Source organism: Mirounga leonina, unplaced genomic scaffold (genome assembly GCF_011800145.1).
Source record: "Mirounga leonina isolate KUSES-001 unplaced genomic scaffold, KU_Mleo_1.0 Mir_166, whole genome shotgun sequence".
NCBI lineage: Eukaryota > Metazoa > Chordata > Mammalia > Carnivora > Phocidae > Mirounga > Mirounga leonina.
Genome location: NW_023270418.1, coordinates 12887838 through 13032016, shown reverse-complemented (window position 1 = coordinate 13032016; position 144179 = coordinate 12887838). Strand labels below are relative to the sequence as shown.

Genomic DNA, 144179 nt, shown 5'->3' with positions numbered 1-144179 from the left:
TCCAACAGACCTTTATCTGCGAAGAGGGACCTGGGTGAGTGTCTCTCTCAGTTGGTTCCAAGTGCAGGCAGGGAGCTTGGGTGTCGGAAACTGAATCCCTTCAGCCCCACTAGGATGGCACATAATGGGGAATTTGAGTAGCGAGGCAGGTGCTGCAAGAGCTTTTGAGCCCAGGGAGGGAAAGTTTCTATTTAAAACGGATGTAAGCCTGCTCTGTCTTTTCATCACCAACTTGACTTTACCAGACACTTGTTTGCAGAACGAATTTGTAGGGTTTTGCCTTAACCACTGTGGTTTGTTAGTACCCCCTAAGGACTTCACCTCACTGGGATTTACCTCAGTGTGTGTTCATCGTAGCATTTTCCTGTTGTGTAGTTGTTAGAGGAAACTACCTTTCTCTTAAATCTACCACTTGTAACATCACGATTGTCTTATAATTAAGCCACCTGGTATAAACATCTATTCAGATTACCTTGAAGCTAAGGCAAAAAGTCTGTAAGCTTTTTCTCTTTGAATGGATATATATATATGAATAAAAATGTGATTAGATTACATCATTTAAAAAACATAATGCAAAATCTCTTTCCTTTCTAAGGCTCTTCAATATATAATAAGAGTTAACATTACTGAGCATGTTCTATGGCCAAGTAACTTAGATGGTCTCATTTAATCTTGCCAATTTAATGAGGAAATACTGCTGCTATTCCCATTATACAGATTTAAAAAAAAAACCGAGGTTCAGAAAGGTTCATCCATACAGCCCAGTACATAGTAGATCCAGGGTTTGGTCCTAGGTCTGAGTCCAAAACTCTGGTTCTTACCACTACTGTGGTTCTGTAGAGGTGGGAAAAAGTATTTTCCTCTACTTTCTTAGGTTCAGTAGCTGGGTCATGTGAATTAAACCAACCAAAGACAAGTTAACAGTAGAAAAGTTTTATTATGCATGCACATGGGGGCTGACAGAAAAGATGTGAAAACCCAAAGAAACATTTAGGCTTGTAAGCTTATAAGCCATTTTAACAAAGGGTGATAAATTGTGGACAAGGGTCAAGACAAAGAAAAAGGGGTTTGGGCTTCTAGAAGTCATAAATTGTGGGAAGGTAGATACATGGGAGAAACTCATTGAAGATAGGGTTGTGTAGTAAGATTTGTTTATGCATACTCAAGTCAGTGCCATCTCCAGTGAGAATTATCATCTCTTTTCCCTGGTTTGGCAGAGGGGAGGAGATACCTTCACAAAGGGAAATGTATACCCTGCTTTTAGGCAGAAAGGGAGAGGACAGAACTTCTCCTGTGTCTGCTCTTTCTCAGTTTCCTTCATCTTACAATAATCCTTATCCCAACGTGGCATATTTTGGTGTGCTATATCCTGGTCCCCTTCAGTCCTCCAAACACATAACACTGTTTTAAAAGTTCTCAAATAGGGGCGTCTGGGTGGTGCAGTAGGTTAAGCGTCCAACTCTTGGTTTTGGCTCAGGTCATGATCTCAGGGCTGTGAGATGGAGCCCCAAGTCAGGCTCTGCACAGAATCTGCTGGAGACTCTTCCTCCCCCTCTGTCCCTCCCTCCTCCTCAAATAAATGAATAAATCTTAAAAAAAAAAGTTCTCAAATATTTATTGAATCCTATTCTATGCTCAACATTATAAGGCTGAATTCTTGCCCTCGAGGAGTTTGCAGCTAAGTACGGGAACACAAAGCTGCTCAGCTTCAGACAAGCCCCTCAGTGGGGACAGCTGCATTTGGACAGAGTTTTCGAAGTTTTCAAGTGTTTCACACCCATCATTCTGTCTTCTATTGGGTCATCACAAACAACGGTATGAGGCAGCCTGGTTCTCTTTTATTTTTACAGAAAACCCTCGTAGAAGTCAAGCAATGTACCCAAAGTTATTCACCTTGGACATCTGACTGTCCGCTGTCCCGCTATATATGCTACAGGATTTTTGTCCCCTTAGTGCCCGCAGTTCTTGGTCACACTGCTTGGAAGAATGAAGAGGTAGACCAGACGAAGAGTGGTGGGCAGCAAAGCAAAGTTCATTGAGCAAGAGTATAAAGCTCCCGGAGAGGGAGGGGAGTGTGAGTGGGTTGCTCTCAAAGTTTCTAAGTTTAGGGGCTTCTGTGAGCTCTCTTGTGGAGCTATCTTAAGCAACCAGGGTGTGTGCTGAGTCATGCCATTCAGGGCTTTGGTCACGTATCTGCCTATCAGGTTAATGTCTCTGTGCTGATGGTCTTTTTTTGCTGACATCTGTCTTAACTGTCCCTTGCCCGTGATATTGACAAATGCTTTGGGGTTGTCTTATTTTAGGACACTCTGCAGAAGTCATTTCTGCAAAGGCTGCAAAGCAAAATGTTAGTGCAGTCCTTTCTAAGCTGAACAGGATGTCAGTGCTGTTTTGTTTTAGCTGTCCTGACTCCGTATTTTCTTGTGGGGACCCTAGTCCTGACTGCCTAACTGTCCAGCTCACTCCTAATATCTACACACACACACATACATACGTGTACACACACACACAGACCCCTATATGAACCATATGTATATAGCCGTATACATGTATGTAGCATTTGCCAATGGAGCTGGTACTGACTCAGATCTTGGCTGGCCAACAGCCTAAACTGGCCCCCACCCACCTTTGTCCATTCACACCAGTGATCACTAGGGGCAGGTTTTCAAGGAAATTTACTTCCCCTCAGTCTGTGGCTAATACAGGCTACGCATGTAAAATGAGCTGGACAAGCCGCCTGGGACAGTATGTACAGGTCCTTCTTAAAGAATGGGTGAGCTATTCGAGGTGGGTGCAGCAGGATTTCTCTTTGGTGGCTTGTTTCCTGTTAGCGCCTAATAATGTGTCTGGAAAAGAACTTAAGTAACCTGCATTTCATTGAAGACATGCTACTTCAGATCTGTTACAAATCCATACCAGGGTCCCGTTCTCCAGAATCTTCCACAACACTGGGAAATTTGGCAGAAACATGGGCTGGCTCCAACAGCCGATCCCAATCAACACTCTTCTCCTTTGCCTCCCGTTGTAGAGGATGGTAACTCATTTCCCCAGATACTCCGTGGCGAGAGGTGCTAAGCGAAGTCGGCTGTGGCAGGGGGCAGATTTCTAGGAAATATTTTTCTCCCTATGAAAGGAGAGGCAGACTGAAAAATGTATCTTGCAGTTCTGGCCAGCTCCCTGCTTCCTGTTTTTTTCTGAGGTTCTGCTGGGATGGGAGATGGGAGCTGGGGCCAAGGGAGCAACAGCGGGGGAGCGAGGCTTGTGGAATGTAGGGGCGGTGGGAAGAGTCGAGGGGCCGGACCGGATGGGAGGCTAGAGGACAGCGGAGGTGGGGCGACCGCCCGGCGTAGCGGAAAACCAGAGGTGCGGCCAGCGCGGATTAGTGCGCGCCTGCGAGACTTCCCATCCCTGCCGCTCGCCCAGCCTCGCCGGCTCCAGGGTCGCCGCCTGCCGTCAATGGGCGGGGCTCGTCCGGGGGCGTGGCCGGCCGGACCGTAGAACCCCTCCGGCTCGGGGCGGGGCAGGCCGAAAGGGCGGGGCCGCGCTCGTCGGGGCGTGGCCTATGGAACCTCAGAACCCGGGCGACTCCGGGCTGAGGCGCGCGTCTCCCGGCGCGGGGTTCCTCCCTCGCAGCTTCCCATTCAAAAGATGCCGAAGGGGCGGTGCGGCAGCCAGAGCCCCACCATGAGCCAGCGGCCGGCCCCGCCCCTTTACTTCCCTTCCCTCTACGACCGCGGCATCTCCTCGTCCCCGCTCAGCGACTTCAACATCTGGAAGAAGCTCTTCGTGCCTCTGAAGGCGGGCGGGGCGGCGGCGGGCGGGGCGGTGGCGGGGCGCCCCCTGCCCCAGGTGCCCCAGGTTCCGGCGCCCCTGCCGCCGCCACCCGGCCTGGGGCCTCCCAGCGAGCGCCCGTGGCCCCCGCCCTGGCCCTCCGGCCTGGCCTCCATCCCCTATGAGCCTCTGCGCTTCTTCTACTCGCCACCGCCGGGGCCTGAGGTGGCTGCCTCGCCTCTGGCCCCCGGCCCCACGACCCCCCGGCTCGCCTCCGCCTCCCACCCCGAGGAGTTATGCGAGCTGGAGATCCGGATTAAGGAGCTGGAGCTGCTCACCATCACTGGGGACGGCTTCGACTCCCAGCGCTGTGCGTGACCTTGCCCGAGTCCCCCCTTAGCCCGCCTTGGCTGGCTCCTTGGCTCCCTCCTTGGCTCCATGCCTTCCTAATCCCCTGCCCCGCAGTGTGGCCTCGGGCTCAGACTCCAGCCCCCAGGGATCCCAGATCCCAGATCGACCTCTCCAGCACCCAGTCACACCTCCCAGCACCCCGACTCCCCCATCTTGGATTTCAACCGACGCTTCGCTCACCACAGCCAGGATTTCATGAACACTTTTGGCCCAAACTCCACCCTCCCTCCATCCTGAGCCCTTTTGGTAATCTGGACTCAGCCTCCAAACCTAGAACTCCGTCCATCACAGCCCCCATCCTGCACTTTAAACTTCCTACACCGTGACACCCCCGACCCCTATGGTAGTGATATTACCATCACCCACGACCCACAATCCCTACCTCTACAGACCTGAGCTTTAGTGTTTATCTTCAGCGGCGGTCCTGAATGGGAGGAGGGGGAAGCAAACACCAGTTGGAGGGTCTGTAGGTAGAGGTGGGAATTGTGCAAGACCCAGGAATCCCAAGGACAGTTCACTAAGGGGCTTTGGGGCCCTCCACTTCTCAGTGCTGGAAGGAAACCTCCCTGTGAACCCTGGGCCCGGTCCTGGTAGCCCTCTCACCAGGGTCCTGAACTCTGCCCTCTGATCTTAGGTTTAAAGTCTTAGGGATCTGGATCAGGGTAGACCAGGTGTGCTGATGTGGGCAGGATTCCTCTAGCATGCAAGCTAACGGATCCTTCCAGTTGGAGGGTAAAGTTAAATCTGATTCTACTTCCATAAGGACCTATCACACTATAGAATATTCAGTAGCCATAGGCTCTTCTGCAGACTTTGTCTTCCCATCACCTGTTCTAAGGCTTGCAGTATAACAATGGAGGAGGGCACATTGTTCTCAAAAGACCATCCCCACTATTATAAAACAAAACAAAACAAAAACAACAGGTTAAATCAGCTCTCTTGCCACACAGGGAAGGGGAGTATGAAATAACCTAAATGTTTAGGTTAATGTGGCCATGAGAATGTTCCCCAACTCATCAGGCACCCTGTAAGGTCCTTTTCCCCACAGTCATGGAAAGAATCCCTAGAAGACAGGCTTTTCCAAGTCCTGGATTTCTTTACTACGTATTCCCCACTTAAAACACGTTTTGGCTGTTACGGTTTTTTTCCTTCCCATGTTGGGTTTTGGGTTCATGCAGGGAACAGACAATTACTTCCCAGAAGCTTACTTTGGAAGTGTTAGAAAAGCCCTTATCTTAACTACAGCTGTGTTTGTTTTGCTCTCCTGCAGATAAATTCTTGAAGGCACTGAAAGATGAAAAGCTACAAGGACTGAAGACAAGGCAGGCTGGAAAGAAGTCGGCCTCTCTCTCCTGAGGAGCTGCCCACCGGAGCCTGGGCAGCCGCCTCCTTAGGTGTTAGTGCTTAGATAATGTGTCCCATTTGTTGTCATTTCAAAGATCGTTATTTTCTGTTCTGTATTTCCTGCTGTTCTCATTGCTCCCAGCGTATATTCCACATACAGTGCCCACTTGTGGGGTAAATCTCATGGTCTGTCTCCTCTCTGTGCTGCAGCCGGGGGTGGGGGTGGGGGGTTGCTCTCTCACAGGGTCTAGAAGCTGCTGCCCAGCTGGCATTCAGGGGCTCCTGAGACCATAGGAGGGGACACCCAATACTGCCACGTGGAGGGAGTTGGGAAAACCCAAGGGCAATATATATTTGGTTGCTGTGTCCCTGCTCAGAAAGGTTCGTTGAGGACTGGAACAAATGGTTTGTTTTCAAACAGCTTTAGTCCTGGGAAGTGTTTTGTTTAATAGTTTTTGGGCCAAAAAACTCTTTGATAATCTGGTCAAAGCTATGGTCCTTCCTGGAAAATCGTATTCAAGAAGTACCGAGGACTTGTTATGTGCCCTCCCGGACTCAGGACTGGGAGTGGGGGAGACCCAGACAATAAATACTATAAATAAGTAAATCATAATACAGTATCATAGATGACCTGCTAAGGGGAAAACAAAAACAGGCAATTGGTCAGGAGGGTCAGAGGAAAGCAGGGTGGCATTTTAAATAAGGTCTCTGGAAGAGGTAACATGTAAACAAGGTGTGCAGGAAGTTGAGGGTGATAGCCATGTGGCACCTAGGGGAAGGTTCCAGGCACAGGGGGGCTGGTGCAAAGGCTGAGGGTGGGAGCATACTGGGATGTTTGAGGGCCAGCAAGAGCCCAGATGGCTGGAGCAGGAGGAGTGAGGGGAGCATGATAGGGGTGAGTGCAGAGGGTCCTTCCAGGTGGGACTCTGCAAGCCATAGCAGGGACTCGAGTGGAGTAAGGAGTGGTTAGAGGGTTTTCAGCCGAGTGATAGTATCTGACCTGTGCTTCTGAGTTGAGAATAGACTGAGGAGGAAACAGGGAAAGCAGGTAGGAGGCTGTCATAACTAATAATCCACCGAGAAGCGGTGGTGCTGCGCAATGTGGCCCAGGCCCGGCCGCCCTTTCCCCCTTGCTGGGTCAGAGGTGTTTATGTCCTGTGGGGTGCCCCCCACTGCACCACCCCTGCAGCCAGGTGCTGTCTCTCTGGCAAAAAGGAGCAAGAGCTCAGCAACACAAGCCCACAAATAAAGGAGAAAGTATTTTAGAAAACAGGTCTTCAATCGAGTGTAACATTTTGATGCTTGGCATCTGGATTCCCTTGTGCCCTCGCTCTGCCTGCAGCCACTGTAGATCATAGCCAAAGAATTTGTGGCGTTTGGGCTTCCTGCAAAAAAGAACGGAAAGGAGTGAGCAGTGAATCAGGCGTCTTAGAAGCCGAGCGGAGGAGGGCGCCTGGGTGGCTCAGTCATTAAGCGTCTGCCTTCGGCTCAGGTCATGATCCCGGGGTCCTGGGATCGAGTCCCGCATCGGGCTCCCTGCTCAGCGGAGAGCCTGCTTCTCCCTCTCCCACTCCCCCTGCTTGTGTTCCCTCTCTCACTCTCTCTGTTGAAAAATAAATAAAATCTTAAAAAAAAAAAAAATCCGAGCGGAGGAGGTGTTTGGGAGGGGGCGTGGTCAGCTCGGACCAATCGCACTGGTCGGCCCGGCACCGCGAGCTTGAGATGCCCTCTTGGACTTGGCTACGAGGATCTGGTGTCGGTGATCTTGTCAAGTGTAGTTTTGGTTGAGTGAGAGGGGTTTAACGCCTGACCAGAGTCGTTTTAAGAGAGAAGGGGGTGGAGGTGAATTGGAGACCATGGCTGGAGAAGACTTTAGAGGCGTTTAGCTGCCTCTTAGAGCAGTAACTGTCAGTGCAAGCGGGGTTGAGCGGTCTTTGTTAAGAGAAAAATGACTGTTTGTGCTCGGGCGGAGGGAGAAAAAGTGACGATGTAGATGGCGCATGGCTGGAATGGTGTTCTCAAGTGGACAAGAGAGGTGGGACCTACTTTACAGTGGAGGGTTCGGCGTTACGTGGGGGCAGAGACGGTTCCTCTGCAATCACAGGAGGTTCCGTCCGTGGTGCGAGCATGCAGATGACGGTAAATGGGGAAATGGGTGCGAGGAACCCCGGGAAGTTGCATACCATTATATAGTTATAGTCCCTGCAGTGGCTTGTAGAGTCCCACCTGGAAGGACCCTCTGCATTCACCCCATCATGCTGCCCTCACTCCTGCTCCAGCCATCTGGGCTCTTGCTGGCCCTCAAACATCCCAGTATGCTCCCACCCTCAGCCTTTGCACCAGCCCCCCTGTGCCTGGAACCTTCCCCTAGGTGCCACATGGCTATCACCCTCAACTTCCTGCACACCTTGTTTACATGTTAGCTCCCCAAAGTTTGTGCAGCGACCCCGTGCTTGAGGACGCAAATGTGCATGCCTGCAAGGCCTAGCTGGAAACCGTGGAAGGGGTGCGGGGAACCAGGTGGAGAGGGGCCAGCTGCAGAGCTGAGGCTGGGCGGGGGTGGGGGGGTGGGCAGCCGACCCTGACTTCCAGCTGCTTGTTGCCCAGCCAGGAGTGTAGCACGCTGTCAGGCGAAAGCTCCTGCTTTCTAAATCTTAGCAACAAATGCAAATATTTCCAGAACACAATTCGGACCAAATAAAATAAAGGCTCAGCAGTCCCGTAGAGTTTGTAAACTCTGCTCTACCCATAGCAGCCCTCTCACCCTGGGCAGGGATTCCAGGCCTGTCTCCCCTCCCCAGGAAGAAGGCAGATTCCTATTGCCCCAGGCTGGTGGCTATCAGGGAAGCTCCCTTGTTCACCCTGAAAAACTTCTGGCGGGCAAAGTCAGTTGAGAGGGGCTGGAGAATGTTAATGAGAAGGTGGGGAAAACCAAGGGCAGTATAGCCAGGGGGACCTGTTTCCCATTCCCTTCCCAGTCCCAATAGCTCCCACCTCCTGCTAACCCCTAACCTCCCCCCTGCCCATGAGCACAAGATTGGCCCCCTATTCCGTACACACCGTGTCCCAGGCGCAGAGGGAGACAATTGATATGAACAATCTCATTTAATCCTCACCATCACCTTGTAGAATAAGCACCACTCTTGGCGTGTTTTATAAATGAGGGAAGAGAGGCTCCTCCAGAACAAAATGGAATGGAAGAAGCTGTTTGCCAAAGAAAAGGACGTTGTCAGATGAAAAGGATAGGAGTCCTGATTGAGAGAAGAGCATATGCAAGGAATAATAGCTGCATGCACCGGGTGCCAGAGCCGGCTTGAATAGCTCATGAGCACCAGTTGCTAAAATTCAGGAATTTTGTCAGCTGGTTGTTAAATACAGCCATTATTAAAAATTAAACTGTATCAACTCACCAAGTATATTTACAACTAAGTTAAGAAATACTCAAAATCCTTCACTTCCTATTTGGCAATTACTTATGTTCTTGAGGCGATGTCTCTGGCACACCATATATAATGGTGTACGAACGTGCTTCCTGCTTACTTCCTAAGAATGTCAGGTTGGCATATGATATTGGCCATCGGGAGAGTTTCTACACCATGGAAATTGGTGAAGGTAGAAATCCCGTTTGTTTCTGCCCACCTCCACTCTCCCAGACAGTTGGTTGTTAAACTGTTTACTAGCACACCACCAGTTAAACGAGAAACAAAAATACCACTTTGTTCATGACTGAGCTAAAGAGAAAGCTGCTTTGAAGCATTTGAAGTTGGGCTGAAGGTATAAAGGAGGCCCCTTTCTTGCTCTGGCCCCATTTGCCCACTCGGCTGTAGACACTGACGAGGCAGGAAAGAAGAGCCTGATCAGGCCTGCCCCCCAAGGCAGGCGTTACCTTGAAATAAATAGGAGCACATGTGTACTGACTTTTAAGATGTAGTAAGCCTGCCCACTGGTAACATGGGGCCCAAGGAATGTTCTGGACCCTGGCCAATCAGATTTGTGACTTCTACTTTCGGGTAATAAGGGTATAAGGGAGTACAGAGGTAACAGCCTGCAGGAGGGGGACAGAAGTCCCTCCTCTGCAGTGGTAACCATTTTGAGCAAGATGGAACATGAAACTTGATTAAGCATGAAACTAGCTATTTATATCACATCCCCTTCATCACAGATCTGTTAGTCCTGAGAGAAGTAGAAAATTTCAAGGGAAATGGGAAAACCTCCTTCTACTTAATGCAAGTAATTTGTGCCCCACCATATGGCCAAAGGGGTCAGGCAGGATCCAGCGCCTGCAGGAACCTGGTTTCTCAGAAGAGAAGAGAGAGCCAATCACAGCTTTAAAGCTTTTGCGGGAGGCGGGAGGTGAACACCACGTGGGTGCCTCATGGCTCACAGGCATTTTCAACACACTTGATTCCGTCTCCAACCAGATATGTGACCTTGGGAAAGTCACCTAACCTCTCTGAGCCTGTTCCCTCATCTGTATAATGGAGACACTGCTCTCAAAGGATGGTTGGGTGGGGGACAAGAAATAAGGTGACAGATGTGAAACCGCCCCAGTTGGGAGTCATTATTATTTTCTAGTGCATTTAGAACACTCTTCTCACTGTTGGGCTATGGGGAATGGAGGTGGCTGTGGGCTGTGAGCCAGAAGGAGGCCTGGCCTGCAGGGAGGGATAAGCTTTGAGCTTGCAGGGCCCCGAGGGCTCAGCCCTACAGAAAGTGACAAGGAGGTGAGTGGCTGGGAGGCAGTTTGGGAGGAGGTTTGAGTCTTTTTCTAGAGAGGGCCAACCGCATTTCTCCCAGGCAGCAGCATCTCCTGCAGCAAAGCCAAGGGCTGGGACTCTCTGCAGGTGGGTCCCCCAGGGGAGGGCTGTGGTCACCACCCAGCGCTTTCATCAGTCCACACCAGGGCGTCAGCTCACACAGAAGGTATCTGTGCAGCGTCCTTGGAAACAGGACCAGAGGGGAATCCGGGAAATGGTTCAGCGGGCTGGGTTTCTTTTGGTTGCCGGAAACAGAGGGCCACTCAAACTAACTTACTTAAATAACAAGAGGGGCTGACAGGAAGGTTCTCTGGTTACAAGCAATAGAAACCAACGTAAGAAAAATGTTAAAAAAAAAAAAAAAAAAGGAGGCATCCAGGACTTTAAAAGGAATGGAATGAGGGTGCTGCCCAGGACCGCTCCGCGCCGGCCTCCGGCCCTTAGAGAGGAAATGTGATTGGCCCTCCACCCCTCCGAGTCCATCTCTGGCCACGTCGCGGAGGGAGGGAGGGAGGGGTGGCCAGGGTCCTATGCCGGCAGCCCCCTCAGAGGCACTCAGAGTTGGGGGCAGCCCCTGCATTCCGGGCCGCCGCATGTCCCCTCCCGGGCCTCCTGGCGACTGGCGCGGGGCGGGGGGGGGGGAGCCGCCAGAGCCCGGGCAGCTGCCGTCCTATCTCCCGCTCCGTTCTCCTGCCCCGCCTTCCTGCCTCTGCCCCTGGGCTTCCTCCTAACCTCACTCCTCAGTGACTCACCGGAGCCACGTCGTCGGGCTCCGTGTTCGCAGGACCGCCCACAGTGAGCAGTTTTCTGTCCCAGCTCCTCACGGAAGGGCCGGGGGGTGGGGGGCGGAGCGGGCGTGCCGGCTGGGAGCTCGGTCACGAGCTGGGGGAGAGGACAGAGCGGCGAAGGTCAAGGTCAGCCGGTGATTCAGCGGGGGCCGGAAGGAGGACTCCTCTGCAGGGAGGAAGAAATATCAGCTATCCCATCTATCCATTCCAAACTCACCCAGGATTCTTTATGTCGCCTCGGAGTTTATTTGAATGCAGTACATTCTACAACTCGGAAAGCACTGCCCGTAAATTAAGCCTGCGTTCATCTTACTCATTCGTTTGTTTATTCATCCAAGCCTTCCTTCAAAGAAGCAGGTGCTTAATTTCTGGAATTTCTGGGAAATGTACCTGGTCATTCCCCCTGCCTGGGGTTGTTTCAAGTTAATTGAGATAATGTGCATAAAACCGCTCCGATCACGACCTGACACCGTCACTTTGCTTGGTAGGGTTTGCTGGGCACATTTGGCATCAGGGTTTCTGGTCATGAACACAAAGGTGTTTCTCTCTTGGTGGGATCCAGTAGGTGGCAGCCTGAACTTGGAAGTGGGATGGAACAGATTTCCCCCCCACCCCCCTTCCCTTTCTAGTCCTCTCACATCCAGAGCTGACATTTATCAGCTTGTTCGTTATTATCCAGGAGAAAATCCAGTTTGGAAACCTGTAGGGAGGAGGACACGTTGCGGCCGTTGCCGGCATTCATTGCGAAAATAAACACAGGAGTAGCCCGGGGCCTTTCCCAGAGGCTGCAGGTGGGTGCCTGCTGAGAGCCACATTTTACTCCCAAAGGGATGGGTGGGGGGTGTGTGTGGGGGGGTGGAGGATCTCTTTTCAGAAGCAGTTTCAAGGTGAAAAGTCCGGTTCACATGAATGAAAGCAGCTGGACTGAACTCACTAATATTTATTGTCTGTATGGGTCTGCTTGGGCGGCTATACCAAAATTTCACAGACTGGGGCACTTAAACAACAGACATTTACTTCTCACGGTTCTGTAGGCTGGAAAGTCCAAGATCAAGGTGCAGGCCAGTTCCTGTCCTGATGAGCTCTCTTCCTGGCTTGCAGTTGGCTGCCTTCTTGCTGCATCCTCACATGGGAGAGGGAGCTCTGGTGTCTCCTCTTCTTATGGGCACATTTTTCCCATCTTGAGGACCCCACTCTATGACCTCATCTAAACCTACAAAGGCCCCATCTCCAAATACCAGCACACTGGGGATTAAGGATTTGACATAGGGATTTGGGGTGGCGGACAGCACAAGTCAGTCTGGAGCGTCATCTACACTGCATTCCTAGTTATTCCTCTCTCTCCCTCCTGTCATTTATCCACCTGTTGCTATTACCATCCAACCATTAATGGATGACAATAGATAAATAAATAGGCAGATAGACAACAGACCATAAGCACATATATTTATACCTACTTACATATGAGGAAACAAACATAAATATACCTAAATATAGATATTTTTCTATGGACTGTTGTCTATTTGCCTATTATCTGTTATTATTGTTATCCATGAATGGGTGGATGGTCTAGACCTATGTTGTCTAATAGAGCTTTCTGCAGTGATAGAAATGTTCTAAATCTGTGGTGCGTAATGTGGAAGCCATTAGCCGCACGTGGCTGTTGACACTCGACATGTGGCTGGTACCACTGAGGAACTGAATTTTAAATTTTATTTCATTTTAATGATTAAATTTTAGTTTAAACAGCTAGTGGCTAGTGTATCAGACCGTTCAGATCTAGACAGAGGTAATACATAGAGTTTCCCCTTTATTTAATTGATCGGGTTGTGTTGAGTTTGGAAAATCTGGGGTTGAATGCAGGCCTGGTTTTCAGAGTTAACTGACGTGGGAGTGGGTGAAAATAGTATCTCTTTATAAATGAGGAAACCAAGGCTCCGAGACTATGAAGCCTAAGGTGACACAGTGGGTCAGCGGTGGAGCCTACCCAGCACTTCCAGGGGGCAGTTCCTTCCTCTGTGTAAGCCTCCAGGAATCTAGGTTCCCTTCTTGTCCCTCCCAGAGGAGATGTGGGAAGAGTCACAGGACCATGAGGACAGGCCCACTTGACCAAGGTACGATGTGTGAGCATGCATGCGTGTGTGTGTGTGTACCCGTGCATGCGTTGTGGCATGAGCAGCCCTCTTGTAGAAGGAGGTTGTGTGACCCTCTTCACGGGGAAGAGGATGGTGAGCAAACCTGAATTGTTCACTGCACCCTTCCCCACCCATCCCAAAGAGACCGTTTATTTTAGGTGCATTACAAGGACTGGTGTAACTTTATAGTCTGTTTTAGGAACAGAGCAAAGATGCTCTGATGGGGCCAGTTCTAGCAATGGAAAAGGTGTCTTGGGGACTGAGCACAAGAGAGGCTGAGGGGGTTTCGAGTCACTCTTAGAGTTTCTTCCAAGCCCCGCCATAATGCCATACCCACCAATACCAGCTATGAGCCACCAATTACTGAGGGGGTCCTCTGTGCCAGGTTCTGCACTCAGCACTCTACACACTGAGTCTTATTAATATTTCCAGCCCCGGGGGTGTCTGGGTGGCTCAGTCGTTAAGCGACCGCCTTCGGCTCAGGTCCTGATCCCAGGGTCCTGGGATGGAGCCCTGCATACGGCTCCCTGCTCTGTGGGAAGCCTGCTTCTCCCTCTCCCACTCCCCCTGCTTGTGTTCCCTCTCTTTCTGTGTCTCTCTCTGTCAAATAAATAAATAAAATCTTTAAAAATATATACATATTTCCAGCCCCGACCATGAGGATGATGTCCTCCCTGCCATTTACGGAGGCGCCGACAAATGTAAACTAGGATGTGTTCAAGCCACTCCAAAGCCCAATCACTTAAACCTCCAGCTCATTTTTTGGTAACTGGTTTCAAACTACTCTATTTTCCCTGTTCCCCTTCAGCCCACTGCACCCAGCTGCTATCAAGAACATTGGTGTGAGCAAATATCATAACTACCCAAAGTCTGGACTCTCAAACAGGAACAGGCAAGGTTTCTCCTGATTTCAGCGCAGGAGAGCTTCACTTGAACAACACTGTGCCTTGAGCAGTTTACATGGGCAGTCTCATTTTCCACTGGCTTACTGTTTGATTCTGGTAATGAGTTCCCCGTCCTTCTTACAGAGCTAACTGTCCTTGCTGCCAGAACTTCAAATACACCAAGTCCAGGTGTTTTGCAGGGAGTTGCTTGATGGGACTAGGGTCGAACACCCTGGATGAGTTGAGTCTTTTGGTTGTTCTGAAGACTGACTCCCAGGAATGATGGGGCCATAATCAAAAGAACATGTGGAATCTGTGGGAGATCGTCAGCTTGGTCAGTTGGTGAAGGGCGTTTTCTTTCGTAGCACTGCTCCCTGTCCTGAGCTTGCCTCTGTTCTGGGAACTTATGGGTGTCCTGGGCTTTTGAAAAGAGAGGTTGTCTACAGTAGGTGGCTGGAAGGGGCTGAGCATAGGGGTCACCCCTTCTGGGTGATCAATGGGTAATATGTTGGCTCTGGCAAGACAGTGAGTTCCCCAATGCTAGAAGTATTCAAGAAGACAAATAAATACCAACAATCCATCATGCTCATAAAATATCATGCAGTGTAAACCAGGCACTCTCTCCCAGCACGGCAGTCACATCATAGACGAGATCTTAGCTTCATTTCACAGATAAGGCCCAAAGAGGGGACATGACTTGACCAAAAACTAGAATGAGGTAAAAGTGAGGTTCAAATCCAGGTCTGGATGATTGCAAATCCTAAAATGGGGATCCCTTTACCCATGTGATAACAATGGGCATGGTATAGATTCTGAGCTAGAGTAAAACCTTTAAAAAAATTTTGGTGTCTTCTTACTCCATATGTAATTTAAAATCAAGACAATTCCCCCACTTTCACCCCATGGTGACTACATTAGTTTTTTGCCCTAAATATCAAATCATATTTAACACTCTCCATCTCCCTTCCACCTCCTGTTCATTCCCCTCCTGCTCATTTTGAGTACCTGCCTTGCTGAAGCCCTAATTCTGCTTAATCTTTGACCGGGTAAGCCAACATCGTGCATACAGGGCATGAGGTTTATCCTGTGTTGATTGCAGGGTACAAAGCTGGATAATTTCCCCACTAAATTCTCTTCCAACTCAAAGAGTCTGGGATCCTATAATTTCAAAAAAAGCAAGATACATCCTTCCATCCCATGGTGATTTCTAATATTCTGAGAATTTGTAAATGCTTGTTAAAATCTTTTCCTTATGGGGAATGGAGAAAGAAATATTAAGTAAGAGAAAAGACAAAATGTGAGCACAAATATCCACTAATACCTTGGAAAGAAAATTACAGTAAGACAACGTGCTTTATTTCATATGCAAATTTGCCAAGAAAAAACAAACACAATTTCAACTAAGCTCAACAGACAAATGCAGCAAACAAATGGTATCATTGCAAAGCTCTATCTGGCTCGCCTATTTAGATTTGCTCCATAGAGCACCGTATTTCAGAGGCTGAACAAACACCAAAACCCATTCATTAATAATCCAGTGCATTCTGAACGGCACTTTATTGATATGAACAATGCAGAGGGAGAGTGTTCGGCGTACTGTGTTTTCATTTGTAAAATATATGGCTCCTGAAATTTTCATTTGGATTGCATAGTGTAGTCCCCAAATCGGTTATTCCTTTTCTTACAGTTTGGGCTCCTGATTTCATTTGATGATGACAGCTCTGAAATTTGGGTTTATAACACTTGTTGATTCTTGGAAGTTGACAATTTGTTCTCAGTCCCCATGGGGATATTGTGGCCACCTTACTAACTAGTTAAAGGTCGCTGATAAGGAAAACTGTGTAGCATCATTAGAAGATAGGACTGCAGTCTGTTCTTTCTAATCGTAAACGTTTCCAGAAAGAAGGGGACTTTGGTTTTCATGTGGCTGTATCCGGTTTTTAATTCGCCTACTTCTGATGAGATAGAAAATGCACTGAATGAATGGCTGTCCTTCATATGTTGGGCTCTGTGTCTCAAGGATCAATCTTCCTTGACCGTTAGCTCCGGGAGGGGCAGGCACGCTGTCCTGCTCACAGTTGAATCCTCATCACTTAGCACGGAGTCTGGTGCATAGTAGGTACTCAGGAAATGTTTGCTCAGCCAATGAAGGACTGAATGGATGGTTATGCGAAAGGTTCTATCAGTGCTTCCTGTACAGTTCCAGTTAAATGAAAGGTTAATGATCCACAGGATAAAAATGTGCCCATAATGCAAGCCCCTGGCAGAAAGCAGCCCAGCAGCCCTCCTTAAGCCCTCGTTTCTGCTCACTTGTGGCATCTGATTTCTGGTCTTAGCCTTTGTTCTTTCACTTGGACTCATTCTAAAGAATTGGTCCCCCAAGCACCGAAGGCTAGTTTGGGACCTACCAGTTTTGGAGACATAATCTTAAATTAAAAAGAAGCCAACTTTTGGTTTCCAAAGCACCTGAATTTCCATATATGAAGCAATTCGCGCAATTTGGCAGCCCTCTGTTTTCACAGTCTTTTTTTTTTTTTTTTAGTGATTTTATTTATTTATTTGACAGAGAGAGACACAGCAAGAGCAGGAACACAAGCAGGGGGAGTGGGAGAGGGAGAAGCAGGCTCCCCGCAGAGCAGGGAGCCCGATGCGGGACTCGATCCCAGGACCCTGGGATCATGATCTGAGCTGAAGGCAGTCGCCCAACCAACTGAGCCACCCAGGCGCCCCTGTTTTCACAGTCTTAAGACTTTCCAGGTTCTTTTTTTTTTTTTTTTTAAAGACTTTATTTATTTATTTGAGAGAGAGAGAATGAGAGACAGAGAGCATGAGAAGGAGGAAGGTCAGAGGGAGAAGCAGGCTCCCCGCCGAGCAGGGAGCCCGATGCGGGACTCGATCCAGGGACTCCAGGATCATGACCTGAGCCGAAGGCAGTCGCTCAACCAACTGAGCCACCCAGGCGCCCGACTTTCCAGGTTCTTGACCTAGGAAATGGACTTCTCCAGGAGGATGCAAACAACTTTTGGCTTTGCCATCACGAATCCTAGCAGAGTAGGGTGAAGCAGGAATAATGTAATCCAACATCTGGCTTACTTGTAGACTCTATGTCCGAAATCCACCTGTTTCCGAACGTCCTATAGGCAAGACATCTGGGCGGCAGCCTGATTTTTCCTTGGGTTGTGCTGGCATCACCGGAGGTGCAGCCTCAAGGGCTGTGGCTCACACGGGCCCTCTGGGTTTCCCAAAGGCTTTAGCTACCAGGACTGAGGACATAGGTGATGGAGTGGGCACCACGGACAAAAACAAGCTCTCTTATATGTTCAGTGAAGGCCCATCAGATCCAGAGCAAGCTCATAGAGCCCATTTCAGAGACAGGTAACCTAGAGTGCCTTTACCTTCAAGAGTTTGCCAGAGCTCTTTGGTTTGCAGGAGGGGTTGGCGAGGAAACTGTTATGCTAACGAAACTTTATTTCAGTTCCAAGGCGTCAGATGGCCTCTCCTTAAATATGAGTTTGTCCATGTGCAAACGTGAACACTGAAATGTTGTGAACGTGAAGTGCCCAACTGTGCAAACCAGTATTTGCCATAACCATACCTCCAAGAGATCACAGAGAGACTCAGAGCAATTATGTCTTCTGCTAACCATCTGTGTACATTTTACAGGTAATTGACCATTGACAACTCGCTCACTAATGCTACCATTACTTGGTTCCACACTCCTTCCTAGGTGCATTCTTTCTGGCTTCCAGGGGCCAGCAGAGCTCCTGAGTTGGATGCATGACAGTGACTCAGAGAAGTCTGGAGATGGTGCTTTGGAATAAGTTTGCTCTCCTTTTTATGAGGGCACCCCAGCAAGGAAAGGCTAGGGATTGCCATGTGTCTTTTCCAGCCCCCTGGGTCTGTGTCTGTCTGCCATTGCCGGGACTGAAGTAGGCACCACCACTTCCCTTGATCATTCCATTTGTCCTGAAGGTTAAGAGCAGCCAGGATCCAGGAGGAAAGAAAAAACAAAAGGGCACATTGGTCCTACTCCCTGCCGTGGTGAGCGCCCCAGAAATTTGTGGAGGCTGCAAGTCTATTCCTCATCACCGCAGCGAGGCAGTGGCTTTGGGGAGTGTTTTTTTGTGCAGATGTGAGCCCTCTTTATGGTAGAGAGAGGAGTAAAAGTTGCTCCTTCAGTGTCTAAGTACTTCTGAACACTTGCAGAGAGCTTCAGCAGACCTGGCTCCCGGGAGAAGCAACACGCTGTTCCTGTCCAAGCTGCCCGAATCGCAAAAAAGCCCCCAAATCCCAGGGTTGTGGCTCTCCATTAGGACGTAGGGACTCCTCCGGAACATTCAGAATTGGTTTTTCATTTGTCTATTTTCGTTACAGGAGACAGGCTTTCTTACCTATACTCTAAGTCTCCTTGGCCTCAAGGCTACTTCTTACTCAATATTCTGTTCTCTGCTTTGCTTTGCTTTGCATACAGCCCATCAGGGCCTCTGAGTCTTGACCATCCAGTTTCAATATCTCTTGCTAATAGACTTTGTGTCTTGGTATTTCCTACAGAGAGAATCCAGTCAGCCTAGCCCCATGGGCTGAGTTACATTTTTTTGTGGCCGGTCAACCTATGAATTTGTGGCTCCTGGTCAGATGGGTCTCCTGTCCAATCGGCTTACCTCAGAGGGCAGAGCATGGATATAACATACGGATAGGGCTGAACATAAGGCAGACATCATGATCGCTGGGACTAGCCATGGCAGGGAAAGTAAGTGGTCTTGGAAGTTTGTGTCCATGACCAGTGTCATCCCGGACCCTCTGGGAGCCACTGACCTGGATGGGACTTCCTTATGCTCCGAGAAGGGCCTATGACTAGACATTGGCTTATTCTGCCCCGGACAACATCTGCTCCCAGAACGCAGTCATGAATAGGCTGGAACTGCTCTCCTGGGGCCTGTGGATGGCCAGGAAGAAGTTCTTCTTGGCTCATGAGCTCGTGCCTCAGGCTGGGATGGCTTCTGAGACCACAAGGGTTTCTGCAGGGCTTTGATAACTCGAAGCAGGTACTGCTGTGCAGTTGGGTTGTGAAGGGGATTCCATCTATCTCACCATATGGAGGAGGTAGAATGAGAAGCAGGTAGGTTTTGGGGTATGAAAGCCTTTGCTTTTTATTTTACCATAAAAAATTCTAACAGCATATGAACGCTCTGTTCCCAGCAGAGGCCACGGACGTAGGAAGTTAATTAGAAAGCCAAGCATTAAGTGTCGACAGCTACAGTCAGAGCTCCTGTTCCGTACTTGTCTTTGCCTAACGCCTAACGTGTGTGTGATGTGGTTGGTGGGGAGCAGGAGTCTGGGTTTTCCGCCCACGTGCCTCTGGGTTTCATGCACACGTGCTCGCGTGGCCTCCAAATCCTCCACAACAACAGCAACAACACAATATGGCTCCGATGAGGCTGGCTTTTGTGGGCAGTTCCGAACTTAGGACCCTCTTCCTTTTTTTATTTTATGGAGTATTTTTTTTTTTTTTAATTTTACAGAATATGTGACAAATTAGTTCGGTGGATGGAAGGAGCTAAAATATTTCACTAGAAGACCAAATTATGAAGCTGATACTTGAGTAAGAATACCTTCGAACCTACTTTTCAAAGCCTTTTCGGATACAATCTGCCGTGTGCTCCCCATGCCCACCACGGGAGGGAGGAAGCACAGATGTCGCTGTCCTCGTTTTACAGGTGAGGAGTCAGAGAATGGTTTAAAGTGAGTTGCCTAAGGCCTTGACTACTTATGCTTTTTTCAAAATTTCCAGACCAGAGAATGATACTCTGATTCTGTTTGGTACAAACCTTCTCTCAGTTTGTATGTGGGCAGGGGGTAGATTTAGGCATAAGGAAGAGATGGGGGAAATAAGGTGAGGTCACAGTTAATTTATGCAAAATACACTGACGGCCTCCCTCCATAATTTACAAAAGTCTGGCTGAGGTCAGAGAATGAAAATAATCAATTTCTCAATTTCATTATATAATGGCTTTCACTAAAGTATGGGTTTGACCTATCGAGACAAATTCTGCCACATCACAAATTTCCCTGTCTTTGAAACCTGCATAATCAAGCAACTTAACACTGTCTAAAAGAATTTGTTTCTGGCACTATTAATTCTATTTCTGAAATATTCCTTTCCAGAAGCCCCCCTACCTTTTAGCACTTACCATAGGCTAGGATTCTATCCTGTAACCATTCACCTTAAGAAATCAAGAGACCTTTCGGGCGCCTGGGTGGCTCAGTTGGTTAAGAATCAAGAGACCTTTCAATTCTCGGGACACTAACTTACTATATTCGGAAGGGCAGAGCCACAATAATATCAATTTCACTTGAAACTAATTCTGTTTCAAAAGACTCTAGAGAGAGGCTCATCAGTTTCCTCATCCATGCAAGTGTGTGGCCGTGAGCTACATTCATAGCACCTGAGCTAAGAGCGTGCAATTCAATTTACAGGCATTTATTGTGTGCTGAGCAAGATGTGGTGCTACCTGGACCTTGGCCGGAAATTGCTCTTAGACCCAGTAGTACTGGTGCTGGGATGGCCTGTGGTTGGGGCAGCGCTGGCTGGTCCACCAGGGTTTCAAATGTGTGTGTTCCCACCTGGTGTACACGTCAAGGACGACCTCTCCTCTCTGTAGCCGTGTCCATACTGATTGCTCACTGGCTACGTGGTGCCCTAGGAGTGCCGGTCAATTCCAGTCCTGAGGAGGTTCCTTCCTTTTGAAGGTTCTGCCCACTTACACTCCTCCTCTGGGTACTAGCCTCCAACAAAGGCTCTTACCGAATGGGTCAGGCCAGGGGGCCGTGCTGGTCTTACATGACTCTGCCTCCTTGGTGACAGTTGACTGGATAGGCACATGATCCAAGGGTGGCTCATCCATAGGCAGATGAACTGGACCAATCAGACTCTCAAGATTTGGGCACAGAGATGGTAGTCAGAGAGGGGTGGGCACAGGAAAAAAAAAGGGGAGCAGAGGGGGTCCTGGGATGGATTTTCAGCTGTATATACAGTAATGAGAAAACAGAGAACGCTAGGAGGCCAAGGGAAGCAAGAGAACTGAGCAGACATACAGAAAGAAACAGTGGAAAGTCCATATGGAGAGAGGATGCAAGAGAAAGCAAGAGTGAGCTGGCTGTCTCCAGCCCTTTCCCATATGGGCGCTCTGTTTAGTTTCTGTGAAATGGCCCTGTATTCTCTCCATCACCCCCTACACTTTTGAGCAAGTCTGAATAGGCTTCTAGTCCTTGCAAAGGTCTTTGACTAAAATACCTTCAAGGCTGGACTACATGGGAGAATTTAATCTCTGACACTTGGACCGAAGTCAGTTACTGCTCCAAGTTAAATTACTATATTTCCCAAGAGTGTTTGGCTGTATTTTGTAAGCAAGGTCCAAACTATTTTCTGGTGTGTGGTAGAAGGAACAGATTAAGTTTAAAATATGTTTTCAAACTTTAGAAATAATATGTTATTGCATTCATTAAACATTGAGTGCCTGAGTAGAAAAAAGCAGCTTATTTATCTAAAATGTTTAAATTTTTTATCCATTTCTCTAATTTCTGCCCATTAGAGAAGTATTTCTTTTAGTTAGCTATTTAAATTCCTGTCTTCCTCCATCTGTATTCTGATTTTTTTTAAGTCACAAGTCTAACAATTTCCTATCCACTCTTCCATCAAGATTACTCAGAAACTACATGCCCTTCTGCTGAATTCTTAAATTAGCAAAGGCACATAACCTCCAGGACCAGAGAACTGATTCTTAACATAATCCACCCTGTCTCAGTCGGCCCAGGCTGCCACAACAAAGTACCACAGACTGGGTGGCTTTTAAACAACAGAAATTTATTTCCCACACTTTTGGAGGCTGGACGTCCAAGATCAGGGTGCAGACGGGATCAGGGTCTGGAAAGAACCCTCTTCAGAGCTGCAAGACTGTTGACTTCCTACTGTATCCTCATGTGGCAAAAAAAAAGAGGGCAGGAGGGCTCTCTGGGGTCCCTTTTACAAGGGCACTAATCGCATTCGTGAGGACTCCACCCTCATGACTCAACTACCCCCACCCCCCGCCCCCCGCAAGGCCCCATCTCCTAATACCATCATGTTGGGGTTAGGATTTCAACATTTGAATGGGGGTGGGACACAACATTAAGTCCACAGCACACCCTGAAAGAGAGAACTTCCATCTCTATAGGTCACCACGGCCATCTCAGATCCTAGGTACCAGGGCACACGGTAGATTTTCAGGCTCCTGCGCATGGGGTTGCCTCCCCCTAATGCTGAGCATAGAATCTGCTGCCTCATAATGACAAGCTGTCACGGCCTCCCTCCCTGCTCATTTGCAACCATGGCACCGAGAGAGGAATGCACCCCCGCAGCCTTGAACAGCAGATGAGGAGAACACCATTTCCTTGATGGCCCTCTGTGGAAAAAGTCAAAATGCATTTCTTTTCAGGAATGCAGAAAACTCACATCAAAACAAGTTCTGAAAAATGTTTATTATGCCACAAACGCATCGTCCTTTATATACTTTAACTGACGTCCTTTACATATCCAATCATCTTTTTTCTTCACGAGAATGTAGGGCGTCCCTCATCTGACCCTGGTCTACTGTTTAAACTTCCTAGCACAGTTCAAGAAATGTGTCACAGACAAGCGTGCAGGCAGCATGGTGAAACGGAAAGCAAGTTGAATCGTGAATCAGCAGGCTTGAGCCGGAATCCTCGAGCAGGTTGCTCCATTTTTCTGGACTTCTGATTCCTTCTCCGGGACTGCCAAGGTCCTTTGTGGCTTCTTCAACCGTCTGGAGGGTCATGAGGAACGTAGAGCCTCTGGGCTCTCATGGAACTCTATTTTCACTTCCATGAGGCACTTCTGCCCATCTGCTTTTGCTCAGAGTTGGCTGTCCAGGCATCTGTCCCCTCCACGAGGTCAGGAGACTCTTCAGAAAAGGGACCACATATTTATCAGTCACAGAAAAATCTAACAATGGCAGCTATCTCCCCCCTGCTGGAAAAAACATGAACAGATTGATTTCTTTTCAACTTAAGGTTTTCCTCCCATATACTTTTCTTAAACCTATGGTGTCTAGTTTACGATGGTGTCTGATTTAGCACGCTATATTTTTAGTCGTCTCAGTTGACTAATTCAGTACTTCCTGGGGTTCTGCAAAGACCGCAATGATTTGTTTCTCCATCCTCTTAGCAAGCTGGAGCCACACCACTGCGAACTGCAGGCTCTTTCTCTGTAAGTCACTGGAACATCCAAAGCTCGGACACTGTCTTTGAAGCATTTATTTTAATTACACTAAGGTCTTGAAACTTCATTTTCACATACAGGATTTCCAGGCATTTACCAAGTAGACAAAGTACTGGGTTGATATCATTGCACTGATGAAATATTAATATTATTGATAAGGCGGGACAATGTGGCTGACTTTATCAGACTCATACCATTTGCATGAAAAGGCTGAGTTTCTTTGGCTCTTTGTTCATTCAAGTGCACTGAATACCTATTTGGATAGACTTAGGCATTGTGTTAATCTGTCAATAAAATCTTGCACCATCCACAGTGTTTTCAAGCTGATTTAGGTTTTGGACTACAACAACTGGCCATTGGTAGAAATATACCATATATACACATGGAAATTACAAAAATACATTTTATTTATAGCTGATTTTTTTAAGTAACAAAAAACTAACACTATGAAAGATCAACCAGCATACCAAAAGGACACTACCTAATATCATCTGAACAAGAGACTTGTCTGGGGGGATTCCATGACACATCATCTCCGGAACTTTCCAGAAAGGGCAATTTGCCATTGGGAAATAAAAACAGCTTCTTTGAAAAGCCTGTGCTTTGACAGTTTGAATCTCCCATTCTAATCAGTTCCACTCCTATTCTTCTCTCAACTTTTAAATTTCCACTTTCTCTCAGTAAAGACCAAAGAAACTCATGAGGAAAATGGCAAGATGGGCTCAGAAGGCATGGACACAGCTGAAGCTAGATGGGTCATGGGTGAAGGCAGGACAGGACCTCATTCTCCAACAGACACCAAGGAAGCCCCCAACAGAGCTGGTGAGGGAGCTGGAGTGTTCCCTCCCGGGGCCACCTGAAATCGGTGGCTGTTTTGCTCAGGCACTGACAGTCAGCAGCTGGTACCTCCGGGCTGCGAGGCAGCGTCCACCCAGAGCTCTGGAGACCGACTCGCCGCTCAGGAGTGCGATTTGCCACACAGCGGTCCTAAAGTCAGCCAATGTCCTCCTGCATCCATTGACTATGGGGGCGGGGAGGGAGGGAACTGGCAAACTCCATACACTTTTAAAAATGGTATTTACATTTAAACGTAAATCAACAGATTTTCTACATTCAGAAGCTTCTATAAACAGAGGCTGCAGCCCGGGGCGGGGAGCGGGGGGGGCGGGGGGGGCGGGGAGAAAATTTCTGCTCGGAACAGGCGTCAGTTACTCCTTCCTTCCATGTCCCTCAGCAGCGCCTGCCAGAAGTCGCTGTTGAAGAGACAGAGGTTTTCCTGTAAACGCTGATGTTTCTAGTATCTCAAAGAAGAGAGAAGCTTTGTTCTCAGGCCACCTTCATTGCCGGGCAAAGAAAAAACCTCCAACATATGACTGTTTTTCTTCTGTAGGATCCTAAAAGCTCTTAGCACCGATTCCCTTTCAGTTAGATACGACCTTGCAGGGTACTCCAGTTCCAAAACGACAACACCTTTTCAAAAAACCTGTCAACCCAAACCCACCATTCCCCCTCAACCTCCTCTCTTCCTTGGCCTTTGTTTAATGAACGGGAGGGAAAAAAAGAGCCAGGACTATTTATAGGTGTAGTCATGGACAGTACTGATTTTCATCCAATTCATCTGACTTCAAACCTGAACCTGTAAAAGAAAAGGACTCGAGTTTCTTGGCCGGAGTCAGTGCCTCCTTTGCAGACCAAAGGAGGTAATGGTTACAGTCACGGCTGAACGAGAGAGGGTGCGGTCTGGTGCTTATTCAGATGCCTGCGTCGCCTTTAACACAGAAACAGAGTTAACATGCAGAACTCACCGAAGACAGAGCTATGTTCTCCCCCTTCTGGTGACTTAGTAAAATGTGGCATTGGACAGGAATCTGCAGATCAATTAGTGTCTCTTGCGACTAAGGCTCCATAGGGAAATACACCCACAGTTCAAACATTTAACTTCACAGAATATCAGACATAAGGTCCCACGTGGGGACTTCTTGACGTACAATCAGCTGAAGAAGCCAAGAATTCGGCTGGCCGAGAGTCTCCTCTGTTGCCCAGAAGCCCCACTGTTCACCTGTTCAGAGGGTAAGAAAGACTCCCACGTGGTCTGTGCCTCAAGTCCCAGCAGGTCAGGCTGAGACACCGGAAGACTGTTCCCTCGGAGTCTGTAAGTTCCATGGGGCTGAGGTATTAGACCTGGAACTCAAACATGTCTGTCTGTTTCTTGGCCAGCTTGGCCACCTCCTCCCGGATGGCCTTCACGAGGGCCGCGGTGGAGATGTTGGTCAGGGGCGCGTCAGACGGGTCGTTCTCGGCCAGGCTCTGCTGCGAGGCCGCGGCAGACGGCCCCGGGGCCTGCTCCAGGCTGGGGTGCATACCTGCAGGCTGGCTGTACTGGCGAGGGAGTCTGGAGGGAGAGTTCTGCTGGTAACGCGACCGGGGGTAAGCCTCGATGTACCCTGGGAGGGGGACCTGCAGAGGGTGTTGGAGAGAAGGGAAGGGCCCGGGATTAGGAAGGGGCTCGAGTCATGGGACAAGCTTGATACTGGATGAGGGTGGGGGTGGGGGGTACTGAAGACAAGGGAAGAGGTTCAGAAGAAAATGGAGACCAGGCACCATTGTACACATACAGAACCTGGAGTCTTGTTTGTTTAGAAAGCAGGTCATTTGGACTCACTGGATATGCTGGGTGGATGAACGAAGTAGGGGTTTTGAACTTTGCTACAACCAGAGTCTACAGCTGAATCTACCTGGCTACCTTTTTAACATAAGCACAATCCAGCAAACAGAAGTATTGTTCTTCACAGACCTCGAAGGACTCAGGGACTCATTACCGACAGACAGGTAACTGCTAACACGGAAGGAGCCCTGCGCCAAGGGCTTCCCACACATTATCTCACTTGATTCGCAAAGCAACAACCCAGGAGGCAGATATGGTCATCCTTATTTTACAGAAGAGGACACTGAAGCAAAGAGTGCCACAGTCTTAAGTGACACGGTTAACAGGCCACTGAGACACGCTTGGAGCAAGTCTGTCTGACGCCAAGGGCTGGGAGTTAGTTACTGCACTGTCTCAGATCTGCGATGTGATCTGAGTTCCTTGAAAATTTTTTCTCTTATTACCAAATGTGGAAGACACATACTTAGATGCTTACATATATGGACACTTCTAGTAATAAGGACACGTCAATGATTTGGAATTCAGGATTAACTTTCCCACAGAAACAGTACCACATGTGGGGATGCTGTTCCAGAGCAACCCACAAGAGGCCTTTATATCCCATAATGTTAGCTGGGTCCCTGTGGGATGCGTGCCTGTGGACAACGAAGGCACAGGGTGCTGTGGGGAATGGACACGTGTGGGGAGTCAGGGAGCTTTCAGCCCAGCTTTCAGATGCAGCTTAGCTGGGTCTGGAAGATGAACAGGCTGTTGCCAGGAAGACAAGGTGGGAGGGGTGTTCCAGCAGAGGAAAAACAAAGGCAGAGGCATGGGGGTACGTGGAGGACAGTGTGGCCAGGAATCTCCGAAGAGTTCGGTCTGACCAGAGAGGATGTACAGGGTATGGGAGAAGCTCAGGGAAGACAGGCAGGGCTGATCAGAAAGCCACCAAATGCCAGGCTGCAGAGTTCAGTTTTCTATGGCACACTTCTCAGAAATACGGCATGTTCCCATTCTTTACAGAGACACTTGTCTGGGCCCTGGTGAGGATGGAGTAGGATGGAGTAGGATGGGGTTGGGTGATGAGTCAGAAATTTCGGATGGGCGAATGTACAGCAGGAATGCAGCCTCCCTCCACTCCCCGCCTGAGATGTTCTGACAACCCCTCCCAAGGATGCAGCGTTCTGAGATGCATGCCTGACACCTGGCCTGGGAGCCACCAGCGGGTGTCAGGTGGAGGAGGGGCCTGTATTTTAGAAAGGACACTCTGGAGGTAGACCCACTGGAGGTCGAGAGAGTTCTGAGGCTATGTCAATGGGGTAGGTGAGGGCCGGTGAGGACCCGAGTGAGGGAAGAAATAATAGGATGGATGTTCCAAAGGTTGGGGCTTTAATTTCCCAAGGCCTGGCAAAGAAAGACAAAGTGGCAAATAGGTGTTAATGGTGGGTCTTTCTACACAAGGGCTGTACATATTTCCCTTGCATGTTAGAGGAAAACCAGAGTCGAACTGTCTGTGTCCTTGGTCCATAAGCACTGGGAATGCACAAGTGATTGTGGGGAAACAGAGCCAAGACCCAGGCAGGGGACCGACCCATCAGGTCTCAGCTCAAACGTCCTTTCTTCCAGGACACCCTCCCCTGCCCTACGTTAGCCGAGGGCTCCCTGTAAGATGCTTCCAGTAGTTTCTCTAGAGTCAGTCATCGCCCATGACGTCATCACCTGTCTCGGGCCGTCAACTTCGTAAAGGCAGAACGGTGTCTTGCTTGCGTATCACTGTGCACCAGTACCCAGAATTATGCATGGTACACAGTAGGGAGTCTCTCAGAACTTGGGGTTCTGAGGAACACAGTTTGAAAATCACTGAAGGATGACCAGATGGTGCCATATGTTTGTGAGGGAAGCGGTCATATCCCCTTTCCCTGCATTTCAAGTTCAGCTGGAGCTGAGAGCGTCCAACTCCTGAGACCCCTCAGCTCTGCGGTGTCAAGCGTCCGGGTGCCAGTGGCTGGCACAGGCAAGGGATCCTGGAGGGCACAGTCACTCCTCTAAGAAACTCTTTTCCCCCTAATAGTAGATCCAGGCTGGAGCCATCACATCTTGCTGGCCAAAATTCAGGGCTGGCAAACACCACTCCTTCCCCAGGCAGTGCCCAAGGCAGGCATCACCTAGTGATCACAACACACCGCTCCCAACCCTTCTCCATCCAGCACCAAGGATGAAACCCATTTGTCAAGGGGGTGATTTTGAGGTGATTTTGTCTAAGCTAGCTCCTGATGTCTGGATACCTGGGATCAGGAAGGTCAGACCCCCAAATGATGGTGGGGGTTTTCTCCTTCTCACATGGATGTGGAAGTGAACACCATCCCTGCCCCACTTTCTCAAGCTGACAACGGGTCCCTCTGAGCTTCCTGCACTTTCTTTCACGTATGAGGAATCCCCTGTGCTCCCTGCTGTGGTTCCTGGCTACTGTGCTCCATGCATGAACCCGCCACCCTGCTTAACTGTAGGTGGTAACTGGGCGCCAGGAAAGACCCATTTAGAGTGCGGCAAACATGTTCCTCTTAAAAACAACTAATAGAAAACTAACTCTCCCTCACACTGAGAGGGATGGACCCAGAATGGTCAAATCATCCTGTTAGGAAGGTTGGGTTTTGATTTGCTGGGTTCCTGTTCCTTCATCTTTAAGGTAATATGAACCCAAAGGCATCTGGAAGTGGCCATAAGCCTGGCTAAGCTATCATCTGTGTCTTGAGGGCAAGGGCCAAAGTTTGGGAAAATACTTCCGTTGACTCCTGCAGAGTACCCAGTGGAACTTTCCATGCAGAGGGTGAACCGACAAAGCTGTAGGTTTACTGCCTAATTGTCACAAGTTAAGTATAATCTATTTTCTGAAAAGTACACATTATGTTTAGACTATAAGTGGAATTATGGAGTCAAGAAAGCTCTGAACTGATCAACTCATACCCAGTGATTTCAGCTGTTTAAAATAGCTGAGGACAACAAAGGAAGCAAAAAAAGGCCCACAAACAACCAAAACAGATGCTATAAAGTCTCACATTAAGATCTGTAGACTTAATAGGGAATCCCTACAGCTACTCTTAAAGCTTATTTACTCCAACTTGACAAATAATTCTAAGGAACTCAGACATGCCTCATTTGCAGATAACAGCCCATTAGGAAAAGTATATTAAGGGTGAGTATATCTGTGGAAGTGGGGACACTGACAGCAATAGAAGGTCTGGTTGGGAGCAAGGTCAAAAAAAGAAAAACCATATTGAGCCTTGTAGTAACTCCAAAAATTACAGTAGTTGGGAGATGTGTGATGTAGGGGTAATAATCCTACCATCAGAGCCCATCTTACAAATGTCATTTTACTAGTAAGGCATAATGATGAGCTGAATCATTTGTTAGAGACAAATTAAATTATGTTCCTCTTTTAAAGGAGGGAAGGATATAATTCATTCCAGAATTTTTTTAAGGCAAGATAGCATATATTCTAAGTGCTTTGAAAATTAAAAGGATAAGCTTTGATCATCAGGAAAATTAATATATATAGGATAGCTTTACCCCATTAGTGGTGTTCAAATGTGTCATCACTATGATAAAAACAGACACCAACACCAAGGCTGAGTTGAATCTGTGGAGGTAGAAAGTATGGACCCCAGGGGTTTGGACAGAGAGAAAAGATGACCCAGGCCTTGGGCATCAACATGTTTGCTAAATCTAGGATATATTTCAAATGTTGACATCAAACCCTAAAATGACACACAGCACCAGGGAACCCTCAGGCTGAGCCTGGGAGACAGTCTGCCTTTCTTATCCATGACGGATGGTCTCACAGAGGGATGGGGGCAACCCACACTAGAGGCCATCATTGTGCTATTTTTGTTTGCTTGATTTTTTTTACTTAGCAACCCTTGACAGGTGACTCAGAGGCAGGTTTGGGTGTGACTATCCAGGTTCAATTAGTTGCTGCCTGTCTTCGGTGTAGGATAGGCCAGGCCCACTGTGCCATATATTCCTACTTATGATGGAGGATGGAACCAGGGGATCATGACAAGACAGTCCTTTGCTGGAAGTCAAGTAGAATGCCTTAGGATCTACATGCAAAGTAATTCAATCTTGAATTTCTAAAACTATATTTTCTGGTATTTCATCTACAATAGCTGTGTGGCTTTAGGCAGTCAGGTCACCTGACTAGGCCTTAGTTTCCACATCATGGGAATCATAACACCTACCGGATACGATTGTTGGGAAGATTAAATAAGATAATATAAATAAAACATCTAACATGCTGTCTGGCACATAGAAAACACTAAAAAAATGATAGTTAGAACAAAAATTTATATGATTAAGGTCACCCTGCTAGGAAGAGGTTGAACCTGGACTGGAAGGCAGGTCTCAAGTCCCTCTGTCAAAAGACATCCCACCTGACCACACTGTCTCCTCTAAAATGGCTGAACTTAGCCACCTGGTTGGTGGGAAGCAGGCTGAGATAAAAAAAAACTGTCTCAACCTCTCATCCATTTTCTCCCTCAAGTGTGTCCAGCATGTAAGATTGTGAGGGAATCAGCAAGGGTCTCACCGAATCGGCCCACTGGCTTGGGAGCTCATTCTCTCCTGCATAGGACATCCAGGCCTGGTTCCTGTAGGACGAGGGAGGCGTTGGGATGAAGTAGCCGGTAAAGCCAGGTCTGTTGGCAGCTGGGATGGCAAACACTGCCGGCACCGTATTACCTGGCACGGAGGAGATGCATGGGGAAGATTAGACCAGCACCCCACCTCTTGGGCTGGCATTTGCCTAAGCTGGGGGAAGCTGGGAAATGGGGGAACTCTGGCATGGGGGGAGGGGGTAATGAGGTGCAGAGCAGACCTCCACCTGCAGCCCTAGCCCCGCCCACCTGCACGGTCATCTGCTATGATGCAGACCTGGTTTTCTAGAGAAATGACGGCCCAACTCCCCTCGCCGATCCCCCATCCCCATCCCAACCCCCCTGACCTACTTCAAGAAGGGACACCTCAGTGTCCAGATTTTGTTCTCCCATGGGGAAGAGGTATTTTTAAAAAGGCAAGAAAAGGAACCAAAAGGAATGGATTCCACTGATGGAATTTCTGGAGACAGTGAATGTTTTAGTGTTAGCAACCGAGTGTTTGCAGTTTTCACCTAAAAGGTATGCTTTGAACAGACTCAAAATACCAATTAGGGCATGGATAAACCTTGATGTTCATTTCAGCATTGTTTGTAATAGCAAAATACTGGAAACAACCCACATGTCCCTCCTTAGGGGAAAGGATAAACTGGCCTATCATATCTTTGAATATCATACGGCAGTTGAAACAAATGAACTAGATCTACATGTACCTACCCATCTTGAACACAAGGCTGAGTCAAGAAAACAAATGCAGAAGGAGAGGCATACTTTGATATCACTTGTGTACATGTAAAATACCAACAGCATTAATATACACTATTGCATACACATACATATGTAGCAAAAAAGTTAACACCCTCAATTTAAGGATTGGGATTACCTCTGGGAAGAAGGGGAATGATAGAGGGCTGGATAGTTCTACCTGTAATGCTTTAACGGTAAATATAAATTAAAAAGAAACCCTGAAGTCTGGCAAATGTTAACAGCTACCCCGACTGTAACACGTATCTTTCTATTTTGTCACGTTTCAGATTTTTTAAAGAAATAGAGCAGTAGCTCTTGTAGCCAGGGCTACTGAAGTCAGACGTAACAGCTGCCTCGATTGCTGAGGATGGCAGGTAGCAGGTGGCGAGTGGGAATGTGGGGGGTGCGCAGGGCAAAGAGCACACACAGCACCCGGGTGGGGCTGGGGTGCCGCGCCCGCCTTTCTCAGGCGTTTCTCCTCTTGCCCACCTGAGTAATTTAAAGCCGACTGATCCAACTGCGCCACGGACACGGGGCCTCGGGACACCTGCGCGAAGGAGGCACTGTCGTGCAGCTGGGCGGGATCGGGCCCCGCGGACTCGGCCATCCTGGTCTTGCTGCCCACGTCCGAGGTGGACCTGGGGGCGCAGAGGGGCTGCGTTAGCCGCTCCCCACGCCCGCCGCGGCCGCACCGCCACCCAGAAGTTCCCGCCGCCTGTCACCTCGGGGGCCGCCTCTGGGAGCCGCGGCGGCCTCCAAGCCCCACGAGGGTGGGGTCCTCGGGCCTGGATTTGCCCCCGAATCACAAAGGAGGCCGGCGCGCCGAGACCTGGAGCGGCCGTCCAGCTGGAGTGGTGGCCCGAGCTGGAGTCATTTTTAGATATTCAAGGTCAGTGTTCCCCCGAGGGTGGCTCTGTGTCTCTGGGGAGTAGCCCACTTAATTTCCACATAAAAATAAGCCAGGCCATTAGCGGGGGGGGTGTTAGCCGGGGATGGTCGGCCTGGGAGGGGATGACATCATCAGCAGCCAATGAGAAGGCTCCGTCTGGAGTGGCGGCCGCCCCCACCCCCCACCCCCGCCCAGCCGCCCCAGGCACCAGGGCTGGTGACCCGCGAGGGCCCCGAGGACCACGTTCCCTGCTGTCGCTGCTGCTGCTGGCCCAAGAAGCTCAAGACTCCGGGGAAGCTCAGGCGGCTCCAGGAAGCAGGAGCCTAGCACTTTCTAGGCGCTATGAATGACAGGCACTTGTTTTTGTTTTTTTGGGGGGGGGACCCACAGGCAAGCAGAGAATCCAGCCCATTAAACACATCCTATTTCTACTTAGTGCTCAGAAAGCTGGTAAGAAGAGGGCTGCCTGGGCGCCACGGGGGCCAGCCTCCCCCTCTAGCAGAGGGTGCTTTAGCCAGTCTCTGTCCTCCCCCTCACAGAGGGACGTCAGGCTCTCTTAAAATTAAAATGGAAGGAGGCAAAGGCAGCCACAGCAGGTGGCAGGCTGCCAGCCCATATGGCCACCCTCTGAGGAGCGGAGTGTCTGTCACTGTGAAGAACAGAACAGAGCCACAGCAAGAGGCAGACATCTGGGTTCTAGCTTCCTCCCCCTGCTGAGCCTCAGTTTCCCCATCTGAGAAACAAAAGGGGTGGATGACCCCCTCTCCAAGGCTCCTCCCTGCTCTAATCCTTTGAGTCTAAATGGGAAGCAGTGGCCTGCTGATATCTGGCAAGATGGCAGACACTGTGCAAGGGCATGGGAGGGGACGGAGGGTTGAGAGAAGAAAGAAGAAACTAACACTGGCCCTTAGCAAATCGGCCACAAATGACTGCTGTGAAGCTCCTCGCATTAGAACTCTCAGGAGTAATTAAAGCCCCCCACTATTGCTCAAAGAGGGTGAAACACAGAGGCGTGATGATTTGACTCAACTTCAGGGTGGGTGCTGGAGGCTCGGTAGTGTGGGGTCTCCCTTTCTTTCTTGCTCCCTCCCCTCTTTCTCCTGGTTGCTCTCTCCCATATCCGTGGCTTCCCACATACTATTCCAGGCATCTGCTCCTAGTTTAGGAAACCCTTACCAGGAAAATTCTTGAGTTCTGCTCCATACACTCAGCCCCCTTGGATGAATCTCTGCAATCAGTTAGGCCCTTGCCCTCATTTTACAGATAAGGAAATGGGGGCCAGTGAGTTGAGGCAACTTGCCTAGGGTTACACAGCAGGTTAGGCTGGAACCCTGGTCTGCAGCTTCCCACCCCACCCTGAGCTCGACTGCAGTCAAGAGCAGGTGTCTACACACAGCTCGGTGTTCTAAACCACTGGAAATGAAGGCAGGGTCATTTCCGGGGGAAACTCATTTTTCTTCACCATTTTCACAAAGGTCAGACCTGTGGTCCCCAGGTAGAGTGTGGCTAGCATGTTGGAGCGGGGGAGGCTGGGGTAGGAGGGCCAGGGCACTGGCCTATCCCTATCCCAGGGCACACTTGTTTCTTTAATCCTGGACCTGACGCCTATCCAGCATCTCCCAGTGCTCATGGATTTTGTATTTCTTGCCTACTTTTGTTTGAAACATGGGCTTGTCATATCGTTACAGAACAAAGACAGTATCTTTATCATATCTGACTTATAGCTTTCTATCTGAGTTCATCTCTTTATACATATCTGAGTTCATGTGCTCCCAGCCTCCTGTCTTCAGAGTCAGGAGTTAGGGTGGGTGCCCAGACATGCCACTCCCTAGCTTCTTGGACACTACCCCTAAACGACAAAGGGACTTCTGGGCCCACACACAGGTGCCAGGAGTTGCCCAGACTGGAGGTGGCCGTTGTAGTGGACTGAGCTGGAATAATTTTCAGATGGTGAAGGTCAGGGTATGAGGCTTTCGGGGTATGGGTTGGTTGCCCTTGGGTTCTTCAAGTCCTGTAGAACTTTCCATTTCAAATGATAAGAAAGTTGGTCAACCCTCCCTGTGCTCCCACTTCCTTCATGGTCCTCGGGGCACCCCAGACACATGGTTGTCGGAACAGGTGATGCACCCTGAATTCAGGGGCAGCAATGAAGGAAAACCGTCGGGTCAGAGTACACGGGACCAGATCCTTTCCAGACACTGCAAACAAGCCCAGAAAGCAATGTGTTACCGCCTGAGAGAAGTAACAGCCATGGGGCCAGTCCGGGGAGGTACAGGTGGAGGGGGAGAGCCCATGACCATTTCAGGAAGCTGGGAAAACCTGTATGCCTGTGAAAGAGACAAGCAAGAGAGGAGGATGTGTTAAAACGCAGTGTCAGTCAACACACAGGTTCTTCTTACTGAAAAGGAGAGTAGGGGGCGCCTGGGTGGCTCTGTTGGTTAAGCGCCTGACTTTGGCTTGGGTCGTGATCTTGGGGTCCTGGGATCCAGCCCTGTGTCAGGCTCTGTGCTTAGTGGGGTGTCTGTTTGTCCCTCTGCCCCTCGCCCCTTGCCCCCACCTCCCAACCTGTGCTCTCTCTCTTTCAAAAAAATAAATAAAATCTTAAAAAAAAAAAAAAGGAAAGCAGGTTTCCAGGTCAGATTTTCCTTCCTTCCTCCAACTCTGCCCTTTGCTCTTCCTTCTGTCCTCCAGCCCCCTCTTCTACCTCACCTCTGCCATGCTCCCCTGTGCCTGGGCCACCTTAGTCACGGAGTCCTTCAGCTGATCTAGTGCTTTCCTGCCTCTGGCTTTTGTACATGCTACTGCTTCTCCCTGGGACATTGTCTCCCAGTTCTTCCTGTGGTTCCTCCCTCCATCTCGTTCAGCCAGCCCCCTGTTCCCCTAGAGCCCCAGTTAATCTATCTCCATATTCTGCTTTATTTTTTGCCACAGCAATTGTCACTCTCTGGTATTATATCATTGCTTATTTATTATCTGCCACCAGCTAGAGTATAATGAGGGCAGGGGCTTTATTGTCAGCTCTATCCTCGTGCCTGCAACAGTGAATCATTGATTGCAGTTTACTTTCTCGCTCAAAAGAAAGCACGTTTAATGGGGGGAAAGCAATGGGTTTAGAGTCAGGAAGTAAGGGTGGAGGTCCTAGCTTGCTGATAAATAGACTTTATGTCCCTAAGCAAGTTAGGTGGACTCTCTGGGCCTCGTTGTCCTCTTCTAAAATGGGGACAAGGATGCCTTGCACCAAAGGGGGCTAAGAAGATCAGGCAAGTCAGTGTAAGCATTTCACAATCTATAAAGCACTGTTCAAAGATAAAGGATTGGAACTATCACAAAAGTGAAGACTTTGATCAACACGTGAGGGGATAAAAGGAAAACAGTCAGAGATAGACAGGATCAGAGAGCCAGGCCACAGCCTCCTTTAGTGGGAGAAAATCTAGAAATGCTCTCTGGGAAGACAAAGCTTAACTTGTGCTTCTCATTCATCTTTTTCTTTAGGTATCATGCCTGCTAGATCTCTTGAGGAACAAGCTGACAAGACTTTAAGCCTGAAGGCATCAGGACAAAAAGAGCAGCAGTGGGAATCCATAAATAGGGTTCTTTGAACTGAATGAGGTCTTCCGCCCTGCAGCATTATGGCAGACTACATACTGGTAAGGGCCGACCCATGAGCTAACAACTAGATCCTAGATGAAACATACATCTTAATGCACTTTGGGAATTGCAAGATATAAGGGAAACCTCAAAGACCCTACCCACCCCCCCCACACACACACATCTCAGCAAACTAAAACAAAACCATGAGCTGAAACCAAAGATAGAAATAGAAGTATGCAAATATGAAAGGTGGGGTTGCCTGAAGTCAAGCACCATGTTGGCAAACGATTAAGAGATCAAGCCTTGGGACAGGCAAGCGGGGGGCGGCGGGGGGGGGGGGGACGGCGCGGGCAAGTGGAACTGAGATACAACCAACCTGCAAGGGGCTGGTTGTGCTCCCAGGCTCAGGCAGGAGCCATTGTAAGTCCTCTTTGGAGGCGATCTCCCTAACCCAGGCTCTCAGGAATGGTACAGATTAAGATAAGCAGACAGGAGCTCATAATCAAAGACCAGAAAACATAGGTGAAAACAGGAGAAAAAAACAAACAACAGATTTACATCTTTAAGGACTTAAGAGTTTAAAATTTCTAGGTACGAAACAGAAAACAGAAAGGTAAAAAATGTTTGTAACAAATAAATGACCAGAGATACTCTCAGGAATGATCAGGAAGATTTGAAAAAGAACAAATAGATCTTTTAGAGGTGAAATGTAATTACTGAAAGAAAACACAACATCGGAGATAGACTAACTGGGGCTCTAGGGGAACAGGGGGCTGTTGAGTGTTGAGTGGGCTGTAATTACTGAAAGAAAACACTCAACAGTGTAATTACTGAAAGAAAACACTCAACACTCAAAAAGTAATTGATGTGCCACAGATGAAGAGAAAATTAATAAACTAGAAAATGGAATTAAAGAAATTACCAAGGAGATAAAGAGATAGAAAATATAAAAGAGCAGTAAAAAAATATGGAGGGCAGAGTAAGAGGGTCTAACATGCAGCTAATCAAAGTCCCAAAGTCCCAGAGAAGAAGAGAGGCCATATTTAAAGAAGCAATGACTAAGAATTTTCCAGAATGGATAAAATCAATGAATTACTAAGTTCAGGGAGTACAATGTATCCCAAGCAGGATAAATAAAACACAAACCTAGATACATTGTACTGAAATGGTAGACTGCTGAAGCAAAGAGAACATCTTAAAAGCAGCCAGAGAGAAAAGGCATATCATCTACAAAGGGATGACATTTAGATTGATGTTGGACTTCTCAACATCACCTAGAAGACCATGGAATGCAAAGTGCTCAAAGAAAATAACTGTCAGCCTAGGAGTGTATCAGCAATGCTAACTTTCCAGAACAAGAATGAAAGAAAACATTTGCCCAGATCTAGAGGTACTGGCTGAATCAATTTGGAAAGCTACATTACCATTCTGCATTTCCATTTTTTGAGCATCAATCAACAATGTATGCTAAGGTCATATTCAGGGAACCAAACTCTGAAGATCCACTAGATCCTAAACTTCTTGGGTTTCAGCAACCATGGTACCCCGACCTTATGAAGCAAAATGCTTTGCACCTAATAGTGCTAAATAAGTACTTGTTCGATGAATGTTGAATGAACCAGAGTCAGGAGACCCAAATTCTCATCTTGATTCAGCCATTCACTTTCTGTAGGCATGTCATTCAGTCTCTCTGCCCCTCATTTTTTGCTTGTTTGGTTTTCATTTTCCTTGTGAAATAAGGCATTGGACTAGCTCATGGGCTTCCAAGCAAACTTTTCTAGAGCCATGAAATCATTATGACATAATCTGAATACACAACCAGATTAAAGCAGAGCTTCTCTGGTTGAAGTTGGCGGGGGGGGGGGGAGGGGCAGTGCTGGTGAATTTGGCCCTTCACTTACCAGCATGATGACAACCTGGGACCTCCCTGAACTCTAAGATTTTGCAGAGTTTGAAAATCATAATCTTGGATGTCCTTCCAGCTTGTACTCCATTATTATCAATAAACCATCAAGTAAGGACATGCCTTTCCCAAAATAGAGAAAGGGGTTTATAGCCCCTCTTCCCTCTTCTGGCCTCTCTCACGATACTCGGTAGAGGAGAGAGACGACCTATTTTTATCCCTGATCCCTGGAAGCCTTATTCTATGCTCAACACAGTTTTCCAGCCAAGAAAAAGCCTTTTTATGCCTGTGTCTGTCTTGTAGCACTTCACCAAAGAATGGATTAAAAATTCTGAAGTTTTGATAAGTACCAAGGGAATTCCTTACTTTGGAAGATCTTTCCAGATACGAGCAAGACTGAACAGGAGATCAGACAGTTGCCTTTGGGCTGTATCCTCAGGGGCCACAGGGGTTACATAAAAAGTAGAGCCCATGCCCTGTTGCTTGGGGGCTGAGAGAATGACCTCTCCTAGTGTCTTCCTCCCTCCCTCTGTGCAGGTTCCCCAGATGTCTAAGCCCTCACATTCCGGTTTCTCTTGTTATGTATCTGGAACCTTGGCTTCTTGCTGGCTGCGTTGTGACTGGGATTTCACTGGAAGCTATTGCTCAAAACTGTTGCCTGGTTCCAAGTTCCCTGTTCCATGACAGTGGACCCAGCCTGGCACCCAAGGACACCATCTTTTGGGATACCTGCCCTCTGGCTAGGAAGGAGATCAGAGACTCAGAACAGAAGGCAGTTTTTGTAAACAGGCCTGAGGTCTTTGAGGTGGAAGGAGCCTGAATGTGACTAGACTAGGCCACTCTTTGGGCTTAGAAGTTTGGTGGTCAGAGTAGAAGGGAAAAAGGTGACTACATAGTCTGCTCAAAGTTTCAGTCATGATGTCCTTGAGGGGTGATGGGAGCAGCTCAAGGCCATCCTCTCTAGAAATCCTAGTAGAGAGTGAGCCCAGGTGAGACCCACTGTGTGCTGGCCCCTCCTTGTGCATGTGCATCCATCCAGAAGGACGAATGTGGTCAAGATCAACCTCAAGAGGAGCACAATAGGGATGACAGGTCAAAGGGGGCAGCCTGCAGCTGGAGGGACAGGTCAAAGGGTCTCAGGCTTTGCACTGGTGGGGGAAGGAGGACTAACAGGCCACAGTCAGCCCACCCTCATTGGAGGCTTTTATCCAGTACCACACCCGCTAGTAATAATACGGCACCAGGCAAAACAGGCGTCCACGTGGGCCTATAAATAGCTTTACATCCCGGTGTAGGAAGCAAAGTCTTCCAGAAGGATAGTTCTTATTTAGTTGAAAACAGAGGACTTGGCAATTGAAGACTAACCCCATGGTGAAAACCCAGGGCTCATCTTCATCTGTCAGTTCACCAGGAGCTGCTGGCAGAGTCACATCTAAGGCTTCCAAGGCCTCGGGACTCATAAAAGGTTCAAGCTAGAAAGAGAGCAGGAGACACTGAGACCACACCCCTTACCTTAAGCAAGGGGGATACTAAAGCCCAGAGAGGTAAACTGACTTGTCTAAAGTCCCATAGCCAGTTTAGGGCGCTGTCTTGCAATCCTGAGCTAAGGGTGGTGTGGTACAGAGGGCATGGGTTTGAAACCAGACAAATCCAGGGCTGAATCCTGGCTTGATCCTTACCAGCTGCTTGACTTTGGGCAACTTGCCTTGTCTGGGCCTACTTTCTCACCAGGTGATGGTGGTTAACAGTATTAGGCCCCCATACCAAAGGCTGTTCGAAAGACTCATTTTATTATTATTTTTAAAGATTTTTAAATTTTTATTTATTTGACAGAGAGAGAGAGACAGCGAGAGAGGGACCACAAGCAGTGGGGAGAGGAAGAGGGAGAAGCAGGCTCCCCGCTGAGCAGGGAGCCTGACAAGGGGCTCTATCCCAGGACTCTAGGATCATGACCTGAGCCGAAGGCAGATGCTTAATGACTGAGCCACCCAGGCGCCCCTGAAAGACTCTTTTTATGTGTTAATGTAACATCTGGCACACAGTACGTCCTCCATAAGTAAAATCACTTCCTTCTGAGACAGGGGAATCTTTTGATATAGTAATTGTAGTAATTAACACTTTTTTCTCCCCACAATTCCTGGAATCCAGGGCCCTTCCCCTATGCCAAGCAGCAAGGGTATCCCACCTTCCTGCCCCAGGGAAGGAAGGCCAGAGCCACAACCACTGAGGATGGCCCAAGAGCCAGTTCTCACTGGAGTTTCGATAGCCAAAACTACTGAATTTAGGATTTTGAATATCAAAAACCTAAGCGCTAAAGCACTCAAGGCCTAAAGTTGATGCTGAAAGAAGAGATTTGGAAGAAGAGAGGTACATTTAGACCACTCTGCCCCTAGATGAGGTAAACACCCTGGGGTTAGGAAGGGGAGGAGAGTGGGAGGGAAGCCAGAGGGCTTAGATGCTGATGGGTCTGGAGAAGGGGCTCTAGGTCCTGCCTCGCTCTGGGGGAAAGGGAGGGAGAGGCTAATATGAGGAAGATGCTAGAGAGGGGAGAGGGATAGGATATGTGTGTGTGTGTGTGTGTGTGTGTGTGTGTGTGTGTGTGTGTGTGAGTGAGTGAGATAGAGGGGGAAAGAGAGAGACAAAGAGGGAGAATAGCATACTCAAGCATGGCAGGGAGAGGGGAGGGGTCTGGACAGAGCTTGCAAACAGGAGGCTCAGGATCCAGCTGTGCTCCTCCTGGACTAACAGCTGGAGATTAGATGGAAATAAGGACTTCTCAGGGACACCAGCCAGAGTAGTTAGATGAGGACAAACTGAAACCAGATTCTGATGCCTACTTCCCACCCCTTCACCATGCTTTGCACCATGTAGGACCCTGCAATAGCTCAACCCATGGGTAGGGAGGGAGACCCTGAACTGAAATTGAGCCTTTGGCACATGGAAAAGAGAAAAATAAAGAAAGGTATATGTCTTGCACCCCCTGAGTTTTGTGGGCTAAGTATTCTTCAGACTTCATCGCCTACACTTCCCTTTCTCCCTTCCCATGCAGCATTCCTGGATAAACTGTGGTTTTTACTCACTTGAGTGATTTTTCTAAGCTTCGAGGGGTATGCTGTTGCTGGATGTTGGGTACTTAGCTGGTTTTCAAGGGGGCTTCCTCAGGGCAGTCCAGAGGCAAAGATCCCCACACCAAGGCTGTAGGACAGTGTGACAGTGTGACCTGCTTCAAGGACTCCCAAGAGTTGGACAGCGCCCCACCAACAGTGCCAGGGACAGACCCTCTCCCGGCGTTCCGACTGCCTCAAGCCACCAATGACTTTGGAGCAACCAGAGGCAGAGAGGGCCCAGTAAAAACTGACACTGAATTTCCCACCCATCTGACCAGATGGGAGCTCAGAACAGATGCAAATCGGATTCAGAGAAACATAAGAAATGTAATTATTTCCTGAACCCAAGTGTTGTGGTGTTTGCAGACTCATATCTGACAGGTCTGCCTATCTCATCAACAGAGGTTTTGTTTTGATTTTGAGGGGAAAACAGGAAAAAAGAAAAGCTGTGAAATTCTCGATTTCATCCTAATAGAGATGTCTCCCTTATAAGCGGCAGTGATAGGAATGGACAAAATCCTCTCAGGGTCAGCTTCCTTATGAGGAGATCACACTCTGCCGTTCTGGAGATCTGAGTCTCCTCCAAGTGCCTCTAGTGGAGAGGCTGTTTTAACCCTACTACCTTTCTCTGAATCCCCTCCTCTGACACCAACAGGAAGGCTGAAGGATGTTTTCATTCCACTTGACACAGACTCATTAGGGCTGCCGGCGAAACTGGATCGGTCTTTAGGTGTCAAGTCCAATCTCGTCACAGATTCCAGGGTGAAATATGATCAAGAGTCCCCCAAACTGCAGTGCGGAAGTCCCAGGCTGCCATGATATAAATGGCATGAGCCTGGCCTAGCTCATCGAAAACCACCAGCTTCCAATTATCCTCCGGCGGAGCTCCGAGAGCTTCCTTTTGGGAAGCTGAAAAGTAATCATAGTTATCATTCTCAATCGCCACCTTTTCTATTGATTTCCACATTGTCATAGCACAAGGGGGCTCGGCAAAGAACTCGGGTAAGAATCATTATTTCTACTGTGTATTGTTAGCTATTTTTTCCTTTTATGAAAATAGGGACCACATGTGTTGGCAAAAAAGAGGAAGTCTTCATAACAAGAGAACTGCCTTTGATAGTGTTCTGGTCTGATGGCCCATCTCTCTGCTGTGTTATTTCTCAGCTCTTTCCCAGTTTTCGGTGGCCTTGTTTTTCAAGCCTAGAAGCTGATGTTGTTGCCCTTCCTGGCACCACTGCTAACCCCAAATTATAACGAACAGAATGATCTAGGTTTTCATAGGTCCCACAATGAAATTTTTAGATAGTTTTGTTAAATTGAAGCACCATGGACATGGATTCCATCAGCGGCTGGAAAATCCTCCTGGTTGTTTAAATTTTTCTCTCTGAAACTGGATCTCTCTATGGATCCCCAGAGTCTGGCCTCCAGCCAGAGGGGTCCAGCTGTTGAGAATCATCTTTCAACAGAAGTGAAGCTTCTCTGGGACCCTCCGTTGGGGCCCCCTGGAGCATGCTCTTGAAGGAATTCAACAGAGCATGAGGAGGAAAAGATGTAGTCCTGGAACTGTCAGGAGAAGGAATATAACTAGTGGAATTCAGTGAAAAGGGCAGAATATTTTTACAATGATGACTACCATTGATCGAGCAATTTGAGGGGCTGAGCTTCATCGGAAGCCCTCTGATTAATATCAGCAAACAAGTAGCGGGTGCTCCCCAGGTGCAGGACTGTGCTAAACATTTTCCATGAACGCCCACTTCATCCTCACTGAAGACCTCTTATCACCACCGTTTCATGGCTGAGGAATCGGAGGCTCAGAGTTGCTGCCACTGGCTACGGTCATTCAGCCGCTGTGTGCCCTTCTACTCCGGGCTGAGGGCAAGTCCAGGGATGAGGTCAATGTATGGAGGTCAAGAAGGATGAGCCAACGAAACTGAAGTCAGTATGAATCAATACAGAACGGATACAGGTGACTCTTCCCAGGGGACAGACACTTAAGAGCTGCGTATAAATGTGGTAAGATTCGGGTGTTTTCTAAATCTCAGTAAGAAAAACCCCTTCTTCCCCATAAAGGTGGGTACCGATTTAATGGACAATAAGAAAACTATAATTGTGCAAACTGTAACATCATGGCCAAAGGAAAGTCTTTTAAAGGTGATGGATTTGTAAGGCTTGGTGAGAATTTTTCTCTTTCTGAAAAAAGGATGTTTGGGACGCCAGCTGATGGGAGCATGGCCAGTGGTGGCCCCACAGTTGCTGACACCCTTTTGGAAGGCAGTGCTTCTTGAACATGTCCAGCAAACTTCCCTGATGGTGGAGACAGACTCAGATTCCTGATACCTGGGCATTGCCCCAAAGTCTTCTATTTTAGCTTAAAGACTGTTTTAAGAATTTTGCATTGTATTCTACCCGTACCTCAGAAAATGGGATGTAAAAAAGATGGCTGGTGTTTACCCTTTGTCCTTCATTGTCTGTACTCTCCAGGTTTGCCTATCACAGATGGAGAAGAAGAAAGCTCCAAAAATAACTAGCTCTCCTTCTGACAATGTTTTACTTTCCTCAGCTTGGCTTTTACTTAATGAAAGATCACACTGACCAGCAAACATAAGTATTCTGGCCCATGTGGTCAGCCAACTTCTCACTGCAGGTTGCTAAGTTCAAATCCTTAATAAAACAGTTGTTGGGAGCCTAATCAGTGTGAGTCAAATTCCCAGGAGCTGATCCCCATGGAGTGAATAGACAAGACAGAAATTCTGCACCTGCCAACCTAAGGACAAACGCTTGCAGACGATGGTCCCACACACACATGGCCACCCCACCCTCGAGGTTCTGTGTGAAATAAACTTCAGTCTCTCCTGCTAAAGCTTAGCCAATGGGAAAGGTAAGGCTAGACTCTGACATTCAAAGAGAGGGAACTGATAGAGGGGATGAGGAGCAGGGTCAAGGGGAGACATCTCAGTGACTTGGAGGAGAGGGGGCATCTGGAGCAAAGGAGAACAATAAGGAAATTCACAATAGTGTGCAGGCTATGTGGTTGCACAGCATAGTCGCAGTGTATTAAGTGCCTGTGTGTAGTGTGGACCGTGGCGGGTAGGGGCATGAAATTATCACGAGGGTCCACAAGCCCATAGGTGTCCCAATTAGTCTCCTGCAAAGAAATAATATGGATGAGGACGTATTGTAACATTGCACAAGGGAGAACAGCATGCTGGATAAGAACACGGGCCCTGGTGCTGACCGCCTGGCTCTGGGTCCCAGCGGTGCCCCTTCCTGGCTGTGGGACCTGAACACATGTGTAACCTCAGTTCCTTCATCTGTAAAATAGGGATAAAACTACTACCTGCCTCAGTGGTCCTTATTTGTAGTAGCATGATCAAGAGCATACACATATACATGATCAATACCTAATAAAAGTAAAACAACAACTGTTGGCTTTTGTTATGTTATTATACATCACAACGACAATTTATAAAGCTCTATTAATGAGTAACCCTCGGGATAGGGCGTAGACTATTATGAGGGTGAAATCTATACACACGCAATGCATCATTTATTATGGTCCACGGTTTATCCATCTTTTTAAAAAGGTATCTGTAGATGCTGTGGTAATGAGTGAAATGCACACTAATTAAAATTCTTGTTTAAATCATGGAAGCTTTCAGTCACTGGGTGCTTTCTCCAATCCTGAAGCGCACTTACCAGCAAATGAAATAGGCACGACCAACATTGTTGTAGCATTTACTGTGTGCCCGGCATTCTTCTGAGTGCCTCAGATAGATCGACTCGTTTAATCTTTACAACAACCCTAGGAAGTGGGTTATTTTTATTGTTGATTTCACCTGTAGAGAATTTAAGTGATGTCTCCAAGGCTAGTGAGTCACGGAACAGGGACTCGGAGTCAAACGACCCGCCTCCAGAGCCTCTGCTCTGAACCATCAGGCCCATGGCCCCCTAACACGAAGCTCTGCAATGTGTTCTGACATTTAAAATGGGTCCTCGTTGGGAGGGGGGATTGGTTAGCCCGGTGATGGGTATTAAGGAGGGCACGTACTGCATGGAGCACTGGGTGTTATACGAAAACAATGGATCGTGGATCACTACATCAAAAACTAATGATGTATTGTATGGTGACTAACATAATATAATAAAATTAAAAACTACAAAAAAAATAAATAAATAAAATGGGTCCTCACACTTGGAAGTGAAGGAAACCACCAGTGCATGAAGAATGAGGTCAAGCCTTTACAGGAGGGGTAGTCGAAAGGAAATTCATTCTACAGTGTATTACGGTTTGATGTAAGGGCTTCCTGTGTGTTTGTGCCCATGGGTTTAGGCTTGGATCATGGGTGGAGGATGGGATGAGAGCCCAGAAAAGTTTGTCTCCAAATCCCCAGCTGGTTTATCCCTAGAAGTCCCCGCCCTGAGACCCCCTTTGGAAACATGCTGGGCAGAGCTGACCTGCTGGTGGCAGGTGGGTGGGACGTCTGACTTACCGGCCGAGGCAGACTGTACTGGTACATTTCTGGGCGATAGGTGGGCACCCACTGCACTCCTGCCCTGGGCCGTGTCATGGTCCCCGGAGCGCTGGTCACCACCTCCGAGTAGGGCAGGTGTTGTGCTGAGCCATAGGCTTCCTGGTGCCGGCCCTGGCCTGCGTGGCCCGCGGACGCCAGGCTGAAGGCCTCCTCCAGCAGCATGTGCATCTGCTGCCGGACCTCGTCGATGGAGGGCTGGGAGCTCAGCGTGGACGTCTCCGAGTGGCCCTTCACCTGCCTTGACCTGCCGTAGCCCCGGGGCTCATTCACTCTGTCAATGTTGGTTTCTTCTATGATCTCAGGCTCCGTCTGGGGGGGGATCAAACACAAGCCCATTGATTTGTTAATGAACTTTCCTTCCCCTTAACGCTGTCTGCACTTTAAAATGTTCAGCTTGGGGGCGCCTGGGTGGCTCAGTCATTAAGCGGCTGCCTTCAGCTCAGGTCATGATCCCAGGGTCCTTGGATCGAGCCCCGTATCGGGCTCCCTGCTCTGTTTGGAAGCCTGCTTCTCCCTCTCCCACTCCCCCTGCTTGTGTTCCTTTTCTTGCTGTGTCTCTCTGTCAAATAAATAAATAAAATCTTTTTAAAAAAAATGTTCAGCTTGGACTTCTGCTATTATTAGGTGTAGTGCTCATTTATGTTAGCACCTCGCTGCCCTATCCAGGAATCCACCCCACAGGGGTGGTCAGCTAGCACTGTGTTTGGAAGGCCACTTGCCAGCTCTCCAGGTGGCTTCACTTTTCTGGAGCTCCAGCGATGCAGCAGGCTTTGCTAACTGGTGTAAGGATGATGAGAAATGGCTTTTCATTGACGGCATTAATGATATTCTCTAAAACCACTTAGAGACATTCTCCACCCTCATGCCTTTTAGGTAAAAGAATCTAGAGCGTCTGGTAGTCTACACCCCAATGGTTGATGCTCTGGACTCTAGACTAACTCTCTAAATGGTCCTGTGTCCAGCCATTTAGGGAATCGCTGGCTGCCCAATGCCAGTTTTATTGGAGAAAGCAACAAAATCCTGCCACTAGATCACACTGATCTCAAAGTGGGCTCTACACTGAATCAGAAGCTCTGGAGCAGGGCCCAGCAACCTGTGCTTTAGCCAGCCCTCCAGGAGACTCTCCTGCCTGCTCAGGGTTGAGACCAACAGATCTAGAATGTTCTCCCGCCTTCCTCCAGTGAACCTTTCACTTAGGGGGCAGCTGCAGTACCTAGGTTGGCAGAGGCTGGGACATCATCAGCTTCCAGAGCAGGCTGCATGGACTGTCTCATGCTTGCCTGCTAATGAATGCTTATTTAAGAAGTCAGCCTGTGTCTGGGTCTATGATAGCCTGAGAGTAAGGCTGTGGGGGAGTAGTTAGTCCACATTCACTCAAGCACGTCCGTGGCTAGAAGAACGTGAGGGTTCCGTGAGAATAAATCAGCATAGATCAGTTTGCCACCCTGCTCTCCATCTATGACGTAAGTGACATACTACCACTTTAGCAAAATTAGACAATATGGATAAGTAAGAGGGAAAAAAAATCTAAAAACCATTAAACTTTGGTGTACTTATTCCACTCCCAAGCCTATCGGGGTGTGCGTGTAAACTCCTTCTCCATACACACGCACCCATTTAAAAAGATTTAGGTATTTATATCCTGGTTCTGGGTGGTTATTATTATTTTACAGAGAATGAATATTCTCCCACCTGGGTGGCACAATTTAACAGCTGAGTAAACCTTGGGGCAATGTCTTAGCTTAGGTTCTCCCATAAAGCAGGACCTGAGACATACTTTATATACAGATCATTTATTTTGGAAAACAATTCCAGGGAATGGGAGTCCGGGCCTAGAATGAGTAAATTGGGGGAAGGAAAAAAAAAAGCCAATCAAGGGCAGGCACTAAATTAGTGACTGCTGTGGGCAATTGAGGCTTAATTCCCCTTGGGAACCCCCTCCCCGCCCCGCCAAGGAACCAGGCAGAACATGGTTGAGGACTGTATAACAAAATCTTGTCCACCAGCTCTCATCCCCCACTAGTCAAGAGTTGCTCCAGAAAGTGTCCTTGAACTCTGAGATCTGTGCAGGTACCAGATGGGTACAATGGGCTCCCATGGAACAGAGACAGAGAAGCCTCAGGGCAGAAGTAAAAGCTAAGGGACTGCTACGGGGAGGTCAAGCTCCTGCTGCAGAGGACAGATGTTACAGCAAGGCCAGATCTAAAAGGTGTGTTGAGAAGACAGAAGACAGGGCATAAACGATGTTCTAACCAGGAAAGTTACTTCACTTTCTATCACTTGAGTTCCTCACCTGTAAAGTGAGGATAGTAGCATCTGCCTCCAGGGGTCTTACGAGGATTAAATATGATGATCCGTACAGAGTTTAGAACAGTAGCATACGGTGAAACACAGTGGTAACCGTCGTCACCATAATTATCGTTATTTTTACTTTTACATATTCAACTGCACCTGTTTCTCATGTAATTACTATGCGTAAGCCTCTCGGATATATGAGATAGAGCACAACAAGAAAATGTTGCCAGGGAACTCATTCATAAAGGGAAGTCTTTCTCCCCTTAAAATCTATACACGGAAGGTCAGAAATTTGTTATTTTTCCTATTTTGAAGACATACTCACTTTCCTTTAGTATTAAATTAATATAAGTGCATTAGAGAAGAAATAGAAAATGCAGAAAACACCAAGAAGAAAAGAGACATTCCCTCTAATCTTATCACCCAGAGTTAAGGCTTCGCCGTAGTTCAAGATCAAAAGATGAGGGTCTCTGTCAACTTTCAAATCTAGATTTATCAACAAACATCTACAGTAAGAATTGAGAATACTATTTTTATAGGAACACAAGCAAAAATAGGTCATGGAGTAGAATGCAAAATTACTTTTGCCCCAATAAACAAACTCAAAAACATTTCATATCTGGGTGCATGCCCTCGTGGGGCTCTTATCAATTGGGGATCTTTAGGGAAAGACTTGAGATGGCTCTCCTGGAAATGTGCTCCCTGATGGCTTGATGACACCTTCTAGGGTAGTGAATGCGACTTTTTTTTTTTTTAAGATTTTATTTATTTATTTGACAGAGAGAGACAAAGCGAGAGAAGGAACACAAGCAGGGGGAGTGGGAGAGGGAAAGCAGGCTTCCTGCTGAGCAGGGAGCCCGAAGCGGGGCTTGATCCCAGGACCCCGGAATCATGACCTGAGCTGAAGGCAAACGCTTAACGAATGAGTCACCCAGGGGCCCCGTGAATGCAACTTCTGAAAACAAATTTTCTTCATAATGCAGAGAACATTTTGGACAGAATTTCAAACCCTGAAAGGACTTTAGGAGACCATTTAATCCAAGCCCCATTTTATAGATGAGGTGGTCAAGGCCAGAGTGGTTTAAGTGACTTCTCCCAAGTCACCCAGGGGTGGCTGTGGCACAGTCTAGCTCTCCCAGCTCCCGTCCCCCCCACATCCTGCTGCACCATGTTGCCTGTTACATTTCCCTGTCAACGCTGTTTGCTACCCAAACACTGCCCTTCCTCCCTACATCCCCGTCTCCCTAATAAATAATGGATGCTTAATGCTAAACTACTCCCAGGTGGAAGATTAATGGCACTGGGATGAGCTATGATTTTTCCCACCCCTGAGCTGTCCTATGCATTTCCAGTCATATTGGTGGATCAATTATGTAATTTATAGTTGTGCCTTAAGCAGGGCAAAAATATACTTGTTAGCAACAACTAACTCCCTGCTCTGCCACTCTTCCAGGAGCCCTGGGGCGGGACTGTGCCAGCTTGCGGGTTCTCTAAGGTTGGTGGGGGAAATATGATCTTTGATGATGAGGTGGAGACATTTTCTCCAGGTTCCCACTGCGTCCACCCCATAACACCCCAGCAGAAGTCAACCTCTGCTTCCCACCCCAGAGTTTCCATTTCGTATGGGAGGGGGCTTCACTTTAGCTGGAGGGTCCAGAGTTATACCCCAAGTGACCTCAATAGGATTGCTCCAGCCTCCTCCTGTTTTCCCACTGTTCTCACTTGGTTTTTCAGTCTCTTGACGTCTACCGATGGAAACAAGACAAACTGTCATTATACCCTGGGCTTCCCCCTCCTCACACTTGTATTCGCTTATTTAATGTCTGTCTTGCCCAAATCTGGATGCTCCCTGAGCCCATTTCACCTCTGTCTCTTAGGAACTTAGCATATTAAAAAAAAACTTTGTGAAATTAAACCAATAAGAAATTCTGTCCAGTTGCCCATGGGGTAGAACCTGAGGTTAGGATAAAGGGCCCACATTCCCTGACACATTCACTCCCTAAGCCTCAGGCTCCTCATCTGTCAAATGGGGGAGCTGAACTTTGATCTGGGATGGACCTTCTGGTTCTCACATTTACTGTTTCTTGGACTCTATCTGCTCCAGGAAGGCCCGAGGTCCTCCTACTATCATCATTCTTGGGGGAATCTCATGTCTACTCATGAAGTAATCTCATGTCTACTCATACCCCTGCCCAACTTCCTTCCCCACCTTGAAACATGTGAGCAGTGATACATTTGCTCTTTTACTTAATAGACAATTATTATTTCAATGAGGCCCTGGGTTGGGAGTTGTGGATACAGCAATTAATAAGATGGTGAGCCAGCCCTCAAGAAGCCCCCAGTCTATAGGAGGAGCCAAATGACAAAGACAACAGCAATAATCATAGCAGATAATATTTATTCACAGCTTATGTGCCAGACACTGTCCAGAGTGCTTTATATATATTCACTCTTTTTCTTTTCTTTTTTTTTTAAGTTTACTTATTTAAAATCTCTACACCCAATGTGGGGCTCAAACTCGCGACCCTGAGATCAAGAGTTGCGTGCTCTACCAACTGAGCCAGCCAGGCGCCCCTCACCCTTTTTCTCTCAGTAACCTATGAGGTAGCAACTCTGACTGTCCTTATTTTATAGGTGAAGAAATTGGGGTATTGAATATGTTGCCTGTAATTGGCAGAGCTGGAATTTGAACCCAGAGAGTCTGATTCCAGCCCCAAACTGTTACCCATTGTACATATCTAAACAGATAGATTACCATACTGCAGATATGGGCTTTGACAGAAGGACAAACAGACCATCTGTGACCAGGAGGACAGACTATAAAATAATTACTGAGATAGTCTCATAGACTCCTAGAAAGATGGAAAACATCAATATATACATATAAAGCTCTTCTAAGAGTGTCTGGCACATGAGCATTTAAAAATTACTAGCTGCTATCATAATTGTTGTTATCTGTCTCATTCCATAGATTGGGAGTGCCTACAGGGCTGAGCCTGTGTCTTAGGCTAATATCCACAGCCTCCAATCCAGGGCTGAGCCCAAAGCTGGAACCAAGACTCATCTGATGAGGGACAGAACTTAACATAGCAGGTGCTCAAATCTACTTGAGGACCTGTCATGAGCCAGCCTTGTCCTGGGTTTTCCACATGTGTCACTTCACCCATCCCTGAGGACCATATGGTTGTACCCATCTTCCAGATAAGGCGTATCATGTCTATACTGGCTTAACTTGCTTAACTTGCCCCAAGCCTTTCTCTCTAATTTGCACATTTCTGAAAATACCTTTTGCTTTTATTTGACAAAAAGGGGGAGACAGGAGCAAAGACAAACCTCCCAGTGTTGGCTGATGGTTGACTTGGGTATAATGTTGGGGGCTGTGTCTGGGACAGAGAATTTATTTTTAAACCTCTTTAACTTGAAGTTTACCATACTTGCTTCTCCAACCTCCCGAAGTACTGGGGAACTATTTTTTTTAAAAAACTATATTTATAAGTTAATCAAGATGGACTTCAATAAAAATTCTAAAAAATTAATCAGGGAATGTCCGATCATGGTAGGAAATTAGAAAACACAGATAAGCAAAAAGAAGATAATTAAAATCCACTCTAATCCTACTGCCAGAAATAACTACTGTTAACATTTTGGCCTTTGTGCATATCCTTCCACATGTTTTCTATGCATATAAAATAGAAGGATTATCAATGCCGGAGCCTTGCCAACCCCCCCCCCCCACCACCAACTTCCACACGCGGGCCCAGCATTGGCCACACAGATTCTCCAGCTATTGTGATGGAAAATAGGAAGTACAGGAGAACAAACAGGCAGAAGGGGTGTGGGCTGCAGGATTTTTAAGTGGGATTTTGGAGAGAGGTGCAGAAGCAGCTATGACATGAACAGGAGAGGAATTAAGGGAATTTTATAAGTCTTACTGGGCATGATATAGTCACCTTCATGTATATGAAAAATATAAGTAAAGGAATAGAAGTATTTAAAAATTACTTTAGTTGACACTGCACTCAAACTGAGCCATCTGGGTCATGCTTTTATAAACAGAATATACAAACATACATACATATATATGTACGCATATATATACACATATATAAGGTTTTTTATAAAATGGGACTGTATATAGTATCTTGAAACCCTTTTTATACAATATTGTGAAATGTCTCTGCCAGTAAATATATGTATTTTAGGGAATAACTTTAAATGATTTCATAGCATTCTGCTATATGGAGTTTTCAAGCTATATGTAATAGTCCCCTATTGTAGGTGATGTCCTAGTATCTTGCTGGAGAAACAAAGCCGAAATAAGTACACTTGTGAATGACACTCTGCACATAACCATGGATTCAGCCTCAGGTTAAACCCCTAGAAGTGGAATTATGGGGTCAGAGGATATGCACATATTGAAGATCTTGGACTCTTAGTGTATTTCATCATTCAGCAGCAAAGTCCACAGGTATTTAGAAGAAATTAAGGCCATTTCTTCTGCACACCTGAACCCACTTGGGGCTTGAGCTCTGGTGCCTACCAGAAAGAGTGAGAAGCTGTGACCCTTTCAGGGTTTTTTTCAAAAGAGCACACCAGGATGACTCACACAGGGACTAAGTATCCATGTGACTTCAGCTTCACTTTGAAATACTACAGAACAAACCTGAAGGAAATGACAGCCCTGCTGGGACCCCCAAGTACCTTCTTTCTAGAAAGTATTCCAACACAGGACATGGCTCAGGACACAGCTCAGTCCTACTGCCTGGTCCTGGAGCAAATTCTATAGCCCTAAGACTTCATCAACACTATAAACTAGTTTTCTGGGGTGCTGGGTGGCTCAGTCGGTTAAGGGTCTGCCTTGGGCTCAGGTCATGATCTCAGGGTCCTGGGATGGAGCCCCACATTGGGCTCTGTGCCGAGCGGGGGGCCTGCTTCTCCCTCTCCCTCTGCCTCCCCACCCACCTTGTGCTCTCTCTCTCTCTCAAATAAATAAACTCTTAAAAAAAAAAAAGAAACAAACCCAAAACTAAAAACTACTTTTCTATCAGACACCTAATGAAAGGACAAATCATGGACCAGGAGAAAATGCTAGGATTTGTAACCAGAATATATATGGAATTCCTATACATAAAGAACAAAAAGACAACTCAATTTAAAAATTGGGCAAATGGAGGGTATTATGCTGAGTGAAATAAGTCAATCAGAGAAAGACATGTATCATATGACCTCACTGATATGAGGAATTCTTTTTTTTTTTTAGATTTTATTTATTTGCGAGAGAGAGAATGAGAGACAGAGAGCATGAGAGGGAGGAGGGTTAGAGGAAGAAGCAGACTCCCCACCGAGCAGGGAGCCCGATGTGGGACTTGATCCCGGGACTCCAGGATCATGACCTGAGCCGAAGGCAGTCGCCTAACCAACTGAGCCACCCAGGCGCCCAATATGAGGAATTCTTAATCTCAGGAAACAAATGAGGGTTGCTGGAGTGGTGGGGGGTGGGAGGGATGGGGTGGCTGGGTGATAGACATTGGGGAGGGTAAGTGCTATGGTGAGCGCTGTGAATTGTGTAAGACTGTTGAATCACAGACCTGTACCTCTGAAACAAATAATACATTATATGTTTAAAAAAAAAAAAAGAGAAGATAGCAGGAAGGGAAAAATGAAGGGGGGGAAATTGGAAGAGGAGACGAACCATGAGAGACTATGGACTCTGAGAAACAAACTGAGGGTTTTAGAGGGGAGGGGGGTGGGGGGATGGGTTAGCCTGGTGATGGGTATTAAAGAGGGCACGCACTGAATGGAGCACTGGATGTTGTACACAAACAATGAATCATGGAACACTGCATCAAAAACTAATGATGTAATGTATGGTGATTAATATAACATAAAAGAAATGACTATTAAAAAAATAAATAAATAAAAAATAGGCAACTGTTCAAAGTTAAAACACTGCATTATGACAGAATTGGCGACAGTCCTAAAACACACTGTATATTTTGTACAGAACCATGGGCTTTTGTGCTTTCAGGAAGTTTAAGTTACAGTTTGAGGCCTAGACTTGAGGAAATGGTAATGATTTGTCACAAATTCTATGCATAAAAACAGGTTCTGCATACTATGGCTCATCAATGATTTTTGTAAATAAAGTTTTATTGGAAAAAAAAATTGGGCAAATGGGTGGCATCACAATTCTGGACTTCAAGCTCTATTACAAAGCTGTCATCATCAAGACAGTATGATACCGGCACAAAAACAGACACATAGATCAATGGAACAGAATACAGAGCCCAGAAATGGACCCTCAACACTATGGTCAACTAATCTTTGACAAAGCAGGAAAGAATGTCCAATGGAAAAAAGGCAGTCTCTTCAACAAATGGTGTTGGGAAAATTGGACAGCCACATGCAGAAGAATGAAACTGGACTATTTCCTTACACCACACACAAAAATAGACTCAAAATAGATGAAAGACCTAAATGTGAGACAGGAGTCCATCAAAATCCTTGAGGAGAACACGGGCAGCAACCTCTTCAACCTCAGCCACAGCAACTTCTTCCTAGAAACATCGCCAAAGGCAAGGGAAGCAAGGGCAAAAATGAACTATTGGGACTTCATCAAGATAAAAAGCTTTTGCACAGCAAAGGAAACAGTCAACAAAACCAAAAGACAACCGACAGAATGGGAGAAGATATTTGCAAATGACATATCAGATAAAGGGCTAATATACAAAATCTATAAAGAACTTATCAAACTCAATACCCAAAAAAACCTAATCCAATCAAGAAATGGGCAGAACACATGAACAGACATTTCTGCAAAGAAGACATCCAAATGGCCAACAGACACATGAAAAAGTGCTCCACCTCACCCCAGTCAGATCGGCTAAAATTAACAAGTCAGGAAACGACAGATGTTGGTGAGCATGCGGAGAAAGGGGAACCCTCCTACACTATTGGTGGGAATGCAAGCTGGTGCAGCCACTCTGGAAAACAGCATGGAGGTTCCTCAAAAAGTTGAAAATAGAGGTACCCTATGACCCAGCAATTGCACTACTGGGTATTTACCCCAAAGATACAAATGTAGTGATATGAAGGGGCACATGCACCCCAATGTTTATAGCAGCAATGTCCACAATAGCCAAACTATGGAAAGAGCCTAGATGTCCATCAACAGATGAATGGATAAAGAAGATGTGGTATATATATATGGTATATATATATGAAGTATTATGAAGCCATCAAAAAATGAAATCTTGGGGCGCCTGGGCGGCTCAGTCGTTAAGCGTCTGCCTTCGGCTCAGGTCATGATCCCAGGGTCCTGGGATCGAGCCCCGCATTGGGCTCCCTGCTCAGTGGGAAGCCTGCTTCTCCCTCTCCCACTCCCCCTGCTTGTGTTCCCTCTCTCGCTGTGTCTCTCTCTGTCAAATAAATAAAATCTTTGAAAAAAAAAAAATGAAATCTTGCCATTTGCAATGATGTGGATGGAACTAGAGGGTATTATGCTAAGTGAAATAAGTAAATCAGAGAAAGATAAGTATCATATGATCTCACTGATATGAGGATTTTGAGAAACAAGACAGAAGAGCATAGAGGAAGGGAGGGATGAAACCAGAGAGGGAGACAAACCATAAGAGACTCTTAATCTCAGGAAACAAACTGAGGATTGCTGGAGTGGAGGAGGGTGGGAGGGATGGGGTGGCTGGGTGATGCACACTGGGGGGGGTATGTGTTGTGGTGAGCGCTGTGAATTGTGTAAGACTGATGAATCACAGACCTGTATCCCTGAAACAAATAATACATTATATGTTAATAAAAAAATTAAAAAAATTGGGCAAATGGCTGGAACAGTCATCATCAATAAAAGAAGATACATAACATGTCCCATAAACACATGAGGAAGTGCTCAACACCGGTAGTAATTAGGGAGGTTATATCATTTTACAGTCACTGGAATGGCTAAAATTAAGAAGATTAATAACAGCAAACATTGGTGAGGTTGAGGAGTGACATCAGAACTGGCATACTGTTGGAGGGAGGGTCAAATAGCACACATACCTCGTAGACCTATTTGTCATTCCTTAAAAAGTTGAACGTACACCTCATGACCCAGAGATGCCACTCCTACGGATTTATCCAAGATAAATGAAAACATATTGTCCTGGCCCATTCAGGTTGCCAGAACAAAATGCCACAGACCGGTTAGCTTATAAATAACAAAAATGTCTTTCTCAGAGTTCTGGAGGCTGGAAGTCTGAGGATGCCACATGGTTGAGTGAGGGTCCTCTTCTGGGTTACAGACCTTGGAAGGGGTGGAAGAAGGGGTCAGGGAGATCTCTGGGGTCTCTCATCTAAGGGTACTAATCCCATTCATGAGGGCTCCACACTTCTGACCTCATCACTTCCCAAGGGCCCCACCGCCTAATACCAACACATCAGAGGTTAGGATTTGAACACATAAATTTGGGGGGATGCAAATCTTTAAAAAAGTTGGGGGAACCTGGGTGGCTCAGTGGGTTAAGTGTCTGCCTTCAGCTCAGGTCATGATCCCAAGGTCCTGGGATAGCCCTGCTTGGTGGTGAGCCTGCTTCTCCCTCTCCCTCTGCCGCTCCCCACCTCGTGCTCTCTTTTGCTCTGCTCTCTCTCTCAAATAAATAAGTAAAAATCTTTAAAAAATTGAGGGGGGGAATGCAAACATTCAGACCATAGCATATATGCTCATAAAATATGAAAATATTTATAGTAGTGTTTTCTGGTAGCTTCAAACTGGAAACAACCCAAATGTCCAATAACAGGATGGTAGACAAATAGTGGTAATAGTGGTATATTTATACAACAGAATACAACACAATAGTACTCAGTGATTAAAAAAAAAATAAACGACAGATACATGCAACAACATAGGTGAATTTTTTTTTTTTTTAAAGATTTATTTAGAGAGAGAGAAAGAGAGCAGAGGGGAGGGGCAGGTGAGTCTTACGCAGACTCCACACTGAACATGGGAGTCTGATGTGGGGCTCAATCTCACAAACCTAAAATCATGACCCTGAGATCATGACCTGAGACGAAACCAAGAGTTGGATGCTTAACCGACTGCACTACCCAGGCGTCCCAACACAGGGGAATTCTGAGCAAAAGAAGTCAGACACAGAAGAGTACATACCAAATAATGCCATTTATATGAAGTCCAAGAACAGGTAAAAGTATGAGGGTAGATATCAGAAAAGTGGTTGCCAGTGGGGGGCATGGTGTAGACGGAGTGCCTTCAGAAGGTGATAAAAATGTCCTATATTTTGTTTGGACTTGTTGTCATAAGGGTACATACATGTGTCAACGCTCATCCAGCTGTATACTAAAGACCTCTACATTTTATCCTATATAAATTTTGCCTTAATAAAACAAAACAAAATGACTTGGGCAACATAGCTCGTACTATGGGGATGGTCAGGGAAGGCCTCTCTGAAGAGGTGACATTTTGAAGACCTGAAGGAGAAGGGGTTAGCCACATGAAGATCACAGGGAAGCTTATGATAAAGTCCCGAGATGGGAAAGAGCTTGTAGTATTTGAGAAAGAGAAAGGTGGGCTGCTATGGGCTGAATTGTGAACCCCTCAAATTCATATGTTGAAGTCCTAACCCTAGTAATTTCGAATGAAACTGTATTTGGAGATAAGGTCTTTGCACGGGTAATGAAGCTAAAATAAGGCCATTAGAGTAGGGCCTAATTCAATATGACTGGTGTCCCTATAAGAAGAGGAGATTCCAACACAGGCATGTGAAGAAGGAAGACAGTATGAAGATAGGGAGAAGACAGCCATCTAGAATGCAAGGGGAAAAGCCTGGAACAGATCCTTCCCTCACAACCCCCAGAAGGAACCAAGCTTGATCTTAGATGTCCAGCCTCTGGAACTGTGAGAAAATAAATTTCAGGTGTTTTAAGTCACCAGGTCCGTGGCACTTTGTTAGGGCAGCCTGAGCTGACTAACACATGAACCAACCGTGTGGCTGGAGCCCCACGTATCAGAAGACGGGGCTAGAATGGCAGGCAGGAGCCAGATCACATAGAGTTTTTTTTTTTTTTTTAAAGATTTTATTTATTTATTTGAGAGACAGAGAATGAGAGAGAGAGAGAGCACATGAGAGGGGGAAGGGTCAGAGGGAGAAGCAGACTCCCTGCTGAGCAGGGAGCCCGATATGGGACTCGATCCAGGGACTCCAGGATCATGACCTGAGCCGAAGGCAGTCGCTTAACCAACTGAGCCACCCAGGCGCCCGATCACATAGAGTCTTGAAGGCCATGGTAAGAAGGCTGGAGGGCTTTCAAAGGACAATGTGAAGCTCTTGAAGAATTTTAAGCATGGGAGAAATGTGATTGAAATTTACAGAAAGTGAGTTAGAAGGCTCTTGCAGTAATCCAGGTAAGGAGAAACAGCAGGGGCTTGAATTAGGGAGGACAAAGAAGGTATGGACGAGCTCTAGAGATATTTTGGAAGAGAGCTGACAGGACTTGCTGAAAGATGAGGTGTGGGGATGAAACAAAGGAAGGAGTCAAAGCTGAGACCTTTGCCAAGAAGGGGCATCTTGCTACTTGGGTCTCCTTGATGTTCTCTGAGCTCCCTAGGCATGCGTTGTCCTCTGGGCCCTCCCACTTGCCATTCCTTCTGCCCAAATGCTCTTCCCCCAAGGGCTAGCCTGGCTAGCTCCCTCATTTCTGGTCTCTGCTCAGAAGTCATCACCCCCCCAAAGAGCCTTCCCGGGGCCAACCTATAAAAAGGGCTTCCTGTTTTTCTCCATTGTCTCGCCCTGCTTTATGCTCCCTCACAGCATTTCTGACATTGCGCTGAATATCTACGTGCTTGGGTGTTTATTACTTTTTCTTCCTACTGGAATATAAGCTCCCCGAGGGCAGGGACTTTGTCATGTGTTCTGCTGCAACCCAGAATGGCAAACAGTAGGACTTTAATACATACTAGTTGAATGAATAAATGAAAATTCATCTTAAAAGAGAGCCTGGAGGATTTCTGCTCAAAAGCCTCTACCAGGAAAAGACATTGCCAAGTGTCTAAAATGAATTAGATGTAGAACCTGCTTTTAGGCAAACAGGCTTGTGCGAAGGAACGTAGAAAAGGCTCACAGAGACCCCCTGGCTGAATCCAGACAGGCCTAGCAGGTGACTCACCTCAAAATACCCATTGGCCCTAACTGACCAATGGGCTACTTACAACTAGGCACAGTTGCCAAAAACAGGAAAATTCCGTATGTCCATACGTCGCCATACCTCCCCATCTTCCCCCTTTCAAAATGGCCCCCACCTACTGCCTCGTGGCACACAGTCTCTCCTCTGCTGTCCTGCCCTCCACTCCCTTGCCTTCTCCCTTGCTGTGTGCTCAATATTCTATCTCCTTTGTTCTGTCTCAGGTGAAATCTTTCACGCCACGGCTTCTACCCAATTGTCACCCCACATTTGGGGGGCCCCATCTCCTAAGAGATGCCACCACATTTAGACACATTAGACAGCCTTATCTAGAATGGAGTTGAAGAGGAGGGATGAAGGGCTCTTGATGATGTGGCGAACACAGGCAAAAGAAAAAAATTAAATTTGCTTACAACTTACAGCCCATTGACAAGTCCCTGAGACAGGCAGAGTGACCTTTCTCTAGGAACTCAGCTGTCTCGATGTTAATACTTGAGCTTAACATTATCCTGATCTCCAAGATCCTGTAAGTCTCCTTTAACATATAAACATTCCTTTGGAAGCTTCCTTTATCTCTGTCCCCCAACATATATGCTAGCAATCATCCTCCAAGCATATGGCCCTCTGATACACATCTGAAGGGTCTCATGACTAAAGTTTTACTAGACAGTTATACATGACCTTTTCCTAACAACAGCTAGCCCCTCAAGGTTCTGGAAACCTTGCTTCCAAATTCCTTAGAGACTTATGCTGTCCCTAACCACTCCCCAACTATAAAGTCTATAATGGGCCACTGCTCATGACTCCAATGCAGCTCTTTCTGCCCATGGGTCCTGTCTTAGTGCATTAATAAAACCCCCTTCTTGCACTGAAGATGTCTCAAGAATTCTTCCTCGACCGTTTGCTCTGAACCCCAACATTTTCACATCTTTGAGGCCATTTATTCCAGAATTTCTTGAGTTATGAGCCCCAGAATGGATAGATGTCTTACAAGGCCATCCTTTCCAGGACACAAGAGTGTGTACAACATCACATTGCCTCACCAGGGTTCTCCACTTACGGAGTACAAGAATTTGCCCAAGGCCCTGATTTTCAGCTCCGTGCTAATCACATTTCCCCATTCAGCAAGGAGAACAGATTCTTTTTTTTTTTTTTTAAAGATTTTATTTATTTTTTGACAGAGAGAGACACAGTGAGAGAGGGAACACAAGCAAGGGGAGTGGGAGAGGGAGAAGCAGGCTTGCCGCGGAGCAAGGAGCCCGATGTGGGACTCGATCCCAGGACCCTGGGATCGTGACCTGAGCCAAAGGCGGGCGCTTAATGACTGAGACACCCAGGCGCCCCAAGGAGAACAGATTCTGAACAATTTCTACAACTTCACAGCAAGGGCCCCGATACCAAGTGGAGGGTTCAGCAAGATCCATTTCTGGGCCATCTGGCCATGATGCCTTGATCTGGCTCCATGTCCATTTTTCTCTCCACCAAACAGGGTCCTTTGGGCAACACAAAATAGGGCTGCTTCTCTCCATATGATGCCAGCTTTGACCAAGGATGCAGAGACATGTGTACAAAGCTGCTTTTGGAAACCAAAGTCCAGGGAGTTTCCACTTCCCCTTGCAGGGAGAAGCACTATCAGGGCCCAAGTGCAGGCAGCCACTTCCTCCTGAGCCTACCTCTCAAGAACTTCTCTGACAATTAAGGGAGACTGGTACCCTTCAGAACAGGTAGGAGGGTGCAGATTCATGGTTTGGTGACTTCTTTTCTGCAATCGGCATGCAAATGGAATTTTTAAAAGTCTTAGCAAAATTGCAAATTTCACTGAAAGTTCCCACCCCCCTAATCATGTTCATCATTGGCTCTATGTGCTACCAGCCCCTACCCTTGGGTGCTTTCCCAGTCACCTCATTAACATAAAAAAAGACACTTTAATATGCTCATCACTTCGGAAATTCCGAGGGTTTTTGGAGCTCTGTGCCAGGAATAGTGCATGGGAACCAAATATATATATTTCTTATTATAAATCACAATATCACAATGTGTGACAAAATTCCTAGCAGTCCTGACATGTCTAGAGTGCTGGGATGGAAAAGAAACAAAAAATAGTATCCCTCTCTCCCTCATGGAATCTGTTAGCCACAGTGAAAACAGCTAACGGTCACTGGATGTTTTCTATGTGCTTTACCCGCATTAACTCACTCAATTCTTATAACAACCCTATAAGGCACGTGCCCTTTGCATCCCCATTTTCTAGATGAGAAAACTAAAGCACGGAGAGGTGGAGTAAACCAAATTCACGCTGCTAGGAAGTGGCTGAGCTGCAATCTGAGGGCAGCCGAGCTCCACAGGCCACGAACCTGACCATTAAACAGCACTGCTTGCTAACGTTGAGAACGAGGCGTGAGCCACAGTCAATTAATTACAAATATCTTTTAAAAAGGATTCAACCTGAAAGTAAGCACATAAGGAAGGCTTTGGCTCATGCGAAGCTATTTCACTGGGCGCTTCTGAGGGGGAGCCATCCCCTGCTTTTTCTCCTCTTCCTAGCTGAGCTGGCGCCATGGGCAGGGAGGGGACAGAAGGTCAGTTTTGAGAGCCGACCCCATTCCGTAACAAAATAGGCCCTCCCCAGCACCCACTCAGATCTGCTCTTTCTCCTTTCGGGTCTTGAAAAAGCCAGCCAGCCAGCCAGCCAGCCAGGGGGCGCCTGGGTGGCTCAGTCGTTAAGCGCCCGCCTTCGGCTCAGGTCATGATCCTGGGGTCCTGGGATCGAGCCCCTCATCGGGCTCCCTGCTCCGCGGGGAGCCTGCTTCTCCCTCTCCCACTCCCCCTGCTTGTGTTCCCTCTCTTCGCTGTGTCTCTGTCAAATAAATAAAATCTTTAAAAAAAAGAAAAAGCCAGCCAGACTCACAAAATCCCTCGTTCTCCCTCTATCTGCCCCTAAAACACAACCTCTCACCGTAGCCGGGCCTTCCCGAGCCCACAAGGAAGAGTGGTCACTGGCTCTTCACCGCACTCAACTCTCCCTTCATGGAGGGCCAGCTAAAGATGACAGGCGGAGACCGGTGGAACGAGCGACATGGAGGGTTACGCTGGTGTTGCTCCTTAAGAGGCCCAACCACCAGTGTTCCCCGGGTAGCGGATACTGTAATGGCCTCGGCCCGCATCCACTCCTGCCCCAGCTCCCTCGGTGAGGTCTGACTGGGTTAAACCCACCAGTGTAAGCCTCCCACCCCCATTGCTGCAGTGATGGATACACGGGGTGGGTACTTGACCTTCGGAGGCTCAGTTAGAGCAAAACCCATAAACTTTGTTTCATGGCTGGAAAGGAGAAATTCTCTCTTTCATTGGTCCATGTGGTATGTAGATGTGGGGCCGAGGCTCCTGCAGCCACTTCCCAGTAGAGCGGATGAAGCCGATGCCTAAGGACGGCGCCGCACAATGCAGAGGGGATTGAACTGGAGCCCCAGTCAGACCATGCCTGGATTTATTGTACCCAATACCTTCCCTTCATGATTTAAGATCATTTCATTTGGGTTGGGTTTTCTGTTATGTTAGCCCAACCGATAACCACTATTTAGATGGAACTTCAAACAGTAACATACATTTGCCTACACTGATTTGATAAGCAGCCAAATCATATGTTTATATGGCTCGGGGTTATAAATCCGCCCTATATGTTCAAGTCTCAGCTATAGAGTCACTTCTTCTGGCTGACACACTTGTTTGCTCATTTGCTCAACAAACAGAGACACAGAATTTACTATGCGCCAGTTCCTATTCCGAGTGCTGAGGTGTCCAGGATGAATAAAACATGATTCCTGTCCTTGAGGAGTCAAACAGGGAAAACAACACAAGTAAATCTACAGATGGAAGCCCGGGAGTAAGGGCTTTGATGGGAGTGAGTCCCACGTGCTACTGGTGCACCAAGGACAGATGCCTAAGTCAACCCCACAGATATGGGGTCAAGGAAAAGATTCTGGGGGAGAAAATGTTTAGACTGAGTTCTGCAAGCATTGTCTGGATCACCGGTCCTCAACCCAGAGCGCGCTTGCCCCCAGGGTAACGTCTGGAAACATGTTGTCACAACTTTGGAGGTGCTACGGTAGCTGGTGGGAGAGGCCAGGGATGCTGTTAAACATCCTACAACGCACAGGACAGCCCCTTCTTCCCCCGCCCCCAACAAAGAATTATCTAGCCCCCAAACCAACAGTGCTGAGACTGAGAAACGGTGGCTGCATGAAGTAGGTGCGAAGGGATGTCTTGAGCAGAGGGATGAACACAGGCAAAGACACGGAGATGTGAGTCCACATGACAAACGTGGGAAGGGTGTGTGGGGCCCGAGCCAAGGGTGGGTGAGGGCACGGCAAGCATCCGCTAGAAGGGCGTGCCCGGGCCAGCCGATGCAGACGCGTCCTGAGCTGGGAGCTGAGGGTTTAATCTTAACCCGAGAGCTGTGGGGAGCTACCAACGGATTTGCCACAAGGCTATGTGTTTTAGAAGGACTCCTCCGGCCGCTGTTTGGCGGCTTCCTGAGTGGTGAGGACTGAGGACTGGACCACCAGTGTCTGTGGCCTCCCGTCCAAGTTCACTGCCCCAGCCGGCTGCATGTGTTTCCACCGGTCTCCTCTACTCGTGCGTAAAAGCGCTCGGGTGAATCCATCTTTCTCTTCTCCAGAGTGCCCTGCACAGGTAGTACGGGGGAAATCACCTGTGGGGCTTACATGCTAACGCCACCAAAGAAAGTAGAAATCAGAGAAAGTTACCAAAAAAAAAATCAGAGAACGTAAAACTTTGAAAGGCCTTAAATTAACCCTGTGGCACAGCATACATGGCCTGTGTACACAATCTTACGGAGTAGTACGCGAAAAGCAGTAGATCATCTCTAATGTACAATATGAATAGAACATATGCAGAAGCTAATTTTGGGGTGACATTCAAATTTTTCACTTTGTCTTTCAGGGCCCATGTTGCTGAATTCACATACGCTAAATGGCTCCAGCACTCAGTGAATGCTGGCTAGAAGAAATGAAAGGGATGGCAGTTCCCAAGGAATTCTCATCAGTCCGCTGGCCCCCGGCTCCTGCAGGGGTTTGGGGGCACAGGTGGGCTGGGGAGCACACAGGGCTGGGAGGAGCTAGTGTGGCGTGCACTGCTCAGGACCACAGGACTTTCCCTCCAGTTGCTGGGCACACTGCCAGGGGCCGGCCCTCAGCGGTCAGCTGGGAATTGCCTTTGCTCTCCCTGGGCATCGGTGGGAATTGGCAATGCCAATCCTCTCAGTAGCCATTGTCCTTGGCTAAAGGGAGCTGCCTTGCCCAAGGACGCCCAGTGATGGTCTGCGCTAGAGCACAAAAGCCCAGACGCTTCGCACACGTTGGGAGCAGCTCTGCAGGGCCATGTGAGCTTAGCCGAGGCCTCGTAGTATCCGTACCATAGCCCAACTTTTACCTGCCCACTGCTGCTTCCTTCCCTTCCCCTACAGGCATCCCTATCCTGAGCAGCACACAGGGGACCCTGGCCTGCAAGAGTCCGGGAGAAGCGATTTGGGTAAGCGGGCACCACGAGAAGCAGGCGGTGCCCAGAGCACAGGAATCAGAGAACATGAGCAGGCAGATGGCACTTGCGTGCTTACAACAGAGAGGAAGCTGTTTGGTTCCTGCCCAGTGGGAAACGGCCTGCATGGGAGGGAAGTCCTGGGCCTGCAGGGGAGGCCTGGCTCCAGTGAGGTCACAAGGCCATCCTGAAACCTGGCCCACTCCCTCTCAAACTTGCCAACCAGAATCCACCTCCTGCCCCCCTTGCCAAGTGGCATCCATCTCTGTGGGGTTAGCAAGTATCTGGACAGCCACAGCCTGGGGGAGATGTGGCCTACACCACAAGGCCCCCTTCACCACCAAACCCCTCCACCTCTTTGCCTTGGGCTCAACCAGGGAGTCTAACTTCTTAGTACTGTTATTTCCTTAGGATTAAAAGCCCCTACATTAACTTGAGATGACATAGCAAGCCAGGCTTACCAATCGCTTAAGCTAGCTGGCAGAGGCAAGAGGAAAAGATTAAAGGCTGAGCAGGGAGCACACATGTGAGACAGTTCTGGGTGGGATGCTAAGGGGGTGAAGGTGGTGAGGGCGGGGTCAACACAAGAGCACCAAGTGCAGAGGGCAACAAGCAGGTTGCCTTTGCGGTGAAGGACCAAGTCCTCAAATCCAACCACTTGCCTCCCAAAGAAACCAAGAGGTGGTTGTACCCTTAACTGGGCACATCATGCAGTGCTAGGGCAGCCTTGCCCTTTCCTGATGAGAGTCTCTGCTATCAGGCCAAAGCCATAAGATGCTGGCGCAGGGGTGGGGAGGGAGGAGGAGAGACTTCTGCTAATAATATTTACGTAGAAGGCCCCAGACTTGCTATAAGCCACCACAGGCTGCCAGGGCTTTCCAGATCATATTGCCTTCCTCTGCGATGGAACCCATCAAACAACCGCTCTGATTCTCTAGCCTCCTTCCCTTCTAGTAACCGCTGTTCACCTGGGACAGAGGGAGCTGGCTGCCTTGTGAGCTGAGGGAGGCCAGCAAATGATGCCCAGTCACACACCACACGGCGCACCCAGGCCTTCAGCGGGTGGCTGGGCACCAAGCTCCAGGCGATGCTTTCATCTTCCTCATAGCCATCCTTGCCTCCTCTAGCTCTCCCCACGGCTTCCCAAATATTGCTCTGCCTGGTCATTCTCCTCTCATCTCTCTTGCACCTGTGGTGGGGACGGTGGGCGGGCACTCGGCAACCTCCTGGCAGCGTGCATTCCTGCGGTGCCGAGGCTGACGGGCCAACGCTCACTCATGGCCCTCTGTGAGGTGGGGGCTGTGCCCGAGCCTGGGCTTCTGTCGGTGAAGGCCCTGGTGTGCATGCCAGACTGAGTACAGTCCGTCTGCTCCCTGGTAGTTCCCGGGCAGACCCCTCCTTTCCCGCCGTCCTGCTCGGGTTAGAGGCAGTCCCCCGCCCTGGTCAGGGCCAGCCCTGTGGTTTTGTTCTCAGCCTCTCCCAGAACATTCTGCCAGCCCTCTGGTGATTTGGTGAGCGCCTAACTCCTCACAGTCATGTTTGGTCTGTTCACGAGGCTTGAGGTTTTCTGTTTTCTGCAGCAGAACCTTGCCTGACATAGTATCCCTTTTTGTAGGTTTATGTCTACTTCTCAATTGCGAAACCATCTGGTTTTCCACTAACATTGCCAAACGTTTCCCTGAAGAACACCTCTGGAGTGACTGGTGATTGTGGTCACTACAGTGGAGGCTTCAGCATCCCCTCTTCGGAGAGGCATCAAGGGATCAATCATCCTTCTCAATGTTTTCAAACCCTCCGGCCACATTTCAGGGTTTCCGGTGAAGGCTCTGTGAGCACCCCAAGGTGTGGAGCTTTGACAAGGTGCTGGAGGGAAACCTAAGGGAAGGAGCCTGTAGAGGTCTCCACTTCTAGAGGGGAGCGTTCATTTTCAAAGGTATAATTCAAACATTCCGTTTGAGTCTCCCTCAGAGCCAAGGCGCTTAGCTGACCCCATTCCTGCCACATTTTAAAATTCCAAACACAAATCGAGGTTGAGGAGGTGCATTAGTATTTCTGGCGAATGATTTGATTATTCCTTGTCCTCTGGAAGCAAAGGCTGATTCCTCAACGACATAAAGGGATTACTAATTTGCCTGATAGAGGGAAAATCACTTGGATCTTTATTCTGCCTGAGAATTCACCACTTCATTATTTTCTATATGACTTTTATTCAGAAAATAACATTTAAAAAAATACTTTGAAATAGAGGTATTTTTTATTTTAAATATCAGTCTGACATTATCTTTTCTACCTGCTTCATGCACTGGGAGGAATTCATTTCAATGCCAAAGTTAGTTTAAAGATCTGGTCTGGCCATCTTTCTAAAATCATGCCTTCATCTAAAGGGGGTGCCGCCTTCTAGAAAATTACTAGCCAGGTGAGCCACAGAAACCACCAGGAGTGTGCTGCATCCCTTAGCTGTTAGGGGGACTAAGAGGTTAAGAATTGTTGGGGCAAAACACAGTGATTCCCACACCCCTTGGAGCTGAGAGTCTCTCCTGGGCAGGTCCCAACACATCCTGCTCTATGCAAACATTTTCAAACAATCCAGGCTGCCCTCAGTCCTGGGGCTAAGATTTGCCTGTGTTGTGTGTGTGTGTGTGTGTGTGCTTCTTTATTTATTTACTCATTTATTTTTATATGCTGCCTTTCCTGTAGGGATTCTAACGCGGTCAGCTTTGGAGAAATTAAATCAGTCTCCCAGTGCTTCTGTTTCTACCTGTCAAGGAGCAGGTCCCCCCTGATGCTCCCTAATCTGGCAGAAATGACTAGAAATCTGGGCCTGGCTTCAAGATCTCCAGACCCAGTAGGAAGAATGACATGCTTCCAACTGACTGACCTGTTCACTGCTGGGCTAATGGAGTCTTTTGTCAGAGGTGCCCTAGCATTTTTGGAAAATCAGAAGTTCAGAAAACGAATGCATTGTTTAAAGCCATGACTCTCGTCTTTTCCTCCTTCATCTGCGGGTCCATTTTTGGCTTGAGTTGTCTGTGCAAGCGTTCTTGTGACACCTGCCATCCAGCCTCTTCCTGAGATCAGAAGTATAGGACATACAATCATGTGAAGACAAATATACAGAGTGATGGGTTTTTATGGAAGCCCTACTGCATTGTGGTTAAGAGGGGAGGCTTTGGAGTTGGGTAGACAAACGATGTAACTGCTCTGTGCCTCGGGTTTCCTCATCTGTACAATGGGTGTAAGGAGGGTACCTACCTAACTGGTGACTGTGCAAATTCCATTAGATAATTCACATAAAAAGACTATAATAGAGGCCGGTCTATCCTGTGCAGTTGGTAAATGATAGCTACTTTTCATATGATCAGCACAAAAGGCACGGGAATAAGAAACAGGAAGCAACTGCATTCTTACAGACAACAGTCATTAACCATTTTTAAAACTGGTCCCTAGATGATCATTTTGTTTTAAGGAAGCTTATCTTTGCTTATGTTTTTGAGACCACATGCAATTCTCAAGACATGTATATTTAAGAAAAATCTATTAGAATGCAGTAGGCTTCCCTTAAAGCAACCTATAGCTGGAATATTTATACATGTTTGTGAGGGGTGAGCAACCCCCTTTTAAAAATCATCTCTCTCCTTCTGTTGCCGTAAGTAATGTACTAACAAGGCATTCTAAAAGTATTAAGTCACTACTGCAAGTCATGGCATAGTCTATGGTTAAAAAAAAAACACTGCACTGTTCTCTTTTCAAGACTAATAGGGAAACTGTCTTATTTCCTCAAACTGTAAAGATGTCTGTGCCTAGAATCTCACAAGAGACCCATTAATTCCAATCTTGAAATACATTAAGAATCCTATCATATACCTTAGGTATGTCGGAGCAAAAGAAGTCCCCCAAACTAGGCACTTAGGAAGAATATTCACTGTTGGTAAGGAGAGATTAACTGGAAAATTCAAATATCTGATTTTTAACCACAGGCTAATTATCAAATTGCTGACCGGGTTTAGTATAAAAGATACTTTTATGAAGAGAACAATTAATGTTGAGTAATTTCACCTGCAGGGAAAAAAGATTCACCCAAAGCATCTAGAATTTTATAAAACTAAACTATCAATTTGTTTTATATGAAAAAGGGAAACAGAAATAAAAGATAAGTTAATCATGACCAACACAAACATCAAGTTTAAGTGTAAGGTAACTAGAAATTCAAATTAGGTAAAATATCTCTGTTTTTAATGGAACAATTAAAATCCCACTTTAAGCTTTTGTGGCAAACAATGACCAATCCTGAGGGGGTAAAAAACCTTCTTGCCTCAAATTAGCATGGTATATTTAAGAAATTGAGTGTCATTTTCAAATTACAACCTCAGAGATTACAACAAAACTTTATCCAGACATTTTTGAATCATAATTCTTGATACAAAAAAATTTTATTTGTAACTAGAGAAATGTTTGAGGAGAATGGGAAAGAAACCTTTTTCATAAAATCTGAGTAGATTTAAGGCCATCTGAAATTCTGGGGCAGGGTGAAGCATTATGGAACACCTCCTCAGAGTAGCGTTTGCATGAGCTCGGGGATGCGACTACGTTAACAGGATGTGAGCCAGTGAATTCGAGACACCACCTTGCAGCTCCTCATCTGGGGAAGTTTGATGGGATTAGAACAATTTCTGCCATTTGGCAATATGACTGCACATAAGCATGGTTTTCATCATATGAAATCACCAAATCGCTCTGTTGGACATCTGATTGTTTCCATGGCATATTGAGGAGTTATGAAATCAGGAACAAATCCAACTTCTCAATACTGCTATGGATTAAAAGAAGCCTGTGTTCAAATGAATTCTAACCCACAGCCGTGGTTCCTACTGAGTTTTAAGGACAGAGGGAAAAAAAATTAAGGACATTTTGAATAGCTGTTGACTTAACATCAATACTGTACTGTTCATAAAATGGTTGGATTTAGAAATCAAAACCCTTTTAGCAAGAATTTGTTACTCTGACACATTCCAAGTCATCTTACTCTGCAAAATAGGTAACAAGGAATCATAAAATAGAAAACATTTTAGTGCACTTTTAAATTCCACAAATACACAGTAAAGTGAAACATGGGATGCTCTCTCACCTTTGTTTTCAGGGGAAAGCAAAGCCTGTATTCACCTTAGCCCCGCAGAGACTTACATCATATCCGCTGTTGCGGATCCCACGCCGGGGTCGCTCCCGAGTCACCAGAAGGTCCATCTCTGTTTCCCCTGGACTCGGGCTGTTCAGAGACTGCCGGCTTCGGTAGACAGAGTTCTTCATCTGTTGCCTGAAGAAAATTCAACAACTGTTATGATGCAGCAAATGCCCTGACAGATGGAATTCTCCACTGATCCAAACTACAGGCAACCAATGAAGGGTTTGGATTTGCCTTGCAGATCTCAGTATTCATGTGATTTGTTCTCTGGCCATCAGAGGCCAGAGGAATGGTGGAATCAAAGTTTGTTTTGTTGTTGTTGTTGTTTTGTTTTGTTTTCCCAGATGTTGTAACCATTTGGCTTAATTGTCAATACTCTTCTTATGGAAACCAGGTAACCATAATCAATTGCAACGCTACAACTTCATGTGAAATTCTGCTGCCGGCAAGGTCAGGGGCTCTCCCTTGACCTCTAAACTTGCTTTTGTTGACTGTTGACTCAGCAGCCTGTTGTTCCTTTTAATCTTTCTGATTTCACACGCAGGTTCTATGACATGTTAATAAACCCTGCGGCTAATGGGCCACTTAATACTGTGGCTGTTGATAGATTTTCATTTCTATCTTCCCCACAGGGGATTTCTTTCTGGGCTAAGGAGCCATGAACCAAGAGGCAGTGTGGAGCTCAGCTACCCATCCATCCATCCATCCATCCATCCATCCATCCATCCATCCATCCATCTAATATTTACTGAGTGCCTACCAGGTGCCAGGCTCTGTGGAAGATGATAAGGATCCACAGTGAACCAGACAGACATGACCCTGCTCTCCTGGAGCTTCCACTCTAATGAGGGAGACAGACAATTCAGGTGATTATTTCAGAGGATGATGCATGCTATTACGAAAAATAAGATGTGACAGAGGATGGCTAAAATGGACAATTTCAGATAGGATGGTTAGGGAAGGCCTCTCTAGAGAGGGGACAGTTCAGCTGAGACCCAAAGAGAGCCAGTCACATGTCAATTCTTACACAGAACATTCCAAGCCCAGGGAGTAGCACGTGGAGAGGCTCCACTCCGCTCCCTTGGGAAAGACATACATTTGTCACCACTGTTTACACTTGCCATTAGAAGAATCTTTTTGAGGAGGAAGAAAGAAACAGGAACTTAGTGAGGGCTGTGGCTGCGCTTTTCTTCTTCCACATGAGGCAACTCTTACAAGTGGGGAGCGAGGCCCAATGGGGATGGGTGGTTTCACATGGTACTGCAGCTTGACAAAGGTGGCTACTTCCCTCCCGGCCAACAGTACATTTCTCTGTGAACAACTGGCATTTCAGAGCACCTGTCTTCAGAGGATTCCCCCAAACACCACCTGTTTTACGTCTCCATCCTAAGATTCTACTCATTCATGGGTTGAAGGTGAAGAGGTTACATTATTTATTCCCAGTGACTATGTGGGAAGCCAGAAACCTGGCAGGTAGACGTATACACACCTCTTCATGATCACACACACGGTTAGTCATAGCATGACAGTCACACGCCGTTAGCTTAGAACGGACATTAGAACTCCCAAGGCAAGGGGTGCCTGGGTGGCTCAGTTGGTTAAGCGACTGCCTTCGGCTCAGGTCGTGATCCTGGAGTCCCGGGATCGAGTCCCGCATCGGGCTCCCTGCTCAGCAGGGAGTCTGCTTCTCCCTCTGACCCTCCTCCCTCTCATGCTCTCTGTTTCTCATTCTCTCTCTCTCGCAAAAAAAAAAAAAAAAAAAAAAGAACTCCCAAGGCAAAACACTACCCTTGCAATTAGCCTGGGGAATAAAATAGACACTATTAGACCTACCCCCTCAACATGAGGAGCTTACACCTGTTTAGAGAACCTCTGTGATCTCTGCTTGCCTGATACCCATGATGACCTTCTTTTGGTAGGAGCACTCTGATGTTCTTTGGAGGCTACCCTTCCTGCAGGAGTTGGCCTAGAGAATCAAGCATCACATCCCCATGGCCACAATGATTGGTCAGAGGATGGGCACATGAGTTGGTCCCAACGAGACTGAGTCTTAGGGCTTTCGCTAGAGCAACCAGAAAAGAGGCATCCTCTTGGCCTTGACGTTTCTGAGAAGATAAGATATAGGCGGGGAGTTGTTGGCAACCAGTTTGCCACTATGAGGTAAGAGTCTGAAGAGGAACAAGCAGAGTGATAAGGGGGACACTGTAAGAACCCTTGGATCTACTCATGCCTGAAGCCTTGGCCTTTCATGTTTAATGACAAATTCTCTTTTTATTTAACCAGTTTGTTCTGGATTGCCATCAGTTTCAACCCAAAGAATCCTGACTAATATAGGAGCTTAAACCTAATATTATAAACTGTGCCCTATAGTTATCTGCAATTAAAAGCTTCCTTTAGGAATGGAGCACAACCTTGTGAAACAGAGTGATTCACACTTTAAGGAAGACCCCCTCCCCCAAAGAATTCTCATCCTTGACCTAATTACAGATCACTCTTTGAAAAAGCAGACTTCACAACTGTCCTGAGATTGCCAATTAACCCATTTAGAAAAGATTTACTAATAAGAGTGGTGGGGGAGTAAACACTAGGATTAGCAATTGACATTTAAGTAGGCTATTTTGGAAGTATTAGAAATACAATAGCAGGACTGTGTGAGCCCTTTCAAGAACCATGAACATGGGTGAGAACTTAGACATTGGGGTGCACTCCAGTCTCCTTTTATATTGAAGACAATGTTCCATTATGAAAGCCAGCTTAAAGGCTGCTGCTATTTAACATGGATCTCAATGGACCAGACCACTCATGTGTGCCTGGTGCGTAAGCAACTACTTAGAAATAAATTAGGCTCTTGGGTAGAGAAATTACTTATTTTAATCAAATAGAGTTCCCTTAGGTATATTCATTTCTTGTGGCGTTTTGCTATATTCTTTAAAAGTTAATAAATTTTGAAACTTGCAAACTTGAAACTTTTTTTTTTTTTTAACCTCTGAAAACATTGCTGGGTGGATAGCAATAAATTTTATTTGCACTTTTAGGGGCTTTTTAATCCCAGGATAGTTTAAGAAAGTAGTTCCCAAACTGTGTTCTACGGAAACCTAGGTTTCCATAAAGATGAAATGTAGCCACTGAGGAGGAGCAGCTCTGCTTCCATCAAAGTAACTCCATCTTTATGAGTTACTGCCTTAGGTTGGGTTCCCCTGGAAGCAGGCTCTGTGACGATTTGAGTACAACTAGTTTACCTGGGAAAAGGCTCCAGGAAGCACAACTTAGGAAGCGGAAAAATGAGAGAGAAGGGAAGGAGGCCAAAAGAGAGTATGAGATAGTACTTTGGGCAACTGGGGCTCAAACTTACTGGACAAGTATGGGGAATAGTTGCATTAAAATGTAGGTTTTACTTTATTTAGGTGTGGCCAAGACCAATAGATCAGGAGGCCGCTGCCATGGAAAAGAAAGCTTGTTGTACTCACCATTCCAAGGGGAAGGGGCCTGCCACGGGGCACCCCATGGGGAAGCACCAGGGTCAATCACAAGGCAGTAGCAGTGAGGGGAAAATGTGGGCAAGAGGCTCTCTTGTGGTTTCTTGGGGAAGGAACAGGCAAGACAGGGTAAACAGGCTTTGGCGTGGATTGTTGGAATCATTCCAGCCATCTCTGGGGCAGAGGAGCTGTTCCTAGTTGTGTCATACCCAGCCTGCAGGTGATTAAGGCAGGGGGATTGGAACCCAGAGTGGGAGAGCCCTAGGTGAAGGAGAAGGTTAGGGCATTGGCTCCGGCTTGTTTGGTTCCCACATTAAAGGTGCACTTGCAGGCGAGCCCTGTACTGTCTCAGAAATGGCTAGATGGCCCTGGGAGGGGCAGTTTCTCCAGAGTCGGCCAGGCCCCAAATGTCAAAGCCTCAAACACAGAAGCTAGAAAATGTGGTTATTACGACAGCATAGCTTACACCTCAGAGTTCTCCCACCAGGGTGTTTACCCATCAGCTCCCATCTGCCACTGACTGAAGCTGCTCGGGAGCACATTAACTACACTGCATTTCCGGTGGGGGCTGCCGGGAAAAAGCCCTCGGATCGCAGTCATAGATGCCTGCAGGAAGTAGGATGCTGCTGGATGCGGGATGCACGGAGCAGTGGGAGCCAAGGGACTCTGTAGGGAGGGGGCTCTGCCAGCACCTTTGTCAGTTACATGACGACGTCCTTTGTGCCTCTGGGTAAGAGTTTATAACATAAAAATGGGGGTGTTCTTCTGACTTTAAAGAAAAAGCTGTGAAGACTCTTTCAAAAGATGTGGGGATGAGTCAACATTTGGAACCTAAACGGGGTCTTTGATTGATCTAATTTAGGTCTCAGGGTAAAATCCTGGTTACTGATGCTGTCCCTGGACTGGAGCATGAGTCCCCCTCACACGTGCCTCGCTGGGGCAAGGTCACTGAGAGCAGAACATCCACAGAGCTGAACTGTGAGGAGCAATTAACAGGTAACTCCAACGTGTGAGAACGGACACCACACACTTGGCGGCAGCCCCTGGAGTCAACGGCCCAGTGTGACAAGAATGACACCTCAGAGCTTACCAAGTCACCATCATTCTCTTTTTCTCTGTGAATCCTTCCCTTCCCAGCCCCATCCCTTGCTGAACTCACCTCCATTCCTAACCCCACCTCACCCAATTTGTGGTCTTCCATATTTTTCCCTTCACTGGCTGAAAAAATTTTAACATTATTTTTTGGGTTATTCAATCATTTCTTCCACAGACATTCATGGAGAATGGACTACACGCTCGGAACATCAGCAGGCCAGCAAAGGGCCTTGAGGATCCGGCCTGAACTTTTGCTGGGCAGTGGGGATGCATCTCTATGGGGGAAAAAAAAAGTTGTGTCCATTCTCCTTATAAAAAGCTTCAACCGCAATTTTTTATATATTTCCCAGGTAACGTCCAAGCTAAGTTCCTCTTATTTGCACATGATCTTTGATTCAGTTTCCAAGTGGCAGCAGGAAACCCGGGAAAAACAACCCCCTGCCCTGGTCTATAAAAGACTGCTGAACTACAAAATCCCCACGTGTGGCATAAAAGCTAAAGAAGCCTCCAGCCTTCCTATAAAATCCATACCCTTCTTCTTTTACCGTTACCAACATGGCGACACATGTATTCTGAGCCCTGTCAAAGTGTGATTTTTGTAGCATTAGCTTATCATACTGATTGAATCTAATTAGAAGCATTGTAAATGAGGCACTGGTTTAGAATTCCCTCTTTATTAAAAATAAATTATGTCAATTCCATTAATTAAATTGAGCCCCACCTCCCAGCTTGATTTTGTGGCTTCCATCCAAGCCTGTCAATGGCCGCTCAGGCCAGGAGCTGTCTTGTCTCACCCCATTTGCGGAGGGTGCCTCTGCCAATACGATGTACGGGGTGGATCAGAGAGCTGGCATGCCCAAAGCCAAGGGGCTGTTGCCAAGGAGAATGTATATTTGAAAGGGATGGTCTCAAACCATGAAAGTGCTTCCAAGGAGGTGCTTTAGGGTAGGGTGGAAAAGAAGAAAGATGGTCATGTTTAGCTTTGCTAACCTCTTCCCCTTTACCCAGTAGGTGAGGTCACTCTCTGCTTAGTGAGGAACAAAGCTTGGGATAATGCCGGGGTGCCTGGGGGCTCAATTGGTTAAGTGTCCGACTCTGGATTTCAGCTCAGGTCATGATCTCAGGATTGTGGGATTGAGCCCTGTGTGAAGCCCCCTGTGTGAAGCCTCCATGCTCAATGGGGAGTCTGCCTGAGATTCTCTCTCTCCCTCTGCCCCTCCCCCTGCTCACTCTCTCTCTCTCAAATAAAAAAATAAATCTTAAAAAAAAAAAAAAGTTTGGGGATAATACCAATTCAAACCGCTGGGCCTGACCTTCCCTCTGAGGCCAGAGACCATCACATGGCAAACACCCATTGCACTTGTGAGTAACAAACTTCTGGGATAGTTATCTTTTTTCTCTCATCAGACCTTAAGTCCCACGAGAGTGGAGACTGGGCTGTCTTACCTACCATAAAATGCTGAATGGGTGGAATGAACAAAGGAATGCATAAGACAAAGCATACATGACCATGAGAGCATTCAGCAGCTTGCAAGGTGCCTCATACATAGTAGGTGATGATAAATGTCAAATAAATGAACAAATCTATGAATTAAAGAGATGAACCCAGCACAGAGCTCTGAGTAGCTGTGTGGTAAGTACTTACTGAAGCTGAATAAAAAGGTGAGGCATGAAATTTGCATTTCTTACGCAAGAGCCACTAATTAATTGAAAAATACAATGTCCCTTGATCTGGAAGTTGCATAACCAGGTAGGTGATAATTATGTCTTCACCCACCTCTGAAATGGCTACTGGTTTGGAAATATTATTCAACTAAAGGACGATTATGGTTGTTTGCCCAAGTATTTTTTTTTTTTAATGGCTTCAATTTTATTCTTTTCTAAACTCATTATGGAGCACCAGCTCACACAGACCAGCATGGTCCAGATCAGCAGCCAGCAAAGATCACAGTCCTAAGGTAACAGATCGAGGGACCAGGGTTGTGTTACCCAGGGCACCCTCTGCCCACATCCCACTAACAGTACAGGGACCATCAGAGAATCCCTTAGACACTGTACCTGTTTTTAGACTCAGCAAATGGGGCGCACAGTTCTGGGTCTGGATCCAAAACGTGCTCGATTTCCTTTTGGGTTTTCTCGTACATCTTTTTCCTTTCTGTCTGAGCCTTGCTCGTCTCCACCGGGGGGAAGTCGTAATATCCCTTCCTCTTGGCTTTGAGGCGCAGCTTGTTCCGATAGTGCTCGATGTCTGACTTCTGCTTCAGGGCTTTGTTCACCTGGGGAGAGAGAAAGTCTTAGGCCCACATCCAACCAGGCATGGCAAACAGATAGGAGGTTTTCATCAGGTCACAACTCCTGTAAAAGTTGTCCTAGGCTTCACCTCTGGTCCTTTGAGCCAGCCAGACCCACCTGTGTCCCATTCCAAGACCAGCCCACAATAGTGAGCCACAAACAATATGGAGCCTGACACTCACCTAAGCCACTTGGACCTTCCATCAGGGGCTCCTTCTCCCTAGTCTACCCAAGTCTGCTCAGGCCTTTGTAGTGTTGGGCTAATCCTACCTAAACCCTCTTGATTCCCCTGTCTGGGAGCTTCTGACTTGGAAGCCCAGCTGGATCCTGGTGCCCCACTTCTAGCTCCAGCCCTGAGGAACCCAATGTCCTCCCCTGGACATTTAGCTGATGCCCAGCTGGATAAGACAGCCAGTTCCTGAAGAGGCTGAGCTGGGATGAGTGGAGGGAGAAGGCAGAGCAGACATCCTGTTCCCAAGGTCTCTCTGCTCTACCAACCTGCATTTAAGAGCTTATTTTTGTCAATCTGTGTCTTTCTTGAGATATAGGTAGTGTTGAAGCCTTGTATGGTTGCTCACGCCAGTTAGTTCCTACTGGATAGGGCAAAGCCAGTCTGGTCATATAGAAAGGAACATGGTGAACACACCTTCTGACCTATCAAAGATATAAGCAGATGGCTACGCTAAATAAATAACGAACAATAAGGATGTTACACCCACAAACGGAGCTGACCAATGAAATCAGCCTGACACCTACTGGATGATATGAGGACTATTAGTGCTGTTTGCAATCAGACTGGACTATATTACTATAACCATGGATAGTGTTGTTATTATATTCTCTTTAAAATAATCTTTAAAAGAGTTTTCTGTAATTCATAAACAAAATTCATCTAGTGATAAGATATAGATTAACCTACAGAATGAGGCCCAAGGTTCACTAACACAAGGCTCCACCTTGGATGTTCTATGTCTACAGCATATTTTTTCTGACTTTTGGCAAAGATCTCCCCACCCTGGGCCCTAATAATATTTTTAGGCTGGTAGCATTTCACAGGTCTTAACTAGTCAAGAGAAGAAGTTAGGATGACATCCTCTGAGCCAGGAATCCCATTTCTGGAATCTCTCCTTAAGCAACATTCCAAGAGAGCCTCAAAGTCAGAGATGAGAGTTAACATCACCAGTAATCAGACATATCAGTATCAAGTGCTTGATACCCACAAAAGGGCCCATCACCCCCGTGGTTATGCCAAAAATGCGTAAGTGCAATCCAATCATAAGAAAACCCAGACTGAGGGACACGGTCCATGATATCTGGCCAGTATTTTTCAAAAGAATAAAGGTCACCAAAGACAAAGAATGGTCACAAAGAAGGACTGAGGAACTGCCCCAGACTGGAGGAGCCATGACTAAATGCCGTGTGGAATCCTGGCCCGGATCCTGGAACAGGAAAGGGACATTAGTGGGAAAACCAATGAAATTCAAATGAGGTCTGTAGATTAGTCAATCATAGAGTACAAATGTTAATTTCTTGGGTTTGATAATTATTTTATGGTTATGTAAGATGTTTACACTCGGGGTAGCTAGGTAAAGAGCCAATGGGGTTCTCTGTACTGTTATCGCAACTCTTGGGTAAATCTAAAATTATTTCAGAATAAAAAGGTTTTAAAAGTCAAGCATGAAATTACTCAGATATAATAACCAGAACTAAAACCAAAATTACCTGGAAGATTTGAACAATGGGGATCAGTTTTCCAATCAATGGTATACCTACTCAACTAAGTCATTAACAATGATTATCCCAAAGACAATAGCAACAACTGCAAATGTTTAAGATATAAGATATAGGGGCACCTGGGTGGCTCAGTTGGTTAAGTGTCTGCCTTAGGCTCAGGTCATGATCCTGGGGTCCTGGGCTCGAGCCCTGCATTGGGCTTCCTGCTCAGTGGGGAGCTGGTTTCTCCCTCTCCCTCTGCCACTCTTTCTCTCAAATAAATAAATAAAATCTTAAAAAAGATATAAGATATAAAGTCTGTATGAGATTCTAAAATATACATGAGTTTGATCAAAAGTCTGGGGAGAAGGTACAGAAAATGAAAACAGGCTATGTTAGGGTAGTGAGATTATAGTGATTTTTCTTTTTTCTTCTGAACATTCTATGTGGTTATTATGTTTTCTTTAAAATAATCTTTAAAAGAATTACCTGTAATCCATAAAAGGAAAATTTATGGCTTTGGGGTTGTGGTTTCTTCACTGAAATAAGCCAACCATAAGACAAGAAGGAAGAAAATTATAAGACAATCTGCCTTAAATGTTACAAAGCAGCAAATTACAGAGAACAGTTCAGGGCTCTTTTCCAATCCAAATGCCAGCAAGGTCCATTCCTTTAACTACCAAAATGTAACAAGTATCCATTTCTGGACAGGCAAAATACTCATCTGTTTTCCTTCTGGGACAGGGTGATGGGCCTGGCAGGAAAAGGGAGTTGTATGTTAAATTTAGCTGAGATCTAGAATATGTCCCCATGATATTCACATCACGAAGCTGGGGTGAAAAGATCCAGGAACGGCAGCCATTATCTAGGTCCATACTGGGTAGACGTCCTAATCAAGAGCAGTTACCAGTTTATTAGTGACAATCTCAGAGGCCTCTAATCATTGGGCTTCTGTGTCAGGTGGTAGAATTGTGCCTAAGGAAAGATTCAGTGGGTATGATTGGCTTTGAGAAGACATAAAGTCTCCCAAACTATAGAACCAAGGAACATAAGATGATAAATGATCAATGAATCCTTGCTCATTGGCTGACTAACTAATAATAATAATAATAATAATAATAATAACGTACTGATTGTGTGCTAAGCACTGTTCTAAGTGTTTCACCTATATTAACTCATTTGATCCTCCCAATAGTCCCATTTTAAACGTGGAAATACTGGGGCATTGAGAAATGAACGAACCTGCCTAAGGCCACGTAAATAGCAAGTAGAAGAACTTGGTTTCAAATCCTTGCAGCATGGCTTGAGAGTCTGTACTCTTTTAAGCACAATGCTATTTTTCACTGACAGGCCACAGTAAGTCAAAGAGAGGGAAGGAGCACTGTACAGGGAGCCAGGGGGCCTGAACATCGTATCAAGGCTATCACAATAACCACAGTGTGATTCTGAGCAAGCTACTTGACCCTCTGGCCTCAGTTTCTTTGTCTAAAATATGAGGGAAGTTGAAAGAAAAAAAAAAAAAAAAACTACGAGGAAGTTGGCATAGAAGTGCTCTGTAAGTCCATAACCATTGAAGTTCTTTTTAGAAATTGATGACCCCCAGCCCCGCCTCACCACACTGCCCCACTGCCCTGCGCCCTCCACGGGGCCAGGCCCCTGCCCACACTGCTGGTCTCCCCTGCATGGAGACCTGCAGCAACCCGTGCCTGGGGCTTCCCAGGTGGGAGTTGTCCTCCCACCTCCCAAGAGGAGGAAGAAGGGATACCTGTGGCATAACAAGTGCCCCCCTGCGTTGCCTCACTGATCCAGCCCACACCCTCCCGCAGGCTGAAGCTGGCCCGGATTACCCGTCAGGTCCGGGCCACATCCCCTTCTTCAGGAAGGACTAGAAGGGCTGGGAGGGTTCCATCCGCCACAACCTCTCCTCCAACTGATGCTTCTGCAAGGTGCCTAAAGATCCTGTGAAGCTCTAGGCCAAGGGCAACGTCTGGGGGGTCACTGTGAGCCTGCTCCCAGCCCAGGTGCTGTAGTGGACGAGCATGGCACTGTGCGGGGAGTTTGCCAAGGACCCGGGCCTCTGCGCACTGCACCGCGGGCCCTACCGGCTGCCCGGTGCTCAGCCACCACTCGGCGAGGGCTTCAGCATCAAGTCTTTGCTGGGGGCCCCTGGGAGGAGGTGCCATGGAGCAGTCCAGGTCCAGCCGGCTCTGGGCACAGGGGGGAGGAGGCAGTGCCCACTCCACCCCTGCCCTCTGAGCGGCCACTGGGGCCCCTCTGCCCCCTCCCCGGGCCCAGTAGAGCAGAGGGGGAGACTTCCTAGGGGGGGACCCATCCCTCTCCCAAGCCCAGAGCCTGGCCCCGCCACTTACTGCAGGGTACCCCAGGCCCTGGGGGACTGTCTGGTGGGAGTCACAGGGCCTCACTTTGGGGAGCTGCCCACCGCTTTCTTGCCCATCTACACTCGCAGTGTGGGAACGCCCGTGGCCCCACTACTACCCCACATTCCACCCCGAGTGCTCACCCTTTCAACCAGCCCAGTCTACTGGGGGGTGGCCCCTGAAGCCCATGGCCCCCCTGTGTTGCTCTGGGATCTCGATGCTCTCTTCTAGGGGGTGCGACTCAACAGGAGCTTCTGTGATGTGTGGGTCAGCCACTCCCGGGACCCGGCTGCCTCCACCCCAGGCTGGCTACTCTCCTGGCACAGCCTTCGAGGCTCCCAGGGCAGGGGTGCTTTCCTCTCCTACCCTTTCCTGCCACCACTGGCTTGCTGGGAAACCAAGGCCAAGAGGACCAAGAGGTGTCTGTGGCCACGGCAGCCTTGAAACACAAGGCTTCAGCAGTGCTGAGAACCCATGGTGTGTACTTGACTACTCCACAAAGGGTTGGGGTTGGCTCAGCACCGCCCTGGCCCTGATGGTCAGTTATGCCTCGCCTACCCCCAGAGGCAAGACTGGAAGGAGTGGCGCTTTGCTTGGAGTAGCCCCTTCCCGATCCCACTTTCTCTGGCCCTCTCAGTCTGTCTATCCTTCCTTCCATCCATCCATCCATCACCATGGGTCTCTCCCTCTTCCTGGCTCCGGGCTGGGGAAGGGAGAACCTAATGGTGGGTCCAGCCTGAGGTCCTGTCCTCCCACATTTGCCTGGGAATGAGGTGGCGCCTTTTTGGGGAAAGGAAATCAAGACTCTCCTTGGCTTTGGTGGTGGTCCTGGGGAGGATAACAGTAAAGGAGTAGACCCCTCCTCCCCCCAAAATTGATGAACCTCAACCCACCACACCTTTAGGCCAGCTCAGTCTTCCTGTCCTGAAAGCAAGAGGAGCTTCCTGAATCAGGTTTTATATGTGGCCTAGAGGGAGGAATGAGGATGAGCCCCTGATGTGGTTTACAATGCCCAGGTGTATAGGGACCTGGCATGTTCCTTGAGGTGTGATGGGAAAAACAATTTAGGGCGCCTGGGTGGCTCAGTCGGTTAAGCGACTGCCTTCGGCTCAGGTCATGATCCTGGAGTCCCGGGATCGAGTCCCGCATCGGGCTCCCTGCTCGGCAGGGAGCCTGCTTCTCCCTCTGACCCTCCCCCCTCTCATGTGCTCGCTCTCTCTCATTCTCTCTCTCAAATAAATGAATAAAATCTTTAAAAAAAAAAAAAAACAATTTAAAACCTTGGAAATCTCCACTGGTTGTAGGTAACAACAGCAGAGTATAGACAAATGAAATGAACAATCAACACAACAGCTGGACAAGAGAGAAAAGCCAAAGCATGTGTGTACCCACGTGTAAAGTAGATGCCCACATGTAAGGTAGATGCCCACGAGCAGGTTCCACATGCATGATCTTAAAAACTCATAAACATTTTCAGCCCACTGGCCATTCTGCTGCAGGGGATAGAGGAATGGTGGATATTCTCTACCTAACTTCCTCTCTTGCTCTTCTCTAAACTGCCCATACCTACTATCCATCCATCCATCTGTTTGCTTTGGTCAAATCATCATTCTCTGGAACATGTTACAAAATTTTTTCAGACTCTTAGGAAAACTGATTAACATCCTGATGTGCACTGATACCCTCCTGGGAGCAGGCAAAGGGTTGTTTCAAGCTGGCTAAAAGGAGTAAAAGTCATTTCAAAGCCTCTATAGTAGGCCACATTCCTGTCTGTATGACCCTATCTTCTCTGGTCCTTTTTCAGTTTGAGCCTCTTTCATCCGACTACAACTGGCATCCCATAACGAACAGGTTAAGAGTGTCACCAAAGAAACCAGAAGGTGGTGTGTATGTGTAAGGGGATGGGGAAGAATTTGTGATGCTTCTCTTCATAACTACAGTTAAAAAAAAACAACAAGCAATTTTTAAGTAAACTCTATCCTCAATGTGGGGCTTGAATTCACGACCCCAAGATCAAGTGTCACACGCTCTACCGACTGAGTCACCCAAGTGCCCCCATAACTACAATGTTTAAAAAGTCCCCTTGGGCTTCCTGAGAAAGGCAAAAATGATTCAAAAACATCACCCAACAAACTAATTTTGGGTGACTTGCATCCTGATTGATCCTACTGAGGCCTGCACACACAGAGGTAAAAATGACCAATAGAGCCCTATACACTGGACAGAACCTGCATCCAGTATGCCCAGCTGGTGTTCCTTAGTCTGAATTCCCGGAGGCCTGGCTGCCCTGGTCCCCAGACGCTCACCTCACCGTTGAGGGCTGCCGACTCCTGGCTCCTGTCCGATGTGGGATGCACCACAGGGAGGGCTGTGGGTTTTACTGCAATGAGCTGTACAGATCCAGAAGATGTGTCGAAGGGATCGGCAGCCGCCTTGCCAGAGTTGTCAAAAAGCACCGCTCCTTCCTCTTCATCACTTGCCGGCACTGAAGCACAACATAAACACATGGATTGTTTTATTGTGTAGGGATGCTGCATGATCGTGGGGGAATTTGTGTAAGGCTCCCAGACTGAGGACTTTCATTACATTACTCAAAGTGACCCCAGAAACAACAGCATCCAGTTCTGTGCCAAGGGCTCCCTATCGTTCAAGGATTTCTCTTAAATTTAAGATCTATACTATTCATTCCTCCACTGTATTATCAACGGGTAGGAAAGAATCGTAGAGGTTTGAATTTATTTTATTTTTTTTATTATGTTATGTTAATCACCATACATTACATCATTAGTTTTTGATGTAGTGTTCCACGATTCATTGTTTGCATATAACACACAGCGCTCCATTCAGTATGTTCCCTCTCTAATACCCATCACCAGGCTAACCCATCCCCCCACCCCCCTCCCCTCTAGAACCCTCAGTTTGTTTCTCAGAGTCCATAGTCTCTCATGGTTCGTCTCCCCCTCTGATTTCCCCCCCTTCATTTCTCCCTTCCTACTATCTTCTTTTTTTTTTTTTTTTAAGATTTTATTTATTTTTTTGACAGAGAGAGACACACAGCGAGAGAGGGGATATAAGCAGGGGGAGTGGGAGAGGGAGAAGCAGGCTTCCCGCAGAGTAGGGAGCCTGATGTGGGGCTCGATCTCAGGACCCTGGGATCATGACCTGAGCCGAAGGCAGACGCTTAACGACTGAGCCACCCGGGCGCCCCATCTTCTTCTTCTTTTTTTTTTTTTTTAACATATAATGTATTATTTGTTTCAGAGGTACAGGTCTGTGAGGTTTGAATTTAAACAGCAAAAACCATTGTTTCAAAACCATGACAAAATGTTTTTGGGGGAAAAAAAAGTAAATTTTTTCTCTCTGAGTCAGAGATGAAAAAAGTACAATTAGGCCAAAGCTGGCAACTGTTCTTAAAATGTGACCATCAACAGAATAACGACACTCAGTTCAATCTCTGGCACCAAATAACCCATTCTTGCACGAGGTTAAGCAATGAGTCTTCCCTGGTCAACCGGCCATAGCAATTGCTGCTGACACTCTATGTTTTTTTCCTTCTCAAGGCTGCTTTTCCAGTGATTTGGGTTTGGGATTTTTCATTGGTCAAAACAAAAGAAAGCTAAGAAATAACTGCCAGAGAAATGAATTTAACACTATCGACAACTTCCCTAATTAAATAGAGTGAGTTCTGCCTACGCTCTGTTAAATTAATTCTCCCCTCTGACAGGTAATTCTGCTCTGATTGCTGAAAGACACCAGTCTGCCTTGTGTGTCCATAACTACGCTGGCAGAAGAAGTTCCACAGCCGGTGGGATCTTGCTGATTGACTTGTGCTTAAAGCACATTCCCATTAGGTAGCTCTAAGAATGAGTTTATTGAGCACGGCTGAGCAAGAGATAAGTTAAGCCTGTTCAAACAACCAGACCAGCAGGCAAGTTAGGAGCAAAATAGGTGTTCTGTAAAATATGAACGTAATAGAATTGTATTCATCTTTCCTACTGCTTGCTCAAGACATTGGGATGTTCTTTAAATTATTGAAAAACACATAGTTTGTATCATATTGTCACTTACCATAATCACAAATTTGCCAAAGTAAGCTGAGTAAATCATTATTGTACAATGTGGATAAAACACCTCGGAGTCTAATAATGGGCTATAATTGGAGTATTTTTTTGGTTCTGTGAACTTATTTGCAAATAGCAGGACACCAAACAGCCAACGACAGAAGAAAATCTCTACTCACACATCTTTTTGGAGTAGAGCTTTGCTGGGCAATTCTTGTCTGAGCACCATTATCTCCCACCTGGACAACTGCTCTGAAAACCATCTATGGCAGCCAGCCTCCATGATGGCACCCAGTAATTCTTGCCTCCTGATATTCACAACTACAATGAATAGGACTGATCTGTGTAACCAATAGGAAATCGCAGAAATGACAAGGCTAGGTCATTAAAAAAAACCCCTGTGGCTTCCACCTTGCTCTCTCCTGGATCACTTACTCCGGGGAAAGTCAGCTGTCATGTTATGAGGACACCCAAGCAGCCCTATGGAGAGGTCCACATGGCAAGACACTGAGACTCCTGCCAACAAGTATGTGAGCAAGCCATCTTGTAAGTGGAGTCTGCAGGCCCAGTCAAGTCTTTAGATGACCACAGGCCAGGTCACCATGCTGACTGTGACCTCCTGCGCCGGAAGCACCCAACTAAGCCACTCTGAATTCCTGACCCACAAATATGACATGAGATAATAAACATAGATTGTCATTTTTGGTTGCCAGGTGTTAGGGCAATTTGTTACACAGCAGTAAGTACCTAACACACTCTTGTCTTCCTACCTAAGATACATACAGCAGCCAGGGTGGCTATCTCTTTGAAAGGTAACCAGATCACAGTACTCCCCTGATCAGAACCCTCTGAAGTCTTCATCTCTCTTAGAATAAAACCCAGAGTCTTTACAATCTGGCCCTGACCACCTGGCTGAGCACATTTCCCTTATCCACTCTGTTCCAGCTACAACAGCCTTCTTGAACACATCTGGCTTGTTCTCACCTCTGGGATTTTGCATTAGGTATATTCCCTGTGCTCAGAATGCAAAGTCTTTCTCCCTACATCTTTGCATGCCTAGTTCCTTCTTATTTTTCAACTGCACCTTGAAAAAGCCTTTCCTTATCCACCAATCTAAAATAGCCTGCCCATAACCTGATTATATTTTCTTCATGGCACTTATTACTGCTGGTGTGTATTGATTTAACCTGTCCCCACCCCGGGCCCTGGAATAGAAGCTCCTTTCTGGCCCACCTTTTAAAAGGCTGATGCTTATTGCCTTTAATGATGTCTCACGTGTAGTTGGCTTTTAGTGAGGATTTATTGAATAAATGAATGAATGAAGGAATGACAAAAATTTCCTGACTTATAAAAGGAGATTGTTGTTAGTTGTTAGTACCTACAAAACAGGTGAACACGCAGAAGTTAGTTACGCTATCACTAAACCGTTCAGAGGGTGAAGAGATGGTACTCAACGTTTTTATTGATTCTGGGTTGTGACACCCCCGCTTCCCACCCTGTGGACAGGGTAAGTAGAGAGCATAACTGTAATGGGATGGAAAAAGGATACCCTGGAAATTGTATGAACTATAGTTCTTTTCCATCCTTATTCTCGAAAAAGATTCAGATTTGCACAATAATCCCTCCAGGTTTAAGAGAAAAATAATTAGCTATGCTGCCCCCCATCCCCAAAAGACTTATGTAAAAAGATATTACATTAAATATTGATATATGAAAGTGAGGGAGTCCAGCAGGTTCATGGGAATATTTGATGCATAGTTAGTCCCTAAAGGGAAAAGCGTGGGAGAATGCTAAAGGAAAGGGCCACAGTTAAACTGTGGAAGTGTCCCACACACCATACATCATCATCATCATAAATGTCACCGGACCCAAACTCGTTGTGTCTTATTTAACTTCCATAAATCAGCAATCTATTTCACTTCCTTCCTTTCTTCCTTCCTTTCTCCCTCCCTCCCTCCTTCCTTCCTTTAGTTCATCTTCCAATCCAATAAAATACACTACTGATATTTTGATGAGCTCTGACATTGTGGATATGATATGGTGAAGTGAAGCCCATGATAAAAAGTACAAGTTGGAGGCTCCATGGAAAGTCCAGCCTAGAATTCTGATGTGCTCCAGCATCTGTTGGATTTTATAGTGAACGAATTGGTCCCATCATTTCAAGCTGAACCTCACTGAATGGGAACCTGCAGTGAAAAAGAGGCCACCACCCCTGGAAGCTCACTCGGTTTACCTCTGGCAGAAGTAAAATGCAACGAAGCACGATAAACCTGGAGAAAGGATGGCTTTTTAATAGAACAAACACATTATAACCTCACCCTAGTACTGTAGTTGGATTTTATTCATGCACCTGGCTCCTGTTATCTCTGAGCCTAATATTTAAATAATCAAAGTGACCTAAACAATAAGGAGGCGGGCAGAGCTGTGGAAAAACAAGTACAGAAGGTCCGCAGGAACATTTTGGGCAGGTCAGTGTCTCACCAGCCAGGGTGGGGAGTGATGGTGTCAGAAACATGCCCTGCTCCCTCCTCTTCTGTGGATTAAATGCAAAGGAGAGGGAAAGGCATCATCTCATAAATGTGATTTGCTGACAGAGGAGTCTGTGCATTGTGTATTTCTAAGCAAGAAAAAGGCATAGAACAGTAGGTACATGGATTCATTTTATGAAAAAACAAAGCAATACAACAAAACAGATGTGTGTGTGTTGTCATATGCATAGTAAGAAGGTCTGAGAAAGACACAGGCTAAATTATTCAAGGTCACCTGAGGACTGGGGTGGGTGATGGGGCACGTGCGGGAGGACAGACTTTGACTTGACTTCATATATTTCTAGGAAGCCTTCTGTGAGCTGGCTTGGCAGAGAGCTGATAGGTAGGATTTCTGGTAGTCCTGGGTGGGGCAGATATTCCAAGAAAACCCCACATGCCATACCCTGATTTGGGTGTAAAAAGCACAGTCTCTGTTACAGGGAATGGGGAATTCAGGAGAAGAAGAAATTCGGGAATCAAATCGGTAGGACAATTTAAACCAGTGCTTTACATAATGGCTGGGAATGGGAATGAGGAACAGATTTGACCTACAGAAGACAAATCCATTGTGTCATTATTCCTTTTTTTTCTTTCTTTTTTGGGTCAGAAGAAAGAAATCAGTGACATTTGGAAACAGGAATTTTTTTTTTTTTTTAAGATTTTATCTATTTACCTGACAGAGAGAGACACAGCGAGAGAGGGAACACAAGCAGGGGGAGTGGGAGAGGGAGAAGCAGGCCCCCCGCCAAGCAGGGAGCCCAATGCGGGGCTTGATCCCAGGACCCTGGGACTGCGACCTGAGCCGAAGGCAGACGCCCAACGACTGAGCCACCCAGGCACCCTTGGCACTAGCTCCAAGAAAGGGTCCCTGAATCCTATTCCATCACATTCCTTTAAAAGGGAAGCAGAGCTAACCTGATCGCCAGATTAGTCGGCTTTTCACCTGGCATTTCTGTAGGATTCCACCCAACAACACACTGAAATCTGAAAAGAATTTCTTCGGATCTGAGTGGCAGCCCAGGGTACTTGAGCCTGGGCTCCAGCCAGCCAGCACCACACATGGAAGGAGTGCGTGGAATGCCGGTCAGAACAAAGGTGGGACCAGGAGGAAGCGACACACAATCATGTCTGACGGATGCCACATATGGATGGTGCCACAGCTCCAACAACTTATTCATAAATCCCAACACCCATCCTTTAGAGTGAGGGAAAAGATCTGTGTGAGGGAGAATCCAACCAGTTACGTTTCCCTAGAGAATAAAGGCGGAAGCACGGGCTGATTTTTATGATGACAGATTTGTCACCGTGTTGTCTTTCCTGGGAGAGGTGGATTGGTAGTATCTGGACTCCCTGGCAGAGACTGAACCCCTGAAACTTATCAAGGGAGTCAGGGCAAGAAAATGGGGGGAATCTCAAGACAAGCAGCCTTTCAGAGACCTGCCCCCCTCATGGACCCGGTGCTAGGAATCCTGTCGATTCAGCCAAGAACTAGAAAAATTGTAAAGCAAACATTGGTGCATTCAGCATAGGGCTTTTCTAAAGCACTAGGCAATTCCATCAGATCAGGGAGCAGAGGGCGTGAGACAGGATAATTCAGAGAAGGGGGACAGGCAATATCCCAACAGGCAGGTAGCAGACTCCTGACTTTTCTGGGGCACACCAGAGGGGAGAACCTAGGGTGCGTGAGTGTGGGCGCCCATGTGTGTGCTCAACTGTGTGTGGGAGGGGCTCGGGGCTGCTGTTGGCAAAGAAGGCTTCTCACCATTTCTCTTCCGTGCCTCCTCCTTTGTCACTTTCTGCTGTGCCATGACATTCTGGGGCGAGCGCCTCCCTGAGCTGGGCTTCCCTGATTCGTTGCTGATGACAGAGCCATTCTCGCTGGGCGACCTGCTGGAAGTAACCATAGCAACAGGAAGACGGTAAGTTCCGACTCCAGCAGCCTCCTCTCAAGGTTATTTTATTTGCACTGTTTATGTCTGTCGCCTTTCATTCTGGTTTTATCCACAAAGAAGAAATGATACAGGAAAGGAAAACAAAACAAAACAAAACTAGCCCCACACTACCGCATGGGTTAAGCAGCTGGCCATCGTGAAGTATGTTGTTTATGGGGAGTGCTTAGCTCTGCAGAGAAGTTCAGTGAGCGCGGCTCTCAGGTCCCATCTCTGTTCCATTATCCCCCAGTGACTATGGAAACGGTGGTGATGGCGTTTGTAAGCACGCCCTCTTTTTAAAACACAGCACTCTGAATAGTGTTGCAGAGCGTTTGATTCACGTGGCATCTGCAGGGACATGCATAAGACGTAACATTCTCTTTGGCCTTGACCTTGACCACTAAAGTTGAAGTCACCCCACCGAGTTTGTCATTCTGTCTCCCACACTGGCGCGTGCGCACACGTGCGCTCTTTAACTGTGCGAACTGGCAACCACTTACATTTGAAACTACCAATTTGAGCTATTTGTTCCTTCAGGAGATACTTTATGTGCATCAGCTCTGTGCCGGGCACTGCGCCAGGTGTCCTGGTATACAGTGATCCGAAGATACCACCCATATTCTCCAAGAGCTCCCCATCAGAAGCACCAACCAGGTGCCAAGGACTACGTGCATGCTTTCACAACTCTTAGGGAATCATCAGGACAATCCACTGGTTTGGTGATTGTCACCCTTGTTTCGCAAGTGAAGAATGTCCAGCGCCGAGTTAGGAAGTGGCAGATCCGTCCTGGAAACCAGGGATCCCCCTGCAGGTAGGGGCTCTCCCCCCATGCCAGAGCCCCTCTCCTTTATTGCCTCCTAAAACGTCTCAGATGAGGCAGGCCTGTACACAGGGAAAGCCGCAGGGCCTTCTCCCCTTCCCTTGGGGCTGATTCTGGTCTTCTGGACTCTCTGGGAAGGGAGCTCTTGGAGCCCTGGCTGAGGTTCGTGCTTCCTCAGGCCTCCAATCGTCATAAAGACCAACTGCCTTCCCTTCTGTGGAGACAAGTCAGGAGGCAGATATCCAGAGGCCTCATCGAACCTCTTATTCTTCTACTGTCAATTGTCCAAATTCACAACCTAAAGGCATCCAGCCCCTACAATGGAAAATTGATTGTAATAACATGCAGCCCTTGACCAGTAAGTAAGCAGTTTCTTAAGTGGGTGCTCCTCTTCTTTCCCCTCCCTTCTCTCTCTCTCCATGCTCTGGGAACTTTAGCACCCCAAAGCATGACCAGTGAAAGGGCCCACTCACATACACGGGATGATGCAACATCTGCCCAGAGGGTTCCATAGAACGACAGAGCCAAATGAGATGTTCCTGGCCAAAGTGCCTCAGACAAGTATAAGTTTGGGAAGTCTTGTTTCTTTTTTTTGTTGGGGCGGCGGGGGGGGGGGGGGGGGGGGAGTCTTGTTTCTTACCTTCCTTCTTTGGATATTCCTCATGCACATTAACATATCAAAGGCCCTGATCAGTCCTGTCATAAAGAGACTCCTCTCCTTTTGTTTAATCCAGCATCTCCTAATTTACTTGGCCCCAGATCTCTTTCACCATACAAATAATGCAGCTTGGGAAAATATGGAGAAGGTATTAATTCATTAAGTATATATTGTTTACCGCACAGCTATTTGATCACTAAGTGCTGGCTGTGCACAGAGACATCCACAGGGAAGACATAAGCCCTTGGATCGTTTTCAGAACCTCCCAGTTAATGGCCCCTACTCTTCCAACTGGCTTTACCGGGACAACAAGACTCTTCCGGGGTCCAGAGAGAAAGGAAGGGGAAAGGCTTCTTGTAACCTATTTTATGTTCATAAAACACTTAATGGTATCTGTAGCATTTGCATATTCTTTCCTTCATTTGATCCTGAAACAATTCTCTGGTTGTTCCTCTCACTCCAGGGAAAGGTATGAGGTATGTGCTCAGAAATGAGCACATTTCTGGAGAGAAACTCCACCTCTGCTTTACTCTTTCATCAGCTTATAGTCTTATGTTTACATGGGGCCATTAACTCAAACATCTGGTCAAAAATAGAGTGAGATTTGTATGTGTGTGTGTCCACTCACATTGACAGTAACAAAGATGTTGTTGAAAGCAAGAAAGGGCCACCTGTGAGGCTGTCGTTTTAGGCTATTGAACTCCGTAGGCTTCCTTCTGGGGATATGGGTGTACATGGAGCCTGGATGAAGGGGCTGAGCAGTTATGGCCAATCACTGAATTGAATGGCTGTCCCTATGAGGTTGATTCTCTATCCTCACCCATTAATCCCAGTCACAGACCAACAAAATAGTATCACCAAAAGCCTTGGCTAGAAGGACAGGACCTGCAACACCTGTCTGTTTGTCTGCAAATGGCTGAACCCTCAGATTTCAGTTTTCAAACAGTTTCAAAAACAGATTTAAAAATCGAGATATCTTCACGACCATCCAATCACTGGTTTCTACTGTTTTTCACTTGCAAAACTTTTTGGATCATTCTGGGAGGTCATGTGTCCTGCAAAACTTTTTGGATCATTCTGGGAGGTCATGTGTCCTCAACCAGCAGGAACAAGGGAACTGATGTGACAAGATGGGAAAGCCAGACAAATAAATGCACGATGAGTTTGCTGTTGGTTTGGCATCTTAATATCTTCCCAAATGATTAGAGACTCCTGTGGTCAGCTGAACTTGAACAGAGGTGAGGTTTCTCACATAGCTTTGGCAATGATAACAGCCAGCCCTTAGTAAAATTCTATTTTTACAGTAATATTATGAAGCAAACGTAGAAATCATTCAGCTGTGTAGACATTGCTTTCTTTACCTATATTTGTTTCATAAGCTGTTATTTCTTATTAAAATTCTGAGGGCAAGTAATTGAACTTGATTACCAAGAGTAGACTCCTTGCTAATTCAAGAAGAAATGCTTGTTCTAAAAAAAATTTTTTTTAAATAAATCTTTATACAATTTAAAATCACTCATCTAGAATGGGTGGAAAAGAATTTTTATTCTTCCCATCAATGCTGTGTTAATATCCTAATTTTAGTAATTCTATTTTTTCTTTTCAGTGTCCTCTAATAGGTGATATATAAGTTGTTACCACACCTTTATTGTATCTGGCAAAGATCATAGTGAGAACAATTACTGTAGGTAATTCTATTTGTCAGTCAATTCAGATAATTTGTCTATTGCTTCTCTGTATGTTTCAACTCTCCATGCTGGGGCAGACCACTGCAGTTGTGATCCCAATTTATTCCCACCTCCCCGTAACCAAGCTTTGGTGGCCTCCTCCCACACTGACTCTGGACTAGACCACGTGTCTTGCTTTGGCCAACAGGACAATAGCAAATATGACACAAGCAAAGATTTGAGAAGTGCCTGCACTTGGGGGTTTGTTTTCTTGCTGCCCTTGGCACCCTGTAACCACCCTGTGAGAAAGCCAGAGCTAGCCTGCTAGAGGATGAGAGACCATGTGGCAGGGGGCCCCAGGTACTGGGCCACCCCAGACAAGGCTATCACCAACAAGCCAGCCCAGCTAGCCGACCGCCTGACTACAGATGCATGAGTGAGCCCAGCTGAGATCAGCTAAGCCTAGCTCAGCCCAGAACCACCACCTACCTGAGCTCAGCCCAAACTGCCGACCCACCAAAAATCATGAGCTGAAGAAATGGTGGTTGTTTTAAGCTGCTAAGCTTTGGAGGAGTTTGTGGTGTAGCAATAGATAACTAACCCATATCTCCTCAACCTTCTTTCCTACTCAAGCTGGAATCCAACCTTCTGTTTCTCTGTATCTCTTTCTGAGGTACCAAGAACTCCTGGAGGGAAAAACACAGAGCCTTGTTGCATGAATCCAGTGCAAAATTTGTGTATTTGACACAGACAATCCTTCTATCCCCCTCAAATTACTCCCTTCTCTTGGCTTCTTGGATTCCTTTCTTGCTTTGTCCTCTTCATGCCTCTTTTTCCTGATACTTTTTGGTCTCCTATGCTGATTCTTCTTCATCATCTGGACCTCTAATGATTGCAATGTTCCAGGGGTCAGGTCTTGGGTCTCTTCTCTAACTATCCTCTCCTAGGTGACCTCATTCAGTGTCTTAGCTTTAAATAACCAAATGCTGACAACTCCTCCATTTATATTTCTACTCTGGACCTCTCCTCTGAACCTCACACTCATACAGCTAGTTGAGTTCTGAACACTTCAACTTGCGTGTCTAAGAGGCACCTCAAACTTAACATGCCCGCATCCAAACTCATGATCGTCCCCTACAGATTTCTTCTCTTCTGATCCTCTCCAACACAACCAGTGGCAAATGTGTCCCTCTCTATTTCCATTCCTCACAACAATCTATCAGCAAAGCAAGCCTTGTGAACTCTTCCCTCAAAACACGTCTAGAATCCCATCACTTCTCACAGCACCATGCCTTGGCCCACACCGCCATGTCTCACCTGGACTACTGTAATAGCCGCCTGTCTCTCTGCTTCCACTCTGCCTCTCTGCCATCTGTGTTCCACACAGCAGCCAGCGTGAGCCTTTACAGCTGCAAGTCACGGCATGCCACTGTTCTTCTCAAAGCCCTCCAATGACTTCTGATCTTTACTCACAATAAAATTCCAAGTCCTGACTTTGGTCTGTAGAGCCTGACATGCTCAACTTAAGGCAACTTCTCTGACCCATCTGCCACCGCTTCCTCCCTAGTTCCCATTGGCCTCCTTGGCCTTCTTGCTCTTCTTCGAGTATGTGAAGAGATTTCTTCTTCTGGGCTTTGCACATACTGTCCCATCTGCTTGGAACATTCTTGTCTAAGATAGCCTTGAGGCTTATGCATCATTTCATTCAAGGTCTTTCTCAAGTGTCACTTTATCAGAAAGTCCTTTCCTGACTTTGTAGCTAAAAATGGCATCATGCCCCCGCCCCCTTCCATTGCTCTATCCTCTTACCATGCTTTGGTTTCCTTCTTCATACCCATCACCACCCGACTTACTGTGCATCTATTTCTCTATTTGTTTATTGCCTAGCTCTCCCCACCAGATTGTAAGCACCATGAGAGTAGGAACTGTGTCTTGTTCGCTGCAGTATCCCCAGTACCTGGTGAATAACACCCAACAAATATGTTAGGTGAAGGGAGGGAGAGAAGGAAGGAAGCAGGGGTGATGTAGTTCTCCCAGCCTCCACTGTGGTCTCAGGCAAAGGAGCAAAGGGACTTGGCAATGGGAGTTGGCTTGGCCAGCCAACAGGGCTTACCATAGAGCTCATTACCTCTTTATAAGACTATTGTAAAATCCTTACAATGAGTCTCCTGGCCTCTAGCCTAACCTCTCCCATCTATCATCCACATTGCCACTGGAGTAGTCTTTCTAAAATACAGGCTGAACGTCACTGTCTTGCAGAAGAACTTTCAGTGGCTTCCCATTGCCCAGAGAATATACGTCAAACTCCCTAGCCTGGCAGTTGAGCCCCTCCACAATTTTCATCCATCTGGTTTCATCCTTCACTGTACCCCAACCACTGTGAACTATAAACCCTGGGGACATTCACCAGTGCATGAACATGTGCTGGTCCCTCTTTTCTCCCAGCTCCTTTGGACTGGACACCTTTATCTCTCCCCAACTACTGACACTACACTCACCCTTTGAGGCCCAGCTAAAATATAAGCTCCTCCATCAGAATTAAGCTCTTCTCTCTTTTCCAAAGCACTTCGTTTAGACTCCCCTATGAGCACTTGCACATCATGCTTGGTTTCCAGGTATTTATCTCTCTGTCCCTCCATCATGAGATACTTGGGGTCAGGTCTCAATCGTAATCCTTTCTGTAGCCTTTCCAATGCATGTCAAAGTGCTCTGTTCATGGTAAAAACTCCTAAAAATTTTTTTTTAAGATTTATTTATTTATTTTAGGGGGGAGGGGCAGAGGGAGAGAGAGACGCTCAAGCAGACTCCCAAGCGTGGAGCCCGACACAGGGCCCAATCCCACGACCCCGAGATCATGACCTGAGCTGAAACCAAGAGTCAGATGCTTAACCAACTAAGCCACCCAGGTGCCCCCTCTCACAATGGCTTTTTTTTTTTTTTTAAGATTTTATTTATTTATTTGACAGAGACAGCGAGACAGGAAACCCAAGCAGGGGGAGCAGCAGGCAGAGGGAGAAGCAGACTCCCCGTGGAGCAGGGAGCCCGACAGGAGGCTCGATCCCAGGACCCTGGGATCATGACCTGAGCCGAAGGCAGACGCTTAATGACTGAGCCACCCAGGAGCCCCTCAAAATGGTTTTTGAACTTAAACCATGAACTCTTGAAAACAGCCAGATAAAATCCAACTCTACTGAATCAAAGGCACTGCTTATAAGGTAAGTTCAAAAATGCAAGTGTGACACAGTGCCAAATTTGCTGTAATACATATGAAAGCGAAATCTCTGCTGTTGTGGCTGAGCGGTGATATAAAACCTTACAAAGCATGGCTCATGAGAAGCAAGTATTATGATTCTCGTCATCTCTCTTAGTCTCCTTCTCAAATATTCAAAACGAGCATGAGGGGAATTTTTAAAGAGAAAAGTGGTATTAACTTGAAAGCTTCAGCTGCTCTCACCATCAATTATTCCCCTTGCTGGGACAGAGAGGCTGAAGTTGGCCCCATGCCTACCTCTTTCTGGTTTCGGTGGACTTGGCTGTCTTGATGGTGCTTCCGTCCTGGGTGATGTCTCTTTCCTGAGAGGCAGGAACATCTCTAACAGGGAGTGGGAGGACCACTGTTTCCTGAGTCACAGGGACGACCTCCTCATCTGCCCCTTGCTGGCCCAGGTGCTGCTTGGCATAATCAAAGCCTTGCACAGGCTGCAAAAAGGAAAGTGGATTTGTGGTCAGATTTCTGACAGAGTGTGCCTCGAATGATGGCTTTAAGAGAAGATGGGCAGGAGAGTGCATGTGACAGGACCACACTTAGCTTTTTGATGAACACGAGTGAACTCAAATCTCCCCCATAATTCCGGTCTGCAAAACCAGAATCTGTGCTCATTCCACCCAGCTATGGCATCTCCCTAGACAAGACTTACTTGGAAAAACAAAGAGTATAAACAAGATGCAAATACGTGTGTGAGAACAAACTTCTTTCAAGAATTTTAAACCACCAATTTTAAGTCACTAGATACTGCTAATTAGAGACTCTGAATTGATATGTGAAACAGGTCCTGTATCACCTCCTGCCTCAGAATGTCCTGTCATCCCTGAACCCCACTTTCCCAAGGCTTTATGTGCAATAAGAGGTATGTGACTTTGCCAAGTTGCTTGAATTCTGAATCTCAATTTTCTCATCTGAGAAATGAAGACAATCACATCTGCTTTACCTATACCACCCCTGAGTATGAAAGGGGAACTGCTGCTCTGAAAACAGGGAAAGAAATGTACTTCCACACGTGAGGCACTACAATCATTAATAATAAAATGGGATTTATGGAATCACTCAAATCCAGACCTATGGCTTTCCTATGATTCATCACTGGGTAATTAGCAAGCCTTTTATTGCACAATGTCTGAAATCCTAAGTGAACAGGGCAGCTGTGAGCAAAGCCCAACAGACATCTATTAGCTGGGCAATAAAAAACCAAGAGGCGTGTTTAAACAATTCCTGGGAGTGTCTCTATTTGGCTTTCTGCCCCAGAGCTGCAAAACAGTGATTCGAGGCAGGACAGGGGGGTGGCAGAGAGCACCAGCTCCGAAACAGACTGCCTGGGTTCCAGTGCCTGGCACATAGTAAGTGCTCAGTCGGTATTAGTTAATATTGTTCACCTTCCTATTAAATCACAGGCCAGGTGAAATAGAAATCAGTGATTCTCTTCAAGAATATCTGGGGATGAAACTCAACCTCTACCATGTGGGTTCCCTCAGAACCTGACATGTTGAGGAGATCCCCCTTCAGCTGTCAATTTTGCTAAGAAATGTAGCAGGGAGCATCCAGCTAGATGGAACGGTCTAGGGCTGTGGCCCAACCCGTCAAATCTTCCTACTGCATCTCAGGACAGGATGGAGCCTTGTTAAATCCAGCAAAGCTTCCTTATGTCAAGCAGTCTGTAGTTCTGCCATGGACAGTGCCCCCAGTTCCCAGGGAAACTCACTGTGGGAAGTGCACTCAGCCCTCCCTCTTCGCTGAGACACACTTTCTGACCCAGATGGTGACCAGGGACATTCTGTGCCAGGATCCAGCAACATGCTTCTGAAATAATGTATGTCTGTCTGTTTCTCTCCTGCCTGTGGGGCCACATGAAACAGAATGAGCCTTTGAACCACCTGGTCGTGTTCCTAGACTACTGGATGGCCTGCTCCTCCAACCGAGGATTCAACAGAAATGTTTCTAGAAGCTGACCTTTTCTCCCCAGGTCCACCTATTGTCTCCTGGCTTGGTCTTGTTGCTTCCATTCAGGTCCTTTCTAGGCGTACCCTTGACAAGCTTCCAAAGCTATCTCCCTGAAAACCACTCAGGTCATGTCACTCCCGCATTAAAAATGTTTCATAGCACTCAAACTCTCCAGCAAGGCATTCAGGCCCTTCACAGCCTGGCGGGACCCGCCTGTTTAGCTGCACCTCCTGTTGGCCCCTTTTCCGTAATACCCCCACACTCCCATGATCCTATTTAGCGTAGTGCTGACTATAGGTGTTGGGCACTGGCTTGTGCCAGGGACTGTGCCTGGTGCTGGAGATATGAAGATGAATAATAGCTGGTCCCCTGCCCTCAAGGAGCTTTTGATACTATTGGTACAGTGCCGAATGCATGACATCAATTATGACACTTCAGCCCCACTGTAGTTCAAGGAGGTGGGTATTATTATTATGATTCCCCACTTTAAAGATAAAGAAACTGAGGTCTGGAGAGGTTAAGCCACTTCCCCAGGCTCACCCAGCTAATATGTGGTGGGGTCGGGATTTACACCCAGTTCTGAGTGATGCAGAGCCAAAACATCTAACCACTGCCTGATGATTCTTCCCATGTCCTCTCCTCTCCTTCTGCGGCCTGCCATCTTGGTTGAGCATCTGCTACCGTACTTGGCCTGGTTCCCATGCTGAGAGTCCTGGTCTGTCGGTGAGGAATTGAGAGTCTCCAATGGCAGCTAAGACTTCCCAAGAATCTAGTGAGGAAAACAAGCTGGCTCTGGCCTTTTCCCTCTTGCCCCCACTCTCCCTGGATTTGTCCCCTCACCCTTCACACTGGGTTGAAGTTATCTGCTAGATACTTCAGGCGACTGGGTTGACGATGAATGAGCATTGTCATGACATTAAGGAATGACAAGTTCAAGGGTGGCCACTGTTATTAGATTAATAATAACAGTTCTTGCATATGTTCAGTACTTATAGCCTGAAAACATGGACACCTCATTTCATGCTCACAACCACACCCTGGGGGAAGCAAGGCAAACATCACAGTCTTCATTTCACAGGTAAGAACACAAAAGCTCAGAAAGGTTCAGTGACTTGCCTAAGATCACACAGCTAAGTGGTGAAAGACTCAAGACTAGTCCCTTACTCTTCTGACTGCTGGGTAGTGGTCTTTCAACCTTCAATCTGAAAATCACCTGCGATTCATTAATTGTCCTTGGACACACTTTAGTGAGTGACCCCTGACACCACTGAGACATCATGAAGGATCTACAACGAATTTTGTAAAATTATCAGATCAAAATAATCCCCAACAATTTCAAAGGTAGACAAGTTATCCAGACCTTTTAAGAAAAAAATCATGTATAATAATAAAGGCCAACCAACAGATGAATGGATAAAGAAGATGTGGTATATATACACAATGGAATATTACTCAGCCATAAAAAAATTGGAATCTTGACATCTGCAACAGCGTGGATGGAACTAGAGGGTATTATGCTAAGTGAAATAAGTCCATCAGAGAAAGACAAATTTTATATGATTTCACTCATATGTGGAATTTAAGAAACAAAACAGATGAACAAGGGGAACGGAAGGAAAAATAAGATAAGATGAAATCAGAGAGGGAGACAAACCGTAAGAGACTCTTAATCATAGGAAACAAACTGAGGGTTGCTGGAGGGGAGGTAGGTGGAGGGGTGGCATAAATGGGTGATGGGCATTAAGGAGGGCACTTGATGGAATGAGCACTGGGTGTTACATGCAACTGACGAATCAATGAACTCTACTTCTAAGACCAATAATACACTATGTTAATTGATTTTAAATTAAAAAAAAGAAAAAATAAAGGCCAATTTGTATGTAATATTTATGTGCCAGGCACAGCTCAAAGTAACTTTCAGAGCTAGCTTAATCAACCTATAAATAAATAAATAAATACTGTTATCATCCCATTTCACAGATGGGAAAACTGAGGCACAAAGAGGTTAAGTACAGGTCATACAGATAGTGTGTGAAAGAGAGGAAACAGCCGGGCATCTTTAGGGGGTGACTGACCTGTCCCGAGCAGATGGTCATGCCAACCATTGCAGGCCCTCCAAGCTCCATCCTGCATCTGGATGTGGCCCTAACTACTTTCCCGTAAGGCTGCCTGTTCCAGGGAGCCATGTTCTCATCAATTATATGAAGGGAACCACTGGGCAAAGGCTGTGAATCCAATGAACAAAGAGTAAAGAGAAATGAACCGGGAAGAAAGAAGGTCACAAAAGCCCTGATGCCTGGCCCTCCAGCATTTATCATTTTCTAAACATTCTACCTGCAGAAGCCCAGCTGACCACCATGGTTAACAGGGTTCCGTCTATGGTACTTTGTCTCTGCAGAGGGTGGGGGCGTGCATGCCCTGGCCTCAGCTCCCAGGACAGGCATGCGTGTGCACTCACCTCCTCTTAGCCTGTCAAGTCTATTACTGAGTCTCAGCAGGGATTCCCCAGGAATGTTTGGACACTGCAGCATGCATTCTAAAGACACAGCGATGTCCCTGGAGACTAGGAGGCCATCCTCCCACTCTATGGATTGGTCCTGAAGGCTAACTTTTTCATTCTGCCTCGTCCCTTGGCATTAAATGAATTCTGCTCACACACATGGGTGGTGAGAAGTGATGCAGGCGGCTCTGTCCTCTCAAACACTGCAGCGTCCCTGGGTTGCAGGAGCAGAAGGACTGCAGTAAGAAAGAGGCAGTTCTACCCGCTGGCTTCCGGTGATGAAAGGGCTTTGCAAATCAAAGTGCGCAGCCCAGCCTCAATGAGGGAGAAAACAACCAGCACCACCACACACAAGTGAAGCCAGTCTTCTCTTGGAACATAAATTGGCTTGATTGTCAACATCGGCCAGATATCTCTTCAAGCATGATGCCCCAGGTAGGAACATAAAAGGGGCCATGAAAACCCACAAACATGAATCTCTTTCAGCTTCAAACAGCTTTCAAGCCAGAAGGTGTGCTGAAATCGTGGGCTGCCCACCTCACCTTGGCAAATTAGTAAAATTTTGGCTTAATCCGAAACACAAAGTTGGCATTTACAACCTCCATGTGGCAGGTTTTCCATTCCCGGACTCGGCTGCAATTAGATTCTGGTAATTACTGTTATGTCTGAAAGGCTCAGATTGTAACTAAGCTAAGATGGGAATGAAATACCCCTTCTTGGAACAGTTTCATGTCTCACTACTTGGACCATTACCAACACTGCGCTGCTTCTGGAAAGCAGGTGCCTTTGGGTCGACAGAAACAGAACAACATTCTTTGGAGTTTGGCTCTTTCATAGACAGAGCGTCTGATCAAACTGCAGCTTTGCAACAGGTGAATTAGTTTAATAAACAATAAAATCCATTTGATTTCTTTTGCTGAAGCGAGGTGTGACCATCCAGAAAGGACTAGGCATGCATGACTCCTGGCAGATCACCTCCAAGACATTCATTCCAACAGAATGGAATTCCTTTCTCTGTTTCATTCCTGCACAGGTGGACAAAGCTCAGAAGTTCTGTGCTGGAAGAGGAGTCTACCTGCCAAATCTCAGGGTTCAGGAAGGTGTATAATGTGGAGAGAGCCCAAACACACAGATCTGGGCCAGAGTCGCTCCCCTGCTGCCAGTTATGTGATTTTGGACAAATCCCCATAGTTGCTCTCTTTCCTTTGGGTTTCTCAACAGTAATGTGAAAATAATAAAACCTGCCCTGACTATGACCTACCTTATAGGGCTGCTGTGATGAGCCAATGAGGTGACAGACCCAGAAGAATCCAGCAAATGCGAAGGCATTATTTAAACATCAGGTATTAGAGATTATTATATCTCCCTCTGCGAGTATCACAAAGGGAGCTATGTGACTGGAAAAGTAGCCTTCGGAATTTCCTGAGTCCACTCCCCTCCCCGGCACCAGCGGTGAGGAGGCTGGGCAGGGTGGGTGGGCTCCCAGCCAGGCTTCAGTGGAGCCATTGAACTGGTGTGTTTGATGACCACTGGGCCGAGGCTCTGCAGCTCGCCCATCATGGCAGCCTTTGGCGATAAGCCACTCCAGCCAATGGAAGAAGGAACATTTTGAGAGTCTAATGTGCCCCACAGAGCCCTGCATTAGGAGCCCAAAGACCTGGTTCTACCATCAGTTCTGCTACTTACTGTGTGATCTTAAGTTGCCTCTCTGTAAAAGGAGGATGTCAGATTAGACGACCTCCAAGGCCCCTTTCAGGTCTATCTAGCTTCTAATTTTCTGTGCCTCAGTTTCCTCACCTGCAAAATAATGGCCCTTCCTTAAAGCATTGCTGGGAGGACTGAGTTGCTATATAAAGCCATCAGAAGCACTTATGGCAAAGAGAGAGCATTAGATAAGCGTTCACTATCATATCCTGATTATAAACATAAAGGGTGTACAACAATGTGAATATACTTAACACTGAATTATACGCTTGAAAATGGTTAAGACAGTAAATTTTACGTTATCTATAATTTACTATAATTTTTTAAAGATTCAAATAAATAAAGGGTCTCCTTCAAAATGAGGGCTTGCTAGAATGTTTCTGAAGGCATTTGCAATGGCCTCAAAAACCAAGACAGAAAAGGCAGGCAGAGCCCCTCCTCACCACCTCACGCACCTTTGCTCTCTGAGGCAGGTTCATCATGGTGTCTGGCTTGAAGTCGTTCTTGTTCTTCCGGCAGAGCACGGCAGTGATGATGATGATGATGACCGTGACCACGGCGATGGGCGCCAGCACTGCGGCGATGATCCACAGGTTGTTGGGTGGATTCTTCACCACAGCTGTGAGAAAAGCAGAGGGAAGCATGTGACAAGGGGCACTGGGAGGGGCAAAGTAGCCCCCACACCTCAGGTCCCAAGTCATGAGATGGTGAACAGGGTTTGGGATCAGAAAGGCTCTTGCCTTGGGCAAGTTACTCAAGATCTCTGAGTCTCTGTTTTCTCATCTGTAAAATGGGGCTATCACTTTGTGAGGCATCAGAGAGATGAGGTACATGTGGAGCTTTGGTGTGGTCCCTAGTAGGTGCTCAATAAATACCAGCCTTCATTATTATTAAGAGAAAGAGGAAGATGGATTGTATCCATTTTCCCTATAGGTGATGTCCATGAATCCAAAGAGAAGAGAGAAGACATCTGAGGGTCATAGTTGGACTGGAGGCAGGAGGCAAAGGCCACAGAGAGATGTCTCTAAATATTGTAGTGAATGAGTGAGCGATAAATAAATGTGAGTGAGTGAGCGATAAATAAATGTAGCTGAGTAGATGGATCTATGCCCACCAAGGGTTGGTTGGGGAAGCTTGGAAATGCCTTGGTCTGATCATAAGGATCAGGTTGCTCTCAAAGCCAGAGTAAAGAGTAACTGAAGCTATTGTCAGTAGGAAGAATGTGTTATTAGAACAGGAGGTGCTTCTTTGGAGGTGGGGTTGGAACTAATTAACCTGCAAAGGGTAAAAGGGTGATGGTCATGCTCTATATCAGGATAGGGGTTAGGGTCACACAGGTGTATACACCTGTCAAAACTCATCAAATGGTATACTTAAGATCTATACATTTTACTCTATGTAAATTTTACCTTAACATCATAAACAAGTATTGAATTCTAGGCAATGATATGCATGCTCAAATGTTTAGGGTTGAAGTCCTCTGATGTTTGCAACTTACTCTGAAATGCATCAAGAAAAAAATAAGATGGATGAATGGCTGGACAAAAGGACAGATAGATAAATATGTGAAAATGAAAGAATAGTAAAATGCTAATTGTGGTATCTAGGTGGTGGGAACACGGGTGTTCACTGTATGGTTCTTTCAACTTTTTTGTAAGGTAGGCTAGGAATATGTAAGAAAAAGAAAAAGTCCTTGGCATGAGATGGATGAGTCTTCCCTATGATCACTGGCGAGGAAGCTTGGAAGATACTTTCATCCAATCAAAAAGACCAATATGTTCTTAGAACTGGAGTAAAGGCAACATTAACCAAAACAATCGGCTAGAAAAAGAAAGTTATTGGAAGGGAGTGGGTCCATAGGAAATCTAGAAAAGAGAGCCAAAGGGCAGGCAAGAACTTGTCCATGTCATAGGAATGTGCCCCAGCTGGCAGATGTGGGGAATCCAGCTGGGGTAGGTCTATCCTCGTGAACAAGATGGCTGCAACTGGCTGTTTCAGCTCGGTGATACTGTCCCCTAATCCCACCCAAGTTCTCTGCTCTCCTACAACCTAGATGATCTCAGAGAATCATGGCTTTAAATACCATCTATGCTGATGATGTTCAGGGGTAGATCTCTAACCAGGACCACTACCATGAACTCTGGATTCCTATATCCAACTGCTAACTCAATCTCCAATTGGATACTTAAGAGATATCTCAAATTTATTATGTCTAGAACCCAACTCTCAATTTCTCCCCCAAACCCATTCTTCTTGTGATAGTCTTCAACCCAATAAATTGCAATACCTTCCTTTCAGTTGCTCCAGTCAATACCTTTGCCATCAATGTTGACCCTTCCCTTTTATTCTCACCCAACATCCTATTCATTGACAAACCTTGTCCTCTCCATCTTCTAAATGAATCCACAATCTGTTCACTTCTTTCTATTGCTGCTCCCACTGTGGTCCAAGCTACCAACATCTCTCATTGAATTGCTGCAATGGCCTCCTACTTTGTCCCTTGTCCTCTATAGTCTATTTGCAACACAGCAGCAGAGTGATCCTTTAGAAACTCTGATGACACACTCCTCTGCTCAAAACCTTCCAGAGGCTCCCTCTCCCCTCAGAGTAAGGGCCAGAGTCCTTATAATTTCTTAAAGACCCTATGGGATCTGCTTTTCCAACCACCCTGGTTACTTCTCTGGCCTTACAGCCCACTGCTCTTCCCTTAACTCACTCTGTTCCAGTCAACCAGTCTCCTACTGTTCCTCAAATGTGCTGGACATGCTCCTGTCTCAGGACCTTTGCACCAGCTTATTCTTCCACCTAGAGTGCTCTTCACCTAGACATCCATGGCTCCTTCCCTCACTTCTTTCAGGGCTCTAAACAAGTGTCAAATAGCAATCCCTGCCCCTGGAATTCTCCATCCCCCTCATCCTACTTAATTTTTCTCTTAAACAGTGCCTCTCAAACTTGTGCATGCCAATCGCCTGGGCATCTTGTTCAAATGTACAATTCTGATTCTGTGAATTGGGGTGAAGCTTGAGATTCTGCCTTTCTAACAAGCTCCCAGGTGGAGTCCGTGCAACAGGCCCCCAGGCCACACATGGAATGGTAAGGCTCTAAAGTACGTATTACTGTCTGACACGATACATATGTATTTACTCCTCATCTGTCTCTCAACTCTCCACTAAAATGTACACTCCAAGAGAGCAGGGAGGTTTTTTTTTCTCTTGTTCACTGCTACACTCCCAGGGCCTAGAACAGGGCCTTGCACATAGTAGGTGCTCAATTAAAAGTTGAACGAATGTATAAATGAACCTCCATTAGCCCTGTTGCAATTTGGCTCCCCATGTAGGTTTTCATATGGCAAAAAATAAGGGCCACTTAAAGAAGAAGTCCCATCTCTTTGGCAGTTCTAGTCTATATTTTAAATTAATATGCTACCAATCTGGTTTATATACCAGTCTTTTATAAGTCTGCTTAGCATAAGTTGGTCCTCCTGATCCTGCTGAACTCTGAGGGCTCCTAGACCCACAAAGCTGAGGACAAGACTCTGGAATACTTTAGAGACCCCACTGGTAAGTGACACATGATGAGTCAGTTGGTCTTTCTCTCTGACTTCAACCACCCTTTTTGACTTCAGTTGGTACCTCATTAGCCAAGATCTGCCTCTCATCTGGCAGCACTTGGATCTGGAGTTCTTTAGTATAAAAAAAACTTCTTTTCCATGGTTTTTATCAATCGGTGATTAATCACATTATTAACTTCTGAAAACAGCTCAGTAGATAATGTGCTTCTGCTGACATCAAATATTTAATGGCTACTGCTTTTAGTAATTTGGTATTTACAAGTGAGTTTGATGCCATTAACATTTTTTAAAGCTTAGGGTTTCCATGGAAAATAACCATATGCCTCTTTTGGCTATGCTATTCTGTCCTGATGAAGAAAAATATATAGTGTATCAGAACATGATACCCTAAATATATATTTCATTAGCAAGAGTTAATATTTACACGTGTCCTGCTTCTACTTGGTTTTATCATTTTGGTGTCTATGTTCCTTCTCGGTGCAGTATGTAAAATCCTTTCACCTCTATTTAAATGGAAAGAGAATACATTTATCTTATGTACATTAGTAAATTCATTTAACGGTCAAAGAGATAGTAAAGTTAGGTCAACTGAAATCATTCAAACCCAATGCGTTCATTGGCACAGTGATCTAAAACTGCAAAGTCATGTACAGAAGTGAAGAGGCGAGAAAGACTATTTCATTTGCAAGAACTTGAGTAGAGAAAGGGTAATAAAGGGCAGTAACATGTTCTGAGCTTCCGCTGTGCGTGAGGCACTGTGATAGGTTCTTTGCTCAGGTGCTATTCTTATCCTCAATTTGCAGATGAGGAAACTGAGCCCCAGGGAGGTTAGGTGGTTTTACGCAAAGTCATCTCTCTGAAATACACAGTTTGTCAGTTCTAAGTTGGAATGGAAGTGTGTGTGTGTGTGCAGGGAGGGTCTGGTCCAGAGCCCAGCCACTGGTGAGCAGTCAGCCCATGTCACTCTCCTGCCCAAACACTCCCGTGGCTCTCATTCCACTCGGGGTGTGGCCGTTGGGGCTGTAGTAATTGTGGTCCCTCACCTGCACCCTGACCTCATGGCTGCCCCTCTCGTCCATCGGTGACGTCCTTGCTGGGTCTCAAACCTCCCCCTCTGCCTTGTCTCTTGGTAGCCTAAGCTGGTCGCTCACAAATCTTCTTCTTAACTCTCCAACTATTTAAAATCATGACCCTTATCTCTTTGACACCCCCTGGCCTTCCCTGCTTCGTTTTTCTCCATGGCACTTACGAGCATCTAACATTTTACTTACTTATTTTGGTTATTTGATCTGCCCACTCTCACTGCTGTATTTCCAGTGCCAGGAGAGTGCCAGGCACACAACAGTTCTCAAAAATATTTGTCAAAAGACTGAATGAACACAAATCCCCTTCGCCAAAGGATCAGTCTATCGCTTTCTTAAAGTGACATTTTTTGTAATAATGTCTGACGACCGGGTAAGGTAAACCAATCCCCATTCTGGTCAGCCTCAGTGTGGGGAGAATTTTCCCTACTCCAGCACCTGGATCACTGCTGTGAAGGGCACCTCACTCCAGATCCCTCAAATGGAGCAGGTGAAAAACCTCCATCGGAAACATGGCCGATTCTGTAGCGGTCGCCGTTGCCCATTAGTCAGAGGTGATGGGGGGCGAGGGGGCATTGCATGCTCCATCGTAGGGCACTGCACCCTGGCCCTAGTGATTTAGAAGACACTAGAATGCATAGAACGTTAACATTCTCCCTTCAGAGGGACAAGGTGTTCATTCAACACCACGATTCTCCATTGAAGGTGTTGATCTCAGGTTCACATTGCTGGCTGATTTCAAAACTATTAAGAGCAAATGAGATTTAAAACATCTCTGCTCCTCCTCTTCTTCATTGGTCTTAGCTTCCTCCTCATCAGATCCTGAGTATGGAGGCATTTCCTAGGGTCTGTCCTCCAGCTCTACACCATCCCAGATCCTCAAATTTTCTCTGGGAATTTATTTCTAACCCGTATCTACAACATTCTCAAAACATCTAGTGTTAACTTTAACCTCTCTCCTGAGATCTAGGCTTGAATTCCCACAACTTTCCTAAACTCAGACCTCAATATCCCAATAGCAGCCCCCATATTCCAACAAGACCCCCCTTGAGGTCCCAACAGCACCCACTCAATATTCCATAACACATCCTTAATATCCCAACAGAATCCCCTCGATGTCCCAACAGCATCACCTCGATAGTCAAAGACGAATGAGATGTCGTATGTGCTTTCAGAGAGCTCAGGAGGGACAGGTGAAAACAACTCATCTGCCACATGTGATAAGGGCAGTGGAAGCATCTGGAACTAAGGGAGACAGGGTCAGGGGTGGCTTCAGAGGGCCAGGGGACATGAAGAATGGATCCTCCTGTGTGGCTGAAGCACAAGGTAGGAAGGAGAGAAAAAGAGGCTAGATGGCTGGAACAGGCGGTATGGGACCAGGTCGTGAAAGGACCTGAACTTTTGTTAAGTATCTGTGGTGAAGGGCTTGGAAGGCCCACTTAAGAAGTTCAAATTTTATTCTGTGGACAATGGAGAGACACCAAATATTTTTTGAATGGAGTAGATGTGAGATCAGAGTCATGTATTATGGTGACTCTAGTTACAGTATGGACAGTACATGAATGGCAGAATGACTGAGGTTGAGTCATTTGAGAAGGACCCACAAAGTCCAAGAAGAGACAACGATGAAATGGAGAGAAGGAAACACATGTGTGGGTTATTACAGAAGGGGCCGTGAAAGCAACAAAGAAGAGCCATGGAGGGACAGCAGCTTTGCAGACAGGTGTAGTCAAGCCTCTGATGATCCCCAGACGCTCATTTCCAAAACACGCCATGCATGTCCTAATCTGATTCAATCTCTCTCTCCTGCCCATGCTCTCCAACTTTCGACTATTCCCCATCAACCACCTTCGGCAAAGTCCCCACAGCCTCAACCTCTCCTCCTGATACTCCATTCACTTCTTGCTCTTAATAAAGCCAGCTCCCCTTTCCTGCCCCTTCCCAAAGTACCACAAGGCCTGGAAGTGAGGAGGTCCTAGGACTGACTGATCGGTCAGCATCGAGGATGGGTTGCGGACAGGAGAAGCAATGGAAACAATGAACTGGGTTTACATCTTCAGTGAATTATGGGGGACATCTGGGGATCTAGAGGTGACTGCAGCAAGGGGTAGGCAGCTTCAGAGGCTCTGGGATTTTGAGAGAGTAGAAGAAATGGTTTGGACAGAGCAGTGAAGCCTGAGGAGGACAGAAGCCCTACCAATCTTACAGTATTTCTCTCATCAGCTTGCAGAGTCTCAGTGTGTACTGTTGCACGCTTGCTCAACCTCAGCCTCAGCTGCCAACCTCACCTCATTCTGTCCCAAGAGAGCAGAAACAATCACAGAAAATGTCCTCAGGCGTCCATGACCAAAGGGACCACCTGACTGGCACCCACACCCTCGGACTTTGCTTTCCCTCCTGGCGCACAGACGCCCTCATGGATTCTGACCGCTTTCACCTGGGTCACCTTGTCCACTTAAGGACTTCAAGACAGATCTTGTCTCTCTTCTTCACTGTCTATTTCTCCCTCTCCATTACAGTAACACATCAGTATTCAACCATACCCCATTATCTCCCATGTTCCTCTCCAGCAAGTGCACCCAATCTTCTCCCCTTTGCTGTCACTACATCCCCACCCCCATTCTCTCCTCAATCCCCTCTGGCCAACCATCTCCACCACCTCTGCTGGGAAACCACTCCTGCCAAGGTCACCAACCATTGCCAAGTTTACCAAATCCAGTTCACCTCTGTCCTTATAGTACGTTGCCTCTCAAGAATATAAGTTGACACCGTAGCTCACTTCCTTCCAGGACATTCCTTTCTTTGCTTATTTCTGGACCCTCCTCTCTTCCTGGGCTTCCTCCCATCTCCCTGGCTGCTCCTTCGCAGTGTCCTTTGCTGGCTCTAGCTCTTCCCTCCTGTGGATTCTCCAGCTATACTCATGGCTAATCTGGTTCATCTCACCTGCTCTCTTAGCTCTATTCGTCACCTGTGTTGATGACTCCGGGGTTCTAGCTCCTGAGCTCTTCGTGGATATCTGACAGACATCTCAGCCCTAACGTGGCCAAACCAAACTCTCAATTCCATCTCCCCACTCTTGCTCCAACTCCAATAAACCTCTTTCTCTCCCACCTGTCAACAAATACCAGAAGCAGCACTCAAGCAAACACCTGGGAGTCATGCTTGATTCCTCTGACCCTTACCTCCTCCCACCACCCACAGGATCCATTATCTTGCCCCTGAGCTCTGTCCCCCCCAAAGATCCCAAATCCATCCACTTCTCTGGTCTCTACCTCTAACACCTTTGCCTCTCTCCTGGGCACCTGCCATGGTTTTCATTCCTGTCCTCTAGCTGGAGAGGGAGAAAGAGCTGAGGATGGAACCCTGGGGAACTCACATAAAGAGGATGCAGCAAAACCGATGAAGCAAGTAGCTGACCTGACCAGACATGGGGACGGAGCCCACAGGGAGGAAAGGAGGGAGGCAGAGAAGAAGAGACTCTGGGTTAAAAATGTCGTTTCAAAGCCGAGATTGCACAGGCTGGCCATCATTTCTAGGCAAAGTGTGTCTGTGAGAATGTGCAGGCCAAGAAGTGAATCTGCATCAACATGGAAGCCAGACTCACCCCGGATGAAGGCAAGAGATGAGCACGAGAGGAAAACCATGAGCTAAGAGTCAGGTTCTTTAGGAGTGTGGACACCAGCTAGGAAATCAATAGGGGATGATGACCTTCCATGCCGGGATGCTCAGCAGGCTGCCAAATCTAAAATGTCTACCACGTGGTCTCTCACCTTTGTCACCGACCCCCACCTCACTTTCTTTCTAAGTGTTGTTTGGGTCCCCAACACCTGGGTCACCACAGAGCCTCCTCACTAGTCCTGCTCCTCTCATCCTGGGCACTGCTGACAGGTGAAGCTCCCTAAATACTGGGTGGTTCTAATGACGCTACTCCCCTGCACAGAAATCCTCAATAGCTCCCCACAGCCCATCCATATCATGCACGATCTCCTTCTCCTGTCATCCAAAGCCCCAGTCTCACAAGCAATACACCTTTCTGAGCTCATCAGCTCTTCCTTGTGTTTCTGCTCTCCAGGCAACTCGGATCCCTTGTTTTTCAAGCACTCCTGGCACTTCTCACCTCCCTTCCTTTGCTCACGTTGCTCCCTCCTTCTGGAATACACACCCTTCCTCTCCTCCTGCTGAAATCTTAGCATGTAACACAGTTGAAAACACATGTTTGAGGTCAGATAGATCCAGATTCATATCCTGGCGACCCAAGTACCAGTTCTCTCTAAAGTTAGTTAACTTTCCTGAGCCTACGTTTCCACATCTGGAATTTGGAGCTGAAGAAAGTTGCCCCGGGGAGAGGAGAAAGTGAGGAAAGCTATGTAAGGCAGCAAGCTCAGTACCTGCCGCAGAGGAGGCAACCATTGGTTTTCATACCCCTTTCTCCGTCCGTTCTTTCTGGGTGGCACTTCAGAGCAGACTGTCCCTCCCCTGAGCCCCGGATCACTCTGCCTCCTCACTGCACTTTCCCACATTCTGCTCCTTTATATCTGCATTAACTCCTTCTCTGCTCCTTAAAGACAGTGACCAGGTCTTGCCCACTTCTATGTGTCCGCCAGCACCAAGCACAGTTCATGCAGGACTCCGTAAATGCTTAGTGAAGCAAATTATCTTTAATTCCCCTGCAGACAATATAATCTCAGCCATGGTGATTTTTCTAGGAGAAAGCGTGGGTAGGATTTGAAACAGAGCAATACCATTATCATCATCCTAATATCCAAAACATATCCCTTACCCAAAACCTATAGCTTCAAACAACACAGGAAATAGTTGACTGACCTAAGAAACTTCTAGAACACATATATGTTTAGCTCCAGGTCCATTAACGTGAGTTTGGGGCATCACTTTAATTTGCAGGAAACATTTAATGGCGTTAAAAATAATGAATGGAAAGACTATCCCCTTACGGTCAGCTTGCAGAAGGACAACATGATGCAGGGTCAAGGCCATCCTTTGGGAGTCAATGGTGCTCAGGATCTTGGCAGCTGCAGTCCCCAGCAAAGGCTTCCCGTTGTACAGGGTGTAGTAAGTCAGCTCCGCTGGGTCCTTGGGTCCCGGCACCCGCTGCATCTTTACCATCTTTCAGAAAAAGAGAGGCCATGTTTATGGGGCATCTTGCACCAATCCTGCAATCACCTGGGCAATCCGCAGGCTCTCTCCCAATTGCTGAAGCCTTCCATGGCTAATAGGACCGACAACGGATATTTTAGACATCAACCTTTGTGTACCTCCCTATCACCAGCATCTCAAGAAGCCCTGCTATTGCTGGAGGGGGAGACAGGGAGGAGAAAAAGGGTTTGAAAATAGGAACATCTGGAAAGAACAGCTTGAGACTGGAGAAGAAAATGCTAAAATGGTGATGTCTTCCAGCCTCCAGAGAACCCTGGCCTCATTTGGAAATAGGCCTGCACATTCATTCAGGGCATGTTAGGTTATTCTCAAACAAGATTTCTAATTTCAAACTCCTGCAATTGCCAGAGAGGAAAAAAAATGAACTTATATGTCTGTAATTCAAAAGATCTCTGATAAAAGCAGGACTTGGAGACTCAAAGTTCTTTTTCTAAAATAACTTTTGTTGCTTTTTCTCCCTGTACAAGTAATACATATTCACTACAGAAAATTTGAAAACACAGAAAAGCATTGGGACGCCTGGGTGGCTCAGTCGGTTAAGCGGCTGCCTTCAGCCCGGGTCATGATCCCAGAGTCCTAGGATCGAGTCCCACATCGGGCTCCTTGCTCAGCGGGGAGCCTGCTTCTCCCTCTCTCTCCCTCTGCTTGTGCTCTCTCTGTCAAATAAATAAAATCTTAAAAGAAAACACAGAAAAGCATCAAGAAATGAAATAAAATAAAAGCAATTTGTAATCCCTCCACCCCAAGCTAACTACATTATTTTGGAGCATTTGCCTCTATTCTTTGTTTTTTCCACACAAACCTTTTATTTATTATTTTATGAAATTATTTATCATATTCTCTATATAGAATCACATATTGCTATTTTTACTTGCATCCTTAAGTGACCTTAACTGTAACAAAAGCATAAATATTAACTTCTACACAGCATTCCAAAGCACACCTCATAAACTTACTTAGCAAATCCCTTTTTGTCAAACACTTAAATTGTTACTCATTTTTCAGTATTGTAGCTAATTGATCATCATTATAAATACATAAAACATAAATTTTTATATCTACATAATATTCTACTATATGCATGCCTCATAAACTCAACTAACACCTCATTTTTGAACGGTTAGTTTGCTATCAAGTTTTCACAACTATAATTAACAACTGATAAACATTATAGTATAATCAAAAACTAATGATGTAATGTATGGTGATTAACATAACAATAACAAAATTTAAAAACATTATAGTATAGTATAGTATTTTCCAAAGTGTATATTACAGATTATGAGCTTCAAAGGATATTAAAAGATATTACAGAAATGTTTATAGCAATATTGGTCACAACAGCAAAAAAAAAAAAACAAAAAAAAAAAACCCTGAAAATTCAAAAGTCACTAACAGTAGAATGGATTAATAAGTTATGGTATAGTCACAGAATGAAATATTATAGAGTAGTATAAATACTATGGCTATTTGTATCAATATGGGTGAATACAAAAGCCTGATAATGAGCAAAAGGAACAAATCACAGAATATAAAATTCAAACACAAGCAAAACCAAATGATGTACTGTTTAGGGATACACATGTGGATGGTGAAATCTACACAGGAAATACAGGTATGACTTAAAACAAAATTCAGAAGCACACTCAGCTCTGATAGATAGGAAGGGAGTATGTGTAATCAGAGAAGACACATAAAAGGCTTCTGGGGTAAGGTAAGGGGAATGTTCTTATGCTTTGGGTTGTGGCTTCCTTTTATTAGTGTTCTTTGAAGCCTACCTGAGTTTATACTCCTGTGTATGTCTGTGTATGTCCTCACAAAGGAAGGTATCTGAATAGTCAACAAGCATATACAAAATGCTCAATGGGGAAATTAAAAGCAAAATCGCAAGACACCACTATCACCCAGCAGAATGATTGAAATAAGGGCTGACAACACCAAGTGTTGATGAGCATGAGGAGTAACTGGAACTCTACATCTGGTTGGTGGGAGTGTAAAATGGTAAACTTTGGGTAAAGGTCTAGCGGTTTCTCACAGAGCTAACATACACCCACCCTAGGAACCAGCAATTCTACTCCTACACACTCAAGAGAAATGAAAATATATGGCCATAGAAAGACTTGTAGAAGAATATGCATAGCAGCTTTGTTTACAATAGCTGAAAACTGGAAAAAGTCTGGGGGTCTCTCAACAGAAAAATGGGTAAACAAACTAATATATTCATATAAGGGGATATTACTCAGCAATAAAAAGGAATAAACTCCTGAAAAACACAACATGATGATGAACCTAAAAACACTACATTGAGTCAAAAAAGCTTTATACAAAAGAGAATATACTTATGTATCTGAGGTTCTAGAACAGTCCAAACTGATCTATGGTATGGAAATGAATATGTTATCGAATATAAAATAGTAACATAGCACACCATTAATTGTAGAACCTAGATGGTGAGTTTATTGGTGTTTGCTATATAATTTTTTCACTTTTGTGTGAGCTTAAAAATGTTCATAATAAAATGTTGGAGAAATATAGGTATTACTAAACATAAGGTTCTTATTGGCACTTAAATTTACGAACCAGTATGCTGAACAAAATTAAGGAATTTCTTTACTGCAGGTGTTTTTAGAGTCTTTGGTATGCCAAAAGGCCTCAGGAATCTTCAAGAAGGGGCTACAGGATGAAGCCTTGCCCAAACTGATGTGGCCACAAAGCCCATTTGGCCCAGGGCACCTTATAGGACCATTTTTTTGGACACTCTCTGAGAAACACTGCTCCGTTCTCTCGTCTTTGTGTTCACCTCTGTCTCCTCAAAATGAATTTCCAGGAGTAAGTTTGTGACTATCTAGGAGGTTCTTGTCTAAACTGCTCACTTGCCCTCCACAGTGGTCATTTCAAACCCATTTACTGGGTTTGAAAGTGCCCATTTCACTGCATCCTCACCCATACTGGATAGTACCATTATAAATCTTTGGTAGGTGAAAATGATAACTTGTGGTGGTTAAAATTTGCATTACTTTGATGGCAAATGGAGTTAAACATTTAAAAAATGTTTACTCGTGGGGCCCTGGGTGGCTCAGTTTTTAAGCATCTGCCTTCGGCTCAGGTCATGATCCCAGCATCCTGGGATCAAGCCCTGCATCGGGCTCCCTGCTCCACGGGAAGCCTGCTTCTCCCTCTCCCACTCCCCCTGCTTGTGTTCCCTCTCTCGCTGTGTCTCTCTCTGTCAAATAAATATATAAAATCTTAAAAAAAAATTTTTACTGGTCATATGTATTTCTTCTTCAGACTTAATTTTTCAGATATGTTCACTAGAGAAATATCTTTACATTCCAGACATATACATTTCCATATTTATGAAAGTGGCTCATCTTTTAAAATTATCTGAGCCCAGCAAAAAGGCCTCTGCATGGAAGGAAGATGTAAGCTATATAGAGTGAATTTTATTTGGGAAATTCGGGCATGTCATTCCTGTCCCTTCTGGGAGAGGAGGTAAGGACACTGTTAGTACAACCAGGTAGAAGGTGAATGGGCATTCAAATATTCAATAACTTCACTCAATTTCAATTTCAATTTCGTAGCGAATTCTTCTTACCAAGATTTCTCCAAGGGTGATGTGAGAAGGTGATCTACAGACTCTATAAAGTAAGGATTTGCAGAAATAAATCTCTACTTACTTCACTCAGACTTTCCAGGCGGTTGTGGAGCCAAGCACATTGAGTACTCAGAAGAAATGAGGAAAGACTACCTTGATGGGCTCTTTTCGATATGTAAAATGTGTTAGGTTTCTTAGGTTTACAAATAACACCAGGATTATAGGGCCGTTCTTTCTCCCCCGTCAGCTAGGCAAATCCCATTTCACTGTCTGAGTCTCAATGGTTTCCTGTTATTTGGAGAAGCGTGACTTATAGGGCTCACGTGGACCCCACAAACGGTAAATCATAACCTGGCACGAGAACTTAACCATGTCTTTACCTGGTCCCAGGCTGTCAACAGACCACAAAGACTTAGATGGAAAGCAACATCTAATAGGACAAGGGGCCCGATTCACCAGCTGTGAATGGAGGACCTCGAGTCTCTCTCAGGGGCATGATGCTTGACTCAGGCAGGGAAGTGTGTTCCAGAAAACGGGTTGTTTGTACTTTCAGAATTGCCTGGGGGCACGATCTGCAGACAGATTAGAGTAATGCCTGTAATTTCCTTTAAAACGCTTTCTCTTAGACACTGGGATATCAAGCATATGTGTTTGGGTTAAGTTACACCCTCCATGTGGCAATTGCCAATCACGAGTTCACACCCCAGGGGCAGTCTGCTAGATTCCAATTAGGAAGCTCACACTCTGGAGGCAGCCACCAGCCCTGCTTCTGTACTTTGACACCTTGCTCCACAGAGCTTTGCTAATTAGCATAACAAACATTAGCCATCCGTTCTCAGCTTCGGCGAAATCAGTGGTATTCAAGATATGTGGATTGGCTAGAATGTGCTAGAGATGCTCCCACTCTGGCTTGAACGGAATAAAGAATCTAAAGAAGCTTGGCGCCTCTGCCTTGGGATGGCCTTGGTGTCTGTCGGGCTCCCTCTGAAGCCGACTCTGAGTTGAGTGCTTGTAGCTTAGCTGGGAGGCGCAAGGAACTGACTGACAGGAGGTGACCCAGGGCGGTGGGAGGGAACTAGCATGAGGTACATTATTAATCTAGTTACCACAGCAGGCAGCTAAAGCTTAACTCCGTGGGAAAGCTCTGGCAATTACTGAACACATACGTTTTCAGAATTCCCCTGGCCAGGGAGCAAGAGGGCTGTCGTAGGCACACCCCCCACCGCTCATGAACTCGCAGGCACTTGCGGCCAGCTGCGGCATGGACCAAGTGGGTTCTGGCATCTCAAGAGCTGCCCTTCGATAAAGATGCATTCGACAGAAATGGGAAGGGGGTTTGGGCAGTAGAGTCTGCTACAGCTCCCTCACCTCAGTCCCCGTGTGGTCCCCTGTCCGTTACGAACGTGGGGGGGCTCTGTTTGTTGAAACTGGCTAATTAAGGATCACAGAATCCTGCCCCTGGAAAATTGGTGCGTCTGCCAACCACAGGAGTGGTGGCGAGAGGCCTGAAGGGGACTCCCTCCAGTCTCCAGAACAGGTTGGGGAGTAGTCAGTCTGTGCTTGCTTACTAATAACTTTTGTTTAATAAATATGTGCCTGTGTACAGAATTTGTTCTGAAGCCTTAGAGTCTAGGAGGGAGACAGGGGAGTAGCTCACTCTCACCCTCCTCCATGATTCTGATGGTCATGACCATGAGCCCCACACCCTAAGAGCCGTGTTGATGAAATGCTCCTCTGCACACAGCATGGTTTACTTAGTCTCAGGACACTCCCACACATTTATCAGAAGACCCCAGTGGCTTGGCACATACCCACCTGCACAGTGTAGCTTCCCAGGGTGGTGGCCCGTTTAAACCGCCGGCCTTGTTGCTGGGACATCATGAAGAGCTGGGCCAAGCGCTGCTCCATGACCCGGGCGAAGCTCTGGTTGTGCAGGCCCACCAGCGAATTGTCCACGCCCTGGAGCACTGTGGAGGCAGAAGGCAGAAGGGCTGCTCAGAGGACAGACTGCCCACTGACTCAGAAACCACAACCACCCCTGGCCCTGCACTGGCCACGAATGGCCATGGGCCCTATCTCATGTCAGGCCTTGGCCATCCTTACCTCATTTCACCCTCACAACAGCCCCAGGAGTTAGGAATCACTGTCCTCATGTTATAGATGCTGAAAGGTTATGTGACTTGTTGAAGGTCATGCAGCTAGTAACCGGCACAGTGCGGTCAGGTCGAGCCCATGCTTCCGTACCTCCAAAGCCTGGGCTCTCTCCTTCGCAAGCTGTGACGTGCCTAATGCTGTTGTATTTAATCCAAACCTTATTTAAGATGTTACGTGTTGCTAGAGACACATGGGAATAGAGCACAGCTGCAGGTATGACTAACTGGAACCTTCACGGGTTCCCACTCGGAAGGCCTGGCTCAGGGCTACCCTTACCGCATCTTCCCTTCTCAGCAGCTTTGCTAAGGCATCGGAGCTCCATCCTGCAACTCAGCTCCTCACACCCAGACAAGCCACCCTGTTCAGTGTCCTCATCCCTCCCTCCTCTATGGGGTCCCTTGAGGACGCACTCCTAAGTGGCCCGCAGCCTCTCAGGTCCTCCCCCATTCGAGAGCAGGACACTGTAATAGAAAAAAGTGGGCGGGCACTTGCCAGTTGTGGGACTTCAGGCAAACCATTGGCCCTTTCTGAGTCCGAGGCCTTGTCTGTAGAAAGGGAGTAGGAAAGTCTATTCCTCATGGGCTGTAAGGTTGAAATGAGACAAGACGTATAAAGCAGCTTAGCACAACGTTTGGTGCATAGAAGGTAAATGAAACTCCTCTTTCCAGCCTTCCTCCACGGCTGGGTTTCTCCTATACCCTGGGCTATCTGGGTAGGTAAGGCATTAATGATGGACCTCCAGGCAATGGCTAGTGCATGCATGGAGGAGACCGCCATGAACACCAGGACCATCCTAGGACTGAAAAGGTCACTTACTACGGGAGCGACTTCCTTTTGCCATCTAAAACCCAAAGCCCAGTCCTTCCTCCAAGTCCCTTGGGAAATACACGTCCCCCCAAACACACAAACACTGCCTCCAAACACAGTCAGCCCTGAAGTCAAAAAGGCTAAAAAAAATTCTCATTTTTTTTAATGAGACAAAAACTTACAATGGGCTGGGGATGTAATACAAGATTTTTCATTCAACAGAATTTGTTCCACCACAGTCAAGCCAAGGGCCATTAGCACCACCCATCTACAGGGATATGGAAATAGCCCGAAGAGAAAGCGCCTGTTGTTACTGTGAGCGTGTTCTGAGCAGGGCCAGAAGGAGCAGCGTGATGCAGAGGATGACGCTGAAACCGATCAAGAGAAAAATAAAACCCACAACTGAGTCTCCGAAATTACTTCTATGAAGCCACAATTGCCAAATAATCTCCATGGAGGGCATAAAGCGGCTCTCTTTCTAGGGCCCTTGTGAGGGACTCCCAGCTCATCCGTCAGCAGAATTCCTGCAAACGGAGATAAGACACGTCGGCACTGTTCCCTCCGTGGCAGGTCCCGGAGAGGCCCCTCAGAATCCGCCCTGATGCAGCTGTCAGGCTGAGGAAGGGCCAGCCTACCTCTTGGCCCCAGAGAGGAGAGCCACGTTCTTGCTGCTTCATGCGTCTCTAGTAAAACTACACAACCACTGCTGAGAGATTACTTTTTTTTTCCTTTTTAAAATCGGCTCGAGCCACGCCCAGCATGGAGCCCCACACAGGGCTCGAATTCACAACCCTGAGATCAAGACTTGAGCTGAGATCAAGAGTCGGACGCTTCACCAGATGAGCCACCTCGCACCCCCGAAAGATGACTTCTAAGTTGGCCTCTCCTGGCTACCAGACAAGAGTCAGAGTGGGGACACAGGACAGTCAGAGCGCACCATCATGGGTTACTCTAAGGGGATCCCAGCAATGACTCAAGGGCAGACATCAAAGAAAGGGACAGTCAAAGCCCCCAGGTGATGAAAAAGTTCCAAAAATAGGGAGTGGTGACGGCTACACAGCACTGTGAATATACTTAATACCACTGAATTGTGCATTTATACATGGTCAGAATAGTAAATTGCATGTTATGTGTATTTTACCCCAATTTTTTAAACTGAGGGAAAACAAAAACCAAACCAAACCACAGCCTTCAGGGAGGTGCAGGAGGCCATGGGAACCTCCCACAGAGCTACACGGAACCTACAGCCGGACAGTTCCCACACGCCTCACCACTCTGTCTGCAAAGAGAATGTGCCCCCCGACCCCCCGCAGGCAGCTGGAGAAGAACTGGGGGTTGGAGCCAGGGGTCTGGCTTTACATCCTGGCTCCCCCTTACTGAGTACACTTGGGCAAGTCGCTTAGTTCCTCTGGACCCTGGTTCATCGTCTGAAAACACAGGGATTATAATCTACTTCTGATTGTGTCATGGTGGAGAACAGACACTTTTATAAAAAAAAAAATGCTTTGAGCAGAGTGCTGCCAGGCACCTGAGAGGGTGCCCGTAAATGCCAGCTGATGTGGTTGCTCAAATGTGCCCCTTCTTGGTTAGACACATTTTTCCCAGAGGAAGAAATAACTGTGTTCCAGGATGGTGGCCTGTTTCCTTTCCCCTGAGAAGTGCAGCGGGCCCCAGGCTCCCAGCCCTCTCTGCCCACCTAGAAGGGACTAGAAAGGGGCGTGCATCTCTCAGAGCAGCCCAGAAGCAGGAGGGGAGCTTGGACGCTGGCCCAGGTGCCCAGGAGGACAGTAGCCCTTCAGCCCGTCAGCCAGGGCCCTGGCCACCCACCCTTAGCCACCACTGACTCAGCTTACAGGAGGTGGGCAAGTCCCCCGCTGTGTTCATAGGAGCTCTCCAGAAGGTTTAGTGGCTGTTACATCACTTGTCTCTTAGTCCTTCTTTATTTACAACTGCACTGGACTCTAAAATTCCAACAATCAGCTCGGCCTGGTTCAGCTTCCTATATTGAAGCTGAATTGTTTCGTGTGTGGTTGAATCCCATACCTTCAGAGCCTATCTTCTCAGCAACTATCTTCTCCTTCCACAGGTGACAGCATGACACCCAGAGGACCTGAGTGACCTGCTCAAGGACATATTAGGTTAGCAGCAGCTGGGCTGAGACCAGAAGAAATCCTGAGACTGCTGGGTCTGGGATATTCTGATGCTGGTGATGCAATAAAGACAACTGGATAAACCTAAGATGAACTCTGACCTCTGTTTGGCAGCAATATTGTGTCTGTGAGTCTCTATCCTGCCCCATCTATACAACCCTGACCACGGGATCCAGAGACAGCAGAGGGGGCTGCACGAAGCACCCTAACTAAGCCACTGTTTTTCCACCAGGGAGGGGAAAAGTGTATAGAGTGCAAAAACATATTTTTTTAAAAGATTTTATTTGTTTGAGAGAGAGAGCGTGCGTGCGTGCATGAGCGGGGGAAGGGCAAAGTGAGAGGCAGAGAATCCCAACCAGACTCCATGCTGAGCATGGAGCCGGATGCGGGGTTTGATCTTATGACCCTGAGATCATGACCTGAGCCAAAACCAAGAGTCGGATGCTTACCTGACTGAGCCACCCAGGCGCCTCAAAATAGATTTAACGTAAGTTTAGTGGGAAAGCAGGTGGAAATATGTTAGGGTTTCATAATACCAACAACAGAAAGGAAAGTTGCTCCACATCCGCTGAGTGGTTGGCAATGAGCAGAAGACAGAGTACTCATGTCGGATATTTGGGAACGGAGGGTAGAGGGGTTTCAAGGAGCTGTGCCTCTGAGCCAGATGAACAAAGCTATCTTCATCTCAGGTCCCAATCTCCTACCCCTTCTGTAAATGATGGCCAAAGGCTGGTGGTGGCTGCACGTGAGTGTAGAAAGTGGGTCCCGAGCGAAAGGGAAGGAAGGAGGATCATGCTGAGACTGGTTCTCGCCCCTTCCGCTGGCACTGAGGCAACTAGCCCCAAACCCCATGACGGGGCCACCGTTTACTCTTGATTACCAGCAGCAGGAACAGCAACAACATAAGCAAATGAGGGTCCATCAGCGGGTGGGCAGGGGGTGACGTCTTAGCATGATTTTGTGAAGGTTATGTCACTAAAACAGAGTCAGGGCAAGACCCACGTACACAAGGAGGTTGTCAAGGACAGCCTGTGTTTAAGGGCAGATGTGTTACCATTTAATGTAAAACTTACAGTTAATAGGAGAGACATCTGCAGGTTAAAAAGCAGCATTCCTGGTGGAGGAAACGTGATTCTGGAAGTGTTACATAACCTGCTGGTTCAAAAATGCATCTCCCTCTTGGGCATAAACTCTGGTTTGTTTGTTTTTTTTTAGAGACAGAGCACCAGGGGGCTTGGTGGGGTGAGAAGTAGAGGCAGAGGGAGAGAGAGAATCTCAAGCAGACTCCATCCCAGCCCAGAGGTCGATGCAGGACTTGATCTCACAACTCTGAGATCATGACCTGAGCCAAAACCAAGCGTTGGATGCTTAACCGACTAAGCCACCCAGGCGCCCCTTTTTCCTTTTAAAATTTCTTTAGTTTGCCTTCTTAGCAGGTAAAATAATCTCTGCATAATCATGGCTCTGTGGGGGAGAAAGAAATGTGATTTTCTGCAATTTCAGAGGTTTTGAGCAGGCCTCCTTGAGCAGGAGGTGCGTGCTCCTTTGTTAGGACTCTAGGCAATAGCCTAGCCTAGCTACTGCTTGTTCGGGACAGCATGTGAGGGAGGGGATGGGGCAGGGATGAAGGCAGGGAGGTTGCAGACAGGCTTGCCCAGGCACATCCTCCATGACTTGTAGGATCTTCCTCTCTCTTTGTTATGTGCTGAATTGTGTCCTCCCAAAATTCATATGTTCAAGTCCTAACCCCCCCACCCTGTACCTCAGAATGGGACTGTATTTGGAGACGAAGCCCTAAAAGAGGTGATTAGGGCAAAATAAGGTCATAATGGGTGGGCCCTAATCCAACATGCTGGGTGTCCTTATAAGAAGAGAAGATAAGGGGACACACACACACACACAGACACACAGAGGAAAGACATAAAGGAAAGATGGCCATCTACAAGCCAAGGAGAGAGGCCTCAGAAGAAATCAACCTTGCTGACACTTTGATGTCAGACCTCCAGCCTCTAGAATTATGAGAAAATAAACTCCTGCTGCTGAAGCCCCAAAAGTCTGAGGTACTTTGTTATGGCAGCCCCATCAAGCTAATACCCTCCCCTGCCCCCTTCCACAGACAGCTGGGCTGGTCACTTCTCCCACAAACATCTGTCTTCTCTCTTTGCTCATAACCCTTGCTTCTGTAAGATTTCCAGAGCAACTGTCTGGCTTTGGAAAAACACAAACAAGAACTTTCTTTTGCTGTTTCATAAAGCTCAGCTGGGAAATGTCAAGGAAAAAAAGAAAATGTCACCCAAACACCCTTCTACTTCCATCCGCCCTCACTGTCAGGACACGCCTGGGCTCTACCAGGATTAGTGTAGGTGTGGGGCATGTGCCAGGGGAGAGAGAAAAGTGCATGCCCAGCATTCTTCTGCCTTTCACTGGGGTTTTGTAGGGCAGTGCGGAAAGGCTTACCATCTTTAAATAAACAACCATTCCCATGGACGTCCACAGGTTACCGCCATACCTTCTGATTGGTCTACAGTTTGCAAAGAGGAGGCCAGTGGACTTTACAGGTTGCTGTTTTGAATGGTTATCTAAGATTCACCTTCAGTGGTATCTTTTCTTAGCTTACTTTACCCACTTCTGGTCCTATGGAAGTAACTCCCTGACTTATAAGACAGGACCAAGGAAAAGATGCTGATATTATCACTGAATGGCATGCAGTTTTAATTATTATAAATATTTTTTAGTTTTTGGGTCTTCTTTTGACACGCAGTTTTAAAAGAACAAACCAACCTGATAGGGGGAAAAAAGGAGTAAAATAAGAGATTACCTGTAATTACCCAATAGTCTCTAGTTGTTTCTGATATATCAAGGTTGGGATATTCCAGCGCTAAAACAAATAAGAAACACACCAAATTACTTTCACGGGTTTTATATGCAAATATTATTAAGGAAAATGGACACATAGGTGACAAAGTATCAAACATCTAAATTCGGCTTTAACATTCTCGGGGAACTCCAGGACATACAGGCCAAAACTATCTTGCTGTCCTGAAAAGTAAAATACTCAGGAAAGGGCTAACTTTCAGATGAAGAGTTTTCTAGGGTTTGTGAATTTCTGCTCTTTCTACTTTTTTTCATCAAAAGCTTCTTAAGTGGAATGTCTTCATTCTCAAGACTCACAGCTTTCTTTGTGAAAATTACCCAACCATCACTAATGTTTTTAGGAATGATCATCTCTTGAATGGATTTTTCAAGGACTAAGTGTATTATTAGCCAAATGTTTGTGACAAACGGTCCCGTATGTCTGCAGATATAGTGACCATAAGAGTTAACTCATGGAAAGGGTTTAGCGCAGTGCCTGGCATATGGTAAGTGCTCAATAAATCTTAGTTGTAATTATTAGACTATCAAGAGGAGGGATGCCTGGGTAGCTCACTGGGTTAAGGGCTGCCTTCGGCTCAGGTCATGATCCTGGGGTCCTGGGATCGAGCCCCACGTGCGGCTCCCTGCTCAGCGGAGAGCCTGCTTCTCCCTCTCCCTCTGCCTGCCACTCTGCCTACTTGTGCTCTCTCTCTAACTCTCTGTCAAATAAATAAATAAAATCTTTAAAAAAAAAAGAATTATCAAGAGGAAAGAAAATAAATTCTTCACATGCTGTCATGTGACATAATGAATGCCATCTTTCATGAGATCATCTTTTCCATAAAATACAGTCATCTTTCCTACATGGAAATTCACAAAAACCTGCCATTAAACATTCAAAAAAAATTTCTTAGTAGCTACTGTGTGCTAGGTACATCCACACACATAATTTTATTTATTTACAGGATCAAATGTAACCACAGAAGGAAATAGAAGCAATCGTGCTAACATGTGTTTAAAAAAAAAAACAAAAAAATCCCTTGACCAGTGACCTTGAGAAATGTATTTTTTTTAAAAGATTTTATTTATTTATTTGACAAAGAGAGACACAGTGAGAGAGGGAACACAAGGAGGGGGAGCGGCAGGCAGAGGGAGAAGCAGGCTTCCCACTGAGCAGGGAGCCCGATGCGGGGTTCAATCCCAGGACCCTGGGGTCATGACCTGAGCCGAAGGCAGACACTTAACGATTGAGCCATCCAGGTGCCCCGAGAAATGTATTAACAATTAAATTTAACAGCACAAATCTTGACTTCCTTTGGCTGCCAAGTAAGCGTTTGGGTACAAAATGTAGGCTGCATTGTCTTCCGAGTCTATGCCTGCTGCGTGGTAATGAGGATTATGTAACTGAAGCATCAGAGGAAGGCAGGCCACGGGGCTGACTATGGGGTCTTCATCCAGTGAAGCCACGATGCTGACTGCAAATGAGTTGCATTATGATGTTTATAGCCAAGGCAAGGGCCGAAGGCCAGGAACATTTGCTGATGGCAGAAGTGGGAGAAACCATCACAACCCAGATTGCCACAAGGACAGACGCCCTATGGGGCAATTACTGTAAGTTCAAAGGCAGACTGCTTGGGTTCAAACCCCAGGTTCCATGTCTCGTTAGTTATGTACGAGTGAGCATCTTGTGAACCTCTTGGAACTTCAGTTTTCTCCTTTGTGAAGTGGGGCTCATTCTGTACTACCTTATAGAGTGCTTTGCGAGGATTCGGTGACGTAAGATATATGAAGGGTAAAGGTGCCTAGCGAGTGCTTACTTCCAATGTGCAATAAACTTGTCATCAATTCAATCCCGGTTTATCACCAATTCCAGTTATTTTATGATAAAAGAGTTTTATGTGCCCAGCACAATAGGTGTTCGTTAAATGGAGAAAGGACCCCCGGGGGTAGTGGGGGAAAGGCAGCGTCCCCGTGGGGCGTGGACATACTCACGTTCGGCGATGGTGAGCGGCGGGTAGGTGAGGTAGAACCCAACCAGCTCAGCCGACAGCTGGCGGAGGAGGCTGCTGGCGACCGTGCCGTTGAGGAAGGAGCTCCGATTGCCCACCACGTACACCAAGGTGACTGTCTGGGAGGCATTGGATGTGCTCACAATCTGAATCGACACAGGAGGAAAGGGGAGGGAGACATGCCACGTAAGATGAGGGTCTGTTTCATGGAGGCCGTGGGAGAAATTTAAGCAGAAGTTGAGGGGAGAAATGAAAGGGAGATGAAAAAGAGCAAGGAAGAGACAAGAATAACAACACTCGTCAATTATGGATTGTTGACTGCGTGCTGGTTATCGTGCTCAGGGCGCGTGGTCTCATTCAATCCTCACCACAGCCCTGTGAGGTGTATCCAGTTAGGACTCCATTTTACAGAGGAGGAAACTGAGGCCCAGAATGATCAAGAGACTTGCCCACGATCACACAGATAATAAGTGATGTAGCCAGGATTTGAATCCAGGCAGTCTGACTTCAGGTTTCTAAGGTGTGTGTTTCTTTTCCAGGGGCTAAATAGCCTCAGGTTACTTTTATGGTTATGAAAATACAAAATCAAGCATCGAAATGTTACATCTATGAGGGCTCAACTGCTCAGAGAAAGCCTGAGTTAAATTCTGGGGGAATCTTTTAGTTCCTACCCAGCTGATCACCATGCTTAGGGAACAGAGTGATTAAACGTGATTCCAAAAGGAATTCAGAAATATAAAATAGCCTCTTCAGAGAGTGATTACATTTCCTGTGACCTATTAAATTCAATACAGAACATGTAAATATTACTATGAGATGGTGTGGTTTTCTTCTCGAATTTTGTCGAAGTCAAAATTCGAGAATGTAACCACAGAAGGAAATAGTTTTTTAGTCACTGGAAAATGCGGTTTTCTGGGTCAATGTATGGACAAAAATAGCCCACAGATGAGATGTGAAGAACAGATGCAGCAGGAAGTCATTCAATTGGGTGAGACAGTGTGGGCCTCTGTCTTGGCGTCTGCACCTCCCCCTTCCAGATTCACCTGCCACCCACCCACCCTCATTTGGTTCCACATCCCCAGAGGCAGCCCCTTGACCACCTCAGCAGGCTCCTTTCCCTCCAGCTCCAGCTAAAAGGATCTCGGGAGGATGTGGGAGAGTGGGAGGAGAGGGAGGTCCGAGAGTTGGTGTGTGTGTGTGGGAGCGACCGCTGGCTTCCCATAACTGCTCCGTCCCCTGGCCCTAACAGGCCCCAAGACTTACAGCCTCGGGTACTGTACTCGCCCTGTGGTTTCCCTAGAGTCTGCCCACACTGCTGCAAAGGGCCCCTTTTATTAGACTTTTTTCAAATTACCTTCATCTGAGTGTGCCCTCTCTTCCTATAGGGAGCTGACTGAAATCCTGTTTTTCCCAGACCTGTACGCGTTCAGACATAAATATCCCTGCAACTTTCCTTTGAAATGTTATTTTTAAGAAGATTGTCAAGAATAGCTTCTTCACATTATTTCCCACTTTTCCCCATAAGTGGAAGTTGCTATTTAATTCTCTACCACAGAGATTTATGATACACCGAGTCAACTCTTCTAGTCAACTCTTGCTCTCCTCTCTGAAAGTATTTTGGGAATATGGTTGAGCCACAGGTATTCATGCCTCTTTCCCAGGGTACCGAAAAGAAAGGTGCTTCTTTCTGAACAATCCAAAAGACCTCTCCGAACTGCCACCTAAAAAAAATAATAACTAAAATAACTTTTCAACCATTATCTCTAGCGTGAACATTCTATTTTTTGCTTTTCAACAAAACGAAATCTCACTGGTTCCCAAAGAAGCCTACAGAACTTGCAGTATGGATACCTCTATGCGTACTACATTTGATCAGGTAAATTGTAACTTTTTAAAAAAAATTGTAGCAAAATACACATAAATTTTATCCCGCTAACCATTTTAAGTGTACAGCTCATTGGCACTAAGCACATTCACAGTGCTGTGCTACCATCACCACCAATTTCCAGAACTTTTTCATCTTCCCAAACTGAAACTCCGTACCTATTAAACAACTCTCCATTTCTTCCTCTCCCCAACCCCTAAAAGCCACCATTCTACTGTGTGTCTCTATTAATTTGACAAAATTAAACACCTTTTATAAGTGGAATCCTATAGTATTTGTCCCTTTGTGACTGGCTTATTTCGCTCCGCATAATATCCCCCAGGTTCATCCATGTTGTAGCATGCGTCAGCATTTCCTTCCTTTTTAAAGATGAAGAACAGTCCACTGTATGTATATACCACATTTCTCAGCCATTCATCTGTGGATGGACACTGGGTTTGCTTCCACCTTTTGGCTAATGTGAATGATGCCACTGTGAACGTGGGTGTACAAATATCTGTTCAAGTCCCTGCTTTCGATTCTTTTGGGTATATACCCAGAAGCAGAATTGCTAGATGTTTAATTTTTTAAGGAACCACTATACCGTTTTCCACAGAGCTACAACATTTGAGCTCACCAGCAGCGTATAGGGTTCCAGTTCGTCCACATTCTTACCAACACTTGTTATTCTCTTTTTTTAATAATAGCCATCCTAACAGATGCGAAGTACTTTCTCATGGTTTTGATTTGCATTTCATGATGAGTCCTATCGAGCCTCTTTTTCATGTGCTTATTGATCATCTGTAGATCTTCTTTGGAGAAATGTCTATTCAAGCTCTTTGCTCATTTCTTTATGGGGTTGTTATTATGCTTTTAAGTTGTACGGGTTCTTTATATATTCTAGATGTTAACCCCCTATCCAATATATGATCGTCAAATAGTTTCTCCTGTTCTGTAGGTTGCCTTTTGATCATCAGTTGTGTCCTTTGATCCACAGAAGTGTTTAATTTTGGTGAGGTCCAATTTATCTACGTCTTCTTTTTCTTTTTTTTTTTTAAGATTTTATTTATTTATTTGAGAGAAAGAGAATGAGAGAGAGCACATGAAAGGGGGGAGGGTCAGAGGGAGAAGCAGACTCCCCGCCAAGCAGGGAGCCCGATGCGGGACTCGATCCCAGGACTCCAGGATCATGACCTGAGCCGAAGGCAGACGCTTAACTGACTGAGCCACCCAGGCACCCTATCTACGTCTTCTTTTGTTGCCTATACTTTTGGTGTCATTTCCAGGAAATCATAGCCAAATTCAATACCATGAAATTTTCTCCTCTATTTTCTTCTAAGAGTCTTCTAGTTCTGGCTCTCAGGTTTAGGTCTTTGATTCACTTTGAAGTTAATTTTTGTATATGGTGTCAGATAAGGGTCCAATTTCATTCTTTTGTTTGTGGATATCCAGTTTTCCAATACCATTGGTTGAAAAGACTGTCTTTTCCGCACTGAGTGGTCTTGGCACCCTTGTCAAAAATCATTTGACCATATATGCAAAGATCTACTATTGCGTTCTCTCTTCTGTTTCATTCGTCTATATGTCTGTCTTTATGTCAGTACCACAGGGTTCTGATTATTATAGCTCTGTAGTAAGTTTTGCAATCAGAAAGCATGAAACCTCCAACTATGCTTTTCTTTTTCAAGACTGTTTTGGCTATTCATGGTTCTTTGAGATTCCATATGAATTCTAGGATGCATTTTTCTATCTCTGCAAAAAAAAATCACTGAGATTTTGATAGGGATTGCACAGAATCTGTAGATCACTCTTGGCAGTACTGACATCTTAACAAAATCAAGTCTTCCAATTCATGAGCACAGATAATCTTTTTTTTTTTTTTTTTTTTTTTGGTCTTCTTTAGTATTCTCATTTTTTATAGCTAAGAAAAGTGTGACCAATCTTGGTGGCTACTTAACACTAGCTTCATCAATAAGATGTTCACAGGCCTGAGACCCAGGTCATTTCAGTGTTCCCTGAAAGTCATGTCCTATCCCCAGTAGAAGCAGCCCCTACAGGGGGCACTTTCCCACTACCCCTTTACTCTTAGTCTCCTGTGGCTTCTGACATTCTCTTACTTCCCACTCACTCATGCCATAATTCATTTAGCTAATTAGACCTAAAAGAGGCTGGCAGAATGGAAGGCTATTGTTTTGCCTACCCAACATCCATTCTCCTTTTTTCTATGAAGGAGATTTCCTCGGGGAAACACCTCTTCTCTCCACCTGGGTTCATGGGCTTTGTTTGGGTGGGGCTTCCCTAAGTTCTAGGAGTGGGGATAGTCAGGCCTAGTTGATTGGGACATTATATCTCCTTGGCCATAGTTACTGCTTCAGAAATGGGCACATAGTCCAAGTGGGTCCAATGAGAGTTAATCCCAGGATTTTTACTGGAAGGCCACCAAAAAAGGCACTTTGGTTCCATAAGACTGTGAGCAATAAGGATGAAACAAACCTGAAGGTGCCAGGGGCCACCATCCCTGGGCCTGAAGATGATACCAGCCCAGGCAAGGCCAAGAGACAAAGAGAGAACTTCTCGAAGAAATCATATAAGCACCTGAACCAAACTGGGCCTGAAGGAAATATGCTGTGAACCTTTCAGTTATAGGAGCCAATTACTTCTTTTTGCTTAAGTCTTGTGCTTGGATTCTGTCATTCACAACCAAAAAGGTCCTAATTGAGTCTACTGCAATCTAGCCCCTAATACCAATGCTATACAAGTTTAAAAAAAAGTTGCTTTTTCAATGACTTTCTGAACAAATTAAATATTTATGTGGTCCAGAAAGAATCCAAGGTGCCCCGCAAATTATACTTAATACATTAAATGGAAAGTTATTAATTACAAAACCAGGTCCTGCAACAAGCCCAGGGGGATGGTTAGCATGTAGCTACATATATGCATGATATAGGGACCTAGAGGGTTCCAAACTCCAGGCAACAAATGGGTTCTGGGGTTCCTGTCAGCCATGGCAAAAAGCAAAACAGGGTTAATGAAACAATTCGCCCAATTATCCATTCATTTCAAGACCTGCTGAAATGTTCAAGAGCATCTAAAATCTATTTAGATGCAATTTTCAAATTGTTATTGTCTTTTCCAAGGAAACTTTGTTACTTACTTTACAAAGTTTCATTGCATGGCCCACGACTATCATATAACACAGAGTGTCTTCTTCTTTTTTTTTTTAAGATTTTATTTATTTGACAGAGAGAGACACAGCGAGAGAGGGAACACAAGCAGGGGGAGTGGGAGAGGGAGAAGCAGGCTTCCCACAGAGCAGGGAGCCTGATGTGGGGCTTGATCCCAGGACCCTGGGATCATGACCCGAGCCGAAGGCAGACGCTTAACGACTGAGCCACCCAGGCGCTCCAACACAGAGTGTCTTCTTAAGGCCAAAGGCAGCTTATTTATCTTGGTGTCTCTCCCAGTGCCTGATAAACAGCAGGTGCTCAATGGGCCTGTGCTTCCTGAAAACAATCAGAGTATGCTCTGCCGCCAAGCCCTAACTAGAATCATGCACCTGTGAGGATCACAAATCCAATCAGAAAGAAAACGATCTCCCACAAGGGAGCTGAGTCATACTTCTTACATAAATCTTATGTTTGTGACACATTTTTAGATCTTAATCTAATATGAACCGAATCATAATGAGATACTTCCATATAGACTTTGGATAAATCTAGAAAAGGAAAGCTGCTCGTTCAAATTAAATTGTATGCTTTCTACATCATATCGGCTTTGCTGATAATTCACTTATGCTAAATGTCAATTTCAAAACCACTGGGTTTAATTGCAAAGGATTTATTTCGGTAAAAACAGAGACATTGGGTTGTACAGTTAATCAGAGAAATTTGGATGAATATCATTAAAAAGCATCTGTCTTGGGGCGCCTGGGTGGCTCAGTCAATTGAGTGTCGGACTCTTGATCTCAGCTCAGGTGTTGATCTCAGGGTCACGTTTAAGCCCTACACTGGGCTCCATGCAGGGTGTGGAGCTTACTTAAAAGAAAAAGCATCTGTCTTTAGTGGGATGTTAGTTATATAATTGCAAAAAAGTGGGTCTGAGAAAAGCTTTTGGTGGCACATCTACTGTAAGTCAGGAAACTGAAATATAGTATACCAGGAGTGGGATTTTCCCAGGAAAAATTCATGTGTTTGCCAAAAGTTCCATAGTATAGCATAGTGTATAAGATTATGGGCTTTGACTCAAGTCCTTGTTTCCTTCTTTACCAACCGTGTGACTTTCTGGAAGTTTCTTAGACTCTCAGTTCCGTTTTTGAAATGGTGATAATAATACTTCAGAAGGATGTCTTGAGTATTATGTAGCAAAATATTTCTACAACACCTAGCACAGTCCTGGCATATAGTGAGCCCCAAATATAAAATGTGTATATGTGTGTGTGTATGTGTGTGTATGTGTTTAAACTAAGGTGATTGTTCATGTGGGTATCTAGAAAATAACTCAAAGCAAATCACAGGATAGGCAAATCTTGATGTGTTAGCTATTTAGAATTGACTCATTTTATGAAACATTTGATTCATTTTTATGGGACTGTATCTTATATGGTATATCTAGTTCAATTTTTAAAATAGTAAATATATTGGGGGCTCAGTCGGTTAAATGTCCGACTTGATTTCAGCTCAGGTCATGATCTCAGGGTCATGAGATCGAGCCTCACGTCAGGCTCCACAATGGGCATGGAGCCTGTTTGGGATTCTCTCTCCCTCTTCCTCTGCCCCTCCCCCTACTCGTGTGTGCCTATGTACACGTGTGCTCTCTCTCTCTCTAAACAAACAAACAAACAAACAATACAAAATAAAACAAAATAGCAAATGTATTGGGAAGGCCTGAGGAAGCTTCACATGGGAAAATAAATACAAAATCCCAAACCATAGCAGGTTGTGGCAAAACAGTCATGGCCATACCGCAGACATCCTCACCAATGCTGGGACTGACTCGACTCAGGGGCCCCAGAGTGGCACCTCCTCCTGTCTATGTCACCCGCCCTAAGTACAAAGTTATATTTACACAAGGCAGTTTTGAAACAGGAAACCAAGTCACTTCTTGCCAACATTCGCATTATGCTTGGCCTCTGTCAACTACACAGTTGAAGCGCCCTCCTCCTCACCTGAATTGTCAGGTTGCTTTTGGTATTCAGGACTTTCCTCTCAGCATCCTGGAAGGCCTTCTGCAGTCTCTGTTCCATCGTCTGAGCAAACTTGCAGGACTGGATGTTGTCGGATTGGCTCACAAACTGCAGCACTAGGATGAGAGTAATAAATCAGCACTCGCCAAAGTTGTGTGTCTTAGTTCCTTGGACTTCACAGCAGTCATCTTATAAAACAGCATGATTTTATATCCGAGAAATCAGGCAAACAAGGACTGACAAGGTTTGGTTGTACCTTTGGAAGTGGCTCTTAAAATGATTTGTAATAGAGAAGAATTAAAAGCATGATCAAACCTGAGGTTCCCCTTAATGGAAAAGATTTTGTGATCATTTGGTTGGACTATGCAGATACCTGCTCCAAGAATGATAAAAAACAATCAAAGCGAGATCATGCCTTCTATTTCTTTGGGGGGGGGGGAGTCAATTGACCTGTATCACTAAGTTGATCAAATCTTTCAATTTCAATGGTTTCTCCACTCCTGTGGTTTGCCAACCACCTGATCAGAATCACGAGAGAGCTTGAAAGGAAGATTCCAAGGCCTCAGCTCAGAGATTCTGATTCAGGGGCATCTGAAATGTGCTTCTCCAAAGCATAGATTTTATGGATGCTCAGCTCTTATCAGTATCCACTGGTAATACAGAAAAAAATTAAAAATACGCTGCTTGTTGCTCATAAAGTACTAATTATATGAGTTGAGAAGGAAGGCTCCCGCGAAGGACTATTTCTAATAAATCCAGGGTTGGAAGGTTAGGTTTCTGTGCAGGGAGCCGGGACAGTTGATTAGCAGGGCCCTTTGAGGAAGGCACACAGGACTTTTAAAGAGATGATAAAGCAGCTAGCACCAAAGTGTTTAAATAGGTGTCCTCTTGATACAGCCCCCGATCCCAGAATGGACAGGAATCCTTTCCTTCTGAGGTACTTGCCTGTTCTCAGCTGGAAGTAGCCTGCAGGCTGGGGGTTCCACGGGGAGGCAAGGACTGCCACCGACTGCAAGTTTGGGGTATGTTGCTTCAGATCTGCAGTGACGTTGCTGACCCCATAAACACCCAGCATTTCGATCACTACAGCAGGCAAGTACACCAGCCTCCCTTTGGTAGCATAATAACCAACAGTGACGTTATGAGAATGTTCCAGAATGTCCACCTACAAAACAAACAGAGCCACAGAACTCAGTGTTTATTTCCACAGTACTTTAAGTTTTTCTTGGTATTTCTTAGGACCACAACTGTTATTTAGCAGGGCTGGGGAATAAGACGTTCTCACTCAGCAAACATTCTAATAATCCGATAAAGCATATGTGGATTGGCAAGTCTCAAAATACCAGAATACAACAAAATACAATTTATTTCCAACTTCCATGGAATCGCATTAAATCTGGTGGGGGTTTCCTTGATTCCTTAAATGCCTCAGGATAATCCTGTGAGCACCAACGGTCACCCAAGAAGGCGGAGAGGAGATGGCAGGCAAAAGAGATTTCCAGAGATGAAATGCTGGGAAAGACAGCTTTATTATAGCTCTCATTATTTATGAAAATTAAAAGGCAGAGATAATAGATGAAGTGGGGGCTTCTTCAGGACAGGGATTAGGTAGTAAATGAGGTAAATTCCTCTTTCTAAAAGCTAAGAGAAGAACTGTTCAGACTTCACTCCATTCCTGGCTTGTAAGTTGGTTCAAGACTGAGGTGGGGATGGGGATGAGCCATGGAGAGTCTCTCTTAAAACTGAGTCTTAAGAGACACTGATGCACTGACTTCTTTCTGACCCAACTGGAAGATTTTGAGGCTTTAGATTTTATTCTTATTTTATTTTGCTTTCTTAGTGTTTTTTTAAAAAGATTTATTTCTTTATTTAAGAGAAAGTGATTAAGAAAGTGGCTAAGAAAGTGACTCCCACTCCAATCCTAATGACGTTCAGGAGCAAGTCTCAGTTTGGGGATTATTTTTATTTTTAGTACCTCTCTAATGCTCGCTAATCATATTTTTAAACAAAAATACCCCAGGGACATCAGCTTTAGGGCCTTCCTCAAGCAACAATATTTAGCTTGAATTTACCAAGTCATTACCATTATTCTCATTTTTATGATTACCTTTTATTTGTGGCAAATGATCCCGATTTCCACTCATGGCAGTACTATCAAACATCCTTTCAAAAGTTTTTAAAAATGGGCTGATTTTTAAAAATGAATTCATAACTAATTGTCACAGTGGTCTGCGATGATATGCAGAAAAGGTGAACACTGAAGGTAGTTTGCAAACAACTGAAGTTTGGTGAAAATTACATGTCAGATGACCAAATACAAATACTCACATTTTCAACTTTCAAGTGAAGTTTCTGGTACAGAAACCACAGATGCTTTTCACGAAATGCATTTCTTTTTTTTTTTTTTTCCTCTCAGAATTATATAAAAGGGATTGACAGGGGCGCCTGGGTGGCTCAGTCCGTTGAGCATCTGACTCTTGGTTTCAGCTCAGGTCATGACCTCAGGGTCATGGTATTGAGCCCTGTGTCGAAGTCCATGCTCAGCTAAGAGTCTGCTTGAGATTCTCTCCCTCTCCCTCTGCTCCTCCCAACCCCCCCCCCCAAAAAAAGAGATTGACAATGACCAATAAACTATGTACCAAACCTCATTCCTAGTCCTTGGTGTGGTCATGGAGACCACGAAGCTGAATGCAGCTGCAGGACAAGCCTCAAAGGAAAAGAGCCAGAGCAGTATTTTTAAAGTGGTGAAAATGGTTGTCCACCAACTGCCAATCACATTTAGGGCTTTAAAACTTGGCATCAATCCCAAAGAGTGCAAAGCAAGGCTTCCATCGCTTGGATATGCCATGGAAATCAGTTGGCAGTTGTTAAATAGTACTTGGCATTAAAGTGCTTGGGGGAAAAATGCTTATTTCCCTGTCTCCTGCTGGCTATTGAAGCAAAGTTTGGACTCAATTTACAATAATTTTTAAATGTCCAGAAATAAATCATTATTTACAATGCTGAGGAAGATAAAGGTTTGAAAAGCAATGGACAGTTTCTTGAGAATTACACTAACAATATTAAATACTTTCCCTAAACAATAGGATAATGGGACAATTTAAAACAGTATATCTGGGCTTGAAAAAATAATAGATATAAGGCAATTAACTTCCATTTTTCCATCTCAAAATTTGACCTTTTTCTCCCCAGTCACCACACATTGGCTGTTTGCCGAAATGAAGAAACATGCTACTTCTGACAAGTCCGGTTACGGTACCCAGGGAGGAGGAAAACAATCTAAACAAACTCTGGGCCCAAGAGGAGGATGTGGACAGCTTAGTCTAATTACAAAGGCGAGGGGCTTACGTGAGCTGAGACGTCGTTCTGATGGAAAGCCTTCCGTAATGCCTGCGTGAGCCCTTTGGCTACACTGAACTTCAAGGTTTCACCGATCTGCGCTCTCCTCTGGGTCAGAAAGAGAACTGTGGGACCAAGCAGAAGCACGGTAGTCAGGGTAAGGCAGCAGAGCCCCTCATTACTGAGCTCCCCTCTCCTCTCCACCCTCCACCTCCTGCCAAGTTCTGAATAGAGCTGGTGAGCGCAGGTCCAGCCAATGGGGGCAGTAGGCTACGGTAGTAGCTCTGTTGGTCCCACTCAAGTACCGGGAAGGGAGGCCCTCGTATTTGTGTGACCCTAGAGGAGAGAGAGCGAATACGCTGGCTGCACTTCATTTCTGACCAACGCTGCCTTCGACTTTGAAAACTGGGTTCAGCGGTGCCTGGTCCTAATGGGTCTGCAAGAAAATGCATGCAAGAAAATTCCTGCAACAGCGTTTCCCGTCAGCCTGCTGACGTGCACGCCCTGAGTGAGGTCCTGCAGCCTAAAACAGCCCTGAATCGGGAAGGGGCAGCCCCACACCCCACAAGATGGACAGAGAGCGGGATGGAGACCCGGGGTGGACAATAGGCACCTGTGATTAAAGGTGACAGGCACTATTTGAAGGGAAGCCTCCGATGCTGTCGAAGGCCTTAGGAGGAACGTCCAGCCCGGACTTGGGCAAGGGGGTGGGGTTCAAGGAAGGTTTCCTGAAGTTTCTGCTGAGTCCTGAAGGATAATAGGGAATGAGCAGGCCAAGGGGAGAGGGACCGCCCCACCCTGCTCCCAGCAGAGAGAAGACCAAGTGCAAAGGCACAGTGGTGAGAAGCGAAGCCTCTCAGTATACATGTTTAGGCTTGGTCCTGCGGGCAACAGGAAGTGAAAGGTTTTAAGCAAAGGCATAAATTTTACAGAGTTCCATTGCCTGCAGACTGGAGAACAGATTGGAGGGGGGGGCGGCTAGTCAAAGGCAGAGAGATAAATTTGGTTTTTGTTGCAGAAATTGAGGTGGGTGATGACAGGGTGAACCAGGGAAGGGGCAGTGGGGGGTGGAGAGAAGGGGTATTCAGGGAGTTAGAACTGAAGGGCCCCCGTGGTTGACCAGGTGTGGCTGGGGTGACAGGGGGTGATAGAGAATGGGGGGAGAATGTTCCAGACTTCTGCACCTAGGTGTTGGGGTGGCCTGCCTCTCAGAGGAAGAGGAATGGAAAACCAGATGGTATAATTTCTTGAGAAATAGAAAGCGATACTGTACTTCCTGCTATGCCTAGTTTCACAATTTCCCATTTTAGAATAGGGTACATCTCAAGATATAATTTCATTTAATCCTTTGTGGGGTGAAGAGGAAGGCAGGACTCGAGCATTCAGCATTGGCATGCTCTCTCAAATAATGTGTCTAATGCTTTTTATAGCAAACACTACCACACTGTTAAAAGCAGCTTGGGCCTTCCTGCCCTGCTTGGCTGCAACTGGGAGGTGGGGGCTCGAGATAGCAGTCACCACCCAACTTTCTCAAGGCCTCCTTTTCAACATCAAAAGAAATCCTGGGCACCCTCATCATGCAGCTGTACTTTTATTATCCGCTGGCTGAAAAAATACATAACAAAAGCCTTTCTGGGGGCGCCTGAGTGGCTCAGTCGGTTGAATTCTGTAGTGCTTCCAAGATTTGATATTTTACTAACCACTTCATTCATTCATGTGAGACATCTCTGATTTGTTCTACAGGCAAAACTTGCTACATGTTCGTCTTCTCAGGCCTCCGGGCAGAAATGGTTTCCCCGGGGGGCCTCTGATATCAGGACTGATCCCAGGACTAGATTCCGTGTCACACAAAGCTCCCCCTCTCCTCTGTCACTTATGATAAGGACCAGGGGTTGTCAACCTCAGCACTGTGACATTTGGGGCTGGATTATCCTTTGCTGTAGGACCGTCCTGTGCCCTGTGGGGTTTAGCAGCATCCTGGTCTCTGTCTCATTACATGCCAGTAGCACTCCCCCTACCCTCCAAGTCACAGACACCCCAAAACGTCTCCAGACATGGCCACAAATGCCGTCTGGGGGGAGAAGGAGCAAAACTGTTCCTGGTTAAGACCCACTCATCTCAAAGAAATCAAATACTTCTGCTACATAATTCTGCTGCTTTCTCTCACCTGTCTTCACCAGGAGCTTACTGGACATCTGACACTCCAGGTTGGATGCCATTTTGCCGGTGGTGACCCCGGCAGTCGACGCAGCGGGAAGAGCGGCGTCTGTATTTCCTGCTAGTGCAGGTGGCATGCGGGTGGCCCTCACTGGGGCGGTGACGGACGTCAAGGCTGCTGTGCTGGTCAGCGGGCGTGCGGTGGATGCCCTGGGCATGTCCGGGTTGGTGGGCTTTGGGAGGCCCGTGTGCATGGCTTGCGGTTTCCTGGGGAGGTGTGTTGTGGACAGCAGGCCCAAGGCAGTGCCTGGGTTGCCTTGCATGGCTGTATGAGCACTCACGGTGTGTGCTGTTCTTGCAAACATGTAGGTTGGTGTGAATGAGAAGGCCGGATGCACCGCCCCCGCTGTCGTCTTTGGGCCAGGCGCTGCGCTGTTTGTGGCATTTTTAGCTAGGGCAGTGGTCCAACTGCTCCTGACTAATCCCGAGGCCATGGCTGCCGGGCTGCTGCCGGGGCCCTTGGCGACCAGGGCTGCAGACAGCGCCTGTGGACTTGATTTCCCCAGGGACGACGTGGCTACTGCTGTTGCTGCTGTCGGTTCCGCCCTGGACGACACTGAGGGTTCTGCTGCAAAGAGAAAAAAAGCAAAGTCTGTCACTTGTGGTGGTGACGGATGGATGGAACTTACGGGTCTGCTGGTGTGAAAAGTCTCTGTGCTCTGGAATTTAGGCAAAACAGCTCTAGGTTCATTAAGTCAGCTACCCATAGTGAGGGTGCCACTTACAGAAACCTGTGGTTGGCAAGAAGGACATTTAAATTCTGAATACAGATCTTCCTTGCCTTACGATGGGGTTATGTCCTAATGAACCCATCGTAAGTTGAAAATATCATAAATCAAAAATGCATGTAATACACCTAACCTACCAAACACCATAGCTTAGCCTGGCCCACCTTCACCATGCTCACAATACTTCCCTTATCCTACAGTTGGGCAAAATCGTCTGACACAAGCCGATTTTATAATAAAGTGTTGAGTATGTCATGTAATTTGTGGAATACCGTACTGAAAGTGAAGAAATAGTTGTGTGGGTACAGGAGGGTTGGAATTGTATCATTGTCGACCCTCGTGATCGCAAGGCCGACCGGGAGCTGTGACTCGCTGCCCTGCCCAGCGTCACCAGAGAGGATCACACTCATCGCTAGCCCGGGAAAAGATCCAAGTTCAAAATTCAAAGTAGGATTTCAACTGAATGCCTATTACTTTCACGCCGTTATAAGCTGAAAAATTGTAAGTCGAACCATTGTAAGTTGGAGACTGACTGTACTTTCAAAAAACTCAAGTCAGCAGAGGATCGAGGACATGCTCTCTGGGGTTGCTAACTCGTTCATCATCCTCAAAGTGTGTTTCTGTTCCTTCTAAGCAAAGCTGGGTATCTGTGTTGAACTTGAAGATCCTTTGTCCACAGAAGCAGTCATACCTGTTTTGAAGGTACTGGAAAACAAACTACCTGTATGAGTGGCTGTCCATTTGTCGGGGCCCTGAGAAGCCAGCCGCACTTTGGACAGGGTCCTGAATCCGGCCCTGGTTGATAGAGGAGGAGATTCAGCCATAGTGTGATATCTCAAGAGACTCTGGAATGGTGGAGAAGCGCTTATCACAGGAGATGGAGAGATGTCACTGGAAATGGAGAGACTCGTATCCCTCCCATCTGAAAGCACTTCGTGCAAGCCGGCTGTGGAAGTCAGCCTTGGAGAAGCTGGAGAAAGAGCACGTGTTGGATGCACAGGCAGCTGCAGGTGGAGACAAGATGCAGCATGTTGGCTTGCAGATGGGTACTCTCCAACCTCAGCTGTTTGGAAGTCTCTGGAATGGTTACCAGTTATGGACACGAAGTCTGTATGGTTTCCAACCATGGTAACCTCTGACTGTTGAATGGGCTGGCTGGGGCTTGTACGAAGGACTGGAAGCTGAATGTTAAAGCCTTCTGCAGTCACTAAATGCCCAGCAGTAGCTCTGAAATCTGAAGATTTTATTGTACTGGCAGCTCAAGTTGAACCACTGGGAGGAGGAGTTGAAGCTGAATGAGTTTCCCAACTGCTGGAGTTAATTGTGTGCCCATTTAAATCATAATTTGTTTGCTGCAGCAAGCCAGATATCATTGGCTCTATGGAGAGGGATCCAGTTTCTGTGGGAAGAGAACTCCAGAAAACATCTGTGGTTGCTGGCTTTTTCACATGTCTCATTGTTGAGAAATCATAGACCTCAGCGGAGGAGGGAAATGCTGTCACCTGCTGGGAAGTTGAGACTGGCGACTCAGAGTGGTCTACCACAGCTGCATGAGCCTCTGGGTTGATGTTGGACAAGCTGGGGGATGGGGAAATAGTCTGGGTGCTCGTATGGAGGGCATGGAAGGGAGAGCTAATTCTGTATGGAGGTTTGTTCTTAGTGTTGTAATGAAAAAGGATGAAATATGATCAGTGCTGGAATCAGAGGTGAACCCATTTACAGTGTGAAGATTTGGAATCTCTTTACTTGGAAGGGTCTGGAGAGCAACTGTCAAATTTGCCTTTTCGTTTTTCTTTAAAACAGTTTTCACGCTCTTTTCTTCCCACAGGGGAAAGACCCAAGTCGTGGAAAGAAGATCGGGGAATTTGCTTGAGAGGGGGAGGTCTGTAGCCACGGCAGGAGGGGCTCCGTCGGTGCCCTCCTCTTGAGGAGTTGGCATTTGGGGCGCCGTGGATGGGGAGGCATGAATCTGTAGCAGCTGGGGGAAAGTGGGAGCTGAAGGAAAGGCTGCTGCTGTGCTTTTCCATGCCCCAGGAAGGACGGCTTGCCCTCTGCTGGCAGTGGGGAGAGGTAGAGGAGAAGGCACCAACGAAGAAGCCGTGTGTTCTGCCGAAAGGATGGGCCCTTCGGAATTCTCTGGAGCTGCTGACAAATGCCGTGGGTGAGTGGAGTCATTTGCGGTAGCAGGGGCTAGCTTTCTGCTGGTCGTTTCCACTGCCACTGATTCTGCAGTCTGAAAAAGTGAAGACACAGCCTCTTGGGTCCCTGCTGCCGCGGCTGCACTCTTAGCAGTAGGCAAAGACACCCCACTGTGCACTCCTTCAGCCAGCCCAGCTTCGACGGGGTGGGTGGATGTGGGACTGGAAGCCACTTCCTACACTGACCATGAGGGAGGTCCATCTGGAAGCCAAGGAAGACTTCCAGGCACCAGGGCAGGGGGAGGCAGAGGGGCCAGTTCTGCCACGGAGCTCAAAAACTCAGGTGTGGGGGAGCCCGCAGAGTGAGGACTGGCTGTGGGGCGCAGCTCGGGCCGCTGCACTGCTGAGGATCCAGAAAAACCTAGATGAGGGATGCCTATCAAATCCTGGGCATTTTTGGACCGAATGTGGTTCATTTCACCAGCAAATGGGCTTGGGGAATTAGCTATGCTCTGACTTGACGAGGAGACAGGTGGAGCTGTTTGGGGGAAGAAAGGCACTTGGGTGGGTCATTCGGCTGGTTTAGAAAAGATGATGGAATGAGGTGAGTCAGGAGGCAATGAAGAGGATGAAGGTGGAGGGAAAAATGGGAGCATGTCTGATCTTGGGGAATGTTGTGTTGAAATGGAAGGAGTCCCTACCCATACTGGCTGAGATGGGGTCGTGGACAATGAGGGGAGCATGCTGGTGTGAGGCAAACCTGACACGGAGGTTGTGTCTTTTCCCCCTTGAGGTCTCGGCTGGACCACAGACTCCGTGGAATCCTTGGAAGGCTCGAGGGAGGTGCTATGGCCACTTCCTTGGTAAGGGGAGGAAGAGAAGTCCCCGTGAGCCCTAGCTCTGCGGTGTGTCTTGGGAGGAGGTGTTCGGGGGAACTGCAGCACGCTCGTGTTGTCAGGGGACGGTCCCAGCACATTCTGGATTCTGGCCACTGCCGAGGAAGACTGGACTTCGGAGAAAGGCCATGTTGGTGCAATCGGTAACACTTTCCCATGAGGAAATGACTCCGGGGTTGGGCTGACTGTTATCTGTAGATTGTCTATTCCTGTGAAACAAAATACCACACGATCAGGCATCAGCTGGTCATCAAATGCCTGCAGTGGAAGGTCCTGGAGAGAAGGGGTGGGCAAGGCAGACACTGCTCCCATCTCACAGAGCTGTCACCCTAGCACAGAAGACTCATTAACCATATTCAGACAATGACGTAATTGCACAGATGCAAATGCTGAGCTACCCTACGGGGCAGGTATGTGAGCAACAGTCTCTGATGAAGTGATATTTGAGCAAAGATGGAGAAGATACCTGTGTATCTTAAATCTTTTTTTCTGTACCACCTACAAGGGTTGGACTGTAAAACTCACAACCTAGAAAATCGAAGATCAACGTGACTACCTGCCGTGGCCAATGACACCAAAATAAACCTCATGCAAGAAACCCAAAATGCAAAATGAAAGGACAGTGTATCTGGATGCAAATGTGTTTTTAGAACCCTGAGTCCTCTCCAGCCAAATAACTGAGGTTGTCTATGCTTGGAAAGATAGCCCCAGTGACATCTTTCTCTCTCTGAAAGATAAACTATGCACATCCAACGAGGACTGGAGACATCTCACAAGACCCAGTGTCACTGCAAGCACCTACAGAGAAATCAGACTGTCAGCACCAACATTTCCTGTGCAAAGCTGCAGGCAGAAAGGAAAGAAGAGAAAGGCACAAAATGGTGAGCTCCACAGGAAAGGAGGCAAGAACATAAGTGAGCAGAAAGCTGGAAATTTCACGCTCGGGAAGAGAAACAATCCTGCTTGATGATTCTCTGGTCCCCTTTCCATGGTTCTGCAGTGTTGATGGCGTTCATGACCCCAGTAAGTGCCCTTAAGTCATATTTTAAATTAAAAGTAAAAAAGAAAAGGTACTTCTAGAGCTTTCTCCATTACTACCTAAAAATGTTAGAACAATCTGACAGAAACAAGCCAAGGAGAACTGAAGTTAGAAAATCTGGTTTGAAGTGGAGTGGGGTGGGGAGGTGAAGATGGGTGATGTACAGGAGCAAATCTGTGTTTTAGAACAAGCATTCTGGTTATGGAGTGAAGAACAGAACAGACTGGAAAGGGGTGGGAGTGGATGACAGGAGAGACCAGAAGGAATCCCTCTGCCCCCACAGTGGTCCAAGCATGGGATGACTGGAAAGTTGTTTGAAGGAATTGAGCTATGGTAGAGGACCGAAATAGATCATCCTCTATGACCCCTTTCAATTCTCAGATAATCTAGTCCTTTAAATATATTTGTGTTTGTATATGTGTGTGTGTGTGTTTTTAATGGCTGCAATTTCTCCTATATGCCTCTCATTAACAGGTTAGGTCTATGTCCCCTCCACCTGGAGCCAAGTGGGCTTGAGACCATTCAGTCAATTTCAGTGTGGCAGAAGCAATGCCATGTGGCTTCCAAGGCTACCATCACAAAAGGCCAGGCAGCTTCCACTTGGCCTCTTGGAAGGCTTGCTCTCCATATACTCCCTTGCTCTCCCTCCTGGAGCCACCACCACTGGTGAGCAGCCCAAGCCACATGGAGAGGCCATGTATAAGTACTCCAGTCCCAGCTGAGCCAAGACTCCCAGTCATCCCTGCCCATGTGAATGAAGAAGCCTGCAGGGAATTCTAGTCCCTAACCATTCAAGTCACCCTGGCTGTTTCCGTCTTCCCTCCTGAGTCCCCAAGAATCATGAAGCAGAGACAAGCCTTCTTCACTGTGCTCTGTCTGGATTCCTGAAACCATGAGCATTATAAAATGGTTGCTATTTGGGGTCCCTGGGTGGCTCAGTCGTTAAGCGTCAGCCTTCAGCTCAGGTCATGATCCCAGGGTCCTGGGATCGAGCCCCACGTCTGGTTCCCTGCTCCACAGGGAGCCTGCTTCTCCCTCTCCCTCTCCCTTTGCCTCTTCCCCCTGCTTGTGCTTTCTCTCGCTATCTCTGTCACTATCTGTCTCTCTCTGTCAAATAAACAAATAAAATCTAAAAAAAAAAAAAATGGTTGCTATTTTACCACACTAAGCTAGGGGTGCTTTGCTATGCAGCAATAATAACTGAAACAATACAGGATTGTGTCCCTCACTTCTGGGAAATGAATCTCTATAGCTTTAATGAGATTCTCAAAAGGATTCAGAAGACAAAACACAGCTAAGAACTCTTCATTTCAATGAAAATTACTTCTGCTTTATACACAAGATTTTAAAATTATGTCAGTGCTAATAAATAAAATATATTTGTATTAATTGACCTAACATGGTAAGGGCAGAAAGGGAAGAAAAAATCTTGAGGGGGAAATGAGAGGTAATTTATTAAGAAGAGAGAAGTAAATTAAGAGAAGTAGGACAAAACCAAATTACAGAAAGCTTAAAACACTCAAAAAAAGGCAGTGAAGTAGAAGTGTGATACAGGTTGCATATAGGAGTGCATTTGACACACTCTACAGGATTCCCATGATCCCTGTCTCCTGGTGGTCATGTCTTTGCATGACCCCTCTTCTTGAGTATGAGCAAGACCTGTGACTTGCTTCTAACCAATAGAATATGGCAAAGG

General features: G+C 46.5%; 2 protein-coding genes across 2 annotated transcripts; one reads left to right on the top strand and one right to left on the bottom strand.

The window, feature by feature from the left end:
* Positions 1-3648: 3648 nt before the first annotated feature.
* On the top strand, positions 3649-5710 carry CUNH11orf91 (chromosome unknown C11orf91 homolog). The gene is made up of 2 exons (XM_035012305.1): positions 3649-4141; positions 5453-5710. The coding sequence occupies exons 1-2, from the start codon at positions 3649-3651 to the stop codon at positions 5536-5538; spliced, it is 579 nt and encodes a 192-aa protein (XP_034868196.1). The 3' UTR covers positions 5539-5710.
* A 19044-nt stretch (positions 5711-24754) lies between these two features.
* On the bottom strand, positions 24755-141802 carry KIAA1549L (KIAA1549 like). Its single transcript, XM_035012539.1, is given in 21 exon segments — positions 24755-25824; positions 30597-30748; positions 31897-32045; positions 34526-34623; positions 45388-45738; positions 69649-69778; positions 76276-76493; positions 82907-83085; positions 88952-89079; positions 95774-95964; positions 102140-102303; positions 111290-111461; positions 116923-117074; positions 123037-123096; positions 125064-125226; positions 132109-132242; positions 133072-133291; positions 135475-135590; positions 137633-138238; positions 139132-140019; positions 140022-141802. Coding segments are annotated over 21 exon segments (6288 nt in total). The 5' UTR covers positions 141757-141802; the 3' UTR covers positions 24755-25542.
* Positions 141803-144179: the final 2377 nt, after the last annotated feature.

What these genes read in the sequence shown, in the direction of transcription:
- CUNH11orf91 (XM_035012305.1), top strand. Translation starts at nt 3,649, where the DNA reads ATGCCGAAGGGGCGGTGCGGCAGCCAGAGCCCCACCATGAGCCAGCGG. An exon ending in CGGCTTCGACTCCCAGCGCT is followed by an intron (nt 4,142 to 5,452) that starts GTGCGTGACCTT and finishes GCTCTCCTGCAG; the next exon opens with ATAAATTCTTGAAGGCACTG.